Here is a 144179-nt window from a genome sequence, read left to right as displayed (position 1 = left end):
CGGCACCAACGATGTTAGGATGAAACAGTCAGAGGTCACCAAGCGCAACATAGCTTCAGCATGTAAATCAGCTAGAAAGATGTGCTGGCAACGAGTAATTGTCTCTGGCCCCCTCCCAGTTAGAGGGAGTGATGAGCTCTACAGCAGAGACTCACAACTCAATCGCTGGTTAAAAACTGTGTTCTGCCCCTCCCAAAATATAGAATTTGTAGATAATTGGCCCTCTTTCTGGGACTCACCCACAAACAGGACCAAGCCTGGCCTGCTGAGGAGTGACGGACTCCATCCTAGCTGGAGGGGTGCTCTCATCTTATCTACCAACATAGACAGGGCTCTAACTCCTCTAGCTCCACAATGAAATAGGGTGCAGGCCAGGCAGCAGCTTAGTGGAGTCTGCCACTAGCACAGTCAGTGTAGTCAGCTCAGCTATCCCCATTGAGACTGTGTCTGTGCCTCGACCTAGGTTGGGCAAAACTAAACATGGCGGTGTTCGCCTTAGCAATCTCACTAGAATAAAGACCTCCTCCATTCCTGCCATTATTGAAAGAGATCGTGATACCTCACATCTCAAAATAGGGCTACTTAATGTTAGATCCCTCACTTCAAAGGCAATTATAGTCAATGAACTAATCACTGATCATAATCTTGATGTGATTGGCCTGACTGAAACATGGCTTAATGTGTGAAAGTTACATATTTAAAAAAAAAAAATTGGAATTTTGCGCGCTGCCTTTTCAGAGGAAGGTTAACTGAGATTTTACTTTAACATAGCAAATGGCTGAAGTAGCAAGGATGTTAACTATGTTTTATTTTTGTCCAACAGGCCATTTGCCCAGAGTGGATTTGCCATACATAGATTTTTTCAGCATTAAAAATGTATTAAAAGATTATCTTTTAATTAAATCTCTCCTTTCTGTCCTCATGTTCACATTAATTTGATGTGTTCTATCATCATTTACAATGCTTATTGCTTCTGCATTGCTTTACGTTACAGACAAGTATATATTATACACCTATTTTTTATTTTAGACATTACAAAAACATATTTTTGTGCATTTTGGATGTTCTACATTTGCTTACTGTACAGACAAGTATATTTTATACATATATTTAAAAATAATAATAATAATTTTATGTATTCCATAGACAGAACGAAATATATTTAGATGCATTTTGAATTCCTAAATGTCAATATTTTTTATTTTCTGTGTCACGTGTTTATGCCCATTTATGTACATCCATAATGTATGTATGTACATTTATGTACATACATACATAAAGGTACATTATGTACATTCATGTACATATACACCTCACACACATCGTCAGTGGCTTTAAAAAGAAGACAACAGTAACATGTCAGATATAATTTAAAATGTATTCATTGTTGAGTTTGAACCCCAATATGACACTTTAAATATTTCACAGAAGACTGAAATGTAACAAAACACCTATTGTGTTTATTGAGATGTACACTGAGATGCTCAGTTGGTCAATATTCCCCTCCAGTGATTCCCCAACATCTCGTCAACATGGGCCTCAAAATCTCCAATATATTGTCCATGTCACGACTTCCTCCGAAGTCGGTCCCTCTCCTTGTTCGGGCGACGTTCGTCGGTCGACGTCACCGATCTTCTAGCCATCGCCAATCCACCTTTCATTTTCCATTTGTTTTGTCTTGTCTTCCCACACACCTGGTTTCAATTACATAAATTACATGTTGTGTACTTAACCCTCTGTTCCCCACATGTCCTTGTCCGGTATTGTTTATTGTAAGTGCTTGGGCACATTATGTCTGGGGTTTTGTCCCATTATGATTATTGTGTTTTGTTCACAGTGATTTTTATCATTAAACTTCACCGTTGGAAAACAGTCTTTGCTCTCCTCTCCTATCAAAAAGGTTTATCAGAGTCCTTGACCTCACAAGAAGTCAGATTCGAGTAACTTACATTGTGGTGCTGAAACTTGAAGCAGCAGCCACGGCACAATCAATCTGAAATGGACAGCTCATGGTGCTGAAAGTATGCAAATTTGAGTAAACATGATTAATTTTAAACGTATTCATTTTAATTAGGGATATGTGTTGGAGCCTATTTCCTCCTATTTAAGATATAAGAGGTAGGCCTACCTGTTTGACAGATGAAATTAGGTTATAGGCTGCTATATCCATAGATATGTTAGTCAATTCCTCCACCCGCCATGCACTCTTTAAAATAGCCCACCTCTCTGTCTGTTATAAGACTTGAAGTTAGTTTGTATGAGATGGTATGCCATAGGCCTACATTTTCTTAAAGAAAAGGGCAAAAAGTACACTGTTAGTTTAATATTTTGAAGAAAATTAAACGCATGTGTTTATATACAGTTATCTATAACAGAGCTTTGGTCCGCAATACTTAATGCCAGAAACAAGCGGTGAAATAGGGCTACCCGGGAAAGACGTGACTCTGATGCATATGGGGATATCGTTGTTTAATTTGCTTAGGAAATAATCTAATTCTGTCACCATCAATTGATTAAATTATTCACGTTCTGTTCAATAAAATACATTTAAACCCACACAGCTTTTAGAGAAACACACTGACCTCTCGTTGGGTTAAGCCAAGGAAGAAGATTAGCCAGCAGTTGTTGTGGACGATTGTTTCCATTCTTCACAGGGACACTGGCTGTGAGGAGGATCTCCTCACTGTGCGCAGGGACGCTGGCCGTTGGGATGATTCCATCCCTCTGCGCAGTGACACTGTCCATCAGGAGGATCAACTCCCTCTGTGCAGGAATGAGGCCTGATGCTCGGAGGATCTTCTACTTTCGCACAGTGACAGTAGCTGCTGGAAGAATCCCCTCCCTCTGTGCAGGGACACGGGCTGTGAGGAGGATGTCCTCCCTCTCTTCAGGGATGAGGCCTGATGCTCGGAGGATCTCCTCCCTCTGCGCAGTGATGCTAGCAGCTGGGAGAATCTCCTCCCTCTGTGCAGGGGCACTGGCTGTTTGGAGGATCTCCTCCCTCTGTGCAGGGGCACTGGCTGTTTGGAGGATCTCCTCCCTCTGTGCAGGGGCACTGGCTGTTTGGAGGATCTCCTCCCTCTGTGCAGGGGCACTGGCTGTTTGGAGGATCCCCTCCCTCTGTACAGGGACACTGGCTGTTTGGAGAATCCCCTCCCTCTGTGCAGGGACACTGGCTGTTTGGAGAATCCCCTCCCTCTGTGCAGGGACACTGGCTGTTTGGAGAAGCCCCTCCGTCTGTGCAGGGACACTGGCTGTTTGGAGGATACCCTCCCTCTGTGACGGGATGAGGCCTGATGCTCGGAGGATCTCCTCCCTCTGTGCAGGGACACTGGCTGTTTGGAGAAGCCCCTCCCTCTGTGCAGGGACACTGGCTGTTTGGAGAATCCCCTCCCTCTGTGCAGGGACACTGGCTGTTTGGAGAATCCCCTCCCTCTGTGCAGGGACACGGGCTGTGAGGAGGATGTCCTCCCTCTCTTCAGGGATGAGGCCTGATGCTCGGAGGATCTCCTCCCTCTGCGCAGTGATGCTAGCAGCTGGGAGAATCCCCTCCCTCTGTACAGGGACACTGGCTGTTTGGAGAATCCCCTCCCTCTGTGCAGGGACACTGGCTGTTTGGAGAAGCCCCTCCGTCTGTGCAGGGACACTGGCTGTTTGGAGAATCCCCTCCCTCTGTGCAGGGACACTGGCTGTTTGGAGAAGCCCCTCCGTCTGTGCAGGGACACTGGCTGTTTGGAGAATCCCCTCCCTCTGTACAGGGACACTGGCTGTTTGGAGAATCCCCTCCCTCTGTGCAGGGACACTGGCTGTTTGGAGAATCCCCTCCCTCTGTGCAGGGACACTGGCTGTTTGGAGAAGCCCCTCCGTCTGTGCAGGGACACTGGCTGTTTGGAGGATACCCTCCCTCTGTGACGGGATGAGGCCTGATGCTCGGAGGATCTCCTCCCTCTGTGCAGGGACACTGGCTGTTTGGAGAAGCCCCTCCCTCTGTGCAGGGACACTGGCTGTTTGGAGAATCCCCTCCCTCTGTGCAGGGACACTGGCTGTTTGGAGAATCCCCTCCCTCTGTGCAGGGACACTGGCTGTTTGGAGAAGCCCCTCCCTCTGTGCAGGGACACTGGCTGTTTGGAGGATACCCTCCCTCTGTGACGGGATGAGACCTGATGCTCGGAGGATCTCCTCCCTCTGCACAGCAACTCCCCTAGTCATTCCCTAAACAAATCAACCACTGGATTATATAACATCCTTGACACATACACTGAGTGTATTAAACATTAAGAACACCTTCTCTTTCCGTGACATAGACTAATCCGTTGAAAGCTATATTCCCTTATTGACGTTAATTGTTAAATCTTCTTCTCAGTGTAGATGTAGGGGAGGAGACAGGTTAAAGATGGATTTTTAGACAATTGAGACATGGATTGTGTATATGTGTCATTCAGAGGGTAAATGGGCAAGACCAAAGTTTTAAGTCCCTTTGAATAGAGTATGGTAGTAGGTGCCAGGTGCACCGGTTTGTGTCAAGAACTGCCATGCTGTTGGGTTTTTCAGCTCAACAGTTTTCCCTGAGTATCAATAATAACTCAATAGGAAGGTGTTCTTAATGTTTTGTTCACTCAGTGTAGATCAATCCCTAGCATACACTTTCATTTGTATGTGTAGTGATACTGTAAATTCACAAATTATATTAATGTTATCTACAATATATTATAATACCGTAAGCCTCCCTGCTGCAGCGGCATTTCCTCCTACAATTTTGAGCTGATTTTCTTCACTTTTGTAACGAACGTTGTTGTAAGAATCGGACCAAGGCACAGTGTACGTAGAGTTCCACATGTTTAATCAAATGAAATTCATAAAAACAACAAAGAAGAATAAACGATACGTGAAGTTCTGTAGAGTTCACAGGCATCAACACGAAAACAAGATTCCACAACAAACAGGTAGGAAAAGGCTGCCTAAGTGTGATCCCCAATCAGAGACAACGATAGACAGCTGCCTCTGATTGGGAACAATACCAGGCCAACATAGAAATAACAAAACTAGAATGCCCACCCTAGTCACGCCCCGACCTAACCAAAATAGAGAATAAAGGATCTCTAAGGTCAGGGCGTGGCAACTTTAGCAATATTTTGTATCTTTGCTAATTTTCACATGTATTGTGTTTGGAATGGCACTGTTACTATAGGAGATGATGCTATCATAAAGTATTTGATGTAAGTATGTAGGATAATTACCCATAATGCTCACTGACTGAACATTCAAAATTACCATGGCAATTATTGAAGCATTGACATGCCATCGGAAACTTGGAACCTCAGAGTGAAAATGAATGTTAGTTATTAGTGTAGAGCTTCCTACTGGTTGATTCTGATACTTCGCAAGTGGGAAACTTAAAACCACCATTACATAACGAGTTAGCGAGTCAGAAATGTCAGAATTTCCTAGTTTCGACTTGAAGGGCCTTCTATGATGTAGGGCAGGTCAGTAACCAAATTATTTTACTGTGCCCAGTCGCAGACTTTTATGGTCACACAAGTTGCCACCGGTGGATTTAAAATGAGTAGACTAACAATTATTTACATGGCCCCAGGTACATTTGCATTGAATTGAATTGATCAGATCCAATGATTTACCGCCCGTAGGGTAGGGTACCGCTAGTCATCATTATTATAATCACCATCTCAATCATTATCACCATACCATCATAGACTTATTCTTCTGTATCTGATACTCACCTGACACTACCTTAGACATGGCAGTCTGCAACTCAAAAACTGCCCCTGCATGGTGTTCAGCGTCCCCTGCATGTGGTTAATCGAATGCTTGACATCGTTCAGCATGATCTGAATCTCAAGCCTGCAAGAAATCAGGTGGTTCAACATACTGAGATGACGAGAGGCTTCAGACCATGCCCATTGGACCATCTTTAGGATTCTTTCTCACTTAACTTCTTTGGGGTACCCCCCCTTCTTCTCAATTTACGTCTAAAGACATACCCTAATCTAACTGCCTGTAGCTCAGGCCCAGAAGCAAGGATATGCATATTCTTGGTATCATTTGAAAGGAAACACTCTGAATGTTGTGGAAATGTGAATTGAATGTAGGATAATATAACACAGTAGATCTGGTAGAAGAAAATACAAGGAAATAAAGATACATTTTCTGTTTTTTATTGTTGCTGCATCATCTTTCAAATAATGAAGAACACGCAAACATACAGATAGGATGCTGGGAATGATTTGAATGAAGAACACGCAAACATACAGATAGGATGCTGGGGATGAATTGAATGAAGAACATGCAAACATACAGATAGGATGCTGGGGATGATTTGAATGAAGAACACGCAAACATACAGATAGGATGCTGGGGATGATTTGAATGAAGAACATGCAAACATACAGATAGGATGCTGGGGATGATTTGAATGAAGAACACGCAAACATACAGATAGGATGCTGGGGATGATTTGAATGAAGAACATGCAAACATACAGATAGGATGCTGGGGATGATTTGAATGAAGAACACGCAAACATACAGATAGGATGCTGGGGATGATTTGAATGAAGAACATGCAAACATACAGATAGGATGCTGGGGATGATTTGAATGAAGAACACGCAAACATACAGATAGGATGCTGGGGAGATTTGAATGAAGAACATGCAAACATACAGATAGGATGCTGGGGATGATTTGAATGAAGAACATGCAAACATACAGATAGGATGCTGGGGATGATTTGAATGAAGAACATGCAAACATACAGATAGGATGCTGGGGATGATTTGAATGAAGAACATGCAAACATACAGATAGGATGCTGGGGAGATTTGAATGAAGAACATGCAAACATACAGATAGGATGCTGGGGATGATTTGAATGAAGAACATGCAAACATACAGATAGGATGCTGGGGATGATTTGAATGAAGAACACGCAAACATACAGATAGGATGCTGGGGATGATTTGAATGAAGAACATGCAAACATACAGATAGGATGCTGGGGATGATTTGAATGAAGAACACGCAAACATACAGATAGGATGCTGGGGATGATTTGAATGAAGAACACGCAAACATACAGATAGGATGCTGGGGATGATTTGAATGAAGAACATAAGATGGCAACAATAGCTGAGCAAGGTTTTAGACAGATAACTTCAAAAATGAGCAAGCTACATGACATTGAGCATGAAGTCACCCAGGTGTCCCACACAAATGTACCTAAATGTACCCAAGTGGCTGAATTGGTGCAGTGATACATTTTGAATGAAATAACTATATACAAAATACATACATGCTATTCTAACACCCCCCTCCAAAAAACATATGTAAAAAATATTTTTTAAATAATAATAATAATAATAATAATTAAACAAATAACAAGGGTAACTATTTACACATTTTATATTTACAATATTGTGAAGACCCTCAGTCCTCTACACAATATTGTGCTGCTGGTGCCATGGCCCATAGCAGTCTCTTTCTGCTGTAAAGCAGAGGCTTACTGAACAGGTGTGCAGGTGATGGGGAATTTCCTGTGACAAAGGGCACAACGACGTCTCCCTACTGTGCCCTTTTTGCCCTGATGCACATTTATGCCTGCAGAGATGAATCTGGGCAGGTGAACACCACTGGTTGGAGCAGAAGGGACAGAGGTAGAGGGGACAGAAGGTGCTACAGTGGACTTGCTGTAGCTAGCAAGCTCCTGGATGAGCAGCTCCCTGAAGGCTAGCTGTGAGATGGGGGGCTGTCCACAGCTCTTGGCCATTTCCTTCTGGAGAATGAAGGCATTCACCACAGCAATGTCAATGAAATGATAGAAACATGTCTTGTACCATTTCATGGTCTTGTGGACAACATTGTAGTATCCTATCAGTGCATCTGACAGGTCCACACCTCCCATGCCCTTGTTGTAGTCCTTCACAGCAGCTGGAATGGGGACATATTTTGTGGATAGTTGGGCACATGACCACCTCTCTGGTATCCATCCACTTTACAAAGAGCAGGCCATCTTCACGAATCCATCGCATGGAACCCCGCTCAGCCCGCTTAGGCATGTCGTTCACCTTTGTTTTTGGAAAGCCCACTCTGTTGATCTGAATGGTGCCACAAGCCCACACATCCCGCTTCCTCACCTCTGTAAACAGGGTAGGGCTGTGTAGATGTTGTCCACAAACCGTTTGTAGCCCTTCCCCAGCAGTTGAAAATCCAATAACTCCATTACGGAATCATGACTCAGTCCATTACCGGTAGCAAAACAGTTTTTCCCCTCATAAACAAAATATTTGTAAGTGTAGGCACACACAGAATCAGCCGAAACAAGCAGTTTGTAGCCCCATTTGGTTGGTTTGTTACGCATGTATTGTTTGAGGCTAACATCCTCTCATCGATGGACAGGTTCTGGGCAGGCTGAAAATAGGTATTGCAGGCCTCAACGATGTTGGGGTAGAGAAGTTTGATTTTGCAGAGCCTATCAAACCTTAGTGTGCCTCTCTTCTTGTCATTCTCCCCATCAACGTCTGGGTCCCTGATGTGAAGCGCCCATGAGATAGTCAGAAACCTTTTACAAGACATGACAGTCATGAAGAAAGGCAGTTGATAGAGAGCTGACGTTTTCCAGTAGTCCCTTAGAGTTTTCAACTTCAGCAGCCCCATGTAAATGACCATTGAAAGGTAGCAGAAAAGGTCTGACATGGAAATGGTCTTCCATGCCTCTTTTTTTCCTGCCTGCTTCTTAGCCCCATACTTATTGGTGTTCGACACCAGGGAGTAAACAACTGATGAGGTGAAAAACAGTTGAAAAAGTTGAAGGGGGCTGTACTTTGCAGTCATGTCTAGTGGAGGTCCTGGCTGCCTTTTGGGTCTAAAAACTGGTGGATTTGGTTCCACATCATCTTCTAACACAGAGTGCCAATGACCCTCTGGCCCTCTGTCTGCAGGTTTCTTTCTTCCCCACCTCCTCTTCTCTGTCACTGACTTCACATCTCTAGATGGCCAGGTAGGTGTGGAGCTGGAGACAGCAGGGGTCCAGCTGGATGAACCAGCTTCACAGGGAGATGGACACCTAGACATTGGCGGCTCATAATCAGAATCACTGCCAATGCAAAAGATTTAAAAAAAATCAGTAACAATACTTTCTCATATGAGCCCTGTATCAATATTTTAAATAAACAGATATATATATATGTAGAGTACAGGGAACATAATCACTATGGTGAAGTGCTGTTCCATTCCATGTTTATGAAAAATAAATGTAAAAAATATTACACACACACACACAGTATAGCCAATGTGTACTTTACACATTTCATTACTGATGATATTTTTATATGTTGCAAATAAAATAAGAAAATCTGAAAAAATATCTCAAATGAATAATATTTGATATTATTAATTTCAAACAACGACATTAGCATTAAAACTTACCAGTCCAGCATGGCATCCTCGCCGTGCAGAAACATGTCTTCCGCCTGGGCATCAAAACTAGCTTCGCTGAAAGATTCATCTTCCTGAAGCAACTCGGTCTCGCTTCTCTATCAATTTCCTCTATAATTTGGGTTAAATTTGTATTCCTAGACTTTGTTTTAGCTTTCCCTGATTTATTCGCCATAATTTAAATATATAAACTTGCTGAAAATGCTATTGACTATGTACTGCTATGCGTAACACTCGTGGCTCTGTCAAGTAGGATTTGCAATGGCGAATGAACCTCTTTTAGTCAGAGTTTACGACAAAGGCTAATCTTCGAATGTATAAGCATTACATATTGTTGTGTACCTCAGCTCATTCGCTATCTTCCAAGCTAGATTTCAAGATGATCAGTGGTCATTGGGCCAAAATACAGTCAATCAACGATAAACCAGTCCTACCATTGGTGCGCAATGAGGTCATTGATTGGTGTCTTCAAATCGGTTTGTTTCAGTCAATACGTCCCGGGAAAAGAAACATCAAGTATGGTTGTGTTAGTAACAACCAGAGGATTGCAATGAAACCAACCATGACTGGATAAATGTTTGTTTAACGTGTGTAATTACCACGAACGCTTCGTCACGAAGCAAGCGGTTTACAAATGTTACGTGTTAGGCTATAAAAATGGATATTATCAAACAAAACGAACATTCACTGTGTAGTTAGGACACTTGGCATTGCTAAGATCTTATTTATTTTATTGTTATTTCTGACTTTAGTGATGCTAATGCTTGGTTGGAAAATGCTAGTGATACTTGTGTGTGTGTGTGGGGAGCTGTCCTCAGAAAATTGCATGGTTTGCTTTCACAGTAAAGCCTTTTTGAAATCTGACACAGCGGCTGGATTAATAAGACATTCATTTTTTAATGACGTAAGGTACATGTATTTACAAGAATGTTTACTATAACAAATGGTGTATTTAGAATCTTAGCGCTCTGCAGTTTCACCGGATGTTGGCCTGGTGGGACGTTAGCGTCTCACCTACCCTAGAGAGGCTAAACTAGATGATAGGAACACTGTGGACAATTTTCAGCAAGTTGCAACCAGGAAATATAGAAATAAACACTTTTCCATGAACAAGGTCTGAATCATGTTTGATTCACTCTGTAAGTAAAACATTTGCAGTACTGTTTAATCTAGATGATAGGAACACTGTGGACAATTTTCAGCAAGTACTTCCGGCGCCGACAGAGATGGCCGCCTCGCTTCGCGTTCCTAGGAAACTATGCAGTTTTTTGTTTTTTTTACGTGTTATTTCTTACACTAGTACCCCAGGTCATCTTAGGTTTCTTTACATACAGCCGACAAGAACTACTGAATATAAGATCAGCGTCAACTCACCATCAGTACGACCAAGAATATGTTTTTCGCGACGCGGATCCTGTGTTCTGCCTTACAACCAGTGTAACCGAGTGGATCACATGCAGCGACCAAAAAAAAAACGACTCAGAAAAAGAGGGAAACGAAGCGGTCTTCTGGTCAGACTCCGGAGACGGGCACATCGTGCACCACTCCCTAGCATTCTTCTTGCCAATGTCCAGTCTCTTGACAACAAGGTTGATGAAATCCGAGCAAGGGTAGCATTCCAGAGGGACATCAGAGACTGTAACGTTCTCTGCTTCACGGAAACATGGCTAACTGGAGAGACGCAATCCGAAGCGGTGCAGCCAGCGGGTTTCTCCACGCATCGCGCCGACAGAAACAAACATCTTTCTGGTAAGAAGAGGGGCGGGGGCGTATGTCTTATGGCCAACGTGACATGGTGTGATGAAAGAAACATACAGGAACTCAAATCCTTCTGTTCACCTGATTTAGAATTCCTCACAATCAAATGTAGACCGCATTATCTACCAAGAGAATTCTCTTCGATTATAATCACAGCCGTATATATCCCCCCAAGCAGACACATCGATGGCTCTGAACGAACTTTATTTAACTCTCTGCAAACTGGAAACGATTTATCCGGAGGCTGCATTCATTGTAGCTGGGGATTTTAACAAGGCTAATCTGAAAACAAGACTCCCTAAATTTTATCAGCATATCGATTGCGCAACCAGGGGTGGAAAGACCCTGGATCATTGTTACTCTAACTTCCGCGACGCATATAAGGCCCTGCCCCGCCCCCTTTCGGAAAAGCTGACCACGACTCCATTTTGTTGATCCCTGCCTACAGACAGAAACTAAAACAAGAAGCTCCCACGCTGAGGTCTGTCCAACGCTGGTCCGACCAAGCTGACTCCACACTCCAAGACTGCTTCCATCACGTGGACTGGGAGATGTTTCGTATTGCGTCAGACAACAACATTGACGAATACGCTGATACGGTGTGCGAGTTCATTAGAACGTGCGTTGAAGATGTCGTTCCCATAGCAACGATTAAAACATTCCCTAACCAGAAACCGTGGATTGATGGCAGCATTCGTGTGAAACTGAAGGCACGAACCACTGCTTTTAATCAGGGCAAGGTGTCTGGTAACATGGCTGAATACAAACAGTGCAGCTATTCCCTCCGCAAGGCTATCAAACAAGCTAAGCGCCAGTACAGAGACAAAGTAGAATCTCAATTCAACGGCTCAGACACAAGAGGTATGTGGCAGGGTCTACAGTCAATCACGGACTACAGGAAGAAACCCAGCCCAGTCACGGACCAGGATGTCTTGCTCCCAGGCAGACTAAATAACTTTTTGCCCGCTTTGAGGACAATACAGTGCCACTGACACGGCCTGCAACGGAAACATGCGGTCTCTCCTTCACTGCAGCCGAAGTGAGTAAGACATTTAAACGTGTTAACCCTCGCAAGGCTGCAGGCCCAGACGGCATCCCCAGCCGCGCCCTCAGAGCATGCGCAGACCAGCTGGCCGGTGTGTTTACGGACATATTCAATCAATCCCTATACCAGTCTGCTGTTCCCACATGCTTCAAGAGGGCCACCATTGTTCCTGTTCCCAAGAAAGCTAAGGTAACTGAGCTAAACGACTACCGCCCGTAGCACTCACATCCGTCATCATGAAGTGCTTTGAGAGACTAGTCAAGGACCATATCACCTCCACCCTACCTGACACCCTTGACCCACTCCAATTTGCTTACCGCCCAAATAGATCCACAGACGATGCAATCTCAACCACACTGCACACTGCCCTAACCCATCTGGACAAGAGGAATACCTATGTGAGAATGCTGTTCATCGACTACAGCTCGGCATTCAACACCATAGTACCCTCCAAGCTCGTCATCAAGCTCGAGACCCTGGGTCTCGACCCCGCCCTGTGCAACTGGGTACTGGACTTCCTGACGGGCCGCCCCCAGGTGGTGAGGGTAGGCAACAACATCTCCTCCCCGCTGATCCTCAACACTGGGGCCCCACAAGGGTGCGTTCTGAGCCCTCTCCTGTACTCCCTGTTCACCCACGACTGCGTGGCCATGCACGCCTCCAACTCAATCATCAAGTTTGCGGACGACACAACAGTGGTAGGCTTGATTACCAACAACGACGAGACGGCCTACAGGGAGGAGGTGAGGGCCCTCGGAGTGTGGTGTCAGGAAAATAACCTCACACTCAACGTCAACAAAACTAAGGAGATGATTGTGGACTTCAGGAAACAGCAGAGGGAACACCCCCATCCACATCGATGGAACAGTAGTGGAGAGGGTAGCAAGTTTTAAGTTCCTCGGCATACACATCACAGACAAACTGAATTGGTCCACTCACACAGACAGCATCGTGAGGAAGGCGCAGCAGCGCCTCTTCAACCTCAGGAGGCTGAAGAAATTCGGCTTGTCACCAAAAGCACTCACAAACTTCTACAGATGCACAATCGAGAGCATCCTGGCGGGCTGTATCACCGCCTGGTATGGCAACTGCACCGCCCTCAACCGTAAGGCTCTCCAGAGGGTAGTGAGGTCTGCACAACGCATCACCGGGGGCAAACTACCTGCCCTCCAGGACACCTACACCACCCGATGCTACAGGAAGGCCATAAAGATCATCAAGGATATCAACCACCCGAGCCACTGCCTGTTCACCCCGCTGCCATCCAGAAGGCGAGGTCAGTACAGGTGCATCAAAGCTGGGACCGAGAGACTGAAAAACAGCTTCTATCTCAAGGCCATCAGACTGTTAAACAGCCACCACTAACATTGAGTGGCTACTGCCAACACACTGTCAATGACACTGACTCTACTCCAGCCACTTTAATCATGGGAATCGATGGGAAATGATGTAAATATATCACTAGCCACTTTAAACAATGCTACCTTATATAATGTTTACTTACCCTACATTGTTCATCTCATATGCATACGTTGATACTGTACTCTATATCATCGACTGCATCCTTATGTAATACATGTATCACTAGCCACTTTAACTATGCCACTTGGTTTACATACTTATCTCATATGTATATACTGTACTCGATATCATCTACTGTATCTTGCCTATGCTGCTCTGTACCATCACTCATTCATATATCCTTATGTACATATTCTTTATCCCCTTACACTGTGTATGACAGTAGTTTTTTTTGGAATTGTTAGTTAGATTACTTGCTCGTTATTACTGCATTGTCGGAACTAGAAGCACAAGCATTTCGCTACACTCGCATTAACATCTGCTAACCATGTGTATGTGACAAATAAAATTTGATTTGATTTGATTTGAAGTTGCAATTATGAAATACAAAAATAAACACTTTTCCATAAACAAGGTCTAAATCATGTTTGATGCACTCTGTAGGTAATTTTTTTGCAGTACTGTTTAAACCAGATGATAGGAACACTGTGGACAATTTTTAGCAAGCTGTAAAAATGAAATACAGAAATAAACACTTTTCCATAAACAAGGTCTAAATCATGTATGATGCACTCTGGATGTATTTTTTGCAGAACTGTTTAAACTAGATGAAAGGAACATGGTGGACAATTTTCAGCAATTTGCAACAATGAAATACAGAATTAAACACGTTGCAACATTGAAATACAGAAATAAACACTTCCATAAATAAGGTATTTCTGTTTTTTATATTTAATAAATGTGACATTTTTTCTCCAAACCTATTTTCTCTTTGTCATTATGGGGTATTGTGTGTAGACTGAAGAGGATTTTTATTTATTTAATCCATTATAGAATAAGGCTGTAACATAACAAAATGTGGAAAGACTTAAGTGGCAAAATAAGGGGTTAAAGACAAGTATCTCGCAGATATTTGACAGACACTTCAGAACAAACTTCCGTTAGGTGTTTGGGGGGACTGTTGTTCCATGTTGTGAATGTTATGCAATGTGTTAGTATGGGTTATAGCAGTATGGCCAAATAATGTTTTAAATAAAATAACTTTGGAATATTTCTTTATTGATACTTCCATGTGTCTTACAGTTGAAAATTATCCTTGGCATAACCTTCTTAAAACAGTTCCATATAGCTTAGAAGAACCTCCCCCTCAGACAGGGCTTAGACTGTAAAACTATCTTTTGATCTTATGATCGGTGGGACAAGGACATCCAACCCGGCCAAACCCTCCCCTATCCTGGACGATGCTGGGCAAATTGTATGCCGCCTCATGAGTCTCCCAGTTGCGGCCTGTTGCAACACAGTCCGGGACCAAACCCGGATCTGTAGTGCGATGCAGAGCTGCGCCACTCAGGAGACTGTTGATACCTAGCACTACCTATTATGCTTGCTAGCGCCACTCGGGAGCCTGTTGATACCTAGCACTACCTATTATGCTTGCTAGCGCCACACGAGAGGCTGTTGATACATAGCACTACCTATTATGCTTGCTAGCGCCACTCGGGAGACTGTTGATACCTAGCACTACCTATTATGCTTGCTAGCGCCACACGAGAGGCTGTTGATACATAGCACTACCTATTATGCTTGCTAGCGCCACTCGGGAGACTGTTGATAGCTAGCACTACCTATTATGCTTGCTAGCACCACTCGGGAGGCTGTTGATACATAGCACTACCTATTATGCTTGCTTGCACCACTCGGGAGGCTGTTGATACATAGCACTACCTATTATGCTTGCTAGCGCCACTCGGGAGACTGTTGATAGCTAGCACTACCTATTATGCTTGCTAGCACCACTCGGGAGGCTGTTGATACCTACTAACACTACCTATTATGGTGGGTGGGTGGGTGGGTGGCTCGGTCGGTCGGCCATTCTACTGCCAATGTTAGTCTCTGGAGATTGCATGGCTGTGTGCTCGATTTTATACACCTGTCAGCAATGGGTGTGGCTGAAATAGCCGAATGTAAACTTAAGCTAACAACAAAATGTATTGGTTCTGCAATGTTGAAAATCCTTTAAGGTATGGAGACCATCAATTTCAACTTATTTTAGAAGAAATAGGTCATTATTTAAGAAAAGTGAAACGGTGCCAATATGTTTATTTGCAACTGTATCCAATCAAATTCATTTAGCAATATCCAAATCATATATCAAATCCAATTCTAGCGGCAGTTTGGTACTCGCTCGAAAGCCTTGGCCAGGTCGATGAAGACGGCTGCACAGTACTGTCTTTTATCGATGACGGTTATGAAATCGTTTAGGACCTTGAGTGTGGCTGAGGTGCACCCATGACCAGTTTGGAAACCAGATTGCATAGCGAAGAAGGTACAGTGGGATTCAAAATGGTCGGTGATCGGTTTGTTCACTTGGCTTACGAAGATTTTAGAAAGGCAGGGCAGGATGGATATAGGTCTGTAACAGTTTGGGTCTAGAGTGTCACCCCCTTTGAAGAGGGGGATGACCGCAACAGCTTTCCAATCTTTGGGGATCTCAGACGATACGAAAGAGGCTGAACAGGCTAGTAATAGGCTAGTAATAGGGGTTGCAACAATTGCGGCGGATCATTTTAGAAAGAGAGGGTCATGATTGTCTAGCCCAGCTGATTTGTAGGGTCCAGATTTTGCAGCTCTTTCAGAATATCAGCTATCTGGAATTGGATGAAGGGGAAGCCGGAGGGGGGGGAGGGGGACTTGGGCAAGTTGCTGCAGGGGGTGCAGAGCTGTTGACCGGGGTGGGGGTAGCCAGGTGGAAAGCAAGCTCAGCCTTAGAAAAATGCTTATTGAAATTCTCGATAATTGTAGATTTATAGGTGGTGACAGTGTTTCCTAGCCTCAGTGCAGTGGGCAGCTGGGAGGAGGTGCTCTTATTCTCCATGGACTTTACAGTGTCCCAGAACCTTTTGGAGTTTGTCCTACAGGATGTAAATTTCAGTTTGAAAAAGCTAGACGTTGCTTTCCTAACTGCCAGTGTATATTTGTTCCTAACTTCCCTGAAAAGTTGCATATTGCGGGGGCTATTCGATGCTAATGCAGTACGCCACAGGATGTTTTTGTGCTTTTCAAGGGCAGTCAGGTCTGGAGTGAACCAAGGATTTTTTGAATGGGGCATGCTTATTTAAGATGGTGAGGAAAACACTTTTAAAGAATAACCAGGCATCCTCTACTGACGGAATGAGGTCAATATCTTTCCAGGATACCCAGGCCAGGTCGATTAGAAAGGCCTGCTCGCTGAAATGTTTTAGGGAGCGTTTGACTGTGATGAGGGGTGGTCGTTTGACCGCGGACCCATTACTGATGCAGGCAATGAGGCAGTGATCGCTGAGATCCTGGTTGAAGACAGCAGAGGTGTATTTAGAGGACAGCTTGGTCAGGATGATATCTATGAGGGTGCCCGAGTTTACGGATTTGGGGTTGTACCTGGTAGGTTCCATGATAATTTGGGTGAGATTGAGGGCATCTATCTTAGATTGTAGGACGGCCGGGGTGTTAAGCATATCCCAGTTTAGGTCACCTAACATTACAAACTCTGAAGATAAATGGGGGGCAATTAATTCACATATGGTGTTCAGGGCGCAGCTGGGGTCTGAGTGGGTTCTGTACCAAGCGGCAACAGTGAGAGGCTTATTTCTGGAAAGGTGAATTTTTAAAAGTAGAAGTTCGAACTGTTTGGGCACAGACCTGGACAGCAAGACAGAACTCTGCAGGCTGTCTCTGCAGTAGACTGCAACTCCACCCCCTTTGACAGTTCTGTCTTAGCGGAAAATGTTATAGTTAGGGATGGAAACACATACATAAAGGCACTTTTCAGCTATGATTTTAGCACTCAGAATCCAGAATGGATGTGACAATGGGGCCAGCACAGGATGCAATACACAATTACAACAATCTACATTTAGTTCTTCTTGACTTGTTATCTGGTAAACTGCTACTATGTGTCAAGAAAATTGCCCCAATTAGGGGTTAGCTTACTCCAATAAAAAAGGGCTGGTTTAGATTAAAAACTATTGCCCTGTGTCCCCGTTCATAGGGGAATGAGAGACTAGTCAGTGGTAGAATTGAGTTGCCACTTTATTGGCCCAAACACCTATAGACCCACAAGGTTGAGGTTACTCGTGGACAGTAATTAGTAATACAATGCATCAATACAATGTGTCTTCTAACTGTCGAAGAATAGGATCCGAAGTGTTAGGAAATATCTGTTCCCATATATACAAAGGAGGATGTCTCCTCATACCTCTGGCACTTTAGTCAGACTGCTAGACTGTTCACCACAGATCCAATCAGGAGAGAATACATACAGGTCAACGGTGCCAATTGAAAGTCAAGGGGTGTGTCTGTGCCTTTTGGATTACTCTCTCTTTACAGAGAACCCCTGTGGTTCAAGTCTGCTCTGCGCATGTCTGAAAGTGACAGAGGCAGCAGCCAAGAGAGTTTTTCACAGTATGTCATAAAAATGTATTACACTTATGAATGTATGTAAAATGCTAATATGTATTAGATCCAGTACAATGGAATAACTAAGATCTGAATTTGAATGCAGCGTGTTCCGATTCCTCCTCCTCTTTCTGCCCAGCAGGGTCAACCAAAAACACTTGGCCTGATGGTTCATGCAGATACTGGGGAAGCAATATAGAAATGTATTGATCCCTTAAAATGATTTTACTATTAAATGACCCATATCACAACTCTCATACCTCTTCACAAAAATGTACCTAAATCAATTTTGGAAAAAGGATTTTACTCACAAAAGACGTAGGAATTTATTTTCCCAGTTAGAAATAGTAGGAATTTATTTTCCCAGTTAGAAATAGTAGGAATTTATTTTCCCAGTTAGAAATAGTAGGCCATGCATCAAATAACTATTTTCATCAGAAAAACGAACCCTCAAATGCAATATTGCATTTTGTAAGTTGTCTGCAGGTGGCTTGTTGTGAATGCACTCAAATATCAAGTCATTATCAGGTTATGTAAACTGAGTTCTAATACTCAACGTAGAAGGATTTGTCTTAATGTACAGTATATGAAAGAGATGCTATGAAAAGTATTCTATCATGATATCAAGCTCACTGTGACTGACAAATCACTGCCTATTACTATGATTAAAAAGAGCATATGAAACATTGTTTTTCATGAGGCCTATCTGTTCGCCTTCCTTTAAGCACCTCTGTTCGAACACCTCTCCTGTCCTTGATACATACCACATACAGCCATTTGCGGATCTTTTCAGTGTCCATGTGAAAGATAGTTATTGCGAGGATGGAACATTTGTTTGCTGAAAAAATTATAATTTAACACCCATGTAAAATGAAGGCCTGCAAAGCTTACAGATTTAAGTCTAATAGCATGATATGAATCAGAGTGTGCGTTATGAAGGTATAGTCAGTGGACATTCTGAACCTTGTTTGAGGTCAGTAGGTCACATGACCAAGGAAATTCTTTATTGAAATTCTACATTTTGAAAAATGTTATGTAAAACCATGTGAGATAAAAATGGACAAACTAAAGGGTGTGCAATGTGCGTCTATGCCATCCGGTTAGCTACAACCAGTTTTGAAAGTGTTTGGAGTAATGGTTAAAAAGCTATTGAAATTTGAACATTTTTATTTGTCACTATGTTGACAGTCCCTAACTGCAGTTGGTGGACGTCAGGAAAACTAGGCGAATATCCGTCAAATATCCAACCTGAAACGGTCTTTACCTCGGTTCTACTGAGGTGGCCGATTAGCTGTTACTGTTGAAGAAGCATCCCGTCCACTTGATCATACGTCACACTCAGGCAGCATCGCCTGAAAAATGCACATCGCCATCTGCTGACTGGAGTGGGTAATGCAGTTCAGGGAAAAAAGTTTCACTTTCAACCATTGTTTTCATTTAATGAATATTATATAACATTATATGAAACGTACATAGAGGGAAACATACATTGATTAAAGCAAATTCAAAGTGATAATTTGAAACATTTAAAGTTTACAAACCAATTACAAGCACATACACACACCAGTCCACTATATGTGCTGAGTAGAAGGATTTGACTAAAGCAACATCATTTAATCCATTTTAGAATGAGGCTGTAAGTAACAAAATGTGAAAAAATTCAAGGGGTCTGAATACTTTCCAAAGGCACTGTATCAACTGTTTATTAACTATTTATTTTTCAACTGTATTTATGAAATGTATTTATTTATGTATGAACGGTATCCTTGACCAGGGCATACCCCCAACATGTAGCGTCCTCCGACCAGGGCATATCACCAACACGTAGCGTCCTCCGACCAGGGCATACCACCAACATATAGCGTATTCTGACCAGGGCATACCACCAACATATAGCGTCCTCCGACCAGGGCATACCACCAACATGTAGTGTCCTCCGACCAGGGCATACCACCAACACGTAGTGTCCTCCGACCAGGGCATACCACCAACATGTAGTGTCCTCCGACCAGTGCATACCACCAACATACAGTGTCCTCCGACCAGGGCATACCATCGAAATGTAGCGTCGTCCGACCAGGACATACCACCAACACGTAGCGTCCTCCGACCAGGACCCGTTGGCAGGCATACTATAACGTCTGGTGAAATATCTTAGTCTGGGGAGGATGGATGGGATGTACTGTAATGGGTCTGTCATGTAGCTTCAATCATTTGATCATAAACTAGGTTAAATTAACTGAAGGGGGGGCATGATAAATACAAAGAAACAAACAGGAAACTAGCCACAATCAACCAGAATATCCGAATTCACCAACTCATCAAGATAGTCATATTTGTCATCAGAAGTTCTGAGAAACACGTCCATTCCTCTGTGACCAGGTATCTCACCAAATCCCTGAAGTGACCAAAAGACACTAGGGAGTGTAATTTGAGAGGATTCTGACATTCATTCAATGTGGTGAGGAAAAACTAAAGATTAAAATAAAGTTGACTTCAATCAGGAAAGATAATGAGTGTGAATAACAACCCCTCCAACACAAACACACTTTTTTCTAAATGTCCAATATAGAATGCTCTGCGCAAGTACTATATAAAAACCTCACGATGCAGTGTTCTACTACCCAGGTCTGGTGTTGGAGGTCATTCCACAATCTGTGTTCTACTACCCAGGACTGGTGTTGGCAGTCATTCCACAATCTGGATGTATGTTATTATGTTTATTCAGATCTCTTAAATCAGAATATCTCTTCCCACACTGATCACAGCTATAAGGCTTCTCTCCTGTGTGGGTTCTCTGGTGTGATTTCAGGTGACCTGACTGAGTAAAGCTTTTCCCACACCGATCACAGGTATAGGGCTTCTGTCCTGTGTGTGTTCTCTGGTGTGATATCAGGTTGTTTGACTGAGTAAAACTCTTTCCACATTGATCACAGCTATAAGGTTGCTCTCCTGTGTGTGTTCTCTGGTGTAGGAGTAGTTCCCTTGAAGTGATAAAGCTCATTCCGCAGTCAGAGCAGTGGTAAGGCTTCTCTCCTGTGTGTATTCTCTTGTGTGCAGTCAGGTTAGCTGAGGTAGCAAAACTTTTCCCACATTGATCACAGCCATATGGTTTCTCTCCTGTGTGAATTCTTAGGTGTGATTTCAATGAATATGATCGAGAGAAACTCATTCCACACTGAGAGCAGCTATAAGGTTTCTCTCCTGTATGGATTCTCTGGTGTATTGTAAGTTCTGATGAAGAAGAGCATCTCTTTCCACATTGATCACAGTTGTAAGATTTCTCTCCTGTGTGAATTCTCTGGTGTACTTTTAGTGAATCAGATCTTGAGTAACTCTTCCCACAGTCAGAGCAGCAGTGAGGTTTCTTCCCCGTGGGTTTCCGCTGGTGTTCCTTGAGGTGTTCTGATCTGGAGAGACTCTTCTCTGCATCGTCAGCATCATGATGTTGTTGAGGCTCCCCATAAGATCCACGATAGTCAAGTCTCTCTCCTGTGTGAACATCAACGTCAGATAGTCAATAGAGTGAATGTTAAATGTTTTTACACACTTTGACAATTGTCTTCTAAGTCTGTTTTTGGTCCACCAGCCAATGCGGCAGGTAGATGAAAACCCCCCACAAAAGACGAATAAGCTTTGTAATGTTTCTAAACCCAGAAATGTATTAGTAGTAAGAAGTAATGTGGGATATTTGCTCCATATAATGTTTTTTTTTAACGTCTCTTTTAACCAATGTGTTAAAATAATTAATTTAGATACAATAGTAATGATGAACAGTGGTACAACTGAACATCAAGAATCACCAAAGTGCCTCCATAACACATCACTACCCACCACACTGTCCTGACAGATAAACTGCTGATCACTACCCACCACACTGTCCTGACAAATAAACTGCTGATCACTACCCACCACACTGTCCTGACAGATAAACTGCTGATCACTACCCACCACACTGTCCCACTACCCACCACACTGTCCTGACAGATAAACTGCTGATCACTACCCACCACACTGTCCTGACAGATAAACTGCTGATCACTACCCACCACACTGTCCTGACAGATAAACTGCTGATCACTACCCACCACACTGTCCCACTACCCACCACACTGTCCTGACAGATAAACTGCTGATCACTACCCACCACACTGTCCTGACAAATAAACTGCTGATCACTACCCACCACACTGTCCTGACAGATAAACTGCTGATCACTACCCACCACACTGTCCTGACAGATGAACTGCTGAGTTTATGGCTCTACGCTGACATTTATTACAAGGAGTACATGTGCTCCTAAGTTTATATTCAGGAGCACATTAATATATTAATTACAAGGAGTAAATGTGCTCCTAAGTTAAGAATGCACAAATACATTTAGGAGCACAAGTATTGGAGTGTTTTAGAAGGTTTTGAGTGTTCCATGTTCAATGAAAGTATTGGAGCCATTAGGGCCGTTACCGTGGTAACAGGGTGCTGGGTGTCTGTGATGTGTTATTTTGATTTCCCACTTGTCTTCTGGGCAAAACACGCCCACTGAAGCTGAAGTGCTGCGATTGGTTACTCACCGCTAATCTCGATAATACTCCTGATTGGCTAGCTGAAGAGAGCACCAGGCTCCATGATATAGCTTGCTTGCTAGGTGCGTTAATGCCATAGAGAATGATAAAGGCCTCTAGTGTCCAAAAGAGCGTATTAGCATGGGCAGAGCCATTGAGGGCTTCCACCATTTTAATGTAGGCAACTGGGTGGGACTTCCAACTTCAATGGCTGATCCCTCCTGGTAGACCCTGTTGGAGTCATGTCCTACCATCAGGAGGGATCAGCCAATCAAGATGAAGAAAATTGACTAGTTTAAAATGGATATTGTCCATGCAGTCACAGACTCTATAATGGCACAGATATAAAGATGAGTCCTCTATCCATCTCTATGGTTGCAGCTTTCCTACTAGAGACCACTAATAAACTCAGAGGGGTCAGGCAGACTGATTTATTTTCTCCTTGCCGACAGACACAACATGTCTATTATAATAAGCATTCTGCCTATGAAATACTTACTTTGGAGAGCAATGCGTTTTATAGCTTTCTTCCCCCTTAACAATAAACACACAGATCAACACCTCCACTGGCTCAGCTGGTTTATACGAGTCCTAAAATGCAGTTCCTTCCAACACTTATGGAAGCCAAACATCCCATCTTTCTAAGGAAAAATGTCTACCTTGAAGTTGCACACAACAGTGGCAGAATATAGTAGCAAATGCAGTAGGCCCTGTTACATTCTGTCCACCAATACCACAGCCATTCATTGACTGATCTGAGACAGCAATGCCACTCATACAACAAACACATTTTTCATTTAACATGTAAATTTTATATATATATATATATATATATATATATTATATCAAACTAACAAAGCATTGACACATTGACATTTAAAAACGTAATTGGATCAATTTATTTTGCAATGTCACATGAATCATGAAATACATACTGTACATTCATTATGTGGATCAATCAACTGTACAATGTTCCATTAGTGCCGAAATAAATACTTAGAGGTATTTACACAGACTCTGCTCCCACAGGGTTCTGGAATCCCTGGCTATCTCAACTCTGACCCTAAAAAAACTGCTCTGGGAGCTTCTGGTAGAAGTGCAGCATTGGTCCGTTGGGAGTGGGTCTTTTCTATGGGGTCAGGGGTTTCGTCTTTCATCTTGGGAAAACAAGTTAGACAAAACAGACCACTTTTGAACAACTTTTAAATGGAAGAGAAATAATATGGTGACGTCAACATGACATGGATCTGAGTAAATAACCTCATATATTCATGTCAAACACGTTTAGCCTACAACTACCATGATGCTCTAGGGCCTTTATTTAGGATTTTGGGAGACTTTAGTCACTACCACAGTGTGCCAGGCTGTCAAGGGCTTTACTCACTACCACAGTGTGCCAGGTTGTCAAGGGCTTTACTCACTACCACAGTGTGCCAGGTTGTCAAGGGCTTTACTCACTACCACAGTGTGCCAGGTTGTCAAGGGCTTTACTCACTACCACAGTGTGCCAGGTTGTCAAGGGCTTTAGTCCGACTTTCTTCTGCTGTCTACGATGTATATCCTCCAGGTTCATGTTTACTATGTAGATCAGGTGAGGACCAGTCCTCCAGGTTCATGTCTACTATGTAGATCAGGTGAGGACCAGTCCTCCAGGTTCATGTCTACTATGTAGATCAGGTGAGGACCAGTCCTCCAGGTTCATGTCTACTATGTAGATCAGGTGAGGACCAGTCCTCCAGGTTCATGTCTACTATGTAGATCAGGTTAGGATCAGCTCTCCAGGTACATGTCTACTATGTAGATCAGGTGAGGTCTTCACTTCAAAACACAAGTCATCCATCCGTGAAGCATTGAATAGCTAGCGACTCATTGACTCTGTAACCTAGCGTTGAATAAAAAATACCTAGCTAGTGCCTAGTGTTGACTCACAAATACCTAGCTAGCTAGCGACTCATTCACTCTGTAACCTAGCGTTGAATAAAAAATACCTAGCTAGTGCCTAGTGTTGACTAAAAAATACCTAGCTAGCTAGCTAGTGACTCATTCACTCTATAACGTACCATTGACTAAGAAATAGCTAGCCAGCTAGTGACTCATCCATTCTGTAACCTATCGTTGAATAACAAATAGCTAACTAGTGACTCATTCACTCTGTAACCTAGCGTTGAATAACAAATAGCTAGCTAGCTAGTGACTCATTCACTCTGTAACCTAGCGTTGAATAACAAATACCTAGCTAGCTAGCTAGTGACTCATTCACTCTATAACCTAGCGTTGAATAACTAATACCTAGCTAGCTAGTGACTCATTCACTCTATAACTTAGTGTTGAATAACAAATAGCTGGCTAGCTAACTAGTGACACATTCACTCTGTAACCTAGTGTTGAATAACTAATTCCTAGCTAGCTAGCTGGTGAATCATTCACTCTGTAACTTAGTGTTGAATAACAGCTGGTAACTAGTTTACCAAAACAGAAAAGGATATATCAACATTATGACATTGTCTGTGTCCTATCTGAGTCCTCCATCTTCACCAGCTGATGGGGAAACCATCTGAAGTCAGTCTGGTCAGTTTCACGCTCTGATTTCAGGGGCAGCAGGCAAAGCGCTCGAAGGCAGTCTGGCAGGGCTAACGACCAGCAGCCAATCACAGCACTTTATCTTCAGTGGGGGCGTGTCTTGTCCAGAATACGAGCGGAAATCAAATTACGCGTCTGTGATTGAAAGACGAGAATCTGACGTCTCTTCACCAGCAGCAGACAGTGAGAGCAAACTCCAATATTGAAAAACAACAATGATAGCACTTTATGTAGCTAGTCCCCCCATTTGGAGAAGTCATACGTCTTTGGAAAAATAGTCAAACCTTAAGCTTGTGAATACAAACATGTTGCATGCACTTGCAGGTTGTGTTTTGCCCATAGGAACTGAATGAACGGTCATTTTGAAGTTACTTTTATTTTCAGTCAGAATAGAAGATGTTTCTGAACACTACCATGATGCTTATGGATAATCATGAATGAATTCATGATGAGTGACAAAGTTAGATGCACAAAGATCAAACACCCCCAGCTTTCTCACTCATCATTCATGGTTTTTCTTAGTCATGGGGAGATTCCACGACAGGACAGCCATGCTTTTTACATTTAAATCAGAATCAATGTTGACCGAAGTGGGCAACCCACAACTGTTTCGGTAATAGGATGAGGGATGTAGGGCTGGAGAAACGTAACCACTGTGGATCCAAGGACCGACCATCCATCCATCCAACATTATAGTTTTACTCTGTTTTTAGGATATAGGCTACAGTGTTTGTTTCCACATTGTTTACAAACATAGGAGTAAAACACCCTATTTTGGATTTGATGGGGGTGCGACAGTTGAATTTAGCATTTATAAGTTACTTTGTTCAACAATACATGGCATTGGTATATATAAATGAATGTAGGAAGTGCATAATGCCGTTTTAAAACCACACATCAGTTCAACAACTGCAGAGTTTGTGCCCGTTATTGAGATTAGTACGTAATGGTGTTTCTGACCTCTCTCCTCCTCTTCTTCCTCCTCTTTCAATATGACAGTTATCGCTCCCTCCTCCTCACTCTCTACTTCTATTTTTACTGTGACATCCTCCTCTTCTTTCTCCTCTTTCACGACAATGTTCAGCCCCAGAGCTTCTTTCTCCGTCCAGCAGACCTCCTCTTCTTTAACGAGTGAGTAGTTTAGGGAGCTCATGGTCGGGATGCTAGCTAGCCAGAATTAGCGGCTAGTGCTAAATTAACGAGACAGCTGATGTAGCTGACTACCAACAGCAACGTAAATATTAAATCAAATGGGGCAACTGGTAGATACGAAAGAAGTGGGCTTAAAACATGGTGACTAATATCAACCGAAACAGTCTAAAGAGCTTGAATCGTTCGGCTATATTGGTTCACTAGCTGCTGAGGTGTCGGACGAGCTGTTATTGTTGAAGTGTCCCGTCCACTAGATTATACGTCACACGCTGGCTGCACCGCCTAAAAAAAAAAAACAACTTTGTCATATGTTTTTTGTTTTATGAATTGGTGATCCACAGTTGCTACATCATTTTTTTCCACTCATAAATTCATTATATGTACCCATTGATTTTTGAAGAATATAACTTGTCTCATGAGTTTAGTTCAACTGTTGTACCTCGTCAGAACCCAAACTATAAACTACTCGTTCGGGGCGTTGGATTTGAGCCTGAAGGTAGAGAGGGGCAGTTCACCTTTCTGCTCCGTAGGCAAACACCTTGTAGGTCTATAATATGTCATGTTTTACCTGTACCTCAACCAGCATTGTGAATGGTTAGGAAATAATATGTTATGTTTTACTCGTACCTCATCCAGCATTGTGAATGGTCTCTGAGACGGTGACATACACGGTGATATACTAGACCATGGCAGTAAATCTAATACTTAGGTATTTTTAGTCATGCATGAAAGGTCTGGGGGTGGTTCTGTGGTTATAAGTTACTGACCTTGGAATACATTTCTGCCATGCTGGCAGGGTCTGAATCAAACCCAATGTCCACTTGGTACACTGGCAGGGTGTGAATCAAACCCAATTTGAATGAATTGTCAATGAAGCATTATTTGTGCCACACTCAAAACAACTGTTAACTCGGAACTATGAAAACTTGACTCCAGTGAGTTCAAGACAACTGGGAACTCTGGGAAAAAACAAGCTCTGACTGGGAAAATACGTTTTGAACAGTCATCCAACTCGGAATTGTACATCCGGAACTCGGGCCTCTTTCTAGAGCTACAAACTGAAGATCACTGACATCATCAGGATCCAACCTTGTTTTTTAACCCAGAGTTTCCAGTTGTCTTGAAATCACCATAAATCCAGAAAATGACAGACGTTGATGACAACATTTGCCCACGAAGGACAACTTCCTGTTCAAGTGAGCACAGAACAACACAGTGAATCCAAAAATATCTTGCATGCTGCTGCATAAGTTATGTAATATGCCAGGGAGATAGTATTACTTTCTTAGCTACAGTATACATAAGTGAATCTTTTGTAGTAAGCTATTAGTAGCCCATGTTTCTCACCATAATAATTCTGTCTATTTTCCCCTCTCAATTTCGCCTACTGTTCTGACTTGGTGGTGCACTTGTAGCCTATAACCTGTTTTAGAGAAATGTAATCATTGAATATTGTAAGAGCTTTCATTGTCTGCTTATATGCCCCTTTTATTTATCATACGGTTCTGACTTGGTGTACAGGGAGGACACTGTAAGAACGGCCCATGATCTGAATTCTGTCACTGTACATTTCAAAAGTGCTAAACAAATAGTTATATTGACTACGTCCGTCCTAGCTCGCCCATGAATATCTAAATCAAAATTACGGATTGCCTCTTATCCCCTCGTCGTCCCCTTATGCCATAGTTTGTACATCTCAATTGTCATTAGAAACCACGTCTTTAAGCAAGTTAGCCAAATCAGCTATGTTATTTTAAAAGCAGTAATTGAGGCTGAATGCAATGTTTTGCTGCCAGACAAGGCTCTACTTATAATCAGGTGTAGCAGTGGTAAAATGTTGGGACTGCTGTTTGGCCAGCTTTATGTAGGCCGTAACAGTTTGTGGGCACCGTTTGTCACCATTATAGTGCAATTAATGTATTGTTCAGTGTTGTTTTGTGTAGTGGCTTTGCTGACATGCATCCCACATGTTTGTTTTTTTCCCCCACCAAGACTTACATGCTAAAATCACCACTGATCCTCAGTCTTCCTCTCCTCTGAAGACCCAGTGAGGGTGGAGCTCAGTCAGAGAGCTGTTGAGGGACTAGTTAGGAAGAACATAGAAAAGGCCCAAGGAGTTGGTGGAATAATCCTTTAATTCATTGCCATTTACTCAGCTGGGCCAGGGGCGCTTTAATTAGGTCAGGTGGAAATGTCCGACAGATCTCAACTCCATAAAAGGAGGAAATTGCCATCGCCTGATCTCGCTGCTTTCTCTTCCTTAACTCCATCTGATCCAGAAGTTCTGTGCGTCCATGAATCCACACTACTCAGTAAATATACCACTTTATGGTTAAAGGAATTCCTGCCTCAGTCTCATCCATTCCTCTGTCACCTGACACGTGACCACCTGTTCACCTTCACTGTCAGTCATCCTACCTGTCCAGCTACCCACACAGATTCCACTAATCTTTCAATGGTCCTTCGAGACGGATGATGACTGAACCAAAGACAGGTGGAAAGGAAATGGAGGCGGAGAGGGAAGAATTGTCTCCCCTGGAAGGAAGAAGAGAGGAGGAGAGAGCAGCTGAGGGAAAGGTCTTGGAACAAAGGAAATATCCAGGAGCTAAGCCTAAAGCAACAAAGGCTTCATCCTCAACCACCAGCAGCACCAGAAGAACCAGGCAAGCCCCTGGTTATCTTAAGGATTATGTGGTCAAGTTTCCGACATCAAAGGGCAAGCCCACCAGAGCTCAAAGTGTTGATGGATCAACTATACGTTTCAGCCATCAACCATCCCCTCTGAGCCAAGGACCGGAAACTGCTTTGGAGCAGGAAAGTGGTCTACATGAAGAACCTATGGAGGAGGTAACTCCCACTGCACAGGTCGACCAGCTTCCTGAGGCTCCGCTCACTCCTTAACTAATGGGAAATTGTCGAAGCACTCTAGACGGAGTGGGAGTTCGACCAGTGGATACCCCTTTGGAAGTGGCCATGGCAGCCGCCATTCACTAGCGATTCACAGACCGCTGTCCTACAAGAGAGGATGAAACTATTAGCTTTGGAAGAAATTGAGCGTCAGATTGAGGAGGAACGACAGGCTGATGAACGATGTCACCAATTGGATGTGCAGGTCCGTAGAGCTCTACAGGAATTCATTGCCAAGGACCTGGCACAGCAGCGACGGCACCGTCAAGCCAGAAGGGAATTGGAGGAGGCACGGATGGTCTCATCCTTCTTGGAGAGGAACGAACAGGGAGTTGACCTGACCACCCCTCCACATGTACCTGACCGGTCTGCCTTTCTTTCCCAATCTGCCCCTCTGGTACAGCATGGCACACAGTCCCCGGAGGCTCCGGGGTCAACAGCCAACACGGAGCACGGAAGACAGGCCGCTCTGCCAACGCCCTCTATGCCAGTGACACAAGTTAGCATTCCTCCATCTGGACAAAGCATCACTCCTTCGCCTTTCTGCCAATTACCAACCAAGGCAAATCGTTCCTTTCGTCCAGGGCCAGGCCAGTCCTCAAACAACAGGTCGGAGGGCTCTCGCCCAATTCCGGCTGCCACAAATGGAGGGTCTGGGACAGTAGGGGACCGGCACAATGAGGCCACAGTGGGCTCATCAGAAGTCCCGGGTTTATCCTTCACGCAACCAGAAGAGGGAGCCAACATTATGCAACTTCTAGTAGCCTCAGCCTATGGAATTCCCAGACCCAAACTGCCATAATTTGAAAACGGAAAGGAGAGTGAATTTGTCCTTTTGGAAATGGCATTGGAGAGTCTACTGGGTATTCACAGTCATCTGTCAGAATGCTACAAATACCAAGTACTAATGGATCATTTGCGGTTTCCCAGTGCATACAGGCTGGCCCAATCCTTTATGCACTCCGCAACACCATACACTGCTGCTCTCCAGGCCCTGAAGATGAGATATGGTGAGCCACGTCAGCTAGTCCAGAATGAACTAAACAACATCCTGAACACGTCTCCAATTAAAATGGGAGACCATGCTGCCTTCCAAGAATTCTCCCTGGTTGTCCAATCCCTGACCTCGATGCTCCAATCCATTGAAGGAGAAGACGGGAACGAGCTGAAATGTGGCTCCCACGTGGACAGGTTCTTAGCAAACTTCCAGTGTACCTCAGAGACAGTTTCATTGAACATTGTTTGAATAAGGGCATCCTGAAAGAGGGCTCGAGAAGCACCTATGCTCTCAGAGACCTGGCCGCATGGTTGGAGGTGAAGGCAAAGGCGAAGAGCATCGCTCACCAGGCCACAATCTCCGCCATAGCCACCGGGGGAAGGAAGGAGTTTGAACGCCAGGAGGGACAGAAAAGGCCAAATCCCACTACCATGTACTTAAATAGTGAGGCCGGGGAGGAACCCGGGAAGAAGACCCCTCTCAAGAGCAAGAACATCAAATTCCAGCCTTACTGCCCATATTGCAATAGTAAGGGGCACTTCCTTGGATTATGCCCCAGAGTAAAAAAGCTCACTCAAACTCAATTGAAGGCCTGGATCACTTCAGGCGAGCGATGCTACAAGTGTGCCCGTAGCCATAAGGCGGAGACCTGCACATTGAGGAAACCCTGCATCCGCTGTAAAGAAATCCATCTCACCGTGTTGCATGATCTAATTCCCCAAGCACAGAAGGAGCAGAGTATGCTCATGGTAGGAGCTGCAAAGGAGCTGTACCTCGACCAGCAGAACCGGTCTCCAAGGGTCATGTTGAAGGTGGTCAAGGTCACTCTGCAAAGTGAAGGGAGAAGCATTGATACATTCGCCGTTCTAGATGATGGGTCAGAAAGAACAATCATTCTCATGGCGGCCACCCGTCAGCTTAACCTGGAAGGGACCCCCGAGACCCTTAATCTCAGAACGGTGCGACATGATGTTATCCAAATGAAAGGCTCTGCTGTAACCTTTAGCATTTCACCTTCAGGAAACAGGGACGTGGCCTATAACATCACCAATGCCTTCACAGCAGATGGCTTGAATCTTGCAGAGCACTCCTGCCCGGTAAGTGTTCTACAGAAACAATATCCTCATCTCCGAGGATTGCCTCTTCCTAACCTGGCCAGAGTAGCGCCACTTATCCTGATTGGGTCAGACCACCCACATCTCGTCACCCCGACAGCCTATACGAGCTGGACCAGAAGGAGGGCCCATTGCTGTCCATACATCCTTGGGTTGGGCTGTGCAAGGTCCATCCCATCTACTTCTCTCCACCCAAGCTGTACAGTCACAGCAAGTCCTCTTCACCAGAAGCAATCCAGATGCAGCCACTGACCTCCTTCGGAATGTTGAGATGCTCTGGAAGATGGACACCTTCTCCAACCGGAAGCTACAGGAGGTCACTCGCTCAAAACACGACTATGCATTAGACCTGGAGAAGAGCACCACCACCACTGAAATGGATGGCGTTCGCAGGTATGCAACCCCACTGCTACGGGTGCCCAACCATCCTCCTCTGGCAACCACGATACGGGCTGTACTCCCACTACTGTGTGGAACGGAGCGACGCCTGGTGAAGAATCCTGAGCTTGCAGAAGTTCATAACCGAGAGATTCATAACCTTGTGAAGGCAGGCTACGTCACTGAAGTGACAGCTCATGAAGAGGGAAACGCACTCCGTGAATCCTGGTATCTCCCTCACCATGTTATCCAGCAACATGGTGGGAAGTATAGACTTGTCTTCAACTGTTCATTCCAAGCTGCTGGTCAAAGCCTGAATGACTGTCTACTCCCCAGACCAACCTTAGGTCCTTCCTTGCTTGGTGTCCATCTCCGGTTCCGGCAGCACTCTACAGCCATCAGTGGAGACATCAAAGCCATGTTTCATCAGATTCGTTTTCTGCCTTCCGATACCACACTGCTCCGGTTCATATGGCGAGATATGGAACGAGATGCAGAGCCCACAATCTATGAATGGCAGGTACTCGGGCCAAAGTCTTAGCTAGCAGTTAACTTCCCTGAGGAGTTAAAATCTCTGAAAGCCGGTAGGGAAGTGGCTAAGGACAGCCGTCTTCTCTCTCTTGCCCCAGAATATGATCCAATCCTTGGAGTGATCAGAGTCGGAGGGAGGCTGCGCCAAGCAGAGGTTTTGGACCCAGATGCTATCCACCCAATTATCCTTGACTCCCGACACCCTCTTACCAGGCTCCTCATCAAGAGTTATGATGAGAGGCTTCTCCACCCAGGGCCAGAGAGGGTCTATGGGGAGATGAGGCGGAAGTACTGGATAATTGGAGGACGAGGAGCCATTCGTAAGCACCAATACGCCTGCGTAGAATGTCAGCAATGGCGGGCCGGAGCCACAGTGCCCAAAATGGCAGATTTACCCCATGCTCGCTTGCGCCTCCTTAAACCACCCTTCTGGTCAACAGGATATGCTCTTGATCGGACGCCGAGATGCGTCACTTCCTCAAGCCATGTATGCTGATACCAACCTCGTAGGCAGACGCCGGTGGCGACACAGCCAAATCTTAGCTGACCATTTTTGGGCCCGATTCATTCGGGATTACCTACCAAGTCTACAGCACAGAGGGAAATGGCGGAGAGAAATGGCCAGCCTGGAAACTGGCCAAGTAGTAATGATGGTGGACCCTCAGCTGCCTCGAGCCTCCTGGCCGGTGGGCCGTATAACTAAGACCATGCCTGGGACCGATGGTCGTGTTAGATCAGTGGAGATCCAGGTGAAGATCGGACATATATCCGGCCAGTTGCCCGACTATTTCCTCTCCCTGAGATGACAGAGGACGGGGAGCAATGAGCCTTTTTTGAGGAGTGTGAGAATTTCAGCAACCAAGTTGTCCTTACCACGGACTGATTTTAAGAGGAACCTGCAATAGTCGTAGTAACTTTCCACCTCACTGTGGAGCTTCTCTCTCTTTTCAGGATTCATTCGACAGGCATGTTGTTGGATCTGGTCCCAGTCCCCAATGTCATGCTCTAGTACATTTGGATTTGTACATCTGAGAATGAACCCATATATTCTAAAAGCAGGATAACAATGTCAATATAATTGTACCTAAAAATGGTCAGTTGGTTGCATAAATAATTATGATTACTAAATGTTACATGAATTGTAAATATGAAATATCAAAGCCAAATGTACACCCCTTTGTTAATATGTTTTGGCAATAATTAACTTAATGGTGAGGCATGGAATAATAAAATGTATCTTTTGTCAGGCTGGATGTTTGAAATATGAGGTGATTTGAGACATGCTTCTTCAGTAGTGGAATAAAGACAATTAGCACTTGAATGTTGTCAAAAAATACTGGAGTGATGTAGGATTGTTAATAAAAATGTATTATAGGCAAATTTATTATACTGCGTCCATGTGTATAGGCTGCTAGTATGTTGAAATTAAATTGTTTTCAAGTCATTGAAAAAACGACCCGAAAAGGCATCTTTTCAACTTTCACCTACAACGTCTATTGGACGTCAGGCATAGTCTTATTTCAACATCTTTTGAATTACATTGTGCTAGGTGGGAATAGCAAAATGTCAAAACACAGATTTAACGTGTCCAAATCAATAACCAACATGCAGAAACAGTTTGTGATGAATTGAAAACCTAAACATGAAATGTACTATTTATCATATTACTTGTATTTATTTAAACAAGCTCCTCATAAAATGCACAAGCACCAAAAATGCTGTTGTTTTGACAAGTAGAAATAAATCACTGATATCGATTAGGGGGGAAATCAGGTTGTACGTGCTGTTGAAACTAACACAACTAAAAAAAACACATGGAAATGTGAGATATCTTTTACCTCGACTGATTAGAGGACAACCTGCAGAAGACAGTCGTTAGCACGCATTTGGAGTGATGCATTTAAATGTAGGGTTGGCTAAACAAAGGAACGCAACACTTATTTGTCATCACTCATCGATATCACGTTGAAATCAATTGAGCGAAAAGGGGGGAGATGAGGTTGTAGGTACTGTTAAACTAACAGCTCAAAAACCACACGAAATCTGGGAATAATGTTTTTTTTATTTATTTTTTATTTCACCTTTATTTAACCAGGTAGGCTAGTTGAGAACAAGTTCTCATTTGCAACTGCGACCTGGCCAAGATAAAGCATAGCAGTGTGAGCAGACAACAGAGTTACACATGGAATAAACAATTAACAAGTCAATAACACAGTAGAAAACAAAGGGGGGAGTCTATATACAACGTGTGCAAAAGGCATGAGGAGGTAGGCGAATAATTACAATTTTGCAGATTAACACTGGAGTGATAAATGATCAGATGGTCATGTACAGGTAGAGATATTGGTGTGCAAAAGAGCAGAAAAGTAAATAAATAAAAACAGTATGGGGATGAGGTAGGTGAAAATGGGTGGGCTATTTACCAATAGACTATGTACAGCTGCAGCGATCGGTTAGCTGCTCAGATAGCTGATGTTTGAAGTTGGTGAGGGAGATAAAAGTCTCCAACTTCAGCGATTTTTGCAATTCGTTCCAGTCACAGGCAGCAGAGTACTGGAACGAAAGGCGGCCAAATGAGGTGTTGGCTTTAGGGATGATCAGTGAGATACACCTGCTGGAGTGCGTGCTACGGATGGGTGTTGCCATCGTGACCAGCGAACTAAGATAAGGCGGAGCTTAAACTAGCATGGACTTGTAGATGACCTGGAGCCAGTGGGTCTGGCGACGAATATGTAACGAGGGCCAGCCGACTAGAGCATACAAGTCGCAGTGGTGGGTGGTATAAGGTGCTTTAGTGACAAAACGGATGGCACTGTGATAGACTGCATCCAGTTTGCTGGGTAGAGTGTTGGAAGCCATTTTGTAGATGACATCGCCGAAGTCGAGGATCGGTAGGATAGTCAGTTTTACTAGGGTAAGCTTGGCGGCATGAGTGAAGGAGGCTTTGTTGCGGAATAGAAAGCCGACTCTTGATTTGATTTTCGATTGGAGATGTTTGATATGAGTCTGGAAGGAGAGTTTGCAGTCTAGCCAGACACCTAGGTACTTATAGATGTCCACATATTCAAGGTCGGAACCATCCAGGGTGGTGATGCTAGTCGGGCATGCGGGTGCAGGCAGCGATCGGTTGAAAAGCAAACATCACTATGTAAACATCACTGGTTAGAGGAACCTTTGTAGAAAACAGATCGCTACATTTTGAAGTGTTGCATTTTGATTCAAGTAGGTTGCCAACGTGGTAAGTGTAACACAACTCTTTCTTTTTTGTCACTTTTTGTTAAATCACATAAATGGTACTCTTTCAATTCAGAGCCTGGATTTTTTCCCGAGGCTAATATCCATATCATGTTGAAATCAATAGAACAGGGGGCAACGTTTAGGCTTCTACATTGTGATATTCATAAAAATACTCCTACTACAATGTTAAAACATTCGACATTGTTAGAGCCGATTTGGACATATTTGTATAAAAGACTGAACATACGGAGCTCCATGTATATTTGTGTAAATATATTAAATATTAATATACATGATGAAATATTAGGTACGTACCTTTATGATTTATATTTACCGGATTTGAGATATATTCATTTGTTAGTGTAACTCAGTTTTGCCCCCCTCTTGCCTATTCATTGTATTGTGGTAAGTGTGTTAGGATAAAGGCAGGAAGTGGGGCCTTCGGGGGAGGGAGTCCTTGCTAGATGTGGGAGCGGTATAGTTTTTTGACCATACAGACAGGTCATAATATGCGTTTTCCATATCAAGTATTCTATGCTTTAAGTTGATTGGAGAATCATTTATTTGTTAGATATAAGTTCTGAATACCTATGTGAGAATGCTGTTCATCGACTACAGCTCAGCATTCAACACCATAGTACCCTCCAAGCTCGTCATCAAGCTCGAGACCCTGGGTCTCGACCCCGCCCTGTGCAACTGGGTACTGGACTTCCTGACGGGCCGCCCCCAGGTGGTGAGGGTAGGCAACAACATCTCCTCCCCGCTGATCCTCAACACTGGGGCCCCACAAGGGTGCGTTCTGAGCCCTCTCCTGTACTCCCTGTTCACCCACGACTGCGTGGCCACGCACGCCTCCAACTCAATCATCAAGTTTGCGGACGACACAACAGTGGTAGGCTTGATTACCAACAACGACGAGACGGCCTACAGGGAGGAGGTGAGGGCCCTCGGAGTGTGGTGTCAGGAAAATAAACTCACACTCAACGTCAACAAAACTAAGGAGATGATTGTGGACTTCAGGAAACAGCAGAGGGAACACCCCCCTATCCACATCGATGGAACAGTAGTGGAGAGGGTAGCAAGTTTTAAGTTCCTCGGCATACACATCACAGACAAACTGAATTGGTCCACTCACACAGACAGCATCGTGAAGAAGGCGCAGCAGCGCCTCTTCAACCTCAGGAGGCTGAAGAAATTTGGCTTGTCACCAAAAGCACTCACAAACTTCTACAGATGCACAATCGAGAGCGTCCTGGCGGGCTGTATCACCGCCTGGTACGGCAACTGCTCCGCCCTCAACCGTAAGGCTCTCCAGAGGGTAGTGAGGTCTGCACAACGCATCACCGGGGGCAAACTACCTGCCCTCCAGGACACCTACACCACCCGATGTTACAGGAAGGCCATAAAGATCATCAAGGACATCAACCACCCGAGCCACTGCCTGTTCACCCCGCTATCATCCAGAAGGCGAGGTCAGTACAGGTGCATCAAAGCTGGGACCGAGAGACTGAAAAACAGCTTCTATCTCAAGGCCATCAGACTGTTAAACAGCCACCACTAACATTGAGTTGCTGCTTCCAACACACTGACACTGACTCAACTCCAGCCACTTTAATAATGGGAATTGCTGGGAAATGATGTAAATATATCACTAGCCACTTTAAACAATGCTACCTTATATAATGTTTACATACCCTACATTATTCATCTCATATGCATACGTTGATACTGTACTCTATATCATCGACTGCATCCTTATGTAATACATGTATCACTAGCCACTTTAACTATGCCACTTTGTTTACATACTCATCTCATATGTATATACTGTACTCGATATCAGCTACTGTATCTTGCCTATGCTGCTCTGTACCATCACTCATTCATATATCCTTATGTACATATTCTTTATCCCCTTACACTGTGTATAAGACAGTAGTTTTGGAATTGTTAGTTAGATTACTTGTTGGTTATTACTGCATTGTCGGAACTAGAAGCACAAGCATTTCGCTACACGCGCATTAACATCTGCTAACCATGTGTCTGTGACAAATAAAATTTGATTTGATTTATAAGAAGAATAAACATTTTTGTTGCATCATATCCCTGGATTTTTTAATTTATTTTATTTTTATTTCACCTTTATTTAACCAGGTAGGCTAGTTGAGAACAAGTTCTCATTTACAACTGCGACCTGGCCAAGATAAAGCATAGCAGTGTGAGCAGACAACACAGAGTTACACATGGAATAAACAAATTAACAAGTCAATAACACAGTAGAAAACAAAGGGGGAGTCTATATACAATGTACAATGTGTGCAAAAGGCATGAGGAGGTAGACGAATAGTTACAATTTTGCAGATTAACACTGGAGTGATATATGATCAGATGGTCATGTACAGGTAGAGATATTGGTGTGCAAAAGAGCAGAAAAGTAAATAAATAAAAACAGTATGGGGATGAGGTAGGTGAAAATGGGTGGGCTATTTACCAATAGACTATGTACAGCTGCAGCGATCGGTTAGCTGCTCAGATAGCTGATGTTTGAAGTTGGTGAGGGAGATAAAAGTCTCCAACTTCAGCGATTTTTGCAATTCGTTCCAGTCACAGGCAGCAGAGTACTGGAACGAAAGGGGGCCAAATGAGGTGTTGGCTTTAGGGATGATCAGTGAGATACACCTGCTGGAGCGCGTGCTACGGATGGGTGTTGCCATCGTGACCAGTGAACTGAGATAAGGCGGAGCTTTACCTAGCATGGACTTGTAGATGACCTGGAGCCAGTGGGTCTGGCGACGAATATGTAGCGAGGGCCAGATGTCATTGAATGTTTGGCCGTTTAGAAACCTTGAGTGTGGACTGTATGCGTACCAAACAACCCCGCTTCAGGCTTGGGCAGTGGCTATTGTAAGGACGAAAGGAAGCCACTACATTCAAGTCAAAAAAACTCTGTGAAGGAGACAGCCTTGTGTGAAGTTGAGGCGATTATGAACGACAGACCAATCACTACTGTAACAAATGACCCGAATGATCTAGAACCCCTGACTCCGAACCATCGGCTTCATCTGAAAGCTAAGCCAGTTCTGCCACCAGGACTATTCCAGAGAAGCGCCCTATACTCACGAAGGAGATGGAAGCAAGTACAATATATCACTGACATCTTCTGGAAGAGATGGATCAGGGAGTATCTTCCACTTATGCAGGTGCGGAACAAGTGGAACAAAACTAAGAGAAACTTCAGTCCTGGTGACCTCGTGGTCATCGTCGATGACACCGCCCCAAGGAACTCTTGACTAATGGGGCGTGTGGTGGAGGCTTTTCCAGGGGCCAAAGGTCTTGTCCGGAGCGTCATGGTTAAGACTTAAGCCCAAATCTTACAGAGACCTATCAATAAACTCTGTCTGCTCCTTGAGGCGAAGGAGTGAAACACACACACACACACAGTGCTCCATCATAGAATCACGTGCACCTCTGATTCGTTGATGTCGTACTCTTACATTCTTTGATGTCATAGGCATACATTTTTGGACGTCAAGCTCTTGACATTTTTGGAAGTTGAACACCTTTACACTTCAACTCAGACTGAGATCTATGGACTATTTTCCTATATGGCACCTTCTATATTTGCATATAGCTATGAACTGTAATAGTGCTCTGGTATAGAATGTTTTGTGTTTTGGCTCTACGTTTGAATATTAAGTAATTGTTGTGCATTCAGTGCAGTCAACAATTAGGGGCCGGTATGTTAAGAGCCGATTTGGACATATTTGTATAAAAGACTGAACATACGGAGCTCCATGTACATTTGTGTAAATATATTAAATATTAATGTACATGATGAAATATTAGGTACGTACCTTTATGATTTATATTTACCTGATTTGAGATATATTCATTTGTTAGTGTAACTCAGTTTTTGCCCCCCCCTCTTGCCTATTCATTGTATTGTGGTAAGTGTGTTAGGATAAAGGCAGGAAGTTGGGCCTTCAGGGGAGGGAGTCCTTGCTAGATGCGGGAGCGGTATAGTTTTTTTGACCATACAGACATACAGATAGGTCATAATGTGTTTTCCATATCAACTATTCTATGCTTTAAGTTGATTGGAGAATCATTTATTTGTTAGATATAAGAAGAATAAACATTTTTGTTGCACCATATCCCTGGATGTCATTGAATGTTTGGCCTTGAGTGTGGACTGTATGCGTACCAAACAACCCCGCTTCAGGCTTGGGCAGTGGCTATGGTAAGGACAAAAGGAAGCCACTACAGACATTGTGATATTATTAACCTATATGGTGATCCTGTCTGGGTTGGCGCCCCCCCCCTTGGGTTGTGCCGTGGCGGAGATCTTTGTGGGCTATACTCGGCCTTGTCTCAGGATGGTAAGTTGGTGGTTAAAGATATCCCTCTAGTGGTGTGGGGGCTGTGCTTTGGCAAAGTGGGTGGGATTATATCCTTCCTGTTTGGCCCTGTCCGGGGGTGTCCTCGGATGGGGCCACAGTGTCTACTGACCCCTCCAGTATTTATGCTGCAGTAGTTTATGTGTCGGGGGGCTAGGGTCAGTTTGTTATATCTGGAGTACTTCTCCTGTCCTATCCGGTGTCCTGTGTGAATTTAAGTATGCCCTCTCTAATTCTCTTTCTCTCTTTCTTTCTCTCTCTCGGAGGACCTGAGCCCTAGGACCATGCCTCAGGACTACCTGACATGACTCCTTGCGGTCCCCAGTCCACCTGGCTGTGCTGCTGCTCCAATTTCAACTGTTCTGCCTGTGATTATTATTATTTGACCATGCTGGTCATTTTATGAACATTTGAACATCTTGGCCATGTTCTGTTATAATCTCCAACCGGCACAGCCAGAAGAGGACTGGCCACCCCACATAGCCTGGTTCCTCTCTAGGTTTCCAACAACGACGAGACGGCCTACAGGGAGGAGGTGAGGGCCCTCAGAGTGTGGTGTCAGAAAAATAACCTCACACTCAACGTCAACAAAACTAAGGAGATGATTGTGGACTTCAGGAAACAGCAGAGGGAACACCCCCCTATCCACATCGATGGAACAGTAGTGGAGAGGGTAGCAAGTTTTAAGTTCCTCGGCATACACATCACAGACAAACTGAATTGGTCCACTCACAAAGACAGCATCGTGAAGAAGGCGCAGCAGCGCCTCTTCAACCTCAGGAGGCTGAAGAAATTTGGCTTGTCACCAAAAGCACTCACAAACTTCTACAGATGCACAATCGAGAGCATCCTGGCGGGCTGCATCACCGCCTGGTACGGCAACTGCTCAGGCCCACAACCGTAAGGCTCTCCAGAGGGTAGTGAGGTCTGCACAATGCATCACCGGGGGCAAACTACCTGCCCTCCAGGACACCTACACCACCCGATGTTACAGGAAGGCCATAAAGATCATCAAGGACAACAACCACCTGAGCCACTGCCTGTTCACCCCGCTATTATCCAGAAGGCGAGGTCAGTACAGGTGGATCAAAGCTGGGACCGAGAGACTGAAAAACAGTTTCTATCTCAAGGCCATCAGACTGTTAAACAGCCACCACTAACATTGAGTGGCTGCTGCCAACACACTGACTCAACTCCAGCCACTTTAATAATGGGAATTGATGGGAAATGATGTAAAATATATCACTAGCCACTTTAAACAATGCTACCTAATATGTTACATACCCTACATTATTCATCTCATATGCATACGTATATACTGTACTCTATATCATCTACTGCATCCTTATGTAATACATGTATCACTAGCCACTTTAACTATGCCACTTTGTTTACATACTCATCTCATATGTATATACTGTACTCGATACCATCTACTGTATCTTGCCTATGCTGCTCTGTACCACTCATTCATATATCATTATGTACATATTCTTTATCCCCTTACACTGTGTATAAGACAGTAGTTTTGGAATTGTTAGTTAGATTACTTATTGGTTATTACTGCATTGTCGGAACTAGAAGCACAAGCATTTCGCTACACTCGCATTAACATCTGCTAACCATGTGTATGTGACAAATAAAATTTGATTTGATTCCTAGGTTTGGGCTTCTACACCTTCATTGCTTGCTGTTTGGGGTTTTAGGCTGGGTTTCTGTACAGCACTTTGAGATATCAACTGATGTACGAAGGGCTATATAAATAAATTTGATTTTACATTATTAAAACAAATCCTTCATCTATGTATTTTCTGATGTTTGATCAGAGATCTTTCATCAAAGTATCTCTTGTCACATTGATCACAGCTATATGGGAACTCTACTGTGTGTTCTCTGGTGATCTTTAAATCACTTAAGCCAACAAAACTCTTTTCGCAGTCAGAGCAGTGTTAAGATTTCTCTCCTGTGTGCGTTCTTAGGTGTACTTTCAGGCAGCTTGCCTAAATAAAACTCTTCCCACATTGAGTACAGTTAAATTATTTCTCTCCTGTGTGTGTTCTCTGGTGTACAGTCAGATAGCCAGATGTAACATAACTCTTCCTACATTGATCACAGCTATAAGGTTTCTCTGTGTGTGTTTTCTGATGTTTAGTCAGATTGGAAGATGTAGTAAAACTCTACCCACATTGAGTAAAGCTATAAGATTTCTCTCCTGTGTGAATTAGCAGGTGTGTTTTCAATGAATATGATCTAGAGAAACTCATTCCACAATGAGAGCAGTGTTACAGTTTTTCTCCTGTGTGGATTCTCTGGTGGAATTTAAGTTCTGATTTAGATTTGCAGTTCTTCTCACAGTCAGAGCAGCTGTAAGGATTATTCCATGTGGGTCTCTGCTGGTGTTTCTTGGGGTGTTCTGATCTGGAGAAACACTTCTCTGCCTCTTCAGCATCATGATGTTGTTGAGACTCCCCTGAGGACCCAAGATAGTCACATCTCTCTCCTGTGTGAACGACAAAGTCAGACGGTTAAAGTCCCACAACAGCAGAAATCCACTGTTTATTTGAGGTAAAAGGTGATGCCCAGAGCGTACCCATGAAGTTGTACAACAATTGACGCCTGTTAAATTATTTGACAATTGTCAATTGAGCAACAAAAGTAATATTTTGTCTTGTTTTCACATTAGTAGTAACATCGATAACTACTGGAAGATCCTAACAATAACTTAGACCTACTGTAGGACCCATAACTTCCCCTAACAATAACATAGACCTAATAACAAACACTAAAGGAGAGTCTCACACTTGAATCAAAAGAATTTGCAAACGATTTCGACAGAGGAGAGGGGGTACAAAAATCAATAAATTATCTCTTTCAAGCACAGTTACGCAAAAACTACCCGCCATTCAAAGTGCTGTGAACAAATGAAGGGAATCGTTCACAAACATTGGCACATAAGATACGATGACAGTATCGGTAATGTGTTTCCAGACCCTCCCTTGGTCGTATTCTCACGGGGCAGAAATCTCAGAGATCGATTGGTAAACTCTCATATACCACCCCAAAATACTCCTGCACAACGTCTATTTGCACCTCTCCCGGATGGCAACTACAAGTGTAACGGCTGCGCTCAATGCAATGGCACTTACAAATATAGATCCTCCAAAAACACCCCCAAACAGGGAAACAGATCCCAATCAAAGGTGTTATCACATGCACCACTAAGGCAGTTATTTATCTTATAACTTTTTGGAAGCGAAACCCTTGAATTCGTCCCTATATTTATATCGGCATCGAACACATCACCCTCCCTAGGAGAGGGGGTGACCTCGACAATTTATTGTTAAAACGAGAGGTTGCCTGGATCTTTAATTTAAAGAGCCTTGCTCCCGTCGGTCTCAACATAGCCATTATTGTAATATTGCTATCATTGTAAAATGTTCGTAGGTCTATGTAGCCAAATTGTATCTATAACCGTATGCTATCCATTTATGTTTTTACACATTCTACTTATATCTGTAAATTAACCAATGATATCAGGCCACATTCGGACATGATTAGACACCTGTGTGTGTCCTTTGACACAAACCAGTTACACGCAGTGTTTGTCATTATACCCTGATGAAGACAGCTTGTCTGTGAAAACATTGGTATCAGGTTATTAAATTATTGCATCTGAGCTCCTAGAGTGTGAGGTTCTCCTTTTCTTTTTCAGGCCACCGCGGTCTGACAACTTGGATGGAAAATTACTGAGGATAATAGCAGACGACATTGCCACTCCTTTTTGCCATATCTTCAATATAAGCCTACTAGAAAGTGAGAAAACCCTACCTTGTCACAAGACAACTGATTGGCTCAAACGCATTAAGGAAAGAAATTCCACAAATTAACTTTTAATTATTAATTTTCTGTAACAAATGGTGAATTATTCATTTATACTGCTTTTAAATGGCATTTTATAGATTATGTATTTCTATAAAATAAAAACTGGAATTTTTATTCAAAACATAGGTTGTAAAAGTATGCTAGACATTTATATAATAAATCATACCTAGTTTAATATTTATGTGACAATCAATGAATTAGTTATTGATTTTTACACATTTAATTATATTGGCCAATGTCTGAATTTGTGAATATAAATCCAACTTTACCTAGGTCTTAACTTTCATTGTCTAGGTCTCATTTTTAGCCATCTTACTCATTGTTAAAGCCAGGATATTGTTTGTGATTAGGAAACTATGAGAACCACACAAAGTCCAGGGGGTGATCACGCTCTACCACCAAGGGTCAATTTAGTTGGAGCAACTTAAGACAGTCCCATGTTCCAATAGTTTGTTTTAGTAGTATGAATTGTTCCTGTTCACACCGAGGTGAAGCGCGGGATAATTGAAGGAATGATTCTGAGCCTGACGCTCAACACCTGTGGAATGCGGGACTTCCAACCAGGCACAGATTTCATTGGCCTAGTATAATGTAACTATATACTTAATGAGTATATACTACATACTATTAGTTAATTGTAGTATACTGTAACCGAACCGTATCCTTTCAGTTGAGCGCTCTTCTCCGGTCTGCCTGAAGTTTATGCTGTTGCTATGCAACCTCTTGCGAGCTAGTTAGCATAACACATTACTAGTTAGACATTTTACGACTTCGGGTGTGTTTTTAAATTCAATCTTGAATACCAGAGTGCTTCATAAATTCAGACCGTTGTCAGATTGTCTGTTTGTAAATGGACCTCAGCCGCATATTTTCCGTCATTTTCTTGAAATCTAAAAACTATGTGAAGCTACACCCATTTATGGAAGAATTGCATTGTGGGCCCTAAAGTACGAATTTAGTACCACATCCGGGAACTTATGGCACACGACCTACATCATACTATGACCAATAAGCATACTATATACTCAATTCCCGTCACAAATAGTACGGTTAGTATGAGTATTCTAACACTGCTAATGACTTATAAACAGCTCTAACAATTTTACCCCACAGGAAATCTACACTGGCAGTTATAGAAAGACCCATTTACTATATAACCATTGATTCTTGAAGAATATAACTTTCATATGCCTCAAATGTTTCAAATGCATTATCCCACCAGAAACCAAAACATATGCATGTATAACACCACTGTTTGTAAAAAAGCTCTGTATAGCCTCAAAACCTGGTTAAAATTATAATTTTGACCTTATGGATGGCCAGCCCTTGTATTTATAGTGAAGGCAATTCAAGGGGTAGCCCTGAGCTGGACTGAAACCTGGGTCCAGCAACTGTCAAGCCAACACCTTATAACTGTTACGCCAAGATGTCTGAACTTCTTAACGAGGTCGCTAGGTTTTGAGTTACGGTTGCTACAATAGCTTTCTCTATGAATTTGAGAGTGGTTACATTTCTCCAGTCCCCATTCCTCAACCAAGTCTCAGGGCTGACATTTTTTTGCTATTTAAATCCTAGTTTACCCCTATAAAATAGCCACACATCTATCAACCAATCTGCAGTTCATACAATAACAAAGCTGTCATTCCACCACTGTTTTGGTAATAAGATGATGATGGGTCTGGAGAAATGTAACTACTCTCAAATTCATAGACGTACCTACGGATGCAAGGACTGACCATCCATGATATCAACATAGTTTTAACCAGGTTGAGTGTTTACAGTGTTTGTTTATCATTTAAATTGTTTCTAAACATTGGAGTAAAAAAAAGCCTATTTGGGGTTCTGATGGGGTAAAGAGTTGAACTAAGCTGTGTTATATTCTTCAAGAATCAATGGCTATAAATAAAAAAAATTTAAAAGTCTAAATATGGATGTAGCTATTGCATATTTCCCCTGTAACACCACACATCAGTTCAAAAACGGCAGAGTTTGTGCCTCTGTTTTTAAGACATTACTTACTAATGTTAATCTGGGCCCGTTTGTCGTTAGAACCATTGGATGCCTTAACATGCCATTGGGAAACCGAGCCCAGATATCCAGTTTCATCCTCGTCTTCTTCCAATGTGACTCATCTCCCCCTCCTCTTCTTTAACAGTAACATCCTCCTCTTTCACTCTGAACGCGTCTTCCTCTTGTTTAACTCAAACGTCTTTCTCTTCTTCTTTCACAATAACAGCCTCACCCTCTACTTATTTTTGTATTGTGACATCCACCTCTTCCTCTTTCACGAGAACGTCCAGCCACATTCCCTCTTTTCTCCGTCCAACAGACCTCATCTTCTTTAGCAGGAGGAGAGTAACTTAGTGAGCTCATGGTCGGAGATGTTAGCTAGCTAGGCTAATGCTAACTTAACACGCCCGCTAGATGACTAATAACAACACCGTAAATATTGCATTAAAACGGATAACTAACTAGATGACAGAAGTGGGTTTAAAACACAGTGGCTAATATACACTAAAGCGTCTAAAGAGCTTAATTGGTTCGGCTATTTTGTCTAGTAAGCTACTGAGGTGAATGACTAACTGTTGCAGTTGTTGAAAGAAGCGTTCCGTCCACTAGATTAGACGTCACACTAACAGCATCGCCTTAAAGCCCCACACCAGACCTAGTCTGTTCATTATATACATCTACATGGTGTATTGTTACACCATGTAGGAGCAGTATATACCTAGTCTGTTCATTATATACATCTACATGATGTGTTGTTACACCATGTAGGAGCAGTATAGACCTAGTCTGTTCATTATATACATCTACATGATGTGTTGTTACACCATGTAGGAGCAGTATAGACCTAGTCTGTTCATTATATACATCTACATGATGTATTGTTACACCATGTCGGAGCAGTATAGACCTAGTCTGTTCATTATATACATCTGTATGAGGTATTGTTACACCTTGTAGGATTAGAATAGATCTACAGTAGCTAGCTGCTAATTTTACTTAATGAATCTGTCTTAAATATGCTGTGGTAAACATGTTTTATTCGCACTAATCAATCAACACATTCCTGTCTTTGTATGTCTCGATATAATGGTATTATTTAATTAAACTCATTTAAAATAATCTTTGTCTGAAAATAAAATATGATCCTCAACTGCGTTTCCCACTCCAGTCAGCAGATGGCGATATGCGTCTTTCATGCGATGCTGCTAGCGTGACGTATAATCTAGGGGACGGTTCTTCATAAACAGCTCGTCAACAACCTCCGTAGCTTGCTAGCCAACATAGCCGAAAGATTCCAGCTGTTTATACGCTTTCGGCGTATATTAGCTAATATGTTTTAGACACACTTCTGTCGTATCTACTTGTTAACCTATTTAATTTAATATTACGTCATTTTTTATTAGTCAGCTATAGTAGCTGGCTGTGTAAGTTAGCACTAGCATGGTCACTAATGATAGCTAGCTAGCTAACATCTCCGAACATGAGCTCCCTAAACTTCTCCCCTCCTGTTAAAGAAGAGGAGGTCTGCTGGACGGAGGAAGAGGGTCTGTGGCTGAACGTTGTCGTGAAAGAGGAGGAAGAGGATGTCAAAATACAAGAACAAGTAGAGGGTGAGGCTGTTACAGTGAAAGAAGAAGAGAAAGACTCGTTCAGAGTGAAAGAGGAGGTTGTTACAGTAAAAGAAGAGGAGGATGCAGTTTTTGGAGTGAAGAAGGAAGGGGAGATTACTGTCACATTGAAAGATGAAGAAGAGGAGATAGGATATCTGATTAACACCAGTAAGTACCGCCTTAAATCGGTATTTAACTTTGGATATTCGGAGTTGGCTCGTCAATACCTCTTCAATGAAGGGCCCTAGGATGAGGACCGATATGTCTAGAATCAGACGGCGCAGAGAGCAAGCTACCCCTTGTTTTTTCCGTTCTGTTTCCAAAAAGTGACTTAACATATATATTTAAGAAGGGTCTATCTGCTGACTGCAGACTGGGGGGCACGGCGTGTAGTGATGTTTTACGGCACACCGTGTTCTCCAATAGTGCCATGTAAGAGTTGGGTTGGCTACACCAAAGATTATGGCTATAATAACAAGATGTCTCTCCGCCCAAACAAGGGGAGTCGTTGTCCACAAATCGGCACTGCGGATTCTCTAGCTCACGCCTCACCTTTCGTTTGGGTGTACTACTTATTATTGTCATCCATTGTAATCCACAGACATGAACACACCGTTCTATACAGTCCACCTGATAGAGGTTCCTATCTGACAGAGATGAACACACCATTCTATACAGTCCACCTGGTAGAGGTTCATATCTGACAGACATGAACACACCGTTCTATACAGTCCACCTGATAGAGGTTCATATCTGACAGATGAAAATCTCTGTTAGAAACTTAGAAAGAGGGGGAGTCTAAAGCTGCAACAACTAGGATTGTGCCTTTGGCTTCTGGACAACGAAATAAAGTTGATATAAAAACCAATAGAACAGGAGAGAAATGGCATAGTGGTGGGTCTCCAATAGAACAGGAGAGAAATGACATAGTGATGGGTCCAATAGAACAGGAGGGAAATGACACAGTGGTGGGTCCAATAGAACAGGAGAGAAATGACACAGTGGTGGGTCCAATAGAACAGGAGAGAAATGACACAGTGGTGGGTCCAATAGAACAGGAGAGAAATGACATAGTGGTGGGTCTCCAATAGAACAGTAGAGAAATTACAGAGTGGTGGGTCCAATAGAACAGGAGAGAAATGGCATAGTGGTGGGTCTCCAATAGAACAGGAGAGAAATGACATAGTGATGGGTCCAATAGAACAGGAGGGAAATGACACAGTGGTGGGTCCAATAGAACAGGAGAGAAATGACACAGTGGTGGGTCCAATAGAACAGGATAGAAATGACATAGTGGTGGGTCTCCAATTGAACAGTAGAGAAATTACATAGTGGTGGGTCTCCAATAGAACAGTAGAGAAATTACAGAGTGGTGGGTCCAATAGAACAGGAGAGAAATGACATAGTGGTGGGTCTCCAATTGAACAGTAGAGAAATTACAATCCAATAGAACAGGAGGGAAATGACACAGTGGTGGGTCCAATAGAACAGGAGAGAAATGACACAGTGGTGGGTCCAATAGAACAGGATAGAAATGACATAGTGGTGGGTCTCCAATTGAACAGTAGAGAAATTACATAGTGGTGGGTCTCCAATAGAACAGTAGAGAAATTACAGAGTGGTGGGTCCCATAGAACAGGAGAGAAATGACATAGTGGTGGGTCTCCAATAGAACAGTAGAGAAATGGCATAGTGGGTGGGTCCAACAGGTAAATAAATTGAGATAAATTTGCCCAAATTATAAAATAACTCTATACAGAAAGAAAGAAAATCCTTTACTAGAAAGCGTGACATTGCCACAGAGGAATCAGGGATCATTAGCTCCTTTAAAAAAATAGCTGTGTATGGTTTCAAATCACAAGCTTGTAGGCTTATGCCTATTTGGGTAGTGTGTGTGGCAATAGGCCTCGTTGATTACTGAGTTGCGGCTGTCAGTGACAAGCATCTCAAATTGGTGTGAAGATAATGTTTCTTGAGTATGATTTAAAATGTTGAGACAAGAAGAAGGGGAGGGTTGTGTGGTGAAGATATAAGTGAGTCTCTTTAGAAAAAGTGTAGTACTGTAGAAACACCCTCCAACATGAAGGGCTTCCCCAGTATAGTACTGTAGAAACACCCTCCAACATGAAGGGCTTCCCCAGTATAGTACTGTAGAAACACCCTCCAAGGATAATTTGTCTTTCTGATTTTGAATTGTAAGACACAATTATTAGTCCATACTGCTGTAACCCATAGTAACACATTAGATAACATTCATAACATGGAACAACAGTAACCATAGTAACACATTGGCTAACACTCACAACATGCAACAACAGTAACTATAGTAACACATTAGATAACATTCACAACATGGAACAACAGTAACCATAGTAACACATTGGATAACATTCACATGGAACAACAGTAACCATAGTAACATTGTTTCCCCCAAAAAATCTAAAGGAAGTTTGTTCTGAAGTGTCTGTCCTCTATCTGAGAGAGAATAAAAAAATGTTTTTAACCCCTTATTTATGTCACTAAAGTCTTTCCACATTTTGTTACGTTACAGCCTTATTCTACAATGGATTAAATAAATACAAATCCTCATCTACACACAATACCCCATAATGACATCACAATACCCCATAATGACAAAGGGAAAATAGGTTTTTAGAAAAAAAATCACATTTATTATAAGGAAAAATCAAATACCTTATTTACATAAGTATTCAGACCCTTTGCTATGAGACTCGAAATTGAGTCCAGGTTTCCATTAATCATCCTTGAGATGTTTCTAAAACTTGATTGGAGTCCACCTGTGGTAAATTCAGTTGATTGGACATGATTTGGAAAAGCACACACCTGTCTGGCTACCACAGCATTCTGAAGCATTTCACTACACTCGCATTAACATCTGCTAACCATGTGTACAGTGGGGCAAAAAAGTATTTAGTCAGCCACCAATTGTGCAAGTTCTCCCACTTAAAAAGATGAGAGAGGCCTGTAATTTCCATCATAGGTACACTTCAACTATGACAGACAAAATGAGAAAAAAAATCCAGAAAATCACATTGTAGGAATTTTAATGAATTTATTTGCATATTATGGTGGAAAATAAGTATTTGGTCAATAACAAAAGTTTATCTCAATACTTTGGTATATACCCTTTGTTGGCAATGACAGAGGTCAAACGTTTTCTGTAAGTCTTCACAAGGTTTTCACACACTGTTGCTGGTATTTTGGCCCATTCCTCTATGCAGATCTCCTCTAGAGCAGTAATGTTTTGGGGCTGTTGCTGGGCAACACAGACTTTCAACTCCCTCCAAAGATTTTCTATGGGGTTGAGATCTGGAGACTGGCTAGGCCACTCCAGGACCTTGAAATGCTTCTTACGAAGCCACTCCTTCGTTGCCCGGGCGGTGTGTTTGGGATCATTGTCATGTTGAAAGACCCAGCCACGTTTAATCTTCAATGCCCTTGCTGATGGTAGGCTTTGCTACTTTGGTCCCAGCTCTCTGCAAGTCATTCACTAGGTCCCCCCGTGTGGTTCTGGGATTTTTGCTCACCGTTCTTGCGATCACTTTGACCCCACGGTGTGAGATCTTGCGTGGAGCCCCAGATCGAGGGAGATTATCAGTGGTCTTGTATGTCTTCCATTTCCTAATAATTGCTCCCACAGTTGATTTCTTCAAACCAAGCTGCTTACCTATTGCAGATTCAGAATTCCCAGCCTGGTGCAGGTCTACAATTTTGTTTCTGGTGTCCTTTGACTGCTCTTTGGTCTTGGCCATAGTGGAGTTTGGAGTGTGACTGTTTGAGGTTGTGGACAGGTGTCTTTTATACTGATAACAAGTTCAAACAGGTGCCATTAATACAGGTAACGAGTGGAGGACAGAGGAGCCTCTTGAAAAATAAATTACAGGTCTGTGAGAGCCAGAAATCTTGCTTGTTTGTAGGTGACCAAATACTTATTTTCCACCATAATTTGCAAATAAATTCATTAAAAATCCTACAATATGATTTTCTGGATTTCTTTCTCTCATTTTGTCTGTCATAGTTGAAGTGTACCTATGATCAAAATGACAGGCCTCTCATCTTTTTAAGTGGGAGAACTTGCACAATTGGTGGCTGACTAAATACTTTTTTGCCCCACTGTATGTGACAAATAAAATTTGATTTGATTTTGAAGTGATACCATCTGGTTGCGCTTAGTGGGACTATCATTTGTTTTTCAACAGGACAATGACCCAACACACCTCCAGGGTGTGTAAGGGCTATTTGACCAAAAATGAGAGTGATGGAGTGCTGCATCAGATGACCTGGCCTCCACAATCACCCAACCTCAACTCAATTGAGATGGTTTGGGATTAATTGGACCGCAGAGTGAAGGAAAAGCAGCCAACGAGTGCTCAGCATATGTGGGAACTCCTTCAAGACTGTTTGAAAAGCATTCCAGGTGAAGCTGGTTGAGAGAATACCAAGAGTGTGCAAAGCTGTCATCAAGACGAAGGGTGGCTACACGGTGGCTACAAATATATTTTGATTTGTTTACCACTTTTTTGGTTACTACATGATTCCATATGTGTTATTTCATAGTTGTCATGTCTTCACTATTATTCTACAATGTAGAAAATAGTAAAAATAAATAAAAACCCTTGAATGAGCAGGTATGTCTGTAACTGATGTGAAATGGCTAGCTAGTTAGCAGTGGTGCGCGCTAATAGCGTTTCAATCGGTGACTTCACTCGCTATACTGTTACATTGATGCTGTTGACCTGGATCACTGGTTGCTGCGGAAAAGGAGGAGGTCAAAAGGGGGGTGAGTGTAACCGATGTGATATGGCTAGCTAGTTTGCGGTGGTGCGTGCTAAAAGGGTTTCAATCGGTGACGTCACTTGCTCTGAGACCTTGAAATAGTGGTTCCCCTTGCTCTGAAAGGGCCGCGGCTTTTGTGGAGCGATGTTCTGCAGTACGATATTAAAAACACTAGATAATCACATGGTTTGGTCTTTACTGGAATTCCTCTTCAAAGTGCAAATCTAGTTCTAGATCTAATGATGCAAATAACAAACAAACAAAAAGTATATGCATAGGTTCTGTACAGCAATCTAGTAACGATGCTTCATGGGTGAATGTTGCTGATGTGTGCAGAGGGTCCCTGGTTTGAGCCCGGGTCGGGCGAGGGGACGGAAGCTATACTCTTACATGTCCAAACTTTAAAAAAACTTTATTTTTTATTTTCTGTGATGACCAGTTCTGCTCTTTTATTGAGGGATATAGTCTAGATTACACCTCATAGGAAGAGAGTTTTATCATGTGGAGGTTTCATTTAGGTCTCTGTTTAACTAGATACTGTTTGTCTTTGGCAGGAGAGAGACCAGACTCTCACTATGACAGCAGGAAGAGTCCTTCAGGGAAACCAGACCCAGAGACACCCAAACCAGAGAGACAACACCACTGCTCCCATTGTGAAAAGAGTTTTCGCTGGTTAGGGAACCTAAAACGCCATGAGAGGACACACACAGGAGAAAAGCCATACCACCGCTTCCAATGTGAAAAGAGATTTTCCAGATCAGGGGACTTAAAAGCTCATGAGTGAATTAGTGAATAGACACAGAGCTTAATGTGAGTTTTCTTGAGTAGCACTCCTGATCTTGCGCTGATAGTGCGCTGTAATATTCAGAATACATTGTGAAAATCTAAAATCTTCGCTCACCATTTTTGCTCCAGGCAGATATACTACATCCATAACTAGCCGTTTCCTCATCAGGAGGGAGGTGTTTCTGCAATCAAATTGTGTGCGCATCGCCCTCGTGCTGCAATTTTAGCAAACACAGAAAGGGGCCGATATTGGAGACCAAAAGTCGTCTGGCACAGTGCTTAGGATTTCAACAACTTGAATAACTTATTTCTAGCCTACAATCATCGATGTTACTACAAAAGTAAAAACAAGACAAAATAGAACTTTCTCACTTGACTGTCTTAAGACAATTGTCAAATAATTTTAACATTCATTACAGATGTCAATTGTTGTATAACATGGCTACGCTGTTGGCATCACCTTTTACTATGGATTTCCGCTGTTGTGGGCCTTTAACCATCTGCCTGACTCTGTTCACACAGGAAAGAGACGTGACTATCTTGGATCCTCTGGGGAGCCTCAACAACCTCATGATGCTGACGAGGCAGAGAAAGGGCTCTCCAGATCTGAACTCCTCAAGAAGCACCAGCAGAGACCCACGGGGAAAAAATCTCACTGCTGTTCTGACTGTGGGAAGAGATTCACCTCCTCAGCAGGCATTACAATTCATCAAAGAATCCACACAGGAGAGAAACCTTATAGCTGTGATCAATGTGGGAAGAGATATCTTACATGTAGCAGTCTAACTAAACACCAGAGAACACACACAGGAGAGAAACTTTTTAGCTGCTCTGACTGTGGAAAGAGTTTTGTTTCTTCAGGATGTTTAGAATCACACCAGAGAACACACACAGGAGAGAAACCTTATAGATGTGATCAATGTGGGAAGAGTTTTGTTACTTCTAGCAGTCTGACTAAACACCAGAGAACACACACAGGAGAGAAACCGTATAACTGTAAACAATGTGGGAAGACTTTTAGTCAGTCATTCAGCCTGATATCACACCAGAGAACGCACACAGGAGAGAAGCCTTATAGATGTGATCAATGTGGGAAGAGTTTTGTTACTTCTAGCAGTCTGACTATACACCAGAGAACACACACAGGAGAGAAACCTTATAGCTGTGATCAATGTGACAAGAGATACTCTAGCAAAAGATCTCTGATCAAACATCAGAAAAAACATACATGAAGGAGTTGTTTCACGATATCAATTAAATAAAATCTCAAAATGTAGAATGTTTTAACATTGTAGTAGGAGTATTTTAATGAAGTCACAATTTAGAACCCTAAACGTTTGCCCCCTGTTCAATTGATTTCAGCGTGATATGGATATTAGGCTCGGGAAAAATCCAGGCTCTGAAATGGAAGAGTACTATTTATGTGGTCTAACAAAAAGTGACTAACAAAAAAAGAGTTGTGTTGCACTTACCGCGTTGGCAACCCACTTGAATCAATATGTAGCTAGCTGTTTTCTACAAGTTGTCTTCTAACCAGTGATGTACACATTATTCCCAGATTCTGTGTGGTTTTTGAGCTGTTAGTTTGATGAGTGATGACAAATAAGTGTTCCATTTCTCCAAAATGTAGCTGACTGTCTTCTGCAGGTTGTCCTCTAACCAGTGAGGTAACATATCTCCAATTTCCATTTGTTTTTTTAGCTGTGTTAGTTTCAACAGCACGTACAACCAGATTTTCCCCCCTAATCGAAATCAGGGATTCATTGCTACTCGTCAAAACAACAGTGTTTCTGGTGGTTGTGCAGTTTATAAGGTGCTTGTTTAAAAAATACAGGTAATATGATTATTGTGGCAGATGTTTGTTTATATTGTACTTGTTATGTTTAGGTTTTCAATATATCACAACCTGTTTCTGCATATTGGTTATTGATTTGGACACGTTAAAACTGTGTTTTGACATTGGGGCTATCCCACCAAAATAGCAAAATGTTGTTGACCAATATACGTTAGGTTTTAGTTGAAATTATGTGATTTTGTCAATGACTTTAAAACAACTTAATTTCAACGTACTTGCAGCCTATACACATGGACGCAGAATAATACATTGGCCAATTTTTATTAACAATCTTACATCACTCCAGTATTTCTTGACAAAATGTGACGCTAATTGTCTTCAAGGAAGTTAGTTGTTCAACTGAATGCATCTTCCACATTTAACCCAACCCCTCTGAATCAGAGAGGTGCGGGGGGTTGCCTTAATCAACGTCCACGGCAAGTTACCTGCCTTGCTCAGAACGACAGATTTTTACATTGTCAGCTCTGGGATTCAGATCCAGCAACCTTTCGGTTACTGGCCCAACGCTCTAACCACTAGGCTACCTGCCACTACTGAAGAAGCATGTCTCAAATCACCTACTCATATTTCAAACATCCAGCCTGACAAAAGATACATGTTTTTATAATTCCTTCTGCACCAAACCATGGGACGGTTGAGCTAACCTAGGCTAATGCAATTAGCATACGGTTGTAAGTTACAAGAACATTTCCCAGGACATGGATATATCTGATATTGGCAGAAAGCTTAAATTATTGTTAATCTAACAGCAATATCCAATTTACAGTAGCGATTACAGTGAAAGAATACCATGCTATTGTTTGAGGAGAGTGCATAATTTTGAACATGAAAACATATTTAAAAAACATATTAGGCACATTTTAGCAGTCTTGATACATTTTTACAGAGATGCAATGGTTCATTGGATCAGTCTAAAACGTTGCACATACACTGCTGCCATCTAGTGGACGAAATCTAAATTGCACCTGGGCTGGAATAATACATTATGGCCTTTCTCTTTCATTTCAAAGATGATGATACAAAAAACGGTTGTTTGTTTCTTTGTATTATCTTTAACCAGATCTTTTCTGTTATCTTTTCTGTTCTCCTACATTCATTTCACATTTCCACAACTTTCAAAGTATTTCCTTTCAAATAGTACCACGAATATGCATATCCTTGCTTTAGGGCCTGAGCTTCAGACAGTTACATTTTGTTATGTCATTTTAGGTGAAAAAAAGAGGGGTGGCATTTCCTGAGTGAATTATTGCCAATACATATGAACAAAGGGGTGTACATTTGGTGTTGATATTTTATATTTACAATTCATGTAATATTTAGTAATCATGATTATTTCTGCAACCAACTGACAATTTTCGGGGACAAATTATATTGACATTGTTGCCCTGCTTTTAGAATATTAGGGTTCATTCTCAGATGTGCCAACCCAAATGTAAAAGAGCATGACATTGGGGACTGGGCCCCGATCCAACAACATGCCTTTCCAGTGAACCCTGAAAAGAGAGAGAATCTCCACAGTGAGGTGGAAAGTAACTACAGATATTGCAGGAGTTTCCTCTTGAAATCAGACATGTCTGTGGTAAGGACAACTTGGTTGATGATTGTCTCAAGGGTGGGCAGTCAAAAAGTTTTGTGTTCTGCATTTAGCCAGTGAGTTGCCATGGATCCCAATTTATTTTGATTTTCCGTATTGGAGATGAGTTATGTTTGGGCTCGTTCCAAGGGGATGAGAGTTTTAGGAAGACGAGAGTTCTAGAAGCTAGTGGGGAAAACATTTTTTTTTTCTTGTTTTTAATTATTGACAGTCAGGTGACACCATGTTTATTTTGGTGAAGTTGAAGCATTGTAGTTGATTATAATGTGAAATGGAAGTTGTTTTCTGTTGGTTGTAAGCATTCTCTTACGGTGTTACAGTCTTTGGTTTTTCCATTTATGTTTTGAGGTTTGGAGATTTAGTGGGTCTCATGGTGGGTGTCTTTTAGGTCCCAGTTGTTGTTACTAGTCAACTTTCTGTGGACACAGTGCAAAACTGCAAGATTATGTTATAATACTTTTATTGCCTCAAATGGTTGTTTTATGCAACAGAATAGAGGGTTCTTATAACTATTGTGTCTGTGTGTTCTACTAAGGATGAGCCTCTGGGAGAAAACACTGACCGGAGATTTACAATATCTTTTGGGTGATAAAACCTAAAGAGACTGCATTCCAGAGCATGAGTTAATGTTTCTGTTCTATATGGTACCAGGGAGAGACAACCTCAGGGCTAGACCCTGGTCTCTACACAAAGAATACTGTTTTTACAGCAGATATTGTCTGCTGAGAATAATATGTATCTTTCATACAAATCTTAATCTTGTGACCCGTTCTATACATCTGTTGTTCGTCATGTAGGTTGAAAGGGGTGTATCTTGGCTGTAAAAGACCTTTGTATCGTGGCTCTCAACGAATCATATGGGGGTGATTCGTCGACCAGCCATCATTATCATAGAGGACTCAATTGATTCACTTTATATTTGTGTGTTGTCTTGACCTGCTCCATTATTAAGTGATTAAAGATTTAGTTTAAGACTAACTCTGACTTGTGTGAAAAGTTTGTCTCTCCTCATTTGATATTTAAGAAATTAACCACCACATTTAGCGACAGGGATGTGAATCTTCACTTGGTGACCGCTCCTGACAACCTGGGTAAATGGTGCACGAGAGATCCCTCCAAATTGGGATCACAGGGAGACCACAAAGAAATGTGGAAATATTCCTGCAGGTTAAAATATTGTTGAAAAAAAACTAATTGACTAGGTATGTTTGGGAATAGCATTGTGTGCCTGTGATATGAGAGTTGTGTTCTTCCTAGAGATCTATAGTTCCTCACAGAGATCTATGCTTAATCAGATGATTGATATTTGGATAATAACCTTTGATATAACTTTATCTTGGGGTTCCTTCACTGCCCATCATAGGATATCACGGGGTGGTATTGAGAGCGGGATGATATTGACGGGGGGGTTGCATGGTTGTTATGAGTACCTAAGAATTTCTTACATTTTATATGGATTCTGTGAATATATGAAAATATGATGAATTGTATGTGTGTATAATCGATTACGGGCAATTGTCTCAAACTGATTGGAGTGTGTCCATTTTAGGTTAACTTACCCTAACGATGTAACTATAAAACGCTTACTGGATTTTCTCCATCCGGGCACTACATTTGAAATGAAACATGCCCTTGAGGCCTGAAGGGGGGGTTTCTTCCTGGTATGAGAGGAGTTGGGGGGGGTTCTTCCCAGTATGAGAGGTGTTGGGGTGTATTCCCAGCATGGGAGGAATTGGGGGGTTCATCCCAGTATGAGAGGAGTTGGGGGAGGGGTTTATTCCCAGTATGAGAGGAATTGGTGGGGAGGGGTTCTTCCAAGTATGAAAGGAGTAGGGGGAGGTATTCCCAGTATGAGAGGAGTTAGGGGGGAGGTATTCCCAGTATGAGAGGAGTTGGGGGGGAGGGGTTCTTCCCAGAATGAGAGGAGTTGGGGAGGTTCTTTTAAGCTTTTAATTTCCCTCCACAAGGGGGCATACATGTAACATTTCCAAAATGGGATAGTATTGTACATGTCATGTTTCCAAAAGGGGATAGTATTGTACATGTAACGTAATGCCCCCTTGTAAATTAATAGTATTGTACATGTAACATTTCCAAAATGGGATAGTATTGTCCATGTAACGTTTCCAAAATGGGATAGTATTGTCCATGTAACGTTTCCAAAATGGGATAGTTTTGTACATGTAACGTTATGCCCCCTTGTGAGTTAATAGTATTGCATGCTGTAGCAGGCTATATAAAGAGGAAGACCTCCTTTGACGATTCAGTTTGTTGTAACATCTCGTCTGGACAGGTCACCATCCTTAGTTATTTAGTTAGTTAACGTCAACGAAGCTAACGTCAGCTGGTTCATTATCACAAAAGTGAGAACTTCTCTAGATTGGAAATTTACGTTAATGAGAGTGTAAAGCCATGTTGGCTTTTTCGAAATGATATACAATATATGGTAAAGAATATAGTTGAGGAAATAATCCAAACCTAGTGAACTGAAGTTGAACCTGGCAGTCAGCTGCTGCTGCTCCAATACAGTATGAGGTGAGACGGTGAACTGGGCAGTCAGTCATTCATTCTGAACTATGAGTCTATGGTCTAACAAATGTTATTTGTCACATGCACCGAATACAACAGGTGTAGACCTTACAGTGAAATGCTGACTTACAAGCCCCTAACCAACAATGCAGTTTTTTAAAAGTACAAATTAAAATAAGAAATAAAAGGAACAAGTAATTAAAGAGTAGAAGTTAAATAACAATAGCTAGACTATATACAGAGGGTACCGGTACCGGTAACAAAGGGGACTTCCTCTGACACTGCCTGGTATAGAGGTCCTGGATGGCAGGAAGCTTGGCCCCAGTGATGTACTGGGCTGAACGCACTCCCCTCTGTAGTGCCTTGCGGTCGGAGGCAGAGCAGTTCCATACCAGGCAGGGATGCAACCAGTCAGGATGCTCTCAATGGTGCAGCTGTAGAACCTTTTGAGGATCTGAGGACCCATACTAAATATTTTCTGTCTCCTGAGGGGGAATAGGCGTTGTCTCCTCTTCACGACTGTCTTGGTGTGCTTGGACCATGATAGTTTGTTAGTAAAGTGGACACCAAGGAACTTGACACTCTCTACCCGTTGATGAGAATGGGGGCGTGCTCGGTCTTCCTTTTCCTGTACTCCACAATCCTCTCCTTTGTCTTGATCACTTTGAGGGAGTGGTTGTTTTCCTGACACCACACGGACAGGTCTCTGACCTCCCTATAAGCTGTCTCGTCGTTGTTAGTGATCAGGCCTATCACTGTTATGGCATCGGAAAACTTAATGATGGTGTTGGAGTTGTGCCTGGCCGTGCAGTCATGAGTGAACAGGGAGTACAGGAGGGGGCTGAGCACGCACCCCTGAGTTGAGGATCAGCGTGGCAGATGTGTTGTTACCTAGCCTTTAAAAACATGAGCTGGCTCACACCCAGAAAAACAGTTTGTGTGGAGGTGCTGACTAACGGTGAATAAACTATCAAAATAAAGAAAGTCACACACTCCATATATAAACTCCCAGCAATTCAATGGGTATTTACCAACATTTTGGGCATCACTGTGCCTTCCTCAGGGTAATGTCATGAATACTTGAACCAGGTTATGTAAACAGTGTAATTAGTGTAACCAATGACAGTAGTGAGGGGTGTGTCATAATGATTAAGTTAATTAAAATGAATTAGTGAAATTGTTAAAAAATAGTATATTGCATATTAAATATATTACACTATTGTTATCATATAGAAACATCATGGAATATTGTACATCATATTAGCATCAACATACATTATTGTTCCATTCAAAAAATAAGGATATTTCATATTTTCAAGTTCAGAAGTCAGAACCCATCACCTGCTATGTAAAAGAGACAGAATAATGCACAATGGTCAATCCTATCCGGGATCCTTGGGACATCCCTACCCTAAACCCTACCTTAACCATTTTAAATGTCAACTTCAACGGGCTAGGGATGTCCCAAGGATGTATCTCTACCTGAAAATACATGATCTAAGTGATTGATAGTTGGTATTCAGCAGTCATGAAGCCTAATTTACTTTAATGAACTACTAAAATAGTGATTTTGTCAGACAGCGGCTCTACACTTTATTGACTGACTGATCCAGTCATCCTTCCATCCCTCCTCAGCCTTCCTCTCCCCTGAAGACCCAGTGAGGGTGGAGCTCAGTCAGAGAACTGTTGAGGGACTGGTTAGGAAGAACACTTCTTCAGCCAGAGGTGAGAGGTCACACATGGTTTAGATGGTAAATATTTATGTTGCCTTAGTGGTTCATCATAAAAGCAAAAGGTAATATGTTCCATCTATGTTTATTTACATTAGTGCAAATTGACCACCGATATTGGTGTAATTTCTCAACCCTTTTAGCTGAATGAAAGTTATTTTCCCCTCAGGCACACACATTTGTTCTTTGTTATTATGAAGGTCATTTGTGTCAAAGGTACTTTTCCCCACTCATTCACACGGCTTATGCATACTCAGTGGCCTGACCGTCTCCAGACAGTGTCAAAGGCCCATCCTGGTAGATCTGAACCTAATGCAGCTCTGCGTGATCAGATGACAGAAGTCACATTTAGGTGCCAGGTGTAACTGAGGCCGAAGATGCTCCATATCCATTACTTTGAGTGTTTAATATAATATGACTAAATGTGTTTCTGTGTTACAGGGACAGTCAAGAAATGGAACGGCAAGGCCACAGAACATAAGCAGAGCTGTGGGAGACCACCTCAAGCCCCTGGTAGAGCCAGGGGTGGTGTTTACCACTCCACCACACCTTCAGCAAGCTGGAAAAGTGGGATTGGTACTGTTTTTCATACTAAGATGGACCAAGATACGTGTTGCTGTTACACATATTGGTTTGACGTAAGTCTTGATTGGTCGGTCATTGGGTTCATTTGTCTTACAATATGTTCAAATCAAGCTTTATATATACAGTACATTTCAGATATGGATGCAACACAAAGGCTTCATAGGAAAAAAATATGAAAATAAACAAATATTTAGTACACAAACATAAGATAAAAAAACAGACTAATGAGCATTGATTAAAATATGAATTGGATGCAATATCCAATCCAAAATATAGGCTTGTTTTTTAGGAGGGGCTCTGAATGTTGACGAGTAACAAAAACTGTGACCTAAAAGACACCCACCATGAGACCCACTAAATCTGCCGAAGAAGAGTCAAACAAAAGAAAAACCCACACCACTTAAAGACAGGAAGCAAACCAAAAACGTAGCGCAACTAAAGGTGTTGCCGCTCCACATCTATCAAGACAACTGGAGCACTGAGCCAGACACTCTTAAATAGAACTTGGACCAGCTCAGGTGAAAGACCTTCCCACTAACGAGATGGACAAGCCAGCAAGGAGTAACACATACTGACTAACGAGGTGACACCAATCAGTGCGCCCTACGAGCTATAAGCATTAAAAGTCCAACCTCAAAACATAAATGGAAAAACCAAAGCCTGTAACACCTCGCTGACAACAATAAAAATATATATTTAAAAAAACATGTAATTCGAAATATATTTTTCTACAATGTAATGGTTTGCTTCTAGAACTCTAGAGCCCAAACAAAACTAATCTCCAATACAGAAAAACGTGCAGTCAAAATCAATTGGGATCCACTGGCTAAACGCAAAACACAAATGTTTTTGACTGCCCACCCTTGAGACAATCAGCAACCAAGTTGTCCTTACCCCGGACATGTCTGATATCAAGAGGAAACTCCTGCAATATCCGAAGTAACTTTCCACCTCACTGCGGGGCTTCTCTCTCTTTTAAGGGTTCACTCGGAATTAACCCTGATATTATAAAAGCAGGGCAACAATGTCAATATAATTATACCCGAAAATTGTCAGTTGGTTGTATAAATATTTATGATTACTAAATGTTACATGAATTGTAAATATGAAATATCAAAACCAAATGTACACCTCTTTGGCAACAATTCACTTAATGGTGATGCATGGAATCATAAAACAAGACAGTCAGCTACATTTTGGAGTGATGCATTTAAATTTAGGGGTTGCGAAACAAAGGAACACAACACTTATTTGTCATCACTCATCGATATCATGTTGAAATCAATTGTGCGAGAGGAGGGAGATGTAAAAACAGCTCAAAAACCACACATAATCTGGGAATAATGTGTACATCACTGGTTAGAGGACAATTTGTAGCTAGCTACATTTTGAAGTGTGCATTTTGATTCCAGTGGGTCACCAACGTGGTAAACAGCTAGTTACATTTTGAAGTGTTGCATTTTGATTCAAGTGGGTCACCAACATGGTAAACAGCTAGTTACATTTTGAAGTGTTGCATTTTGATTCAAGTGGGTCACCAACGTGGTAAACAGCTAGTTACATTTTGAAGTGTTGCATTTTGATTCAAGTGGGTCACCAACATGGTAATTGAAACACAGCTCTTTTTGTGTTAATCACTTTTTGTTAAATCATAATAAATAGTACTCATTCAATTCAGACCCTGGATTTTTCCAGAGGCTAATATCCAAATCATGCTGAAATCAATTGAATGGGGCAAACATTTAGGGTTCTACATTGTGACATTCCTTAAAATACTCCTACTACAATGTTAAAAACATTCTACATTGTGAAATGATTTAATTGATATCATGAAACAACTCCTTCATGTATTTTCTGATGTTTGATCAGAGATCTTTTATCAGAGTATCTCTTGTCACACTGATCACAGTTATAAGATTTCTCTCCTGTGTGTGTTCTCTGGTGTACTGTCAGATCGCTAGACTGAACAAAACTCTTCCCACATTGATTACAACTAAAGGACCTCTCTCCTGTATGTGTTCTCTGGCATATAGTCAGATTCCTAGATGTAGTAAAACTCTTCCCACATTGAATACAGCTATAAGGGTTCTCTCCTGTGTGTGTTCTCTGGTGTAGCTTCAAAGACTGTGATGTTGAAAAGCTTTTCCCACAATTTGAGCAGTGGTGAAGCTTCTCTCCTGTGTGTACTCGCTGGTGTGTAGTCAGATGGCTAGATGTATTAAAACTCTTCCCACATTGATTACAGCTATAAGGTTTCTCTCCTGTGTGTGTTCGCTGGTGTATAGTCAGATTGCTAGATGTAATAAAACCTTTCCCACATTGATCACAGCTATACGATTTCTCTCCTGTGTGTGTTTTCTGGTGCAGCTTCAAAGTCTGTAATGTAGAAAAGCTTTTCCCACAACCTGAACAGTGGTGAAATTTCTCTCCTGTGTGTACTCGCTGGTGTGTAGTCAGCTGGCTAGATGTAATAAAACTCTTACCGCACTGATCACAGCTATAAGATTTCTCTCCTGTGTGTGTCCGCTGGTGTATATTCAGATAGCTAGATGTAATAAAACTCTTCCCGCATTGATCACAGCGAAAAGGTTTCTCTCCTGTGTGTGTTCTCTGGTGTACTGTCAGATCGCTAGACTGAACAAAACTCTTCCCACATTGATTACAACTAAATGATCTCTCTCCTGTGTGTGTTCTCTGGTGTATAGTCAGATTGCTAGAAGTAGTAAAACTCTTCCCACATTGAATACAGCTATAAGGTTTCTCTCCTGTGTGTAGTTTCTGGTGTGATTTCAGGGAGCCTGACTGAGTAAAATTCTTCCCACATTGATCACAGCTATGAGGTTTCTCTCCTGTGTGTGTTCTCTGGTGCAGCTTCAAAATCTGTGATGTTGAAAAGCTTTTCCCACAATCTGAACAGTGGTGAGATTTCTCTCCTGTGTGTACTCGCTGGTGTATTTTAAGGTCTGATGAATATTTGCAACATTTCCCACAGTCAGAGCAGCAATGAGATTTCTTTCCTGTGGGTCTCTGCTGGTGTTTCTTGAGGTGTTCTGATCTGGAGAGACTCTTCTCTGCCTCGTCAGCATCATGAGGTTGTTGAGGCTCCCCAGATGATCCACGATAGTCCTGTCTCTCTCCTGAGTGAACAACAAAGTCAGAGAGATGGTTAAAGGCCCACAACAGCAGAAATCCATTGTTTATTTGAGGTGAAAGGTGATGCCCAGAGCGTACCCATGAAGTTGTACAATAATTGACGTCTGTTAAATTATTTGACAATTAAGACAGTCAAGTTAGCAACAAGTCATATTTTGTCTTGTTTTCACATTAATAGTAACATCGATGACTGTTCAGTTATAATAAAGTTGTGAAATCCTAAGCAGTGTGCCAGACAACTATTGGTCTCCAATATGGGCCCCTTTCTGTGTATGCAAAAATTGTGTCAGGAGGACAATGCGCAGGCAATTTGGTTGTAGAAACTCCTCCCTGCTAATGTGGAAACCGCTAGTTTTGTACGAAGGTTTTAGTTTTTCCACTATGTGTTCTGAATATTACAACTTTGGATTTTAATTGTAAGGCTCGTTTGAATCTCCTGCTTAATATAATGTTTGTGTTATTGCCGCAAATCAACTGCTTTATACTTCAACAAGTAAAATGCTCTTTGGATAGCTTTTCCATTAGCCTGACAATGAGTGTTTGTACACGTTGTGTATGCCAAATTGGCCCATAACTTCACCTAACAACATAGACCTAGGACTATAAATCATGTAATATTTTTGGTGAAACATGGAAACTAAAATGTCTTTGTCATGACATTTCATAACCTGATCACCAGATAATTTTGTGAATAATCCCACTAGGCTACTCTGTAATGTGTTGTCATTCTAAATGTCCTGAATAAAGGAAATTAGCTCTGTGTGTTGTACAATAGCTTATACATCAAGGAACAGTTCTCTACACATTATGAGCTAAGAATCTCTGTGTCCTAACAGACTAACGAGACCTTACTGGAAATCAAGTAGACAACAAACATTAAAAACATCAATTTGTTTAGGGAGGTTGGATCAAATGTGGAGCATGGTATAACTATCTTTAAGACGGAGAGCAAGGCTGACGTTTTACGTATTCTCAACCAATTGTGTTTTTTTGATAGTTTCTTTACGTTGTTTGGAACTTATTTTTTAAACTTATTTTGCACATAATGTTGTCGCTACCGTCTCTTATGACCGAAGATAACTTCAGGACATTAAAACTGCGATTACTCACCACGGACTGGCAGAATCATTTTTTCCTTTAATAAGTCCGACGAGCCCGACGTGAACGATATACTGCTTTCCCGGGGCCCAGATCCCCGTTAATTGCGTGAAGAGAAGGCGGAGAAACAGGGGCGAAAGGGCAGGCTGCGTTCTGAGAATTTGTAGGCGATCGAATAAACCCCCACTTCCTTCCATTCTGCTAGCAAACGTGCAATCTTTGGAAAGTAAAATTGATGACCTACGCGGAAGAATAAACTACCAAAGGAACATTCAAAACTGTAATATCTTATGATTCATGGAGTCGTGGCTAAACAACAACATTATCAACATACAGCTGACTGGTTATTTTTAATTTTTTAATTTTATTTCACCTTTATTTAACCAGGTAGGCAAGTTGAGAACAAGTTCTCATTTACAATTGCGACCTGGCCAAGATAAAGCAAAGCAGTTCGACACATACAACAACACAGAGTTACACATGGAGTAATAATACAGTAGAAACAAGTCTACATACCATGTGAGCAAATGAGGTGAGATAAGGGAGGTAAAGGCAGAAAAAGGCCATGGTGGCAAAGTAAATACAATATAGCAAGTAAAACACTGGAATGGTAGATTTGCAGTGGAAGAATGTGCAAGGTAGAAATAAAAATAATGGGGTGCAAAGGAGCAAAATAAATAAATAAATAAAATAAATACAGTAGGGAAAGAGGTAGTTGCTTGGGCTACATTATAGATGGGCTATGTACAGGTGCAGCAATATGTGAGCTGCTCTGACAGCTGGTGCTTAAAGCTAGTGAGGGAGATAAGTGTTTCCAGTTTCAGAGATTTTTGTTGTTCGTTCCAGTCATTGGAAGCAGAGAACTGGAAGGAGAGGCGGCCAAAGAAAGAATTGGTTTTGGGGGTGACCAGAGAGATATACCTGCTGGAGCGCGTGCTACAGGTGGGTGATTCTATGGTGACCAGCGAGCTGAGATAAGGGGGGACTTTACCTAGCAGAATCTTGTAGATGACATGGAGCCAGTGGGTTTGGCGATGAGTATGAAGCGAGGGCCAGCCTACGAGAGCGTACAGGTCGCAATGGTGGGTAGTATATGGGGCTTTGGTGACAAAACGGATGGAACTGTGATAGACTGCATCCAATTTGTTGAGTAGGTATTGGAGGCTATTTTGTAAATGACATCGCCAAAGTCGAGGATTGGTAGGATGGTCAGTTTTATAAGGGTATGTTTGGCAGCATGAGTGAAGGATCCTTTGTTGTGAAATAGGAAGCCAATTCTAGATTTAACTTTGGATTGGAGATGTTTGATGTGGGTCTGGAAGAAGAGTTTACAGTCTAACCAGACACCTAAGTATTTGTAGTTGTCCACGTATTTTAAGTCAGAGCCGTCCAGAGTAGTGATGTTGGACAGGCGGGCAGGTGCAGGCAGCGATCGGTTGAAGAGCATGCATTTAGTTTTACTTATACTTAAGAGCAATTGGAGGCCACGGAAGGAGAGTTGTATGGCATTGAAGCTTGCCTGGAGGGTTGTTAACAGTGTCCAAAGAAGGGCCAGAAGTATACAGAATGGTGTCGTCTGCGTAGAGGTGGATCAGAGACTCACCAACAGCAAGAGCGACATCATTGATGTTTACAGAGAAGAGAGTCGGTCCAATAATTGAACCCCCATAGAGACTGCCAGAGGTCCAGATAACAGACCCTCCGATTTGACACACTGAACTCTATCAGAGAAGGAGTTGGTGAACCAGACGAGGCAATCATTTGAGAAACCAAGGGTGTCGAGTCTGCCGACGAGGATGTGGTGATTGACAGAGTCGAAAGCCTTGGCCAGATCAATGAATACGGCTGCACAGTAATGTTTCTTATCGATGGCGGTTAAGATATCGTTTAGGACCTTAAGCGTGGCTGAGGTGCACCCATGACCAGCTCTGAAACCAGATTGCATAGCAGAGAGGGTATGGTGATATTCGAAATGGTCGGTAATCTGTTTGTTGACTTGGCTTTCGAAGTCCTTAGAAAGGCAGGGTAGGATAGATGTAGCTCTGTAGCAGTTTGGGTCAAGAGTGTCCCCCCCCTTTGAAGAGAGGGGATGACCGCAGCTGCTTTCCAATCTTTGGGAATCTCAGACGACACGAAAGAGAGGTTGAACAGGCTAGTAATAGGGGTGGCAACAATTTCGGCAGATAATTTTAGAAAGAAAGGGTCCAGATTGTCTAGCCCGGCTGATTTGTCAGGGTCCAGATTTTGCAGCTCTTTCAGAACATCAGCTGACTGGATTTGGGAGAAGGAGAAATAGGGAAGGCTTGGGCGAGTTGCTGTGGGGGGTGCAGTACTGTTGACCGGGGTAGGGGTAGCCAGGTGGAAAGCATGGCCAGCCGTAGAAAAATGCTTATTGAAGTTCTCAATTATAGTGGATTCATCAGTGGTGACAGTGTTTCCTATCTTCAGTGCATTGGGCAGCTGGGAGGAGGTGTTCTTATTCTCCATGGACTTTACAGTGATCCAGAACTTTGAGTTAGTGTTGCAGAAAGCAAATTTCTGCTTGAAAAAGCAAGCCTTGGCTTTTCTAACTGCCTGTGTATATTGGTTTCTAGCTTCCCTGAATAGCTGCATATCATGGGGGCTGTTTGATGCTAATGCAGAACGCCATAGGATGTTTTTTTGTTGGTTAAGGGCAGTCAGGTCTGGGGAGAACCAAGGGCTATATCTGTTCCTGGTTCTAAATTTCTTGAATGGGGCATGCTTATTTAAGATGGTTAGGAAGGCATTTAAAAAATAACCAGGCATCCTCTACTGACGGGATGAGATCAATTTCCTTCCAGGATACCCCGGCCAGGTCGATTAGAAAGAACTGCTCGCTGAAGTGTTTCAGGGAGCGTTTGACAGTGGTGAGTGGAGGTCGTTTGACCGCTGACCCATTACGGATGCAGGCAATGAGGCAGTGATCGCTAAGATCTTGGTTGAAGACAGCAGAAGCGTATTTAGAGGGCAACTTGGTTAGGACGATATCTATGAGGGTGCCCGTGTTTACGGCTTTAGTGAGGTACCTGGTAGGTTCATTGATAATTTGTGTGAGATTGAGGACATCAAGCTTAGATTGTAGGATGGCTGGAGTGTTAAGCATGTTCCGGTTTAGGTCGGCTGCAGTGAAGGAGAGTCCGCATGTTTTCGTTGCAGGCCATGTCAGTGGCACTGTATTGTCCTCAAAGCGGGCAAAAAAGTTATTTAGTCTGCCTGGGAGCAAGACATCCTGGTCCGTGACTGGGCTGGATTTCTTCTTGTAGTCCGTGATTGACTGTAGACCCTGCCACATGCCTCTTGTGTCTGAGCCGTTGAATTGAGATTCTACTTTGTCTCTGTACTGACGCTTAGCTTGTTTGATAGCCTTGCGGAGGGAATAGCTGCACTGTTTGTATTCGGTCATGTTACCAGTCACCTTGCCCTGATTAAAAGCAGTGGTTCGCGCTTTCAGTTTCACGCGAATGCTGCCATCAATCCACGGTTTCTGGTTAGGGAATGTTTTAATCGTTGATATGGGAACGACATCTTCAACGCACGTTCTAATGAACTCGCACACCGAATCAGCGTATTCGTCAATATTGTTATCTGACGCAATACGAAACATATCCCAGTCCATGTGATGGAAGCAGTCTTGGAGTGTGGAGTCAGCTTGGTCGGACCAGCGTTGGACAGACCTCAGCGTGGGAGCCTCTTGTTTTAGTTTCTGTCTGTAGGCGGGGTTCAACAAAATGGAGTCGTGGTCAGCTTTTCCGAAAGGAGGGCGGGGCCAGGCCTTATATGCGTCGCGGAAGTTAGAGTAACAATGATCCAAGGTTTTTCCACCCCTGGTTGCGCAATAGATATGCTGATAAAATTTAGGGAGTCTTGTTTTCAGATTAGCCTTGTTAAAATCCCCAGCTACAATGAATGCAGCCTCCGGATAAATGGATTCCAGTTTGCAAAGAGTCAAATAAAGTTTGTTCAGAGCCATCGATGTGTCTGCTTGGGGGGGATATATACGGCTGTGATTATAATCGAAGAGAATTCTCTTGGTAGATAATGAGGTCTACATTTGATTGTGAGGAATTCTAAATCAGGTGAACAGAAGGATTTGAGTTCCTGTATGTTACTTTCGTCACACCATGTCTCGTTAGCCATAAGGCATACGCCCCCGCCCCTCTTCTTACCAGAAAGATGGTCGTTTCTGTCGGCGCGATGCGTGGAGAAACCCGCTGGCTGCACCGCCTCGGATAGCGTCTCTCCAGTGAGCCATGTTTCCGTGAAGCAAAGAACGTTACAGTCTCTGATGTCCCTCTGGAATGCTACCCTTGCTCGGATTTCATCAACCTTGTTGTCAAGAGACTGGACATTGGCGAGAAGAATGCTAGGGAGTGGTGCACGATGTGCCCGTCTCCGGAGTCTGACCAGAAGACCGCCCCGTTTCCCTCTTTTTCGGAGTCGTTTTTTTGGGTCGCCGCATAGGATCCATTCTGTTGTCCCGGTTGAAAGGCAGAACACAGGATCCGCGTCACGAAAAACAGATTCTTGGTCGTACTGATGGTGAGTGTACGCTGATCTTATATTCAGTAGTTCTTCTCGACTGTATGTAATGAAACCTAAGATGACCTGGGGTACTAATGTAAGAAATAACACGTAAAAAAACAAAACACTGCATAGTTTCCTAGGAGCGCGAAGCGAGGCGGCCATCTCTGTTGGCGCCATCCCCCTGATTCCTGCTTACAAGCTCAAATTAAAGCAAGAAGCACCAGTGACTCTATCAATAAAAAAGTGGTCAGATGAAGCAGATGCTAAGCTACAGAACTGTTTTGCTAGCACAGCCTGGAATATGTTCCAGGATTCCTCCGATAGCATTCAGGAGTACACCACAAAGGTCATTGGCTTCATCAATCAGTGCATCAATGACGTTGTCCCCACAGTGACCGTACGTACATACCCCAACCAGAAGCCATGGATTACAGGCAACATCCGCACTGAGCTAAAGGCTAGAGCTGCTGCTTTAAAGGAGCGGGACTCTAACCCGGAAGCTTATAAAAAATCCCGCTATGCCCTCCGACGAACCATCAAACAGGCAAAGTGTCAATAAGATCGAATCGTACTACAAAGGCTCTGACGCTCGTTGGATGTGGCAGGGCTTGCAAACCATTACAGACTACAAAGGGAAGCACAGCCGATAGATGTCCAGTGACACAAGCCTAGCAGATGAGCTAAACTACGGCAAATAACACCGACACGTGCATGAGAGCACCAGCTGTTCCGGAAGACTGTGTGATCACGCTCTACGCAGCCGATGTGAGTAAGACCTTTAAACAGGTCAACATTCACAGGGCCGCAGGGCCAGACGGATTACCAGGATGTTTACTGTGAGCATGTGCTGACCAACCGGCAAGTGTCTTCACTGATATTTTCAACCTCTCCCTGTCCGAGTCTGTAATACCAACATGTTTTAAGCAGACCACCATAGTCCCTGTGCCCAAGAACACGAATGTAACCTGCCTAAATGACTACCGACCTATAGCATTCACGTTTGTAGCCATGAAGTGCTTTGAAAGGCTGGTCACGGCTCACATCAACAACATTATCCCAGAAACCCTAGACCCACTTCAATTTGCATACCGCCCTAACAGATCCACAGATGATGCAATCTCTATTGCACTCCACACTGCCCTTTCCCACCTGGACAAAAGGAACACCTATGTCAGAATGCTGTTCATTGACTACAGCTAAGCATTCAACACCATCGTTCCCTCAAAGCTCATCAATAAACTAAGGAACCTGGGACTAAACACCTCCCTCTGCAACTGGATCCTGTACTTCCTGATGGGCCGCCCCCATGTTGTAAGTGTATGTAACAACACATCCGCCATGCTGATCCTCAACACAGGGGCCCCTAAGGGATGCGTGCTCAGTCCCGTCCAGTACTCCGTGTTCACTCATGACCGCACAACCAGGCACAACTCCAACATCATCATTAAGTTTGCCGATGACAACAGTGGTAGGCCTGATCAACGACGAGACAGCCTATAGGGAGGTCAGAGACCTGGCCGTGTGGTGCAAGGAAACGTGATCAAGACTAAGGAGATGATTGTGGACTACAGGAAAAAGAGGACCGAGCACGCCCCCATTCTCATCAACGGGGCTGTAGTTGAGCAGGTCAGCACATCACCAACAAACTAACATGGTCTAAGCACACCAAGACAGTTGTGAAAAGGGCACGATAAAACGTATTTCCCCTCAGGAGACTGAAAAGATGTGGCATGGGTCCTCAGATCCTCAAAAGGTTCTACAGCTGCACCATCAATAGCATCCCGACTGGTTGCATCACTGCCTTGTATGGCAACTGCTCGGCCTCTGACCGCAAGGCACTACAGAGGGTAGTGCGAATGGCACAGTACATCACTGGGGCCAAGCTTCCTGCCATCCATGACCTCTATACCAGGCTGTGTCAGAGGAAGGTCCTAAAAATTGTCAAAGACTCCAGCCACCCTAGTCATAGACTGTTCTCCCTGCTACAGCACGGCAAGCGGCTTCTAAACAGCTTCTTTCCCCAAGCCATAAGACTCCTGAACATCTAATCAAATGTCTACCCAGACTATTTGCACTGCCCCTCCCCACCTTTTTACACCGCTGCTACGCTCTGTTGTTATTATCTATGCAGTCACTTTATCTCTACCTATATGTACATATTACCTCAACTAACCGGGACCCCCACACATTGACTCTGTACAGTTGTTGAGAATGAGTGGACGATGGTGAAGAACAGTGGAGTGAAAAGGGTTAAAGTTGGTCATGAACAGCAGTTTATGGTTGAAGTGGGAGTCATCAGCAAGGATGTTTTTTGGGTGACCCGTTCACGGTCTCAAAGATGGTGAAGGATGAATTAGGTAAAGTGGAATCGTTTCAAGTGACCAGGAACGGTATGATGCTGATTGTGTGTCAATAGCGCAAAAGGGGAAAGCTTTGTGTGGTTTAGGGGTAACATTTCAGGTAGACGCACGTTGATTAAAACAAATGATAGACAGAAGGTTTTACTGTGGTTTGGTGAAGTGGTTCTCCCATCTTATGTAAAACATTGGTAAGTAAGATATACAGAAGCCGCTGCAGTGTTACAATTGTAAAAATGTTTGGACATGTGGCAAGTGTTTGTCAAAGGAATAAATGTCAGATGAAGCATGTTGTAATTGTGGGAATCACACTCCAAAGTTCCCGGAGTGCCCTGTATGGATGAAGGAGGTCACAGTAGCTAGGATCAGGCCCATACAGCAGGTGTCCTATGTGGAGGCAGTGAAAATAGCTGAAGGGGTGAGGAGAGGAGAAGGTAGTGGATGTCCCACAGTCTGCAGTGAAGCCATGCAGGAGAAGGATCCCAACACACTAATAGTGAAGGTGGACTTTGTTGTGTTTATAGCGCAAGTGAGAAATTGCACTAGTCAAACTGTTAATTTGTATTTTTTGTAATTGGTATGATTGTTTTGGGGGTATATTTTACAACCCCATACAGTAGGTGTTTTGGTGGTATATTTTACAAACCTGTGTACAGTAGGTGTTTTGGGGGTATATTTTACAACCCCGTACAGTAGGTGTTTTGGGGGTATATTGTACAACCCCGTACAGTAGGTGTTTATTTTACAACCCTGTACAGTAGGTGTTTTGGGGGCAGCAATACACCTGATGAGTGTAGTCTGACAATAAACCTCAGAGAAGAAGACATGGTAAGAACCAAAGTGTTGGTCAGTGTTTCCAGGTGACCCTAATTAGATGTTACTTTACATGTTGTTTTCTTACTTCATGTAGCCGGCTAGCTAGCCAACATATTCATACCTCTCTGATAAGATACCGCTGCACAAACATGCTTATCTAGGCCTACAAAAGCACTGGCACCAGGCAGTATTAGCTAGCTACGTTTGACTCTTAATATGTTTAGCAAGCTAGCTAGCGATTAGCGGCTAACAGTATTTCAGCAACACCTTGCTAAGAAAATACCAACTTTCACCTTCAATGTAATGGCATGAAAGTAATTTCCAGAATATTATATCATGACTTATCAACAGCTCTCACAATTTGAACCCCACAGGGAATCTTCACTGGAAGTTAAAGACCCATTTACAATATAACCATTGATTCTTGAAAAGTATAACTTATAAATACCTCAAATGTTTGAACTGTATTACCCCATCAGAAACCAAAACATGAGCTCGTATAACGCCACTGTTTGTAAAACTAATACTATATGGCTGAGAAGTAGGGTCGATCCAAGCATTCTGACCTCACAACGACAGTAAAGCACCCAAGCTAACTGGCTAACGTTGGATAGCTTGCTAAACACAAATCAGAGAACACCTCACTCTGACCATTTTACTTTCCCTAGCAGAGCTGGTTAGGAGGTTTCCATGTTATCCAGAACGTTGGTGACTAACTGTGCTGCTGGCAACAACTTAATTTGAGCTTTTTTGCAGACGTTTACTGACACCGGCCATATTCAACGGGTGTTGAGCTTCAGTAAATTCATCAGAGCGAATTTATGAACGCACCCAAATTAACAATGTCCATTGGCTAAGAATGACGTTAAATTAACCTCTTGAGCTTACTTGAGACGCAGACGTCCCACCTAGAGCTCTAGAAATGCACATGCGCGACGCTACATGCTAATAGTATTAGTTAAAACGCAAACGTTCATTAAAATACACATGTTTGGTATTAAAATAAAGCTACAGTCATTGTGAATCTAGCCACCGTGTCAGATTTTTAAAATGCTTTTCGGCGAAAGCATGAGAAGCTATTATCTGATAGCATGCAACACCCCAAAAGACCCGTAGGGGATGTAAACAAAATAATTAGCATAGTCGGCGCTACACAAACCGCACAATAAAATATAAAACATTAATTACCTTTGACCATCTTCTTTCTTTGCACACCTTGATGTCCCATAATCAATACTGGGTCTTTTTTTGGATTAAATCGGTCCATATATAGCCTAGATATCGATCTATGAAGACTGTGTGGAAAACGGAAAAAAGAGCGTTTCATAACGTAACGTCATTTTTTAAAAGTTAAAAATTCGACGATAAACTTTCACAAAACAGAAATACCTTTCTAATGCAACTTTAGGTATAACTACACGTTAATAAGCTATAAAAATCATCAGGAGGCGATGTAAATTCGATAGCCTGCCGTGTGGAAAAATGTCCGGAAAAACACAGAGACAATGCCTCGGGTCGGTGGTCGGAGAGAATCGGTTCCCTTTGGGCGGATCTACCAAGAATCAATTCAGATTCAAATGAGGAGACTCTATAGATCCTGTGGTAGCTGTAGGTACTGCAAGCTTGGCCTCATATATTACGGTTCACCTTTAACAATTCATGGGAGTGGCGCATGGATATTTTTTTCCATCTCCAGTGATCAGATTTTCCTGCGCTTTTCGATGAAACAGACGTTCTGTTATAGTCACAGCCGTGATTTAAACAGTTTTGGAAACGTCTGAGTGTTTTCTATCCACACATACTAATCATATGCATATACTATATTCCTGGCCTGAGTAGCAGGACGCCAAAATGTTGCGCGATTTTTAACAGAATTTCCGAAAAAGTAGGGGGGAAGCTTAACAGGTTTTAATAATCAAGTCAATAAATGTTGGATAGTTAGTTAGAATATAGTAAATATACTGGCAAGTTTGATGTATTACCTAACATTAGGTAGCTAGTTGACAAACTGGTACATACAGCTGTGAAGATACGCTATCCTTAAAACCGCATAGCATAACTAACAATGTGTAAGGTGACTTATTTGAAAAGTCATTACATTGCTCAACCTTTTCTTAATATTTGTCATAATTAGTTAAAAATCAGTTCATTTGTCAGTTCTATTCTACCGTCGGACTTTGGATGTGTATTTTCCGCCATTTTGTTCAAATCTGAAAATAGTTCAACCACGCCCAATTCTTGGCGAATGTAGTACGACATCCGGGAACTTTTGGCATACTAACTACATCATACTATGACCAATAAGCATACCATATACTCCATTCACGTCACAAATAGTACAGTTAGTATGAGTATTCTAACACAGCTCAGGTCTCTGGGCTGCCATTTTGTTTATGTTTGAAAACTAAGTTGCCCCTTTAAAAAAGCCACACAACAATCAATCAACCAATATGCAGTACAAACAATAACAAAGCTGTAATTCCACCACTGTTTTGCTAATAAGATGGATGGGGCTGGAGAAATGTAACTAGTCTCAAATTCATAGACATGGATACAAGGACTGACCATCCATGATAGCAACATTATAGTTTTAACCATGTTGAGGCTATACAGTGTTGGTTTACATTGTTTCTAAACATTGGAGTAAAAAAGGTTATTTGGGGTTCTGATGGTACAACAGTTGAACTAAGCTCATGAGGCATGTGTTATATTCTTCAAGAATCAATGGCTAGAAATAAATAATAAAACATTTAAAATATTGATGTAGCAATTGCATATTTCCCCTTTAACACCACACATCAGTTCAACAACTGCAGAGCGTATGCCTCTGTATTTAAGACAGTACTTACGAGTGTAAACCAGGGCACGTTCATCGTTAGAACCATTGGATGCCTTAAGATGAGTTTGGGAAACCGGGCCCAGATATCCAGTTTCCTCCTCTTCCTTTTTCGATGTGACAGTAATCTCCCCCTCCTCCTCTTTCACTGCAAAAACTGCAACTTCCTCTTTCTCGGCCTCTTCTTTTACTGTAACATCCTCCTCCTCTTTCACTCTGAACTCCTCTTCCTCTTCTTTTACTGTAACGTATTTTTCTTCTTCTTTCACGGTAACACCCTCACTGTCTACTTGTTTTTGTATTGTAACAGCCTCTTCTTCCTTCTCCTCTTTCACTCTGAACGCGTCTTCCTCTTCTTTCACTGAAACGTCTTCCTCTTCTTCTTTCACTGTAACAGCCTCAGCATCTACTTTTTGTATTGTAACAGCCTCTCCTCCCTCCTCTTTGATGAGAGCTTCATTCTCCGTCCAGCAGACCTCCTCTTCTTTACCAGGACAGTAGCTTAGTGAACTCATGGTTGGAGATGTTAGCTAGCTAAGCTAATGCTAATTTAACCAGCCCGCTAACTGACTAAAAACAACAACACTGTAAATATGATATTAAATAGGATAACTAACTAGACGACAGAAGTTGGTTTAAAACAGTGGCTAATATAAACTAAATCGTCTAAAGAGGTTTATTGGTTCAGCTATTTTGGATAGCAAGCTACCGAGGTGGCTGACTAACTGTTGCTGCTGTTGAAAGAAGCGTTCCGTCCACTAGATTATACGTCACACCAACAGCATCACCTTAAAGCCACATACCGCCACCTGCTGACTGGAGTGGGTAACGCAGTTGAGTAAAATGTACATTTTATTTTCAGACAACAAGTTAAAGTGTAGGAAGCACGATTTTTTTACTCACCAGTGTAACAATACAGTGTGGTTAAAGACTTAGTAACCTAGTTGTATTCACCATCTGGTTACTTATAAGTATAAACAGTTATGTTTTTTGCGTTATTTCATATGTATTAATTTATTTGGGGTTATCTTCTAAACTACCCACAATGCACTATTTCTCAACGTCATATGGAGGATCTACTCTGTGCTACCGAGTTTGTATGTTAAGTGTAACGGTGTAATTAAGTTGTTAAATTCCTGCATGAAATGGGTATTATGTCACCTCCTGTTCGAGTAGTGTGTTTACATTGTCTTATACACTCAAATCAAATCAAATGTTATTGGTCACGTGCACATGGTTAGCAGATGTTAATGTGAGTGTAGCAAAATGCTTGTGCTTCTAGTTCCGACATTGTGGTAATATCGAACAAGTAATCTAACAATTCCTCAACAACTACCTAATACACACAAATCTAAAGGGGTGAATAAGAATATGTACATATAAATATATGGATGATCGATGGCAAGGCATAGGCAAGGTGCAGTAGATGGTATAAAATACAGTATATACATGTGATATGAGTAATGTAAGATATCTTAACATGATTAAAGTGTCATTGTTTAAAGTGACTAGTGATCCATTTATTAAAGTGGCCAGTGATTTGAGTCTCAATGTAGCCAGCAGCCTCTCTGAGCTAGTGAGATAGATAGAAGCTGTTTTTCAGTCTCTCAGTCCCAGCATTGAACAGGCAGTGGCTCGGGTGGTTGTCCTTGATGATCTTTTCGGCCTTTCTGTGACATCAGGTGCTGTAGGTGTCTTGGAGGGCAAGCAGTTTGCCCCCGGTGATGCGAGCCTTGCAGTTGAGGGCGGGTCAGTTTCCGTACCAGGCGGTGATACAGCGCGTCAGGATGCTCTCGACTGTGCATCTGTAAAAGTTTGTCAGGTTTTTACTTGACAAGCCAAATTTCTTCAGCCTCCTGAGGTTGAAGAGGTGCTGTTGCGCCTTTATCACCACACTGTCTGTGTGGGTGGACCATTTAAGTTTGTCTGTGATGTGTACGCCAAAGAATTTAAACGTTCCACCTCAGTGATAAAGGTATGGTTTTCTGGGTAATCCACAGCAGGTTTATGGAGAATTGCTGTGGGTAAATAGAAAAATGAATGGTCCAGGGATAGAAATGTAAAACGTTGACATTACATCATAAAATCCACCTTTTACATCATACATTAACAATGTATGTTTTAGTTACTACTGTTGTTGGTTTGGCATCAAATAAGCCTCTCTTTATATGTTATTTGCCAAATCTCCGTTTTCCATGTGGGTTTTATGCTAAAGTTACCTCTTTCAAGTTGGTAGCTAACTGGAAAATGCATCTTCTTTAGGAGTGCTATTTTTACCCTGTCGACTGCTGATCATTCATCCACACAGTGTGTCCCGTCAATACAGGTAATTTATGACACATGTATAAAGTCTGTTTTATAAACTCATGAACACCAGCCAGTTTATTATCCCGGTTTTGTTAGTTGAGGTGTATTATACTTCTTCGCCACCAGAGGGGGACATTGAGTCATATTTCAGGTTATTTTGATATATTTTAATACTAAAATGGATGATAGTTTATTCTGATGAAGTGAGTATTAGACACATGGAAACAATGTATTCATTTTTATTATAGTAAATTAAGAATTATTAGGAATTGTTAAATCCACTATACGATCACAATGACTTTGATAGACATTTCAATTGTTTTTTTGTTAGTATATTATAGGGCAGATTTATGGAGAATTGTTGTGGGAGTGCTATTTATATCCTGTCACTACTGATCATTCATCCATACTGTGTGTGTCCCATCATTGCAGCTTTGGAAATAAATGAACTATCCATCCGTTGCTCCTTCCTGTGTTGACTCACTGACTTGAGGGACGGGACCAGGAAGGTCACACTAGGTCCATATCTAGCTCAAGTTTGCAAACATTAACCACACCTCATGCTTTTCATGAACTGTGTGGTTGTGTTATCTAGTGGGAACCCGTTAACAGGGTAGGCGCAGGTGCCTTCTTGCCGTGGGCTCAAAATGCCAAAGGAAATCAACCCGATTCATTTCGTCAAACAACCACCTGATTGGTTTGGTAATGGGCTTGTTCAACATTGCAGGCGACAGTGCAGGTGACTGCTGACTGACTGATCTACAAATAACCTTGCATCATAAATAACTACTCATCATTATTTATAAAACAGTCAGCCAGTAACGGTTTACCCACAATGCAGCATGGATTTGATGCTCTCGGACACGGTCAGTGGTTTAGTAGATGACATAAAGGCTACGCTGCGCACGCGCTATGGTGTGGGACATCATCTATAAAAATGTGGCTGTTATAAATTCTGTGTTGCTCAAAGCCTTGAGTAATGAACCTATTTTTGACACAACAGGCTGAAAGCGTCAATGCTTCAGGAAGCTTTGTTTCCCCATAACTACTCTTCAGCATGTTCTCTGTGAAGTAGACTACGGAAGTTTTGTAACTTTTCCACCTTGGCTTACTGCTGCTAACTGACATCTGGAATCTATCTATTTTGGGGGTTAGGGATTTTCCCTGCCATCATTCTGTATGTCTCTGCTCTTTTGATCTGCAGTCATGTTTTAGTTGGATTTTGTTAGTTGGGTTCAGAATGGTCTAAGGTACTTCCAGCTCACTGACCATAACCCAATATCCACCTGGTACACTGTCAGTGTCTGAATCAAACCCTAGGTCCACATGGCACAATGACAGGGTCTGAATCAAACCCAATGTTAAGGGGAGGGAAGATTGGTCAAGAGGGTGATGATTATTGTTGTTCTACTGCCTGATTGTTATGCAACAAAACTGTTTACAAAAGCTTTGTTAAATCAGCACAACAGTTTTCAGCTGTGCTACCATAATTGCAAAAGGGGTTTCTAATGATCAATTAGCCTTTTAAAATGATAAACTTGGAATACATTTCTGCCCATGCTGGAAGGGTCTGAATCAAACCCAATGTCCACCTGGCACACTGGCAGGGTCTTAATCAAACATGATGTCCACCTGGCACACTGGCAGGGTGTGAATCAAACCCAATGTCCACCTGGCAGGGTCTGAATAAATGTCCACCTGGCACACTGGCAGTGTCTGAACACAATGTGCCATTGGAACACAGGAGTGATGGTTGCTGATAATGGGCCTCTGTATGCCTATGTAGATATTCCATAAAAAATCAGTTGTTTTCAGCTACAATATTCATTTACACCATTAACAATGTCTACACTGTATTTCTGATCAATTTGATGTTATTTTAATGGACAACATTTTTGATTTTCTTTCAAAAGCAAGAACATTTCCAAGTGACCCCAAACTTTTGAACGGTAGTGTACATCTACATGATGTATTGTTACACCATGTAGGAGCAGTATATACCTAGTCTGTTCATTATATACATCTACATGATGTATTGTTACACCATGTAGGAGCAGTATAGACCTAGTCTGTTCATTATATACATCTACCTGATGTATTGTTACACCATGTAAGAGCAGTATAGACCTAGTCTGTCCATTATATACATCTACATGATGTATTGTTACACCATGTAGGAGCAGTATAGACCTACAAGTAGCTAGCTACTTATTTAGATTTAGTTTAACTTAATGAAACTGTCTTAAATGTGCTGTAGTAAAAAATATATATTTGCACTAATCAATCGACACATTCCTGTCTTTGATGTCTCAATATAATAGTATTCTTTAATTAAATCCCTTTCAAAACATCTTTGTCTGACAATAAAATATGATCCTCAACTGCGTTTCCCACTCCAGTCAGCAGACGGCGATGTGCGTCTTTCAGGTGATGCTGCTAGCGTGACGTATAATCTAGTGGACGGTTCTCCATAAACAGCTCGTCAACCACCTCGGTAGCTTGCTAGCCAACATAGCCGAAAGATTCAAGCTATTTAGACGCTTTCAGTGTATATTAGCTTCTGTGTTTTAGACACGCTTCTGTCTTATTTACTTGTTAACCTATTTAATATTACGTTATTTTTTATTAGTCAGCTATAGTAGCTGGCTGGTTAAGTTAGCACTAGCCTAGTCGCTAATGATAGCTAGCTAGCTAACATCCCCGAACATGAGCTCCCTAAACTACTCCCCTCCTGTTAAAGAAGAGGAGGTCTGCTGGACGGAGAAAGAAGCTCTGGGGCTGAACATTGTCGTGAAAGAGGAGACGGAAGAGGAGGATGTCACAGTAAAACAAGAAGTAGAGGGTGAGGCTGTTACCGTGAAAGAAGAAGAGGAAGACTCGTTCAGAGTGAAAGAGGAGGAGGATGTTACAGTAAAAGAAGAGGAGGATGCAGTTTTTGGAGTGAAGAAGGAAGGAGAGATTACTGTCACATTGAAAGATGAAGAGGTGGAAATCAGAGATCTGAGTAACACCAGTAAGTATCGCCTTAAATTAGTTTTTAACTTTGGATATTCGGAGTTGGCTCGTCAATACCTCTTCAACGGAGGGCCCTAGAATTATGACTGTTATGTCTAGAATCAGACTATGTAGAGAGCAAGCTACCCCTTGTTTGACTTAACATATATATTTGAGAATAGTCTATCTGCTGACAGCAGACTGGGGGGCATTGCTTGTAGTAGTTTTCATGTAGTGATTTTTTTACTACACAAGTTGCTGCCCAATAGTGCCATGCGAGAGTTGAGTTGGCTACACCAAAGATTATGGATATACTGACAAGATGTCTCTTACTTATATACCCTTTGAATTAAAAAAATTATTTGCATGTTGTCTGTCATAGTTGAAGTGTACCTATGATGAAAATTACAGGCCTCTCTCATCTTTTTAAGTGGGAGAACTTGCACAATTGGTGTCTGACTAAATACTTTTTTTTGCCCCACTGTAATTACTCCTGTCTATACAGAAATAAATAAAATGCTATATATATACTTTTTTTGGATGTCTTTAATCCCTTATTTATGTCACTAAAGTCTTTCCACATTTTGTTACATTACAGCCTTATTCTACAATAAATAAAAATCCTCATCAATCTACAAGCAATGCCCCATAATGAAAAAGCGAAAATAGGTTTTTAGAAAAAATTACACATTTATTAAAAGAAAACATTATTTTATTATTATTTATTATTATTATTATAAGTATTCAGACCATTTACTATGAGACTCGAAATTGAGCTCAGGTGCATGTTTCCATTGATCATCGTTGAGATGTTTCTCCAACTTGATTGGAGTCCACCTGTGGTAAATTCAATTTATTGGAAAGGCACACACCTGTCTGGCTACCACAGCATTCTGCAGCGATACGCCATCCCATCTGGTTTGCGCTTAGTGGGACAATCATTTGTTTTTCAGCAGGACAATGACCCAACACACCTCCAGGCTGTGTAAGGGCTATTTGACCAAAAAGGATAGTGATGGAGTGTTGCATCAGATGACCTGGCCTCCACAATCACCTGACCTCAACCCAATTGAGATGGTTTGGGATGAATTGGACTGCAGAGTGAAGGAAAAGCAGCCAATGAGTGCTCAGCATGGTAAAAAAAATAAAGACAAACCCTGGAATGAGTAGGTGTGTACAAACTTTTGACTAGTACTCTATATCTCATTAATGTTTTTACATGAATGAGATGTAGGATATTTTTTTTTTTTAAACATTCATTGTGACCTTCCCTGGCAAGAGAGCCAAAAATGTCTCTCAACCAGAAGAGTACACTCAACCAGTAATACACATGAACTGCTATATCATGTCTGCATTATAACTAGTCTATCACTAGTTAACTGAAATACTTACCACTCTTGGCTTTAGCCAAAGGACCAACACAGTCCACCAGAAACCTGCTGAAAGGTTTGTCAAAAGCAGGAATACTCTGCAAAGGTGCAACTGGTACGGCTTGGTTCGGTTTACCTGCCCGCTGGCAAACGCCACAGGATTTACAGTGAGCCACAACATCCTGTTTCAGACGTCTTGTTGACCCCAAAATGGCCTGCCATACTACCATCGTGAGCCAACCTCAGTATCTCTTGTTGAAGTGCAACTGGAACAACAATTTTAGATAAATTGGGCCAATCGTCTTGTCCAGAAGTGGAGTGAGAACACCATTTCCTCATTAGAGCACAGTTTCCCCATTAGAACACAGTTTCCCCGTTAGAACACAGTTTCCTCGTTAGAACACCATTTCTGTCAAAATTACCAATGGAAACTTCATTAAACTCCTCTTCTGGATGTATCTCAGCAAAAATAGGAGAGGGTGAAACATCTTTACTTTGTTCATCAATCAGCTGCTTCCTAGAAACATCTCTTCTCTGTTCAGCAATCAGCTGCTTCCTAGACATCCAAGTGTCAACTATAGGGATCCTCTCTTCATTCAGAGGTTCTGCAAACTCTCACCTTTGGGGTTTTCAAAGGAGGGGTCAACTCAGGAGGTTTACCGAAATCAGGATCACCCATAAATGTTTGACAGATCAACCATGGTGGGACATCGCTGACATCCTCAACACTAGACTTGCTCCCGGTGAATTTCCTAGACCGAGCACGTGTAATGGCACATGCTGAGAACACTGTAGGGTACTTTTCTGATAACCCATCAGGTTTCCCAATTCTGGGTTCCTTACGAACGACAGGATTTGGCACAACCTTCCCTCCAGCCAAATAATTTCCCAATATGAATGATAATATAATACATCAATGAAATCAATTTAGCCTCAAGTAGATAATGAAACATGTTCAATTTGTTTTAAATAATGCAAAAACAAAGTGTTGGTGAAGAACGTAAAAGTGCAATATGTGCTATGTAAGAAAGCTAACGTTTCAGTTCCTTGCTCAGAACATGAGAACATATGAAAGCTGGTGGTTCCTTTTAACATGAGTCTTCAATATTCCCAGGTAAGAAGTTTTAGGTTGTAGTTATTATAGGACTATTTCCCTCTATACCATTTGTATTTCATTAACCTTTGACTATTGGATGTTTTTATAGGCACTTTAGTATTGCCAGTGTAACAGTATAGCTTCCGTCCCTCTCCTCGCTCCTCCCTGGGCTCGAACCAGCAACACAATGACAACAGCCACCACATCGAAGCAGCATTACCCATGCAGAGCAAGGGAAACAACCACCCCAAGGCTCAGAGCGAGTGAAGTTTGAAACGCTATTAGCACGCGCTAACTAGCCAGCCATTTCACTTCGGTCACACCAGCCTCATCTCGGGAGTTGATAGGTTTGAAGTCATAAACAGCGCAATGCTTGATGCACAACGAAGAGCTGCTGGCAAAACGCACTAAAGTGCTGTTTGAATGAATGCTTAAGAGCCTGCTGCTGCCTACCACTGCTCAGTCATGCTTAGATACTTGTATGCTTGTATGCTCAGTCAGATTATATGCAACGCAGGACACGCTAAATAATATCTAGTAATATCATCAACCATGTGTAGTTAACTAGTGATTATGATTGATTGTTTTTTATAAGATAAGTTTAATGCTAGCTAGCAACTTACCTTGGCTTACTGCATTTGCGTAACAGACCGCCTCCTAATATCTAGTAATATCATCAACCATGTGTAGTTAACTAGTGATTATGATTGATTGTTTTTTATAAGATAAGTTTAATGCTAGCTAGCAACTTACCTTGGCTTACTGCATTTGCGTAACAGACCGTCTCCTTGTGGAGTGCAACGAGAGAGAGGCAAGTCGTTATTGCGTTGGACTAGTTAACTGTAAGGATGCAAGATTGGATCCCCCGAGCTGACAAGGTGAAAATCTCTTTCTGCCCCTGAACGAGGCAGTTAGCCCACCGTTCCTAGGCCGTCATTGAAAATAAGAATGTGTTCTTAAAACTGACTTGCCTAGTTAAATAAAGGTGTAAAAAAAAAAAAAATCTGCAAATCCGCGCCCAAAAATACCGATTTCCGATTGTTATGAAAACTTGAAATCGGCCCTAATTAATCGGTCGACCTCTACCCCCTTCACTGGTAGGCTAGGCCTCATTCCAACGACAACGGAATGAGAAATAAGATCCGATTCCAGTTCCACATTATATAAAGGAACTTCCATGCAACCTGTCTCCATGCCTTGTACTAACACAGTTGCTGAAGTGTCAAAGATAAAACACCCTCCAACATGAAGGGCTTCCCCAGTGTAGTACTGTAGAAACACCCTCCAACATGAAGGGCTTCCCCAGTATAGTACTGTAGAAACACCCTCCGACATGAAGGGCTTCCCCAGTATAGTACTGTAGAAACACCCTCCGACATAAAGGGCTTCCCCAGTATTGTACTGTAGAAACACCCTCCAACATGAAGGGCTTCCCCAGTATAGTACTGTAGAAACACCCTCCAAGGATAATTTGGCGTTCTGATTTTGAATTGTAAGACCCCTTGAAGTATCAACAAAAATATTAAAAAGTTAATTTATGTCAAAACATGATTTGGCCGTACTGCTGTAACCCATAGTAACACATTGGATAACATTCACAACATGGAACAACAGTAACCATAGTAACATTGTTTCCCCAAAAATCTAAAGTAAGTTTGTTCGGAAGTGTCTGTCCTTTATGAGATATATAAAAAAAGTATTTAACCCCTTATTTATGTCACTAAAGTCTTTCCACATTATGTTACGTTACAGCCTTACAATAAATACAAATCCTAATCATTCTACACACAATACCCCATAATGAAAAAACGAAGATGGGTTTTTAGAGAAAAAAAATCACATTTATTAAAAAGGAAAAAACAAATGCCTTATTTACCTAAGTATTCAGACCTTTGCTATGAGACTCTAAATTGAGCTCAGGTGCATCTTGTTTCCATTAATCATCCTTGAGATGTTTCTTCAACTTGATTGGAGTCCACCTGTTGTAAATTCAATTGAATGGACATGATTTGGAAAGGCACACACCTGTCTGGCTACCACAGCATTCTGAAACAATATGCTATCCCATCTGGTTTGCGCTTAGTGGGACTATCATTTGTTTTTCAACAGGACAATTACCCAGCACTCCTCCAGGCTGGGTTATGGGCTATTTGACCAAAAAGGAGAGTGATGGAGTGCTGCGTCAGATGACCTGGCCTCCACAATCACCCGACCTCAACCCAATTGAGATGGTTTGGGATGAATTGGACCGCAGAGTGAAGAAAAAGCAGCCAACGAGTGCTCAGCATATGTGGGAACTACTTTAAGACTGTTGGAAAAGCATTCCATATACACTGCTCAAAAAAATAAAGGGAACACTTAAACAACACAATATAACTCCAAGTCAATCACACTTCTGTGAAATCAAACTGTCCACTTAGGAAGCAACAATAATTGACAATAAATTTCACATGCTGTGTGCAAATGGAATAGACAACAGGTGGAAATTATAGGCAATTAGCAAGACACCCCCAATAAAGGAGTGGTTCTGCAGGTGGCGACCACAGACCACTTCTCAGTTCCTATGCTTCCTGGCTGATGGTTTGGTCACTTTTGAATGCTGGCGGTGCTTTCAGTCTAGTGGTAGCATGAGACGGAGTCTACAACCCACACAAGTGGCTCAGGTAGTGCAGCTCATCCAGGATGGCACATCAATGCGAGCTGTGGCAAGAAGGTTTGCTGTGTCTGTCAGCGTAGTATCCAGAGCATGGAGGCGCTACCAGGAGACAGGCCAGTACATCAGGAGACGTGGAGGAGGCCGTAGGAGGGCAACAACCCAGCAGCAGGACCGCTACCTCCGCCTTTGTGCAAGGAGGAGCAGGAGGAGCAGGAGGAGCACTGCCAGAGCCCTGCAAAATGACCTCCAGCAGGCCACAAATGTGCATTTGTCTGCTCAAACAGTCAGAAACAGACTCCATGAGGGTGGTATGAGGGCCCGACGTCCACAGGTGGGGGTTGTGCTTACAGCCCAACACCGTGCAGGACGTTTGGCATTTGCCAGAGAACACCAAGATTGGCAAATTCGCCACTTGCGCCCTGTGCTCTTCACAGATGAAAGCAGGTTCACACTGAGTACATGTGACAAACGTGACAGTCTGGAGACGCCTTGGAGAACGTTCTTCTGCCTGCAAGATCCTCCAGCATGACTGGTTTGACGGTGGGTCAGTCGTGGGGTGGCATTTCTTTGGGGGGCCGCACAGCCCTCCATGTGCTCGCCGGAGGTAGCCTGACTGCCATTAGGTACCGAGATGAGATCCTCAGACCCCTTGTGAGTCCATATGCTGGTGCGGTTGGCCCTGGGTTCCTCCTAATGCAAGACAATGCTAGACCTCATGTGGCTGGAGTGTGTCAGCAGTTCCTGCAAGATGAAGGCATTGATGCTATGGACTGGCCCGCCCGTTCCCCAGACCTGAATCCAATTGGGCACATCTGGGACATCATGTCTTGCTCCATCCACCAATGCCACGTTGCACCACAGACTGTCGGATGCTTTAGTCCAGGTCTGGGAGGAGATCCCTCAGGAGACCATCCGCCACCTCATCAGGAGCATGCCCAGGCGTTGTAGGGAGGTCACACACACTATTGAGCCTCATTTTGACTTGTTTTAAGGACATTACATCAAAGTTGGATCAGCCTGTAGTGTGGTTTTCCACTTTAATTTTGAGTGTGACTCCAAATCCAGACCTCCATGGGTTGATAAATTTGATTTCCATTGATAATTTTTGTGTGATTTTGTTGACAGCACATTCAACTATGTAAAGAAAAAAGTATTTAATAAGAATATTTCATTCATTCAGATCTAGGATGTGTTATTTTAGTGTTCCCTTAATTTTTTTGAGCAGTGTATTTTGAGTAGTTTACCACTTTTTTGGTTACTACATGATTCCATATGTGTTTTCATAGTTTTCACTATTTTCTACAATGTAGAAATAAAAAAATAAGAATTACCCTTGAATGAGTAGGTGTGTCAACTTTTGTCTGGTACTGTGTATCTCATGAATGTTTTTACATTCAGTTACGAAAACCACTTTCTTACCACTTCTTCCATAGTCAAACAATGTAAGGAAAGCTTTTTTTTTTTATCAAAAGGGACGCTGTCAATGTTTTGAATTCAAATTGATTTACCCAGCCTACAAAGCACTACAGCCACTCTGTGTTGACCAGTTCTGCTCTTTTATTGAGATATCTATTCTAGGTTAAACCTCATAGGAAGACAGCTTTATCATGTGTAGGTTTCATTCAGGTCTCTGTTTAACTAGATACTGTTTGTCTTTGGCAGGAGAGAGACCAGACTCTCACTATGACAGCAGGAAGAGTCCTTCAGAGGAACCAGACCCAGAGACGCCCAAACCAGCGAGACAACACAACTGCTCCCACTGTGAAAAGAGTTTTCGCTGTTTAGGGAACCTAAAACGCCATGAGAGGACACACACAGGAGAAAAGCCATACCACTGCTTACAATGTGAAAAGAGATTTTCCGGATTAGGGGACTTAAAAGCTCATGAGAGGACACACACAGGAGAAAAGCCTTTCCATGCTGGGAACATTAGAAACAGTTTTATTCAGTTAGGAAGCCTGAAGGAGCATGAGGGGATGCACACAGGAGAAAAGCGTCATCACTGTTCCCAGTGTGGAAAGAGTTTTACTGTGTTAAATAACCTGAAAAGGCATGAGAGAATACACAAAGGAGAAAAGCCATTTCAATGTTCCCATTGTGGAAAGCGTTTTACTCAGAGAGGGCACCTACAAGAGCATGAGAGAATACACACAGGAGAAAAGCCTTACCACTGCTCCCAGTGTAAAAATAGATTTTCACGAGTAGGGGACCTAAAAGCTCATGAAAGTACACACACAGGATTAAAGCCTTACCCCTGCTTCTTATGTGAAAAGAGATTTTCCCGATCAGGGGACCTAAAAGCTCACGAGAGGACACACACAGGAGAAAAGCCTTTTCAATGTTCCCAGTGTGGAAAGAGTTTTACCCTGTTAGCTAATCTGAAAAGGCATGAGAGAATACACACAGGAGAAAATCCTTATCACTGTTCCCACTGTGGAATGAGTTTTATTCAGTTAGCGAGCCTGAAGGCACATGAGTGGACACACTCAGAAGAAAAGCCTTTCCAGTGTTCCCAGTGTGGAAAGATTTTTACCCTGTTAGCTAACCTGAAAAGGCATGAGAGAATACACACAGGAGAAAAGCCTTACCACTGCTTCCAATGTGAAAAGAGATTTTCCCGATCAGGGGACCTAAAAGCTCATGAATGGACACACACAGGACAAGAACCTTTCCATTGTTTCCAGTGTAGAAAGCGTTTTACCGTGTTAGCTAACCTGAAAAGGCATGAGAGAATACACACAGGAGAAAAGCCTCATCACTGTTCCCACTGTGGAATGAGTTTTATTCAGTCAAGGAGCCTGAAGGAGCATGAGTGGACACACACAGGAGAAAAGCCTTTCCAATGTTCCCAGTGTGGAAAGAGTTTTATCGTGTTAAGTAACCTAAAAAGGCATGAGAGAATACACACAGGAGAAAAGCCATTCCAATGTTCACATTGTGGAAACAGTTTTACTCAGAGAGGGCACCTAAAAGAGCATGAGAGAATACACACAGGAGAAAAGCCTTACCGCTGCTCCCAGTGTAAAAATACATTTTCCCGAGTAGGGGACCTAAAAGCTCACGAGAGGACACACACAGGAGAAAAGCCTTTCCAATGTTCCCAGTGTAGAAAGAGTTTTACCGTGTTAGCTACCCTGAAAAGGCATGAGAGAATACACACAGAAGAAAAGCGAGGCACTGAAGATGTGGATGTCGAATAAGGCAGCCCCCCGCACCTCTCTGATTTGGAGTGGTTGGGTTAAATGCGGAAGACACGTTTCAGTTGAATGCATTCATTTGTACAACTGACTAGGTGTCACCCATTCCCTATTATAGAGCTCTGCTCAGCCTATAAACATGAAAGCAAGGTTATATTTAATGTTCTACATTATTATTATTATTATTATTATTATTAGGGCAGCCGCCAAGTTATGAAAATTATGGTATGTTCTGAAAACTGACTTCAGGTTTTTGAGGAATCTAGCCTCGCAGGAAGACAGTTTTATTTTATGGCGGTTTAATTCTGTTCTCTTTTTAGTATTTAACTAAATACTCTGTCTTTGGTAGGACAGGGACCAGACTTATCACTGTTCCCACTGTGGAATGAGTTTTATTCAGTTAGGGAGCCTGAAGGAGCATGAGTGGACACACACAGGAGAAAAGCCTTACCACTGCTCCCAGCGTAAAAACTGATTTCACGAGTAGGGGACCTAAAAGCTCATGTGCGAATACACACAGGAGAAAAGCCTTTCCAATGTTCCCAGTGTGGAAAGAGTTTTACCTGGTTAAGGAGCCTAAGAGGACACACACAATAAAAGTCCAACCACTGCTCTCTCTCTGTGTGGAAGGACATTTTCCCAGTCAGCAATCCTGAAATCACATGAGAAAGGCTGTATTCCTACTTATATTTATGACTGAGAATTTGTGTTTTTGTTTTGTGCCACATGAAATCATATTGTTCATGATTATACCCGTCTATATAAGGTCCGACAGTTGGCAATGCACGTCAGAGCAAACTCCAAGCCATGAGGTCGAAGAAATAGAGGTCGAAGAAATTGTCCGTAGAGCTCAGAGACAGGATTGTGTCGAGCCACAGATCTGGGGAAGGGTGCCAAAAAAGGTCTGCAGCATTGAAGGTCTCCAGTGGCCGCCATCATTCTTAAATGGAAGAAGTTTGGAACCACCAAGACTCTTCCTAGAGCTGGCCGCCCGGCCAAACTGAGCAATCGGGGGAGAAGGACCTTGGTCAGGGAGGTGACCAAGAACCCGATGTTCACTCTGACAGAGTTCCTCTGTGGAGATGGAAGAACCTTCCAGAAGGACAACCATCTCTGCAGCACTCCACCAATCAGGCCTTTATGGTAGAGTGGCCAGACAGAAGCCACTCCTCAGTAAAAGGCACATGACAGCCCACTCGGAGTTTACCAAATGGCACCTAATGACTCTCAGACCATGAGAAACAAGATTCCCTGGCCTGATGAACTCTTTGCCCTGAATGCCAAGCGTCTCTCCTGGCGTAAAGCATGGTGGTGGCATCATCATACTGTGGGGATGTTTTTCAGCTGCAGGGACTGGGAGACTAGTCAGGATCGAGGGAAAGATGAACACACACAGAACACACACAGGAGAGCAATCTTTTAGCTGTGATCTACGTGGGAAGAGTTTTGGTACATCTGACTATCTGAAGACACACCAGAGAACATACACAGGAGACAAACCTTCTAGCTTAGATAGTCTAAATAAAGATCTCTGATCAAACATCAGAAAATACATACATGAAGGAGTTGTTTCATGGAATCAATGAAATAATGTCACAATGTAGAATGTTTTTAACATTGTGGAAGAATTATTTGAATTAATTTCACAATGTAGAACCCTAAACATTTGATTTAACAAAACGTCCCTTTAAAAAGTTGTTACATTTACCACGTTGGTGACCCACTTGAATCAAATGCAACACTCAAATGTAGCTAGCTGTTTTCTACAAATTTTCCTCTAACCAGTGATGTACACATTATTCCCAGACTCCGTGTGGTTTTTGAGCTGTTTTTGCAACCAGGACTTGCAACCATATCTCCCTCCTCGACGATTTATTTCAGCATGATATCGATGAGTGATGACAAATAAGTGTTGCATTCCTTTGTTTAGCGACCCCTACATTTAAATGCATCACTCCAAAATGTAGCTGACTGTCTTCTGCAGGTTGTCCTCTAACCAGGTAAAAGATATCTCCCATTTCCATGTGTTTGTTTTAGTTGTGTTAGTTTCAACAGCACATACAACCTGATTTCCCCCCTAATCGATATCAGTGATTTATTGCTACTTGTCAAAACAACAACATTTTTGGTGTCGTGCAGTTTATTGTGCAGTTTATAAGGTGCTTGTTTAAAAAAAATACAAGTAATATGATTATTGTGGCAGATGTTTGTGTAGATAGTACATTTTATGTTTAGGATTTCAATTAATCACAAACTGTTTCTGCATTTAGACTATTGATTTGGACACGTTTACACTGTGACATTAATTTCAACGTATTTGCAGCCTATACACATGGACGCAGTATAATAAATTGGTCTATAATCAGCCTGACAAAAGATACATGTTTTATTATTCCATGCCTCACCATTAAGTGAATTATTGCCAATACATATTAACAAAGGTCTGTACATTTGTTTTTGATATTTCCAATTCATGTAACATTTAGTAATCATAATTATGTATGCAACCAACTGACAATTTTGGGGTACAATTATATTGACATGGTTGCCCTGCTTTTAGAATATCAGGGTTCATTCTCAGATGTGCAAATCCAAATGTACTAGAGCATGACATTAGGGACTGGGCCCTGATCCAACAACATGCCTATCGAGTGAACCCTGAAAAGAGAGAGAAGCTCCTCTGTGAGGTGGAAAGTTTCTACGGATATTGCAGGAGTTGGTCGCTGGTTGTCTTAAGGGTGGGCAGTCAACAAGTTTTGCGTTTAGCCAGTGCCATGGATCACAATTTATTGCACGTTTTTCTGTATTGGAGAGGAGTTTTCTTTGGGCTCGTTTCAAGGGGACAAGAGTTCTAGAACGTAGGGAGTTTTAGGAAGATGAGAGTTCTAGAAGCTAGTGGCGAAAATACAGGATATATTTGTTGTCTTAAGGGGGAAGGTGTTTGGTTTTTCCATTTATGTTTTGAGGTTGGACTTTAGCACGTATAGCTCATTAGCACGTATAGCTCGTTAGTCAGTATGTGCTACACCTGTGCTGGCTTGTCCATCTCGTTAGTGGGAAGGTGTTTCAGCTGAGCTGGTCCAGGTGCTATTTAAGAGTGTCTAGCCCAGTGCTCCAGTTGTCTTGATAGATGTGGAGAGTCAACACCTTTTAGTTGCGCCACCTTTTTGGTTATTTTGCTTCCTGTTTATAAGTTTGAGGTGGTGGGACGGGTGCGCCATCGTCCGTGAGGAGATGGCGCAAAGTACATCTGGACCGTCGGTTCCGGGAATTGGACTGGCCAACACGGTGCGCTTTTCTTGGCGGGGAAAAGAGATGGAGCCTTGGGGGAGAGAAACCTTCGGGAGGAACATCCTAATGGGGCACCTAAAATTGAAGGTTAAAGATGTGCTATGCCTTCAGGGGAACCCAATGGAGAAGGGGTTTGATGTAACCCTATATTTGGAAGAAAAACACAATGAGATTATGAAGACGGTGACGGAAGGGAAAGAAGAAGGTCCCCTGTGTCATTACACGGTGACCAGCCTGGCAAGAAACAACTTCAGGGTGGTCACCGTAACCATGTACAATCCGCACGTGAAGGACGAAGAAGTGAGGGCCTTTCTGGGGAGGTACATGGACAATGTCTCCTCAGCGAGGTACCTCAGGGACTCCCTGGGTTTCTGGAATGGGAAGAGAGGCTTCCAGGCGTTACTCAGGGAGTCCCCGAAGAGTGTGGATGGCTACCTCCATCCTCCGGCAATGTTCTCCCTGGGGGCTGACAGGGGAACCCTATACTATGCACGTCAGCCCCCGTTCTGCAGGCGTTGTATGGCCTACGGCCATACCCTGGCCTCGTGCAGTAACAAGAAATGTCGTTTTTGTGGGTCGGAAGAGCACGAGGCCAGGGAGTGTGACGAGCCCAAGGCTTGCCACGGGTGTGGCTCCAGAGAACACCTGTGGCGTGATTGCCCAGATCGTCACAGGTCATACGCGTCTGCAGCTGGGGGGGGAGCGGGGGATGGGGGGAGGAAAGAAAGGACGCGTGCGGATTGTACGGATGGCACAGGGGAAAAGAAGGCAAGAGAAGAGGATGGAAAGAAGGAAGAAATGAGAAGAAAGAGGCGGGAAGAAGGAAAGAGTGGAAAAGAAGAGGAGAAGGAAAAGAAGGCAGAAGAACGTAAAGGAGCGGTGAAGGGGACAGTGGTGCGAGAAGGAGTGGAAGAGGGAACGGGGACAGTGACAGGGACAGTGACGGAGAAGGAGGGAGGAGTGGAGGTGGGAGGGGGGGAGAGATGGGGGAAGGAGTGGGGGACAGCCTGCCAGGCTTCCTTGAGGTCGAAATGAGGGATTTGGTGGAGGAGTTAGCGGGGATGGGACGTTGTGTCTCCCCGCTACCTCCTTCACCAAAGAAGAAAGGGATGAAGAGGGGGAGCTTGGCAGGAAGTGAGAGGGAGGGGAGGGGGGCTAAGAGAGTGGCGGGGGGGGGGAGGGTAATTTGTCCTCCCGGTTTGCCTCAGCCCCTTGCATTTTAGTGGATGACTCCAGTGAGGGGTCGGTGGGCTGTTTGCTAGAGGGATCCCAACTCCTGTTTGAGGAGATGGGGTCCCCTACATGCAGCCCCGAGGCAAACAGGGAGGGGGGGGATGGTGGGTGGGGAGGGAGGACCCAACACACTGTCTGGGTCATGGGTTGGGATGGAGGACGGGGGGGCGTCAGGAGAGGAGAGGACGTCCCCGCCGGTGGAGATGGACCAGGGGAGCATCGGGTGAGTCTCCTGTTTTTTTGGGGTTTTTTGGGGGGTTATCTCTCTGTGAAGGGGCCCTGAGGATTCTCGGGGTTCATTTTGAGACCTCCGGCTCAGCGACGCTAAACTGGAACATGCGTATCGCAGTGGTACAGAGGAAGCTAGCAATGTGGAAGGCTAGGTATTTGTCTTTTATGGGCAAAGTCCTGGTCCTAAAGGTGGATGTGTTGCCGTCTCTTTTGTATTTGGGATATATCTACCCATTGCCGGCTTGTCTGAGGAGGCCTCTAGTGAGGCTTGTGTTTCAGTTTATGTGGAGTGGCAGATGCGAGTGGGTCGCCAGGGCACGCATGATCTGTCCCATCGGGGAGGGAGGTAGGGGGGTACCACATTTCCCCCTCAAGCTGGACTCAATTTTTGTTTCTTTCTTGTTAGCGGAGCTTGCTCAGCCAGTGATACACCCGTCCGGTTACCTCCTGCGGGTGTTCTTCTCGTATCAGGCGAGAAGCGTAATGGTGTGGTCTAACACGGGTCCTCGGGCGGAACAGCTGCCGTGGCACTTTGGTCATGCGGCCAAGTGGCTGCGTGCGCCCCCCGAGGTTGAAGTTGCCCAAGTAGGTTTAGACCACAGGCACCTGTACGAGGAGGTCAGGCAGGCAGGGAGTCCTGCGCCCGTAGCGGGCATCTCGTCAGTGGTCTGGGAGGGAGTGCAGGCGCGGGGCCTGGACAACGGGCTCAAGGACCTGAATTGGTTGAGCCTTCATAAGCGTTTGCCGGTACTTTCCATCTTGTACCGGTATAGTTTGGTGCGATCCCCCACCTGTCCAAGATCTGCTTGTGGCAGGGAGGAGACTGTGCGCCATGCCTTCTGGGACTGTGCCTTTGCCGGACTAGTATGGGCTAGGGCACGGGTGATGCTAGGTGTGGTTAGGAGTGATTTTGTTTTGACATGGGCTAGGCTAGAGAGAGGCGTAGGGAGAGCAAAGGGAACGGATAGGGACAGGTTTCTGCTCTGGCTTCTCATGAGTCTCTTTAAAAGGGACTGTGGGAAGCCAGGAAGAATTTAGTCAAGACAGGGAGAGATTGGGGGTGGAAGGGATAGTGAGAAGGGTGGAAGGTGATTTGAGGGGGAGGATGAAGAGGGAGGAGAGGAAGTGGGGGAAGCATGCGGCACGGGAGAGGTGGAAAGGGGGTTTAGGGCTGGGAGTGTTAGAGTGAGTTTGGTAAGGGGATAGATTAGGGAAGGGGAGATAGGGAAAGGGTTAGGTATTGGTTAGGTATGACGGGGAGGGACGATGCTCCCCTGAGGTTTGTTTTTGTTTGATGTTTTTGTAAATAGAATTTTATTAAGAATGAATGAGAATTATGATTTTGTAATAGTATGAATGGTTTTGATTGTAATAAATTATTTTAACCACCTTTTTGGTTTGCTTCTTGTCTTTAAGTTTGGTGCGGGTTTCTTTTGTTTGACTCTTCTTCGGCAGATTTAGTGGGTCTCATGGTAGGTGTCTTTTAGGTCCCAGTTGTTTTTACTAGTCAACTTTCAGTGGACACCCCCGTAGTGTCTTTCAGAACGCCTCCTAAACCCCTACCAGTTTCATTTTGGTTTTTGTCACTTGACTCTTTGTTAGTTCCCTTTTCTATTTAAGTGACTGTTCTGGTTTTCTTGTTGGTGAATGTAATAACAAACAATGTAGTAAAACAAGCTTATATTTTAGGTTGGATATTGCATCCAATTGTTAATATTTTAATCAATGGCATTTTCCTTAGAATGTTCAGTAGTCTTTCAGTTGTTAATCTTCTGTTTTTTATCCTCTTATGTATGTTGGGGTAAATATATATTTTTCCTTTTTTTTCTTCTGTGAAGCCATTGTTGCATCCATGCCTGAAATGTGCTTTTAAGTTCCATAGTTTCTGTGTTGTGGTATGTGTGTGTTTCAACATGGCTTCCTGAAATTCCCCTCATTGCTAATTGGAGCTGACCCCGCCCCCTCGTCAGGATACAGCTGTATCTCATTATACTCCTTCCAGCTATATAAGCCAGTGTTCTGTTGCTCAGTAGAGAGCTGAGGGTTATATCATATGTTGGTTTGTACTGTGTTAGTTGTTGCTGAGAGAGAGAGAGAGCGAGCCTCTTTTATGTTCTGAGTTAGTTTTTTTTCTCAGTTTTTGTTGTGAAGTAGTTTGTATTATTCTTTCATTTGTTCCCAGAGGGGAAGGCAGCCTTTTCTGCCATTCCAAATAAAAAGCCCACTCGGGTTTTCGATCAGCAGACCAAGCTTACCTCAATTACGAGATGGCTAAAAGTTGCAGACCATGTTTTTCTCCATTAGGAGGACAAAGGTTGTCGACCATTGCTGAATCTTTTTAACCATACCACGTGGTTAAACTCTTAGACTATCGACACCGACAGAATAAGAACAAGTCTTTGATATTGATTACTAGTCTGCAGCTAGGATTTCGGTATCATTGAACGCGAAGAAAGACTACCACCGAAACATCCCTTCTATAACAAAGGAATGAATGTCACTTTGAACTATCCCCTTTAACCACAACCGAGAGAGGGAGCGAGACGGACAATTCTACAAAAGACACAAACTTTTCACCAGTGATCAAGACGACACACTGAGCGTAAATATATATATTGATTGCAATCGTTCCCGAATGAGTGAGCGTTCATGTGTAAAGGATTAGCATTTCAATTGTTATAATCATTAACTGTAGTGACTTCTTAGTCGACCCCCCACTTCCCCTTTTGTCTAACAAGCCGCCATGCCGGTTTAGCCACTAGGGCACATTCTCCTTTCATTACATTTGCCTTGTTTGTTTATGCATTTCTGTGAATTACTTAGTAATAAATAAAAAAATTAAGACAATTGATGTATGGATGACTCATAGTGAAGACTGGGTTCGTGCAGATAACCAACAATTTATGACGTTTGGAATGAGACTAACGTGAAGTAAAGTAAATAATTCATTAATTCGAAGACTTTGATCAGAAAATATCTGAAAAGTTATTTTAGGAAATAACTTTGTAATCTGAATATTATATTCTTTGGTGCCCTGACTTCCTAGTTAATTAGTTACGTGATTAATCAGTTGATCACGTAATAACTAATAACTAATTACAGAGAATCTTTGATAAAACTATATTTCTTCAGTTAATGATAGACACGACACTAGGTAAGACTTGGTCGGATCACCCCCTGTATTTTGGTTAGTGCTAAGTTGGGTAGGCAGGTAAGGTAGGAGAGGGGGCTTTGATATTTACTTTCTTTGCTTTGATTCCGTCCAGCCCCTTTCCCCAAAAATTACAATGAGAGGGAATAAATTCCCTGTAAACGGTACCTTTGTCATCCTTAATCGCACCTACAGTCCCATACCTCTTTCACTCCAAGGGGAGCTGAGTTGTAGCAGGGTGTTGCGTTCCCTCTTCCTAGAGTCGTACATAACGTGCTATATAAATAAAGCATGATTTGAACATATTGCAAAAGAAATTAACAACCAATCAACAGACTCTTGCTAAACCAATGAACAAATATGTTGGTATGAAAAACATATCTCCCACTATGTCAAAATAGTGCATGCTATGTACCTTTAGTATCACTTTTCAACCAACCCAGTTAATTTGTTGAAAATGAAAAATGTTGAAATCAACCATTGTTAGGGAATAATCAGAATTTGTTGGTAACATAGGTAAGATGTTTTATATTCATCATATGTTTGTAAGTTACTTCTCATCAAGAATGTTATTTTTGTAGAATACTGTGGCAGGGTTGCAGTATCTGTTCTATGTCAAGACTAAGTTGCATGGGCCGCAGAGAGGGGAGAGGTCAAGGGATCATCAAGCGTGTATCTCTTGGCTCCACAATGTCTGTGTGCCAGTCAGTGTGTCTCTGTGATCTTGTCAAGAATAGGATGGATTTGATATATGCCTGTTGATATGGAGGATTGGTTTATGGTTCTGAGTTTGAGAAAGGAGACAAAGCTGAACAATGAATTATGCCAATGCTGTCTTATCCTGTGTATCTTTGCTATAAAGGATCCCATTTGCCATTGTGTTGGGACTCTCAACTTTTCATTAGAGATACTGAACTGTTGAAAGTCAAAATGCTATTGCAATGTGGAGGGGGCTCTCAGAGAATTCATTGACAGACACTGAATTACCTGAGAGTCACAGGATTGTGATAGAGCTCATATAATTAAAGATAGACTTTGATAACTAACTCTGACTTGTGTGTGTGGTTTGCTCCCATGATTTGGTAAATAGAGGAAATTTCCACGACACCATACATCAAAGGATTCAACTACTGGAAACTGAAACAAACAAATGGATCAACCAGATCAATCCCACTTTTCCAGCCTGCTGAAGGCGTGGTGGAGTGGTAAACACCACCCCCGGCTCTACCAGGGGCTTGAGGTGGTCTCCCACAGCTCTGCTTATGTCATGTTCTGTGGCCTTGCTGTTCCATTTCTTGACTGCCCCTGCAACACAGAAAGAAACACATTTAGTCATATTATATAAAACACTCAACATTATGGATATGGAGCATCCATGGCCTCAGTTACACCTGGCACCTAAATGTGACTTCTGTCATCTGTTCACTCCAAGCTGCATTAGGTTCAGGTCTATCAGGATGGGCCTTTGACATAGTCAGGACACCGAATATGCATCAGCAATGTAAAGAGATGGGGTGAATGAGTGGGGAAAAATACATTTTACACAAATGTTATTGGTCACATACAGGTGTTCAGCAGATGTTGTTGCAGGTGTAGCGAAATGCGTGTGTTTCTAGCTCCAACAGTGCAGCAATATCTAACAATTTCACAACAAATACCTAATACACACAAATCTAAGTAAAGGAATAAGAATATATAAATATATGCATAAACAATGTCAGAGCAGCATAGACTGAGACAGTTTACACATATGAGATGAGAAATGAAATGTAAACATTATTAAAGGGACATTATTAAAGTGACTAGTGTTCCATTTATTAAATGGCCAATGATTTCAAGTCTATTTGTAGGCTGCAGCCTCTCTGTGCTAGTGATGGCTATTTAACAGTCTGATGGTCTTGAGATAGTTTTTCAGTCTTTCGGTCCCAGCTTTGATGCACCTGTACTGACCTCGCCTTCTGAATGATAGCGGGTGAAGAGGCAGTGGCTCGGGTAATAACAAAGAATAAATGTGTGTGCCTCTAATTATGTCAATCTGTGTGTGGGGTTGTTTGAGAAGAATGTGATTGTCAGCCCTAACAATCCATTCTAGCAGCTCATCAGGCTCCGAAAAAGTCTTCATTGATGACGTTTTCTTTCTATTCCAGGGCACAGCAGAGGAACTTCATTGATTCCACTCCTTCATCAATACAAACAGTGAACATCTGAAATTCACCCTCAACTTTGATGCGCATGAAACAAATTACCTGGACATTTTGATTAAGAGGGAGGGGAGTGGCTTTAGCACAGACCTATACAGGAAGCCGACGGGCAGGAATTCCGTTATGTGGAGACAGCTTCCACCCTACACCCCTAGAAAATAGCTTCTCCATCAGCCAAGACAGTCATATACACAGAGTGACTATGACGAACAAACTGATTGTCTGGATGAGCGTTTCAGACAGCGGGGTTACCCAGAGGAATGGCTGCATGACGCAAGTGATCATTCTAAAAATATGACCCAGGATGACAGCTTGAACCTCCCCTCCCTCCAGACCAACACGTTCAATGCTTCCTTCAGTACTCCCCAAACGTCCCCACCCTCCAGACCAACACGTTCAATGCTTCCTTCAGTACTCCCCAAACGTCCCCACCCTCCAGACCAACACGTTCAATGCTTCCTTCAGTACTCCCCAAACCTCCCCTCCCTCCAGACGAACACGTTCAATGCTTCCTTCAGTACTCCCCAAACCTCCCTTCCCTCCAGACCAACACGTTCAATGCTTCCTTCAGTACTCCCCAAACCTCCCCTCCCTCCAGACCAACACGTTCAATGCTTCCTTCAGTACTCCCCAAACCTCCCTTCCCTCCAGACCAACACGTTCAATGCTTCCTTCAGTACTCCCCAAACCTCCCCTCCCTCCAGACCAACACGTTCAATGCTTCCTTCAGTACTCCCCAAACCTCCCCTCCCTCCAGACCAACATGTTCAATGCTTCCTTCAGTGCTCCCCACTTGGTAAACAGTTAGACCACATCATTAAACGTATTATGGCTGCAGGGGCAGTATTGAGTAGCTTGGATGAAAGGTGCCCAGAGTAAATGGCGTACACCTCAGTCTCAGTTGCTAATAAATGCATATTTTTATTAGTATTGGATAGAAAACACTCTAAAACTGTTTGAATGATGTCTGTGAATATAACAGAACTCATATGGCAGGCAAAAACCTGAGAAGAAATCCAAACAGGAAGTGGGAAATCTGAGGTTGATCGATTTTCAACCCAGCCCCTATTGAATACACAGTGGGATATGGATCAAGTTGCACTTCCTAGGGCTTCCACTAGATGTCAACCGTCTTTAGAAACTTGAATGAGGCTTCAACTGTGATGTGGGGCTGAATGAGAGCTAAATGAGTCAGGTGTCTGGCAGAGAGCCAGGTCCTGGTCATGCACATTTCACATGGTAGCGACCTGCGTTCCATTGCTTCTCTACAGACAATGGAATTCTCCGGTTGGAACGTTATTGAAGATTTATGATAAAAACATCCTAAAGATTGATTCTACGACCTGTAATATAACTTTTTGAAGTTTTTGTCCGACGTTATGCTGGACCTGCACGAGCGTTTGGATTTGTGTACCTAACGCCCTAACAAAAGTAGCTATTTGGACATAAATAATGGACATTATCGAACAAATCAAACATTTATTGTGGAACTAGGATTCCTGGGAGTGGATTCTGATGAAGATCATCAATGGTAAGGGAATATTTATAATGTTATTTCTGATTTCTGTTGACTCCAACATGGCGGATAATTTTATTTGTTTTCTGAGCGCTGTTATCAGATTATTGAATGGTTTGCTTTTTCCGTAAAGTTTTTTTGTAATCTGACACAGCGGTTGCATTAAGGAGAGGTACAGTGGGGCAAAAAAGTATTTAGTCAGCCACCAATTGTGCAAGTTCTCCCACTTAAAAATATGAGAGACCTGTAATTTTCATCATAGGTACACTTGAACTATGACAGACAAAATTATTATTTTTTCTCCAGAAAATCACATTGTAGGATTTTTAATGAATTTATTTGCAAATTATGGTGGAAAATAAGTATTTGGTCAATAACAAAAGTTTATCTCAATACTTTGTTATATACCCTTTGTTGGCAATGACAGAGGTCAAATGTTTTCTGTAAGTCTTCACAAGGTTTTCACACACTGTTGCTGGTATTTTGGCCCATTTCTCCATGCAGATCTCCTCTAGAGCAGTGATGTTTTGGGGCTGTTGCTGGGAAACACAGACTTTCAACTCCCTCCAAAGATTTTCTATGGGGTTGAGATCTGGAGACTGGATAGGCCACTCCAGGACCTTGAAATGCTTCTTACGAAGCCACTCCTTCGTTGCCCGGGCGGTGTGTTTGGGATCATACTGAAAGACCCAGCCACGTTTCATCTTCAATGCCCTTGCTGATGGTAGGCTTTGTTACTTTGGTCCCAGCTCTCTGCAGGTCATTCACTAGGTCCCCCCGTGTGGTTCTGGGATTTTTGCTCACCGTTCTTGTGATCATTTTGACCCCACGGGGTGAGATCTTGTGTGGAGCCCCAGATCGAGGGAGATTATCAGTGGTCTTGTATGTCTTCCATTTCCTAATAATTGCTCCCACAGTTGATTTCTTCAAACAGAGCTGCTTACCTATTGCAGATTCAGTCTTCCCAGCCTGGTGTAGGTCTACAATTTTGTTTCTGGTGTCCTTTGACAGCTCTTTGGTCTTGGCCATAGTGGAGTTTGGAGTGTGACTGTTTGAGGTTGTGGACAGGTATATTTTATACTGATAACAAGTTCAAACAGGTGCCATTAATACAGGTAACGAGTGGAGGACAGAGGAGCCTCTTAAAGAAGAAGTTACATGTCTGTGAGAGCCAGAAATCTTGCTTGTTTGTAGGTGACCAAATACTTATTTTCCACCATAATTTGCAAATAAATTCATTAAAAATCCTACAATGTGATTTTCTGGATTTTTTTTCAAAATTTGTCTGTCATAGTTGAAGTGTACCTATTATGAAAATTACAGGCCTCTCTCATCTTTCTAAGTGGGAGAACTTGCACAATTGGTGGCTGACTAAATACTTTTTTGCCCCACTGTATATCTATATTTCCATGTCTAACAATTGTATTTTCATCAACATTTATAATGAGTATTTCTGTAAAATTATGTGTCTCTGCAATATCACCGGATGTTTTTGGAACTAGTGAACGTAACGCGCCAATGTATACTGAGATGTTTTTATGTGAATATGAACTTTATCAAACAAAACATATATGTATTGTGTAACATTAAGTCCTAAGTGTGTCATCTGATGAAGATCATCAAAGGTTAGTGATTAATTTTATCTCTATTCATGGTTTTTGTGACTCCTCTCTTTGGCTGGAAAAATGGCTGTGTTTCTCTGTGAGTTGGTGGGGACCTAACGTAATCGTTTGTGGTGCTTTCGCTGTAAAGCCTATTTGAAATCAGACACTGTGGTGGGATTAACAACAAGATTACCTTTAAAACGGTATAAAATACATGTATGTTTGAGGAATTTTAATTATGAGATTACTGTTGTTTTGAATTTGGCGCCCTGCACTTTCATTGGCTGTTGTCATATCGATCCCGTTAACGGGATTGCAGCCATAAGAAATTGTTAAAAACACTGGTACATCTTGATCACTGATCCACAACTGGAGAAGACGTTTAAAGAACCCCAGGAGGGTAGTCTTCAGACACGCCCCCAACATCAGTCAATTGGTGGTGAGGTCTGATTTTCCACCGGCGCCACGTAGTACCTTCCTAGATAATGTGCCGGACGGTAATTATAGATGTGGCCAATGTACCCAGTGTAACTTTACAAACAAATGTACCGAGTTAAATCATCCTATTACAAGCCAGACCATTAAGATTAAGGGCATCGTTACATGTTCCACAGTAAATGTGATCCACCTGATCAAGTGTATTTGTGGTCTTTGCTGTGTAGGAAAAACAAAATGAGCTCTGTAAACAAGGATAGCAGCACACAGGAGTAATATCAGGACCCTTGACCAGAGAAACAAGGATATCAGATCACAGGAGTAATATCAGGACCCTTGACCAGAGAAACAAGCATATCAGAACACAGGAGTAATATCAGGACCCTTGACCAGAGAAACCGTGTGGCTGCGCATTTCATGGAGGCTCGTTACAACATCAGCTCTCTGAGCTACTTTGGTATCGAACATGTTAAATCTCCTAGGAGAGAATAAACTGATAATCTATTTTTGAGAAGAGAATTGGATTGTGTACCATGTCTCCTAGGGGTCTGAACCAAGAGTTTGATATCAGACCATTTCTAACATGAATACATCAAGTTGATGTGTCTTTCCTTGCAGGTTTCCACTTTGTCATTATATACATATACAGTATATTATTGTCTGAACTACTACATGTGGTCATTATATACATATACAGTATATTGTTGTCTGAACTACTACATATGGTCATTATATACAGTATATTATTGTCTGAACTACTACATGTGGTCATTATATACATATACAGTATATTATTGTCTGAACTACTACATATGGTCATTATATACAGTATATTATTGCCTGAACTACTACATGTGGTCATTATATACAGTATATTATTGTCTGAACTACTACATGTGGTCATTATATACATATACAGTATATTATTGTCTGAACTACTACATATGGTCATTATATACAGTATATTATTGTCTGAACTACTACATGTGGTCATTATATACAGTATATTATTGTCTGTACTACTACATGTGGTCAATATATACAGTATATTATTGTCTGAACTGCTACATGTGGTCATTATATACAGTATATTATTGTCTGAACTACTACATGTGGTCATTATATACCGTATATTATTGTCTGAACTACTACATGTGGTCATTATATACATATACAGTATATTATTGTCTGGACTACTACATGCGGTCATTATATACAGTATATTATTGTTTGTACTACTACATGTGGTCATTATATACAGTGTATTATTGTCTGAACTAGTACATGTGGTTATTATATACAGTATATTATTGTCTGTACTACTACATGTGGTCATTATATACAGTGTATATTGTCTGTACTACTACATGTGGTCATTATATACAGTGTATTATTGTCTGAACTACTACATGTGGTCATTATATACAGTGTATTATTGTCTGAACTAGTACATGTGGTTGTTATATACAGTATATTATTGTCTGAACTACTACATGTGGTCATTATATACAGTGTATTATTGTCTGAACTAGTACATGTGGTCGTTATATACATACACATGAAGCTTTTGTAAACAGTGTGGAGGCCTTCTTGTTCTTTAACAAAGCTTTTGTAAACAGTGTGGGGGCCTTCTTGTTCATTATCAAAGATTTGTAAACAGTGTGGGGGCCTTCTTGTTCTTTATCAAATCTTTTGTAAACAGTGTGCGGGCCTTCTTGTTCTTTAACAAAGCTTTTGTAAACAGTGTGTGGGCCTTCTTGTTCTTTAACAAAGCTTTTGTAAACAGTGTGTGGGCCTTCTTGTTCTTTAACAAAGCTTTTGTAAACAGTGTGGGGGCCTTCTTGTTCTTTAACAAAGCTTTTGTAAACAGTGTGGGGGCCTTCTTGTTCATTATCAAAGATTTGTAAACAGTGTGGGGGCCTTCTTGTTCTTTATCAAATCTTTTGTAAACAGTGCGGGGGCCTTGTTCTTTTACAAAGCTTTTGTAAACTGTGTGGGGCCTTGTTCTTTATCAAAGCTTTTGTAAATAGCATGTGGGCCTTCTTGTTCTTTATCAAAGCTTTTGTAAACAGTGTGTGGGCCTTCTTGTTCTTTAATCGATTTGATAAAACAATCGTCATCACATTAATGATAAATGTCCAGAGACACTATGTTTACATGGGTATTGGGATCTGACCTCATTGATCTGTCAGTAAGCTATGTTTACATGGGTATTGGGATCTGACCTCATTGATCTGTCAGTAAGCTGTGTTCACATGGGTATTGGGAGCTAACCTCATTGATCTGTCAGTAAGCTATGTTTACATGGGTATTGGGATTTGACCTCATTGATCTGTCAGTAAGCTATGTTTACATGGGTATTGGGATCTAACCTCATTGATCTGTCACTAAGCTATGTCTACATGGGTATTGGGAACTTACCTCATTGATCTGTCAGTAAGCTATATTTACATTGGTATTGGGATCTGACCTCATTGATCTGTCAGTAAGCTATGTCTACAAGCCAAATGTGCTGAGATGGAGCAGCTGAACTCAGCCAACTGTGCTGAGATGGAGCAGCTGAACTCAGCCAATTGTGCTGAGATGGAGCAGCTGAACTGAGCCAACTGTGCTGAGATGGAGCAGCTGAACTCAGCCGATTTCAAGTTAAATTGTGTTGTGAGGGAGTAATTTCCTTCTTTGATCACTTTGAGGATGTGAGCTAGCCTAGCTTCTTCCTGAGATGTCATGTTGCCATCTTGCGTTTCCAAGGAGGCCATGGTCAGAGGTTCTTTCTTCGTCGTTTCTTGACCTGCTTCTTGGCCTCCCTTGCCTTGTTTTTGTCTCGTAGGCATATCACCACACTTGGCTACAGTGTAGTAATCAGTATGTTGTTTTTGTCTCATAGACATATCCCCACACTTGGCTACAGTGTAGTAATCAGTATGTTGTTTTTGTCTCATAGACATATCCCCACACTTGGCTACAGTGTAGCAATCAGTATGTTGTTTTTGTCATGTAGACATATCCCCACACTTGGCTACAGTGTAGTAATCAGTATGTTGTTTTTGTCGCGTAGACATATCCCCACACTTGGCTACAGTGTAGTAATCAGTATGTTGTTTTTGTCTGGTAGGCATATCACCACACTTGGCTACAGTCTAGTAATCAGTATGTTGTTGTTGTTGTCTCGTAGACATATCCCCACACTTGGCAGTGTACTACAGTGTAGTAATCAGTATGGGTGAAGTTAAAGTTTTAGGATAAGTTTGTTAAAGATTTATCGGGAGCTCTCGGTCACACTTCTTCCTTCGCTGCATGACAGCCAGAGAGGTGAGAGGTCACATGGTTTAGATGGTAAATATTTGTGTTCCCTTAGCGGTTCATCATGTAAGCAAAAGGGAATATGTTTGATCATCTATGTTTATTTACATTAGTGCAAGTTGTCCACTGATATTGGTGTAATTTCTCACCCCTTTTGACTGTATGAGTTATTTTCCCCTCAGACACACACATTTGATATCATGGTCATTTGTGTCAAATGTACTTTTCCCCACTCATTCACCCGATCTCTTTACATTGCTTATGCATATTCGGAGGCCTGACTGCGTCCAGACTGTCAAAGGCCCATCCTGGTAGATCTGAACCTAATACAGCTTGGAATGATCGGATGACAGAAGTCACATTTAGGTGCCAGGTGTAACTGAGGCCATAGATGCTCCATATCCATTACTTTGAGTGTTTTATATAACTAAATGTGTTTCTGGGTTGCAGGGGCAGTCAAAAAATGGAACAGCATGGCTACAAAACATGACATCAGCAGAGCTGTGGGAGACCACCGCAAGCCCCTGGTAGAGTCAGGGGTGTTTACCACTCCTTCAGCAAACTTGAAAAGTGGGATTGATACTGTTTTTCATACTAAGAGGGACCAAGAGTCTGTTGATTGGTCAGTCATTGGGTTCATTTGTTTTACAATATGATCAAATCAAGCTTTATTTATACAGCACATTTCAGACATGGATGAAACAATGGTTTCACAGGAAAAATGGAAAAAAAATGAAAATAAACAAATATTTAGTACACAAACATGAGGATAAAAAACAATAACTGAAAGACTAAATGAGCATTCTAAAGAAATGCCATTGATTAAAATATTAATTGGATGCAATATCCAACCCAAAATATAAGCTTGTTTTACTCCATTGTTTGTTGTTACGTTCCCCAGCAAGAAAACCAGAAATGTCCCTTAAATAGAAGAGGGAACTAACAAAGAGTCACTGACAACAACCACAACTAAACAGGTGGGGTTTTAGGAGGGGTTCTGAAAGACACTATGGGGGTGTCCACTGAAAGTTGACTAGTAACAACAACTGGGACATAAAAGACAGACACTATATCTGCCCAAGAAGAGGCAAACAAAAGAAACACCAAACTTAAAGACAGGAGGGAAACCAAAAAGGTGGAGCAACTAAAGGTGTTGACTCTCAATATCCATCAAGACAACTGGAGCACTGGGCCAGACACTCTTAAATAGAACCTGGACCAGCTCAGGTGGAACACCTTCCCACTAACGAGATGGACAAGCCAGCACAGGTGTAACACATACCTACTAACGAGGTGACACTAATCAGTGTCCCGAAGACACATTTCAGTTGTACAACTGACTAGGTATCCCCCAAACAAAAAAGAATCAGAACTCTAGAACCTAAACAAAACTCATCTCCAATATGGAAAAATGTGCAGTCAAAATAAATTGTGATCCATGGTAACACATTGACAAACACAAATATTTTTGACTGCCCACCCTTGAGACAATCAGCAACCAAGTTGTCCTTACCACGGACATGTCTGATTTCAAGAGGGAAATCCTGCAATATCCTTAGTAACTTTACACCTCACTGCTTCTCTCTCTTTTCAGGGTACACTTGATAGGCATGTTGTTGGATCGGGGCCCAGTCCATAATGTCATTCTCTAGTACATTTGGGTTGGCACATCTGAGAATAAACCCTGATATTCTAAAAGCAGGGCAACAATGTCAATATAATTGCAATCAAAAATTGTCAGTTGGTTGCATAAATAATCACGATGACTAAATATTACATGAATTGTAAATATAAAATATCAACACCAAATGTACATCCCTTTTTCATATGTTTTGGCAATATTTCACTTACACGTCCTGTTAAAACTAACAGCTCAAAAAACACACAGAATCTGGGAATAATGTGTACATCAGTGGTTAGAAGACAATTTGTAGAAAACAGCTAGCTACATATTGATTCAAGTGGGTCGCCAACGTGGTAAGTGCAACACAACTATTTTTTTATTAGTCATTTTTTGTTAGACCACATAAATAGTACTCTTTTCAATTCAGAGCCTGGATTTCCCCCTGAGGCCAATATCCTTATGCTGAAATCAATAGAACAGGGGACAAATATTTAGGGTTCTACATTATGACACCATTAAAATACTCCTACTACAACGTTAAAACCTTCTAAATAGTGAGATTCTATTTCATTGATATCGTGAAACAACTCATTCCTGTATGTATTTTCTGATGTTTGATCAGAGATCTTTTACTAGAGTATCTCTTGTCACATTGATCACAGCTATAAGGTTTCTCTCCTGTGTGTGTTCTCTGGTGTATAGTCAGACTGCTAGACGTAACAAAACTCTTCCCACATTGATCACAGCTATACGGTTTCTCTCCTGTGTGTGTTCTCTGGTGTGATATCAGGCTGAATGACTGACTAAAAGTCTTCCCACATTGTTTACAGTTATATGGTTTCTCTCCTGTGTGTGTTCTCTGATGTTTAGTCAGACTGCTAGATGTAACATATCTATTCCCACATTGATCACATCTATAAGGTTTCTCTCCTGTGTGTGTTCTCTGGTGTGATTCTAAACATCCTGAAGAAACAAAACTCTTTCCACAGTGAGAGCAGCTAAATAGTTTCTCTCCTGTGTGTGTTCTCTGGTGTTTAGTCAGACTGCTACATGTAAGATATCTCTTCCCACATTGATCACAGCAATAAGGTTTCTCTCCTGTGTGGATTCTCTGATGAATTGTAATGCCTGCTGAGGAGGTGAATCTCTTCCCACAGTCAGAGCAGCAATGAGATTTTTTCCCTGTGGGTCTCTGCTGGTGTTTCCTGAGGAATTCTGATGTGGAAAGAATATTCTCTGCCTCGTCAGCATCATGATGTTGTTGTTGAGGCTCCCCAGAGGATCCATGATAGCCACGTCTCTCTCCTGTGTGAACAACAAAGTCAGACAGATGGTTAAAGGCCCACAACAGCAGAAATCCACTGTAAAAAGGTGATGCCAACAGCGTAGCAATGATGTTGTACAACAATTGACTGTAATTGTCTGTAATGAATTCAAAATTATTTGACAATGGTCTTAAGACAGTCAAGTGAGAAAGTCCTATTTTGTCTTGTTTTCACATCTGTAGAAACATCGATGATTTTAGGCTAGAAGAAAGTTAAAGTTGTTGAAATCCTAAGTACTGTGCCAGACGACTTTTGGTCTCCAATATAGGCCCCTGACCGTGTTTGCTAAAACTGCAGCACAAGGGCGATGCGCACACAATTTGATTGCATTAACTCCTCCCTGCTAATGAGGAAACCAATAGTTATGGATGTAATAGATCTACCTGGAGCAAAAATGGTGAGCAAAGATTTTTGTTTTTCACAAAGTATTCTGAATATTACAGCGCAAGATCAGGAGTGCTATTCAAGGAGGCTCACATTAAGTTCTGTGTCTATTCACTAATTCACTACCATGGGGGAAAACTCATGGGAGTTCTCATAGGCTGACAGCAAAAATAGCCTCCATTTACAGGTTGCTTATGAGTGCATTTCACATTACTTTTGGATTATAATTGTACGTCTTGTTTGAATGTCCTGTGTTATTGTTGCAAATCAACTACTTTATACTTAAACACTTCAACCAGTACGGAGGGTTTGTACACTAATTGACCCATAACTTAACCTAACAATAAAATAGATCTACTTTAGGACCCATAACTTCACCTAATATAAACCTACTGTAGGATCTATAACTTCACCTAACAACAACACAGACCTACTGTAACAATACATCATGTAGATGTATATAATGAACAGACTAGGTCTATACTGATCCTACATGGTGTAACAATACATAATGTAGATGTACAGTGCCTTGCGAAAGTATTCGGCCCCCTTGAACTTTGCGACCATTTGCCACATTTCAGGCTTCAAACAAAGATATAAAACTATTTTTTTGTGAAGAATCAACAACAAGTGGGACACAATCATGAAGTGGAACTACATTTATTGGATATTTCAAACTTTTTTAACAAATCCAAAACTGAAAAATTGGGCGTGCAAAATTATTCGGCCCCCTTAAGTTAATACTTTGTAGCGACACCTTTTGCTGCGATTACAGCTGTAAGTCGCTTGGGGTATGTCTATCAGTTTTGCACATCGAGAGACTGAAATTATTTCCCATTCCTCCTTGCAAAACAGCTCGAGCTCAGTGAGGTTGGATGGAGAGCATTTGTGAACAGCAGTTTTCAGTTCTTTCCACAGATTCTCGATTGGATTCAGGTCTGGACTTTGACTTGGCCATTCTAACACCTGAATATGTTTATTTTTTAACCATTCCATTGTAGATTTTGCTTTATGTTTTGGATCATTGTCTTGTTGGAAGACAAATCTCCGTCCCAGTCTCAGGTCTTTTGCAGACTCCATCAGATTTTCTTCCAGAATGGTCCTGTATTTGGCTCCATCCATCTTCCCATCAATTTTAACCATCTTCCCTGTCCCTGCTGAAGAAAAGCAGGCCCAAACCATGATGCTGCCACCACCATGTTTGACAGTGGGGATGGTGTGTTCAGGGTGATGAGCTGTGTTGCTTTTACGCCAAACATAACGTTTTGCATTGTTGCCAAAAAGTTCACTTTTGGTTTCATCTGACCAGAGCACCTTCTTCCACATGTTTGGTGTGTCTCCCAGGTGGCTTGTGGCAAACTTTAAAACAACACTTTTTATGGATATCTTTAAGAAATGGCTTTCTTCTTGCCACTCTTCCATAAAGGCCAGATTTGTGCAATATACGACTGATTGTTGTCCTATGGACAGAGTCTCCCACCTCAGCTGTAGATCTCTGCAGTTCATCCAGAGTGATCATGGGCCTCTTGGCTGCATCTCTGATCAGTCTTCTCCTTGTATGAGCTGAAAGTTTAGAGGGACGGCCAGGTCTTGGTAGATTTGCAGTGGTCTGATACTCCTTCCATTTCAATATTATCGCTTGCACAGTGCTCCTTGGGATGTTTAAAGCTTGGGAAATATTTTTGTATCCAAATCCGGCTTTAAACTTCTTCACAACAGTATCTCGGACCTGCCTGGTGTGTTCCTTGTTCTTCATGATGCTCTCTGCGCTTTTAACGGACCTCTGAGACTATCACAGTGCAGGTGCATTTATACGGAGACTTGATTACACACAGGTGGATTGTATTTATCATCATTAGTCATTTAGGTCAACATTGGATCATTCAGAGATCCTCACTGAACTTCTGGAGAGAGTTTGCTGCACTGAAAGTAAAGGGGCTGAATAATTTTGCACGCCCAATTTTTCAGTTTTTGATTTGTTAAAAAAGTTTGAAATATCGTTCCACTTCATGATTGTGTCCCACTTGTTGTTGATTCTTCACAAAAAAATACAGTTTTATATCTTTATGTTTGAAGCCTGAAATGTGGCAAAAGGTCGCAAAGTTCAAGGGGGCCGAAAACTTTCGCAAGGCACTGTATATAATGAACAGACTGGGTCTATACTGCTCCTACATGGTGTAACAATACATCATGTAGATGTATATAATGAATAGACTAGGTCTATACTGCTCCTACATGGTGTAACAATACATCACGTAGATGTATATAATGAACAGACTAGGTCTATACTGCTCCTACTTGGTTTAACAATACAGTGCATTCGGAAAGTATTCAGACCCCTTCACTTTTTCCACATTTTTGTACATCACCACCTTATTCTAAAATGGATTTTCAAAAACTCTATCTACAATACCCCAAAATGATAAACCAAAAACACTTATATTTTTTTGCTAATTTATTAAAATAAACAGAAAAATCATATTTACGTAAGTATTCAGACTCTTTACTACGTACTTTGTTGAAACACCTTTGGCAGCGATTACAGCCTCCAGCCTTCTTGGGTATGACACTACAAGCTTGGCACACCTGTATTTGGGGAGTTTCTCCAATTATTCTCTGCAGATCCTCTCAAGCCCTGTTAGGCTGGATGGGGAGCTTTGCTACACAGCTATTTTCAGGTCTCTCCAGAGACGTTTGATCTAGTTCAAGTCCGGGCTCTGGCTGGGCCACTCAAGGATATTCAGAGACTTGTCCCGAAGTCACTCCTGAGCTGTCTTGGCTGTGGCTTTGGGTCATTGTCCTTTTGGTAGGTGAACCTTCGCCCCGGTCTGAGGTCCTGGGCTCTCTGTAGCAGGTTTTCATCAAGTATCTCTCTGCACTCTGTTCATCTTTCCCTCAATCCCGACTAGTCTCCCAGTCTCTGCAGCTGAAAAACATCTCCACAGCATGATGCTGCCGCCACCACCACCATGCTTTACGCCAGGCTAGCCGCTTGGCAGTCAGGCCAAAGAGTTCAATCTTGGTTTAATCAGACCACAGAATCTTGTTTCTCATGGTCTGAGAGTCCTTTAGGTGCCTTTTGTCAAACTCCAAGCAGGCTGTCATGTGCCTTTTACTGAGGAGTGGCCTCCGTCTGGCCAGTCAACCATAAAGGCCTGATTGGTTGAGTGCTGCATGAGATGATTGTGTTTCTGGAAGGTTCTCCAATCTCCACAGAGGAACTCTGTCAGAGTGAACATCGGGTCCTTCTCCCCTTACTGCTCAGTTTGGCCGGGCGGCCAGCTCTAGGAAGAGTCTTGGTGGTTCCAAACTGCTTCCATTTAAGAATGTGCTCTTGGGGACCTTCAATGCTGCAGATATTTTTTGGTACCCTTCCCCTATCTGTGCCTCAACACAATCCTGTCTCGGAGCTCTATGGACAATTTCTTCGACCTCATGGCTTGAAATTTGCTCTGACATGCATTGTCAACTGTGGGACCTTATATAGACCGGTATAATCATAAACAATATGTTTTCATGTGGCATAAACAAAAACACAAATTCTCAGTCAAAAATATTAGTCAGAATACAGCCTTTCTATTTTCTCATGTAATTTCAGGTTCTCTGACTGGGAAAATGTCCTTCCACACACAGAGAGAGCAGTGGTCAGACTTTTATCGTGTGTTTCCTCTTATGCTCCTTCTGGCTCCCTAACTGAATAGAACTCATTCCACAGTGGGAACAGTGAGAAGTCTGGTCCCTCTCCTACCAAAGACAGAGTATTTAGTTAAATACTAAAAAGAGAACGGAATTAAACCTCCATAAAATAAAACTGTCTTCCTGCGAGGCTAGATTCCTCAAAAACCTGAAGTCAGTTTTCAGAACATACCATAATTTTCATAACTTGGTGGCTGCCCCAAATAATAATAATAATGTAGAACATTAAATCTAACCTTACTTTCATGTTTATAGGCTGAGCAGAGCTCTATAAAAGGGAACGGGAAAGGGGGATACCTAGTCAGTTGTACAACTGAATGCATTCAACTGAAATGTGTCTGCATTTAACCCAACCACTCCAAATCAGAGAGGTGCGGGGGGCTGCCTTAAATCGACATCCACATCTTCAGTGCCCGGCTTTTCTTCTGTGTGTATTCTCTCATGCCTTTTCAGGGTAGCTAACACGGTAAAACTCTTTCTACACTGGAAGCAGTGGTAAGGCTCTTCTCCTGTGTGTATTCTCTCATGCAGTTTTAGGATCCCTCTCAGAGTCTGGTTCCCCTGAAGGACACTTCCTGCTGTCATAGTGAGAGTCTGGTCTCTCTCCTGCCAAAGACAAACAGTATCTAGTTAAACAGAGACCTGAATGAAACCTCCACATGATAAAGCGGTCTTCCTTTGAGGTTTAACCTAGAATAGATACCTCAATAAAAGAGCAGAACTGGTCATCACAGAGTGGCTGTAGTGCTTTGTAGGCTGGGTAAATCAATTTGAATTCATAACATTTTGACAGCGTCCCTTTTGATAAAAAAAAAGAAGCTTTCCTTACATTGTTTGACTATGGAAGAAGTGGTAAGAAAGTGGTTTTTGTAACTGAATATAAAAACATTCATGAGATATACAGTACCAGACAAAAGTTGACACACCTACTCATTCAAGGGTTATTCTTGTTTTTTTATTTCTACATTGTAGAATAATAGTGAAAACTATGAAAACACATATGGAATCATGTAGTAACCAAAAAAGTGGTAAACTACTCAAAATATATGGAATGCTTTTCCAACAGTCTTGAAGGAGTTCCCACATATGCTGAGCACTCGTTGGCTGCTTTTCCTTCACTCTGCTGTCCAATTCATCCCAAACCATCTCAATTGGGTTGAGGTCGAGTGATTGTGGCGGCCAGGTCATCTGACGCAGCACTCCATCACTCTCCTTTTTGGTCAAATAGCCCATAACCCAGCCTGGAGGAGTGCTGGGTCATTGTCCTGTTGAAAAACAAATGATAGTCCCACTAAGCGCAAACCAGATGGGATAGCATATTGTTTCAGAATGCTGTGGTAGCCAGACAGGTGTGTGCCTTTCCAAATCATGTCCAATCAATTGAATTTACAACAGGTGGACTCCAATCAAGTTTGAAGAAACATCTCAAGGATGATTAATGGAAACAAAAGATGCACCTGAGCTCAATTTAGTGTCTCATAGCAAAGGTCAGAATACTTAGGTAAATATGGCATTCGTTTTTTAAATAAATGTGATTTTCTTTCTAAAAACCCATTTTTGCTTTTTCATTATGGGGCATTGCTTGTAGAATGATTCAGATTTTTATTTATTGTAGAATAAGGCTGTAACGTAACATAATGTGGAAAGACTTTAGTGACATAAATAAGGGATTAAAGACATTGTTTTATATATCTCATAAAGGACAGACACTTCCGTACAAACTTCCTTTAGATCTTGGGGGGAAACAATGTTACTATGGTTACTGTTGTTCCATGTTGTGAATGTTATCCAATGTGTTACTATGGTTACTGTTGTTCCATTTTGTGAATGTTATCCAATGTGTTACTATAGGTTACAGCAGTACGGCCAAATCATGTTTTGACATCAATTAACTTTTTAATATTTTTGTTGATACTTCAAGGGGTCTTACAATTCAAAATCAGAACGCAAAATCATCCTTGGTATAACCTTCTTAAAACAGTACTATACTGGGGAAGCCCTTCATGTCGGAGGGTGTTTCTACAGTACTATACTGGGGAAGCCCTTCATGTTGGAGGGTGTTTTATCTTTGACACTTCAGCAACTGGTTACAGTGTGTTAGTACAAGGTGTGGAGATGGGTTGCATGGAAGTTCCTTTATATAATGTGGAACTGGAATCTGATCTTATGTCTCATTCCGTTGTCGTTGTAGTGAGTCCTAGCCTATCGGTGAAGGGGGTCTCATTCATATTGGGAAATTATTTGGCTGGAGGGAAGGTTGTGCCAAATCCTGTCGTTTGTAAGGAACCCAGAATTGAGGAACCTGATGGGTTATCAGAAAAGTACCCTACAATGTTCTCAGCATGTTCCATTACACGTGCTCAGTCTAGGAAATTCACCGGGAGCAAGTCTAGTGTTGAGGATGTTAGCGATCCCACCATGGTCGATCTGTCAAACATTTATGGGTGATCCTGATTTCGGTAAACCTCCAGAGTTTGAAAACCCCAAAGGTGAGAGTTTGTAGAACCTCTGAATGAAGAGAGGATCCCTATAGTTGACACTTGGATGTCTAGGAAGCAGCTGATTGCTGAACAGAGAAGAGATGTTTCTGGGAAGCAGCTGATTGATGAACAAAGTAAAGATGTTTCACCCTCTCCTATTTTTGCTGAGATACATCCAGAAGAGGAGTTTAATGAAGTTTCCATTGGTAATTTTGACAGAAATGGTGTTCTAACGAAGAAACGGCGTTCTAACGAGGAAACGGCGTTCTAACGAGGAAACGGCGGTCTAACGAGGAAACGGCGGTCTAACGAGGAAACGGCGGTCTAACGAGGAAACGGCGGTCTCACTCCACTTCTGGACAAGACGATTGGCCCAATTTATCTCAAATTGTTGTTCCAGTTGCGCTTCAGCAAGAGATACTGAGGTTGGCTCACGATGGTAGTATGGCAGGCCATCTTGGGGTCAACAAGAAGGCTGAAACAGGATGTTGTGGCTCACTGTAAATCCTGTGGCGTTTGCCAGCGGGCAGGTAAACCGAACCAAGCCGAACAAGTTGCACCTTTGCAGCCTATTCCTGCTTTTGACAAACCTTTCAGCAGGTTTCTGGTGGACTGTGTTGGTCCTTTGCCTAAAGCCAAGATTGGTAAGTATTTCAACTAGTGATAGACTATTTATATTTATTTGTAATGGGGAATTGATATAACAAACTCAATCTAAGGGAAATCAATACACACAATGAAACAATGAAGGAGCAAGAATTGGTGGAAGCCAGCGGAGGAAATTCTGAAGAGAGACTCACCAATATCTTCACCACACAACCCTCCCCTTCTTCTTGACTCAACATTTTAAATTATACTCAAGAGACACTATCTTCACACATATTTGAGCTGCTTTTCACTGACAGCCACAACTCAATAATCAGCGAGGCATATTGCCACACACATTGCCCAAATAGGCAAAATCTTGTGATTACAAGCTTCTGATTTGAAACCAAACACAGGCATTTTTTTAAAAGAAGCTAATGATCCCTGATTCATCTGTGGCAACGTCATGCTTTCTGGTCAAGAATTGTATTGATTTCTGTGTAGACAGGAGTAATTTGAAATTTGGGACAATTTATTTACCTGTTGGACCCACTGCTATGCCATTTCTCTCCTGTTCTATTGGACCCACCACTATGTCATTTCTCTCCTGTTCTATTGGACACACCACTATGTCATTTCTCTCCTGTTCTATTGGACACACCACTATGTCATTTCTCTCCTGTTCTATTGGACACACCACTATGTCATTCTCTCCTTTTCTATTGGACACACCACTATGTCATTTCTCTCCTGTTCTATTGGACACACCACTATGCCATTTCTCTCCTGTTCTATTGGAGACCCACCACTATGTCATTTCTCTCCTTTTCTATTGGTTTTTATATCAACTTTATTTTGTTGTCCAGAAGCCAAAGGCACAATCCTAGTTGGTGCAGCTTTAGACTCCCCCTCTTTCTAAGTTCATAAAAGAGATTTTCATCTGTCAGATATGAACCTCTATCAGGTGGACTGTATAGAACGGTGTGTTCATGTCTGTCAGATATGAACCTCTATCAGGTGGACTGTATAGAACGGTGTGTTCATCTCTGTCAGATATGAACCTCTACCAGGTGGACTGTATAGAACGGTGTGTTCATCTCTGTCAGATATGAACCTCTACCTGGTGGACTGTATAGAACGGAGTGTCCTAATAAAACACTGTAGGAGTTGTCTCCAGATGGTTATGCATATTCATGACATGAGGCTAGTAGCTTAGCATCTCTCTCCATTGAATACAGGCGGTTGACTTCAACAACTCTCATAGAATATATTTTTGAAAATGATTACAATAATTATTAGTATCCACCAATCCAAAGAAAGGTGTGAGCTAGAGAACCAGCAGTGCCGCTTTGTGGACAACGACTCCCCTTGTTAGGGCGAAGAGACATCTTGTCAGTATATCCATAATCTTTGGTGTAGCCAACTCAACTCTCGCATGGCACTATTGGGCAGCAACGTGTGTAGTAAAAAAATCACTACATGAATACCACTACAAGCCATGCCCCCCAGTCTGCGGTCAGCAGATAACATATATATTTGAGAATAGTCTAAGTCAAACAAGGGGTAGCTTGCTCTCTACATAGTCTGATTCTAGACATAACAGTCATAATTCTAGGGCCCTCCGTTGAAGAGGTATTGACGAGCCAACTCCGAATATCCAAAGTTAAAAACTAATTTAAGGCGATACTTACTGGTGTTACTCAGATCTCTGATTTCCACCTCTTCATCTTTCAATGTGACAGTAATCTCTCCTTCCTTCTTCACTCCAAAAACTGCATCCTCCTCTTCTTTTACTGTAACATCCTCCTCCTCTTTCACTCTGAACGAGTCTTCCTCTTCTTCTTTCACGGTAACAGCCTCACCCTCTACTTCTTGTTTTACTGTGACATCCTCCTCTTCCGTCTCCTCTTTCACGACAATGTTCAGCCCCAGAGCTTCTTTCTCCGTCCAGCAGACCTCCTCTTCTTTAACAGGAGGGGAGTAGTTTAGGGAGCTCATGTTCGGGGATGTTAGCTAGCTAGCTATCATTAGCGACTAGGCTAGTGCTAACTTAACCAGCCAGCTACTATAGCTGACTAATAAAAAATAACGTAATATTAAATAGGTTAACAAGTAAATAAGACAGAAGCGTGTCTAAAACACAGAAGCTAATATACACTGAAAGCGTCTAAATAGCTTGAATCTTTCGGCTATGTTGGCTAGCAAGCTACCGAGGTGGTTGACTAGCTGTTTATGAAGAACCGTCCACTAGATTATACGTCACGCTAGCAGCATCGCCTGAAAGACGCACATCGCCGTCTGCTGACTGGAGTGGGAAACGCAGTCAACTGGATCATATTTTATTTTCAGACAAAGATTATTTTAAATTGATTTAATTAAATAATACTATTATATTTAGACATACAAAATGTGTTGATTGATTAGTGCGAAGATTTTTTTTTTACTACAGCACATTTAAGACCGTTTCATTAAGTCATACTAAATCTAAATAAGTAGCTAGCTACTGGTGTAACAATACATCATGTAGATGTATACTACCGTACAAATGTTTGGGGTCACATAGAAAATCTCCTTGTTTTTGAAAGAAAATCACTTTTATTTGTCCATTAAAATAACATCATATTGATTGGAAATACAGTGTTGGCATTGTTATTGTTGTAAATCACTATTGTAGCTGGAAACGGCAGATTTTTTCATGGAATATCTACATAGGTGTACAGGGGCCCATTATCAGCAACCATCACTGCTGTGTTCCAATGGCACGTTGTGTTAGCTAACCCAAGTGTATCATTTAAAAGGCTAATTGATCAATAGAAAATTATTTTGCAATTTTGTTAGCACAGCTGAAAACTGTTGTGCTGATTTAACAAAGCTTTTGTTAACAGTGTTTTTGCATAACAATCAGGCAGTAGAACAACAATAATCATCACCCTCTTGACCAATCTTCCCTCCCCTTAACATTGGGTTTGAATCAGACCCTGAGTGTGCCTGGTGGTCATTGGTTTTGATTCAGACCCTGCCAGTGTGCCAAGTGGACATTGGGTTTGATTCAGACCCTGCCAGTGTACCAGGAGGACATTGGATTTGATTCAGACCCTGCCAGTGTGTCAGGTGGACATTAGGTTTGATTCAGACCCTGCCAGCATGGCCAGAAATGGTCAGTAACTTATAACCACAGAACCACCCCAGACCTTTCATGCATGACTAAAAACACCTAGGTATTAGATTTACTGCCATGGTCTAGTTTGTCATTGCATCAGACACCATTCACAATGCTGGCTGAGGTACGAGTAAATCATGACATATTATTTCATAACCATTCACAATGCTGGCTGAGGTACGAGTAAAACATGACATATTATTTCCTAACCATTCACAATGCTGGCTGAGGTACGAGTAAATCATGACATATTATTTCCTAACCATTCACAATGCTGGCTGAGGTACGAGTAAAACATGGCATATTATTTCCTAACCATTCACAATGCTGGCCGAGATACGAGTAAAACATGACATATTATTCCCTAACCATTCACAATGCTGGCTGAGGTACGAGTAAAACATGACATATTATTTCCTAACCATTCACAATGCTGGCTGAGGTACGAGTAAAACATGACATATTATTTCCTAACCATTCACAATTCTGGCTGAGGTACGAGTAAAACATGACCTATTATTTTCTAACCATTCACAATGCTGGCTGAGGTATGCGTAAAACATGAAATATTATTTCCTAATTGTAAAAAATGGCAAGGCTTTATCTCAGTGGGCTGTTCCATTTTTGAGGAAAGCAGGAAGTGTTGTGAGTAACAGAACTGCCTGAGATGTGGGGGAAGGGAAGCAGCTCATTGATTGGCTGTAGTGACAAGGGTCCCTCCAAAAATGTATCACTATTCCAACTGACATGTCAAATTCTCCCCCAAATCTACCACTAATAGGCCAAGCCTCCACAGAGCCTGTCTTGTATTGACAAACAGAACAAATCATTTGACATTCAAATATGTCATTTTAAATAGCTCAATTCAATCGAGCTGGGCCTTTTAAAACACAGACTGTTGTTCCTGCTGTAGATGTTATGCCTTTGTACAGTTAGAGGATCAGTTCTCCTCCACAATGCATACACAGTACCGGTCAATTGTTTGGACACACCTCCAAATTCAATGTTTTTTCTTTATTGTAACTAGTGTCTACATTGTAGAATAATAGTGGAGACATCAAAACTATGAAATAACTCATATGGAATCATGTAGTAACCAAAAAAAGTGTTAAACAAATAAAAATATATTCTATATTTTAAATTCTCCAAGTTTCTCATTTTAAAAGGCTAATTGCTCATTGAAAATAATTTTGCAATTATGTTAGCACAGCTGAAAAAGGTTGTTCTGATTAAAGAAGCAATAAAACTGGCCTTCGTTAGACTAGTTGAGTATTTTTTAAATTTTACTAGGCAAGTCAGTTAAGAACAAATTCTTATTTTCAATGACGGCCTAATTATTATTCCAATTATAAATCATTATTTATAACCTTGTCAACATCTTGACTATATTTCCTATTCATTATGCAACTCATTTCATATCTGTTTTCATGGAAAACAAGGACATTTCTAATTGACCCCAAACTTTTATCTGGAGCATCAGCATTTGTTGTTTCGATTACAGGCTCAAAATGGCCAGAAACAAATCATTTTCTTCTGAAAATCGTTAGTCTGTTCTATTTCTGAGAAATGAAGGCTATTCCATGTGAGAAATTGCCAAGAAACTGAAGATCTCGTACAATGCTGTGTACTACTCCCTTCACAGAAAAGCGCAAACTGGCCTAACCAGAATAGAAGGTGTTCCCAGTGCGCAACTGAGCAAGAGGAAAAGTACATTAGTATCTCATTTGAGAAACAGACGCCTCACAAGTCCTCAACTGGCTTAAATAGTACCTGCAAAACACCAGTCTCACCGTCAACAGTGAAAAGGCGACTCCAGGATGTTGACCTTCTAGGCAGAGTTGCAAAGAAAAATCCATATCTCAGACCGTTTAAAAAGAAAGAAAAGATTAAGATGGGCAAAATAACACAGACATTGGGCAGAGGAAGATTGGAAAAAAGTTTTATGGACAGACAAATCTAAGTTTGAGGGGTTCGGATCACAAACAAGATCATTCGTGAGATCCAGAAAAAATGAAAAAATGCTGGATATTTTCTGTCAAGCATGGTGGCTGGTAATGTGATGGTCTGGGGGTGCTTTGGTGGTGGTAAAGTGGGAGATTATACAGGGTAAAAGGGATCCATTTTGCAATGCCATGCCATACGCTGTGGACGACGCTTAATTGGAGCCAATTTCCTCCTACAACAGGACAGTGACCCAAAGCACAGCTACAAACTATGCAAGAACTATTTAGGGAAGAAGCAGTCAGCTGGTATTATGTCCATAATGGAGTGGCCAGCACAGTTACCGGATCTCAACCCTATTGAGCTGTTGTGGGAGCAGCTTGACCATATGATACGTAAGAAGTGCCCATCAAGCCAATCCAACTTGTGGGAGATGCTTCAGGAAGCATGGGGGGAAATCTCTTCAGATTACCTCAACAAATTGACAACTAGAATGCCAAAGGTCTGCAAGGCTGTAATTGCTAAAGCAAAGTTTGAAGGACACAATTATTATTCCAATTATAAATCATTATTTATAACCTTGTCAACATCTTGACTATATTTCCTATTCATTATGCAACTCATTTCATACCTGTTTTCATGGAAAACAAGGACATTTCTAATTGACCCCAAACTTTTGAACGGTAATGTAGGTTCAACAGGTTTGAGCAACACAGAATTTAGAACAGTCACATTATTATAGATGACGTCCCACATGCCCTAGAGCGTGCGCAGCATCGCCTTTATGTCATCTACTAAACCACTGGCCATGTTCGAGAGCATGAAATTCATGCTGAATTGTGGGTAAATGGTGACTGGCTGACTGATTTATAAATAATAATGAGTAGTTATTTATGATATAAGGTGATTTGTAAATCAGTCAGCTGGCAGTCGCCTGCAGTGTCGAACAAGCCCAATACCAAACCAATCAGGTTCAACGAAATGAATCTTCAGAAGTCATTGATGACGTGCTGCTGATAAAGTGATACAGGCATCAGCACACTGCTTTGAAATATACTGCTTAGTGTTTTGGAAGCATTCCTCGTAGATCCGGTATTAAACATAACATCCCTACCGAAAAGTTGACAAAACAAAAAGGACCAAGCAGGTTGATTTTTCCTTTTGTTTTGAGCCCATGGCAGGAAGGCACCAGAGTCTACCGTGTTAACACAAGTTCCCTCTAGATAACACAACCACACAGTTCATGAAAAGCATTAGGTGTGGCTAACATTTGCAAGCTTGAGCTAGATACCGACCTAGCATACAAACTCGGTAGCACAGAGTAGATCCTCCAGATGACGTTGAGAAACAGCGCATTGTGGGTAGTTTCGAAGATATCTGGAAATAAGTGAATAAATATGTAATGACGCAAAAACATAACTGTTTATACTTATAGGTAACCAGATCTTCAATACAACTAACTCACCATCTCTTTAACCACACTGTTTTGTTACACTGGTGAGTAAAAACTCATGCTTCCTACACTTTTTGTCTGAATAATTAAATATATGTTTTACTCAACTGCGTTACCCAATCCAGTCAGCAGATGGCGGTGTGGGACTTTAAGGCAATGCTGCTAGTGTGACGTATAATCTAGTGGACGGAAAGCTTCTTTCAACAGCAGCAACAGTTTTTCAGCCACCTTGACAGCTTGCTAGACAAAATAGCCGAGCCAATAAAGCTCTTTAGATGCTTTCATATTTATTAGCCACTGTGTTTTAAACACACTTCTGTCGTCTAGTTAGTTATCCGATTTAATTTCACATTTACGGTGTTGTTGTTATTGGTCAGCTAGCGGGCTGGTTAAGTTAGCATTAGCCTAGCTAACATCTCCGACCGCGGTCACTAAGCTACTCTCCAGTTAATGAAGATGAGGTCTGCTGAACGGAGGAAGAGGAGAATATCACAGTAAAACAAGAAGTAGAGGGTGAGGCCGTTACTGTGAAAGAAGAAAAAGACGCATTCAGAGTGAAAGAGGAGAAGGATGCAGTTTGTGGAGTGAAAGAGGAGGAAGGGGAGATGACTGTTACATCGAAAAAGGAGGAGGAAGAAGAGGAGGAAACTGGATATCTGGGCCCGGTTTCCCAAACTCATCTTAAGGCATCCAATGGTTCTAACGGTGAACTTAGCAATAAGATGGTTTTGAGAAACCGTTCCCTGATTAAAAACTTGTTATGGCTGCAATCCCGTTAACGGCATAATTGTCATCAACAACCGCTGAATAGCATAGCGCTACAATAAATAAATATTACTAAAAATATTTATATTCATGAAATCACAAGTGCAATATAGGAAAACACATTTTAGCCTTTTGTTAATCCACCTGTCGTGTCAGATTTTGAAATTATCCTTTACAGCGAAAGCAATCCAAGCGTTTGTGTAAATTTATCGATCGCTCGACAAAACATTAAGTACACTTAGCATCAAGTAGTTCGGTCACGAAAATCAGAAAAACAATCAAATTAATCGTTTACCTTTGATGATCTTCGGATGTTTTCACTCATGGGACTCCCAGTTACACAATAAATGTTCCTTTTGTTCCATAAAGATAATTTTTATATCCAAAATACCTCCGTTTGTTTTGAGCGTTATGTTCAGAAATCCACAGGAAAGAGCAATCACGACAACATCGACAAATTCCAAATAGTTTCCATAATGTCCACAGAAACATGTCAAACGTTTTTTATAATCACTTCTCAGGTTGTTTTTAAAATAATTGATAATATATTAACCTCAACGGTCTTGTTCAGTAGGAGAGGGAAAGGAAATGGATGCCCAAACTCTGTTGCACGAGCAAAACTCATGCGAACACTTGACGCGATGTTACCATTTTTCAAAATAAAAGCCTGTAACTATGTCTGAAGACTGTTGACACCTTGAGGAAGCGATAGGAAAAAGATTCTGGTTGATATCCCTTTAAATGGAGCAAAGGGAGGCTATAGAACATGGAGTTTTCAAAATAGAAGCCGCTTCCTGGTTTGATACTCCTCAGGTTTTCGCCTGCAATATCAGTTCTGTTATATTCACAGACAATATTTTGACAGTTTTGGAAACATTAGAGTGTTTTCTATCCAATACTAATAATATGCATATACACTGCTCAAAAAAATAAAGGGAACACTTAAACAACACAATGTAACTCCAAGTCAATCACACTTCTGTGAAATCAAACTGTCCACTTAGGAAGCAACACTGATTGACAATAAATTTCACATGCTGTTGTGCAAATGGAATAGACAACAGGTGGAAATTGTAGGCAATTAGCAAGACACCCCCAATAAAGGAGTGGTTCAGCAGGTGGTGATCACAGACCACTTCTCAGTTCCTATGCTTCCTGGCTGATGTTTTGGTCACTTTTGAATGCTGGCGGTGCTTTCACTCTAGTGGTGGCATGAGACGGAGTCTACAACACACACAAGTGGCTCAGGTAGTGCAGCTCATCCAGGATGGCACATCAATGCGAGCTGCGGCAAGAAGATTTGCTATGCCTGTCAGCGTAGTGTCCAGAGCATGGAGGCGCTACCAGGAGACAGGCCAGTACATCAGGAGACGTGGAGGAGGCTGTAGGAGGGCAACAACCCAGCAGCAGGACCGCTACCTCCGCCTTTGTGCAAGGAGGAGCAGGAGGAGCACTGCCAGAGCCCTGCAAAATGACCTCCAGCAGGCCACAAATGTGCATGTGTCTGCTCAAACGGTCAGAAACAGACTCCATGAGGGTGGTATGAGGGCCCGACGTCCACAGGTGGGGGTTGTGCTTACAGCCCAACACCGTGCAGGACGTTTGGCATTTGCCAGAGAACACCAAGATTGGCAAATTCGCCACTTGCGCCCTGTGCTCTTCACAGGTGAAAGCAGGTTCACACTGAGCACATGTGACAGACGTGACAGTCTGGAGACGCCATGGAGAACGTTCTGCTGCCTGCAAGATCCTCCAGCAGGACCGGTTTGGCAGTGGGTCAGTCATGGTGTGGGGTGGCATTTCTTTGGGGGGCCGCACAGCCCTCCATGTGCTCGCCAGAGGTAGCCTGACTGCCATTAGGTACCGAGATGAGATCCTCAGACCCCTTGTGAGACCATATGCTGGTGCGGTTGGCCCTGGGTTCCTCCTAATGCAAGACAATGCTAGACCTCATGTGGCTGGAGTGTGTCAGCAGTTCCTGCAAGAGGAAGACATTGATGCTATGGACTGGCCCGCCCATTTGCCAGATCTGAATCCAATTGAGCACATCTGGGACATCATGTCTTGCTCTATCCACCATGCTCCACAGACTGTCCAGGAGTTGGCGGATGCTTTAGTCCAGGTCTGGGAGGAGATCCCTCAGGAGACCATCCGCCACCTCATCAGGAGCATGCCCAGGCGTTGTAGGGAGGTCATACAGGCACATGGAGGCCACACACACTACTGAACCTCATTTTGACTTATTTTATGTACATTACATCAACGTTGGATCAGCCTGTCGTGTGATTTTCCACTTTAATTTTGAGTGTGACTCCAAATCCAGACCTCCATGGGTTGATAAATTTGATTTCCATTGATAATTTTTTTGTGTGATTTTGTTGACAGCACATACAACTATGTAAAGAAAAAAGTATTTAATAAGAATATTTCATTAATTCAGATCTAGGATGTGTTATTTTAGTGTTCCCTTTATTTTCTTGAGCAGTGTATTAGCAACTGAGACTGGGGAGCTGGCCGTTTACAATGGGCACCTTTTCATCCAAGCTACTCAATACTGCCCCTGCAGCCATAGGAAGTTATTAACACTAGTAAGTACTGTCTTAAAAACAGAGGCACAAACTCTGCAGTTGTTGAACTGATGTTTGGTGTTGAAGCAGAAATCTGCACTTGCTACATCCATATTGTGACTTTTAAATGATTTATTTATAGCCATTGATTCTTTAAGAATATAACAGATTTGTTATTGTTTGAACTGCAGATTGCTGGGTTGTGTGTTTTTTTTTTAAACAGAAACAAAATGGCTGCCCAGAGTCTCGATTTGGTAAACAGCTGAGGGATCGGGGAAGGAGAAATGTAACCACTCTCAAATTCATAGAGAAAGCTATTGTAGCAACCGTAACCCAACACCTAGCGACCTCGTCAAGAAGTTCAGAAATCTTGGCGTAACATTTATAAGGTGTTGGCTTGACAGTCGTTGGACCCAGGTTTGAGTTCCGCTCAGGGCTACCCCCTGAATTCACTACACTATGAATACAAAGACTGGCCATCCATCCAAAATTATTGTTTTAAACAGATTTTGAGGCTATATAGTATATTCTATAATTGCCAGTGAAGATTTCCTGTGGGGGCAAATTATTAGAGCTGTTGATAAGTCATTGTATAACGCCATTACATTAAAGGCAAGACATACCTAGATTCAGTTACATTCATGAATTTGTTTTAAACCCTTCTCAAAGTTGGTGCCTTGACGGATTTGTAAAAAATGGTTTGTCATGAAACACCATTTTTAAATTTTATTTAAATTTAACTAGGCAAGTCAGTTAAGAACAAATTCTTATTTACAATGACTGCCTACCTTGGATGACACTGGGCCAATTGTGAGCCACCCTATGGGATTCCCAATCATGGCCGGTTGTGATACAGCCTGGATTTGAACCAGGGTGTCTGTATTGATGCCTCCAGCACTGAGATGCAGTGTCTGCTGTGCCACTCGGGAGCCCCAAAATCATGTTCTAGTGCTGTCCCCAACTAAAATACATCTTGGTCAACCAAAAGTCATCTGTTCTTTCTACCAATCGCCCCATGTGTTTTTTAAAAAGTCTTTATGTACTGAACTTGTCTGATGCTTTAAGCACTCTGTTTAATTAAATAAATAAGACACACAAATGACTAGAGGGAGCCAGTCATCAACATAACCTTTTTGAATTAAAAATATATATTTTACTAGGCAAGTCAGTTAAGAACAAATGATGATGGCCTAGGAACAGTGGGTTAACTGCCTTGTTCAGGGGCAGAACAACAGATTTGTACCTTGTCAGCTCAGGGATTTGATCTTGCAACATTTTGGTTACTAGTCCAACACCCTAACCACTAGGCCACGCTGCCGCCCCAACCTAACCTGAAGATCCCTTCCCCCTTTTCCATTTGGAGTGCCAATTTATCTGACAATTTCTACCAACCTGCGTGCCAGTTATGATTTTAATATGAACATTTTACTGGAACAGTTTAATTTAATTTATAATAGTATGTCAAAATTATTGTCTGTGATTAATCTACATTCTATCGAAATCAAAATGAAAATTATACAACTCTAAAAGTAACTTTTATTGCCTTCGCCAATTATGTTTAAAAAAATAGCCTACATAAAGCCAACAAATAAAAACATTGCATTCTGCAGGTAGAGAATATCCTGATAAAAATAAATATCCTATAAATCACATTAGCTGCACATGGCCTGTCTACAACAAACTTGAAACACATCAACTATCAACTGGGTCCTCTGAAACTTGCAACATTGTATAAAATATTCTAGGCGTCAGTTTCCCATGCCAGTAAGTTCTGAACAGACACAGTTGTCGGCTATTTGTGCAAAGGATAAGAAGTCATCAGGTATTTTATGACATTTCCACTGGATCAGAGCATTACATTTTTTGCATTAATGCCGAGTGGTTATTGAAAGGGTGAGAGCTGGAAATGTTTTACGAAAATACTTTGAGGAACTATTTTAATTTGCAATAGATTTTAATAAGACTTTGTTTACTTGTTGTTTGAGGTGAAGAACATTGTATTTGCGAAGCTCCACAACTCATTAGTGGTGGTGCGTTAAGACAAGCAGAAGTACTATCAGACATCCCCAAATTGGCACATTTATAGGCCTACATTTGCGCGCAGGCCAGGTAGACTAGTGTCGTGGTAATTTCCTGTATTACTAAGTGAAAGGAGAGTTTACAAACCACACACAAGTCAGAGTTATACTTTAAACTTCATATTTTAATAATATAAGCTTCACACACATAGCCCTTTGACTCTCAGATCAATTCCGTGTCTATAAATGAATTCTGAGAGTGTCAACATAATGGCAACTGAGATATTTTATAGCAAAGATCCACCCCTCTCAACTCACAATGACGAACCACAGGTCTTAGGAAAACTGCACAAAGGAAGACTTTTACTTGAGAGAGGAGTATCCCATAGCCAGACAGCATTAGCTATAAATTATTGTTCAGTTTGCTCTCTAAGACAAGGTTCTACTTCTCGTTCTTGGTACTTCATATTCCCAAAACATTACCTTATCCAATGGCATATATCAATTGCCAATTCTAGATACTCCCATCTCAAATACAACCCACCCCTGGACAAGCTCCCTGAGAGGAGTGAGCCTCTAGGTCATATACTATGAAAGACAAGTTTCGACATCAGAGGGGACATACACTGGTTCCAGATACTGCCATACTCCTCCCCCCAATTGGAAAAGTAGGGAGTGACTGGTGTACAGACATTGTGGAGCCCTTCACATGGTTTAACAGATACCCTCACATATGAAGACAATCCTGACCTCTCCCCTCTCTGGGCCCCCAGTGACTTTTCCCACATAAGCATATTTATGAAAGTAGATAAAACATCTTATTTATCAATGTTACCTAACTAATTCTGATTCTGCTACGACACTAGTCCTACTTTTATATACTTAATTAGGTAGACTCGTCCTACTTCTATATGCGTAATTAGGTGTGCGTCCTTACTCAACATTGACAGGAGTGTTTCAAACAAAAGACAATAAATTGACAACTGACGCATCTTGCGGGGTCAGGTCTGGATGGTCTGCCAGGGGCCGTTTAATTTAGTATCCGTTTGGGTCGGCATGGGGAATGATTGTATTTTCCCATAGTATGTTTTACCGAAGTTGACCCGACTGAAAGGGAGTGTAACTTTATGACTATTGTTGGATTCGGGCTAAACTTTGAACTTTGAGATATTAAAGACATGATAGTTAAGACGCAGAGTATATAAAGGAGTGAGATCTGTAGAAAGACAGAGTGGCTGTGGAATGTGCTGGGTGGACGGGAGGAGATCACAGGATTGCTTTAGGGGAAGCGATGGACATATGTGGATTAGACGAAAGAGGGGTTGAGGTCAGGAAAGATCCTCTGAAGGGAGTAATAAGGGTAAGGTATCCTGTTACCCTCTTCCTGTCGAACCAGAAGATGTATGGATTGGAGAGAAGGAGGAGTGTCCAAAGTGGGGTATATATACTTGTGATGGTGAGAATATGTTTTTGTCTGAATTACAGCTGTAACGACCCTTTGGGAATTATTAAACTTGGTTGAGCTTCTCTAGTGTCCGTGAGTTATTTACTCTGAAAAATTAGAACCTAACACTATAATTAGTGTTCCCTGAAGGAGGGAAATGAGGTTCAACACCTGTTTGTCCCCACCCCTTCCTGGGTCGGTGAAGAGCGGCATTAAATTTAAGGAATAAATCCGAGCCTCACACTCATAACCTGTGGAAGGCAGGGCTTCCAGGGAGGCGTGAATTTAATAGTATGTTGTACCTAGTTTCTCTCCTTCAGGGAACAGTAGTTATAGTCATAATGTTACGCTTGTCATATGATGAATTTCAACTTATATACGGGATCTTGCTGTCGGACAGTTTTTTTGTATTCTGAAATGCACTCGAACTACGTATCATTTTGTGGCTCCTTATGCTACGCTGGGAAAACAGTTTTCGTGGGCACAGAAATACTAAATCATTTCAGAGTTTGCTAAATCCAATGGTTTTTAACTGAGAGTCATCTTGTAATCCAAGATGGCGTAGCAGTAAGACGTGTTTGTTGTTGTAAATGTTATGTTTTTTTTGTCTTTTTTTGTATATATTGCAATATATTTAAATCTCTATTTCCATTTTTAAATTACATATACCTTCCGGCAACCTGCCTCACCCAATGTGATATGGATCTGCTATTTTTTAGACCTTATAACTAGAACCTCCATCAGAAGCTAGCCATCGGAAGCTAACCAGCTAATTACATACTAGCTATTTCGTCATTGTTAGCCACTGCTAGCGGCCTTTTCCTTTTTAGCTCAGACACCAGCCGCTTTTAGCCTGTATAATACCTGCCAGTCTGCACAGCGAGATATCAACCCTGAGCATATCGGACTGTTTTTCTCCACTACATCACCGTATTCCTGCCGTAAGCTCTGGACCAATACACCGGATAATCGCAGCTAGCTAGCTGCTACCGGGTGGCCCAGCCTCGAAGCTAGCCTTGAGCCAGGCCCATATCCCGGCCTGCTCAGTGGATCATATGATCACTAGGCTACACAGCTGATGCCTCCCAGACTCTTCACTAAGATGACTAGAAGCCACTACATCACCGGATTCCTGCCATAAGTTCTGGACCTTTGCACCGGATTGGCTATACTGGCTAACGCCCTTGTCCCGAAGCTAGCACTAGTTAGCCTCGAGCCAGGTGCATCTACCGGCAAGCAAACAAAATTACTCCAGCTACAATACCTCTTTTGCCAATTGGCCTTTGTCAACACGGAGCCCCGCCGATCCATCCGACTGGTCTTCCGACGTAATTCCGTCCGATGTGCCCTCATCCGGCTTTTGAAAGACGTCGGTGACGCCCTTGTCTCGAAGCTAGCACCAGTTAGCCTCGAGCCAGGCGCATCTCCCGGCTAGCATAGTAACGACTACCTAACGGCTTCCCTGTTTCATATATTCCTGTTCACTGGACCCTATGATCACTTGGCTACATAGCTGATGCCTGCTGGATTGTTCATTAATCACGGGTATCCATTTTGTTTATTTTGTTTATCTGTCGGCCACAGCCTCGAACTCAGGCCCTGTGTGTAGTTAACTGACCCTCTCTGCCCATTCATCGCCATTTTACCTGTTGTCGTCTTAGCTGATTAACTGTTGTCTTACCCGTTGTTGTCTTATTTAGCTCTCCCAATCAACACCTGTGATTGCTTTATGCCTCGCTTTATGTCTCTCTCTAATGTCAATATGCCTTGTATACTGTTGTTTAGGGTAGTTATCATTGTTTTATTTTACTGAGGAGCCCCTAGTCCCACTCAACATGGCTCAGAGAGCTCTTTTGTCCCACCTCCCACACATGCGGGTGACCTCACCTAGCATAACTAGTGCCTCCAGAGATGCAACCTCTCTTATCGTCACTCAATGCCTAGGTTTACCTCCACTGTACCCGCACCCTACCATACCCCTGTCTGTACATTATGCCTTGAATCTATCCTACCACGCCCAGAAATCTGCTCCTTTTATTCTGTTCCCAGCACACTGATAGCCTTTAGCTGTAGCCTCATCCTACTCCTCTGTTCCTTGGATGATGTAGAGGTTAACCCAGGCCCTGCGTGTCCCCAGGCACTCTCATTTGCTTACTTCTGTCATCGAAAAAGCCTTGGTTTCATGCATGTTAACATCAGAAGCCTCCTCCCTAAGTTTGCTTTACTCACTGATTTAGCACACTCTGACAACCTTAATGTCCTTACCGTGTCTGAATCCTGGCTTAGGAAGGCAACCAAAAATTCTGAAATTTCCATCCCCAACTACAACAGTTTCCGTCAAGATGGAACTGTCAAAAAGAGAGGAGTTGCAATCTACTGCAGAGATGGCCTGCAGAGTTCTGTCATACTTTCCAGGTCCATGCCCAAACAGTTCGAGCTTCTAATTTTAAAAATGAATCTCTTCAGAAATAAGTCTCTCACTGTTGCTGACCCCCTCAGGTCCCAGCTGTGCCCTGGACACCATATGTGAATTGATTGCTCCCCATCTATATTCAGAGTTCGTTCTATTAGGTGACCTAAACTGGGATATGCTTAACACCCCGGCCATCCTACAATCCAAGCTAAATGCCTTCAATCTCACACAAATTATCAAGGAACCCACCAGATACAACCCTAAATCCGTAAACATGGGCACCCTCATAGATATTATCCTGACCAACTTGCCCTCCAAATACACCTCTGCTGTTTTCAATCAGGATCTCAGCGATCATTGCCTGCATCCGTTATGGGTCCGAGGTCAAACGATCACCCCTCATCACTGTCAAAAGCTCCCTAAAACACTTCTGCAAGCAGGCCTTTCGAATCGACCTGGCCCGGGTATCCTGGTAGGATTTTGACCTCATTCCGTCTGTAGAGGAGGCCTGGTTGTTCTTTAAAAGTAATTTCCTCACCACCTTAAATAAGCATGCCACTTTCAAAAAATGTAGAACTAAGAACAGATATAGCCCTTCGTTCACTCCAGACCTGACTGCCCTCGACCAGCACAAAAACATCCTGTGGCGTACTGCACTAGCATTGAATAGTTCCTGCGATATGAAACTTTTCAAAAAAGTCAGGAACCTATACACACAGTCAGTTAGGAAAGAAAAGGCTAGCTTATTCAAACAGAAATTTGCATCCTGTAACTCCAAAAAGTTTAGGGACACTGTAAAGTCCATGGAGAATAAGAACAGCTCGTCCCAGGAAACACTGTCACCACTGATAACTCCACGATAATCGAGAATTTCAACAAGCATTTCTCTACGGCTGGCCATGCTATACTCCTGGCTACCCAAACCCCGGTCAACAGCTCCGCACCCACTGCAGCTACTTGCCCAAGCCTCCTCAGCTTCTCCTTCACCCAAATCCAGATAGCTGATGTTCTGAAAGCGCTGCAAAACCTGGACCCATACAAATCAGCTGGGCTAGACAATCTGGACCCTCTCTTTCTAAAATGATCTGCCTCCATTGTGGCAACCCCTATTACTAGTCTGTTCAACCTCTCTCTCGTATCGTCCGAGATTCCTCAACAGGTAATAAGAACAACCGATCAATCAACAATCGATCGCTGTCCGCACCTGCCCGACTAGCATCACTATTCTGGACGGTTCTGACTTAGAATATGTGGGCAACCACAATACCTAGGTGTCTGGTTAGACTGTAAACTCTCCTTCCAGACTAATATTTAGCATCTCCAATCCAAAATTAAATCTAGAACCAGCATCCTATTTCACAACAAAGCCTCCTTCATTCACTCTGCCAACATACCCTCGTAAAACTGACTTTCCTACCGATCCTTGACTTCGGCGATGTCATTTACAAAATAGCCTCCAACACTCTACTCAGCAAATTGGATGCAGTCTATCACACCATCTGTTTTGTCACTAAAGCCCCATATACCACCCACCACTGCGACCTGTATGCTCTAGTCGGCTGACTCTCGCTACATATTCGTCGCCAAACCCATTGGCTCCAGCTCATCTATAAGTCTGCTAGGTAAAGCTCCGCCTTTACTCAGCTCACTGGTCACCATAGCAACACCCACCCATAGCACGAGCTCCAGCAGGTATCACCCCCTAAGCCAACACCCCCTTTGGCCGCCTTTCCTTCCAGTTCTCTGCTGCCAATGACTGGAACGAATCGCTGAAGTTGGAGACTTATATCTCCCTCACTAACTTTAAGCATCAGCTATCTGAGCAGCTTACCGATCACTGCAGCTGTACACAGCTCATCTATAAATAGCCCATCCAACTGCCTACCTCATCCCCATGTTTTTTACTTTTTTTGCTCTTTTGAACACCAGTATTTCTACTTGCATATCATCATCTGCACATCTATCTCTCCAGTGTTAATTTGCTAAATTGTAATTACTTTGCTACTATGGCCTATTTATTGCCTTACCTCCGTACTCCATTTGCACACACTATATAGGTTTTATATTGTGTTAATGACTGTTTGTTTGTTTATCCCATGTGTAACTGCTTTGCTTTATCTTGGCCAGGTCACAGTTGTAAATGAGAACTTGTTCTCAACTGGCCTACCTGGTTAAATAAGGTTGAAATAAAATAAAAAAATGTAAAAAATATCGTAACTTTATTGACAACACCCAAATGGATTCTGTCATTAACGCGGTTCTTCAATAATTACACATCATTCTTAATACTGTAGCTGTTTTGTTAGTCACATGTTCAACTATCATCAGCTGATCCAGGAAATAATTTTCTGAATGCCAGTCAAATGACAAACATCACGACATGCAACAACAACCAAAGTGCTTCTTCATTCATTACTCTGGTAAATACAGTTATGCCGTGCTCCACATTGGATCCAACATCCCTACTTTGGTCATAATGTTTAGAGAACTGTTCCTTGATGGATAGGCTATTGTACAACACACAGAGCTATTTTCCTATATTTGTTGTTAGGTGAAGTTATGGGCCAATTTGGCAACCCGTGTAGAAACCCTCATTGTCAGGCTGATGGAAAAGCTAGCCAAAGAGTATTTTACTGGTTGAAGTGTTTTTTAAGTACAAAGCGGTTGATTTGCGATGATGACACAAACATTATATTAAACAGGACGTTCAAATGAGCCTTACAATTATAATCCAAAGTAGTGTGAAATGTACTCATAAGCAACCTGGAAATAGAGGTTATTCCCCTGAGTTTCCCCCCGTTCACATTCAGAATACATTGTGAAAAACCTAAATCTTTGCTCAACATTTTTGCTCCAGGCAGATACAGTATATTACATACAAAGCTATCGGTTTCCTCATTAGCAGGGAGGAGTTTCTACAACCAAATTGCATTTGCATCGCCCTCATGCCTCAATTTTAGCAAACACAGAATTGGGACTACATTGGAGACCAAAAGTCGTCTGGCACACTTCTTAGAGATAACACACACAGGAGAGAAATCTTATAGCTGTGATCAATGTGGAAAAGTTTTTATACATCTAGTTAACTTATTGTACACTAAAGAACACACACAGGAGAGAAAACTTATAGCTGTAATCAATATTTGAAGAGTTTTGTTTCATCTGGCGGCCTGACAGCACACCAGAGAACACACACAGGAGAGAAATCTTATAGCTGTAATCAATGTAGGAAGAGATACTCTGATAAAATATATCTGATTAAACATCAGAAAATACAGAGTTGTTTCATGATATCAATGAATTAATGTCACAATGTAAAATATTAACACATTGAGGTAGGAGTATTTTAATAATGTCACAATGTAGAAGCCTAAACATTTGCCCCCTTATTAATTGATTTCAGCAAAATATGGATATTAGCCTCACGGGAAAAATCCAGGCTCTGAATTGAAAGAGTACTATTTATGTGATTTAACAAAAAGTGACTAACAATAAAAGAGTTGTGTTACACTTACCACATTGGTGACCCACTTGAATCAAAATGCAACACTTCAAAATGTAGCGATCTGTTTTCTCCAAATTGTCCTCTAACCAGGGATGTACACATTATTCCCAGATTCCGTGTGGTTTTTGAGCTGTTAGTTTTAACAGGACGTGCAACCTCATCTCCCTCCTCTCGCACAAATGTGTTGCTTTCCTTTGTTTAGCGACCCCTTAATTTAAATGCATCACTCCAAAATGTAGCTGACTGTCTTCTGCAGGTTGTCCTCTAAACAGTGAGGTGAAAGATATCTCCCATTTCCGTTTATTTTTTTAGTTGTGTTCGTTTCAACATCACATACAACCTGATTTCCTCCCTAATCGATATCAGTGATTTATTGCTACTTGTCAAAACAACAGTGTTTCTGGTGCTTGTGCAGTTTATACGGTGCTTGTTTAACAAATACAAGTAATATGATTATTGTGGCAGATGTTTGTGAACATAGCAAATTTTATATTTAGGTTTTCAATATTTCCCAAACTGTTTCTGCATATTGGTTATTGATTTGGACACGTTAAAACTGTGTTTTTACATTGGGGCTATTCCACCGAGCAAAATGTAATTGAAAAGAAGACTATGCCAACATCCAATATTTGTTCGGGTGTAGTTGAAAATATGTATTTCGGGTCATTTTTAAAATTACTTTAAAACAATTTAATTTCAATGCACTTTCAGTAGCCGAGTGGTTAGAGTTTTGGATTAGTAACCGAAAGGTTCCTGGATCGAGTCCCCGAGCTGACAAGGTACAAATATGTTCTGCCCCTGAACAGGGCACTTAACCCATTGATTCTAGGCAGTCATTGTCAATAAGAATTTGTTCTTAACTGACTTGCCTAGTTAAATAAAAAGTGGACTAGAGTTCTTGAAGCTAGTGAGTTTTCGCACTCTATAAAGAAAAATTTGAAAGAAATACGTCTTCTTAATTGTTGACAGCCAGTAGACGCCATGTTTATATTTGTGAAGGTGAAGCATTGTATTTGTTTATAATGTGAAATGGAAGTTGTTTTCTGTTGGTGGTGAGCAAACTCGTCCATCAAAAATCTAGGATATATTTGTTGTCTTAAAGGGGAAGGTTTTACAGGCTTTGGTTTTTCCATTTATGTTTTGAGGTTGGACTTTAGCACGTATAGCTCGTTAGCACGTATAGCTCGTTAGCACGTAGGATGCACTTATTGGTGTCACCTCGTTAGTCAGTATGTGTTACACCTGTGCTGGCTTGTCAATCTCATTAGTGGGAAGGTGTTTCACCTGAGCTGGTCCAGGTTCTATTTAAGAGTGTCTGGTCCAGTGCTCCAGTTGTCTTGATAGATGTGGAGAGTCAACACCTTTAGTTGCTCCACCTTTCTGGTTTAAGATGTTTTCATTTTAGGTTGAAGCTTCTTTCTGAAGAGAGCTTTTTTTTTAAGAAAAATGAATACAAACAAGCAAACCTGGTCGGTTCCGGGGATTGGTATAGCAAATACCGTAAGATTTTCATGGACTGAAAAGGAGATGGAACCTTGGGGCAGGGAAACTTTTGGAAGGACTATATTGATGGGATGCCTCAGGATAGAGGTGAAGGAAGTACTCTGCCTTCAAGGGAACCCGAATGAGAAGGCTTTCGATGTGACGTTTCACAAAGAGGAGAAACATGATGATATATTGAAGATGGCAAAGGAAGCGGAGAAAACGGGACCCCTGTGCCATTATGCGGTGACCAGCCTGGCGAAGAACAACTTCAGGGTGGTCACCGTAACCATGTACAATCCGCATGTGAAAGATGAAGAGGTGAGGGCCTTTCTGGGGAGGTACATGGACAATGTCTCCTCAGCGAGGTACCTCAGGGACTCCCTGGGTTTCTGGAATGGGAGGAGAGGGTTCCAGGCGTTACTCAGGGAGTCCCCGAAGAGTGTGGATGGCTACCTCCATCCTCCGGCGATGTTCTCCCTGGGGGCTGACAGGGGAACACTCTACTATGCACGTCAGCCCCGTTCTGCAGGCGTTGTATGGCCTACGGCCATATCCTGGCCTCGTGCAGCGCCAAGAAATGTCGTTTTTGTGGGTCGGAAGAGCACGAGGCCAAGGAGTGTGACGAGCCCAAGGCTTGCCACGGGTGTGGCTCGAAAGTACACCTGTGGCGTGATTGCCCGGCTCGTCACAGGTCATACGCGTCTGCAGCTGGGGGGGTGCGGGGGATGGGGGGAGGAAAGAGAGGACGCATGCGGATTGTACGGATGGCACAGGGGAAAGGACGGAGAAGGACGAAGAAGGGAAGAAGGAAGAGGCGAAAAGAAAGAGGAGAGAAGATGGAAAGAAGGAAGAAGAAGGAGAGATTAAAAAGAAGGTGGAAGAACGTTGAGGAGAAGAGGGAGAAGGGGACAGTGGTACGAGAAGGAGTGGAAGAAGGAACGGGGACAGTGACGGAGAAGGAGGGAGGAGTGGAGTTGGGAGGGGAGGGGGTGGGAGGGGGGAGATGGGGGAAGGAGTGGGGGACAGCCTGCCAGGCTTCCTCGAGGTCGAAATGAGGGATTTGGTGGAGGAGTTAGCGGGGATGGGACGTTGTGTCTCCCCGCTACCTCCTTCACCAAAGAAGAAAGGGATGAAGAGGGGGAGCTTGGCAGGAAGTGAGAGGGAGGGGGCTGTGGAGGGGAGGGGAGGGCTAAGAGAGTGGCGGGGGGGGAGGGGAGGGTAATTTGTCCTCCCGGTTTGCCTCAGCCCCTTGCATTTTAGTGGATGACTCCAGTGAGGGGTCGGTGGGCTGTTTGCTAGAGGGATCCCAACTCCTGTTTGAGGAGATGGGGTCCCCTACATGCAGCCCCGAGGCAAACAGGGAGGGGGGGATGGTGGGTGGGGAGGGAGGACCCAACACACTGCCTGGGTCATGGGTTGGGATGGAGGACGGGGGGGCGTCAGGAGAGGAGAGGACGTCCCCGCCGGTGGAGATGGACCAGGGGAGCATCGGGTGAGTCTCCTGTTTTTTTTTGGTTTTTGGGGGTTTTATTTGTTGTTAATAATTAAATGAATAGTTCTGTTTCTTTTTTTAGTCTAAATGTTAGGGGGTTAAGGAATAATGTTAAAAGGAGGGCGGTTTTTTGTTATTTAGAGGGTGTGGGGTTTGATTTCTGTTTTTTACAGGAGGTTCACCTGAGGGATGGTGGGGATGTGTGTAGATTTAAGAGGGAGTGGGATAAGGGGGAATCTTTTTGGGGCATAGGAGGGGTGCACTCAACAGGAGTAGGGTTTTTGTGTGGGCATAGAGAGGTTAAAATAGAGAACACTTTTGTAATAATGCAGGGTAGAGTTTTGGGGATAGATGTTAAGTTTAGAGAAGCTAGATATAGGTTAATTGGGGTGTATGGGCCACAGGTGGCGGCAGACAGGAGGGAGATGGTGGACTGTCTGGCGCCCCTGTGTGTTACAAACAGGCACTTGGTGATAGGAGGAGACTTTAATATAGATTTAGGGGTAGGCGGTGATAGCAGTGCAGGTGCCATCTCTGGGCTAATGGCTTGCCATGGTCTGGTTGATGGTGGCCTGCACACTAATCCGGCAATGGTCGGTCCTACATGGCGCAACTCCAGGGGGGTTTCGCGGAGGCTCGACTACATTTTTGTATCCAGGTCTTTGGGTCAGTTGTCTGGGCGGCTGTTGCCTGTTTTCTTCACGGATCACGACGGGGTGTTCCTGCAGGTGGGGTCGCCAGTCTGCTTCTTCGGTAGGGGGTACTGGAAGTTAGATCGGGATATACTGGAGGAGCAGGCTTTCGTTGACGCATTTTTTTTGTTTCTTTCGGAGGCTTGATGGCCTCCGGTCCATGTTCGAGGGGGTGTTAGAGTGGTGGGATTTAGTTAAGGTGAGGATTAGGGCTTTTATAATAGGATATTGTAGAAGGAAAAAAAGGGAGGAAAGGAGGGAGGTGGATCGTATCCAAAGGTTAATTGAACTCGAGTACGAGGCAGGCAACCTCGGCGGGTCGATTGACTGGGAGAGATTCGCAGCCCTAAAGGCGCAGCTCAGGGAGCTGCAGGAGCAGAAGGCTCGAGCTTTCCTGGAGCGTGCGCATAGTGGCTTTCTAGAACATAATGAGTCTTGTTCCGCTATGTTCTTTAAGTCGGTTAGGGCCAGGCAGAGTAGGAAGGTAATGCATGGACTTAGGGAAGAAAATGGTAGTATAGTAAGTAAACCAGAGGAAATGGTCAGGGTGACAACTGATCATTTCCAAGGTTTATTTAAGGAAAGGGAAATAGATGTAGAGCAGGGAAACGTGTTTTTAGAACACTTGTCCCGGCGGTTGCCAGAGGACATTAGAGACGTGATGGAGGCCCAGATCTCACTAGAAGAGGTTGAGAGCGCTCTTAGGAGGATGGGAAAAGGGAAGGTGCCTGGGATGGATGGGCTGCCGGCTGAGTTTTACCTCAAGTTTTGGGGTATACTTGGACCAGTGGTTCTCGAAGTCTTGAAGGCCATCCTTGAGACGGGGTCCCGGGGGGATCAATGGCTGTTGGTGTGCTGTCACTTCTTTATAAGAAGGGGGAAGCAACTGACCTTGGCAACTGGCGGCCATTGACCATGCTGTGCGTAGATTACAAGATTCTTGCAAAGGTTTTAGCAGACCGGTTGCGCACAGCCCTTCCCTACGTCGTCCACGAGGATCAGACGTGCGGGGTAGAGGGCCGCTCTATAAGATGGAACCTACAGTTGATCAGGGATTCCATCGCTTGGGTTGAAGATAGAGGGCTGCCTTTAATGGTAGCAGCGCTAGATCAGGCGAAAGCTTTTGATCGCGTGAATAGATCTTTTCTATTCAGGGTGAAGTTTATAGGATGGATCCGTACTTTATATGTCGGAGCGGGGTGTCGAGTTAGTGTAAATAGTCACTTAGCTGACGTTTTTGACCTCTCGTCTGGGGTCAGGCAGGGATGCCCACTCTCGGCTCTCCTCTTCGTTCTGTACATGGAGCCTCTGGGGGCTGCCATTAGGGCAGACACAGGGGTGGAAGGCTTGTTGATCCCTGGAAGTGGTGGGCTGCGTGTTAAGATGACGCAGTACGCCGACGACACTTCCTTGCTGTTGTGCAAGGACTCGTGCCTGACAAGGTCCCTTGCCATCTTTGGGGATTTCACCCGAGCGTCGGGAGCAGTTCTGAACCATGCAAAGTCTTCCGTCAAGTTTTTCGGAAGATGGCGCGGTAGAACGGATGTGCCTGGGGGGTTATCTCTCTGTGAAGGGGCCCTGAGGATTCTCGGGGTTCATTTTGAGACCTCCGGCTCAGCGACGGTAAACTGGAACATGCGTATCACAGTGGTACAGAGGAAGCTAGCAATGTGGAAGGCTAGGTATTTGTCTTTTATGGGCAAAGTCCTGGTCCTAAAGGTGGATGTGTTGCCGTCTCTTTCGTATTTGGCATACATCTACCCATTGCCGGCTTGTCTGAGGAGGCCTCTAGTGAGGCTTGTGTTTCAGTTTATGTGGAGTGGCAGGTGCGAGTGGGTCGCCAGGGCACGCATGATCTGTCCCATCGGGGAGGGAGGTAGGGGGGTACCACATTTCCCCCTCAAGCTGGACGGCATTTTTGTTTCTTTCTTGTTAGCGGAGCTTGCTCAGCCAGTGATACACCCGTCCGGTTACCTCCTGCGGGTGTTCTTCTCGTATCAGGCGAGAAGCGTAATGGTGTGGTCTAACACGGGTCCTCGGGCGGAACAGCTGCCGTGGCACTTTGGTCATGCGGCCAAGTGGCTGCGTGCGCACCCCGAGGTTGAAGTTGCCCGAGTAGGTTTAGACCACAGGCACCTGTACGAGGAGGTCAGGCAGGCAGGGAGTCCTGCGCCCGTAGCGGGCATCTCGTCAGTGGTCTGGGAGGGAGTGCAGGCGCGGGGCCTGGACAACGGGCTCAAGGACCTGAATTGGTTGAGCCTTCATAAGCGTTTGCCGGTACTTTCCATCTTGTACCGGTATAGTTTGGTGCGATCCCCCACCTGTCCAAGATCTGCTTGTGGCAGGGAGGAGACTGTGCGCCATGCCTTCTGGGACTGTGCCTTTGCCGGACTAGTATGGGCTAGGGCACGGGTGATGCTAGGTGTGGTTAGGAGTGATTTTGTTTTGACATGGGCTAGGCTAGAGAGAGGCGTAGGGAGAGCAAAGGGAACGGATAGGGACAGGTTTCTGCTCTGGCTTCTCATGAGTCTCTTTAAAAAGGGACTGTGGGAAGCCAGGAAGAATTTAGTCAAGACAGGGAGAGATTGGGGGGTGGAAGGGATAGTGAGAAGGGTCTAAGGTGATTTGAGGGGGAGGATGAAGAGGGAGGAGAGGAAGTGGGGGAAGCATGCGGCATGGGAGAGGTGGAAAGGGGGTTTAGGGCTGGGAGTGTTAGAGTGAGTTTGGTAAGGGGATAGATTAGGGAAGGGGAGATAGGGAAAGGGTTAGGTATTGGTTAGGTATGACGGGGAGGGACGATGCTCCCCTGAGGTTTGTTTTTGTTTGATGTTTTTGTAAATAGAATTTTATTAAGAATGAATGAGAATTATGATTTTGTAATAGTATGAATGGTTTTGATTGTAATAAATTATTTTAACCACCTTTCTGGTTTACTTCCTGTCTTTAAGTTTGGTGTGGGTTTTTCTTTTGTTTTCCTCTTCTTGGGCAGATTTAGTGGGTCTCATGGTGGGTGTCCTTTAGGTCCCAGTTGTTGTTACTAGTCAATTTTCAGTGGACACCCACATAGTGTCTTTCAGAACCCCTCCTAAAAAACAAGCTTATTATTTTGGGTTGGATTTTACATCCGATTAATATTTTAATCAATGGAATTTCCTTAGGGTGCTCATTAGTCTTTCAGTTGTTAGTCTTCTGTTTGTGGTGTACTAAATATTTGTTTATTACATTGTCTTTTATTTGTTGTTTTTTCTGTGAAGCCATTGTTTTAAATCCATGTCTGAAATGTGCTGTATAAATAAAGCTTCACCTTCATTTAACCAGGTAGGCCAGTTGACAGCAAGTTCTAATTTTCACCTGCGACCTGGCCAAGATAAAGCAAAGCAGTGCGACAAAAACAACAGAGAGTTACACATGGGATGAAGAAAAGTACAGACAATAACACAACAGAAAAACCTATATACAGTGTGTACAAATGGAGTAAGGTGTCACGGCTGATTTCCTCCTCTTCGTCTGAAGAAGCAGGGATCGGACCAAAATGCAGCGTGGTAAGTGTCCATAGTAGATTTTAATGAATAAACCGAAACAGTACAAAACAATAAACGAACCGTGAAAAAAACGAAACAGTACCGTGTGGTGAAACAAACACAGACACGGAAACAATCACCCACAAAGTACCCACAGAATATGGCTGCCTAAATATGGTTTCCAATAAGAGACAACGATAGACAGCTGCCTCTAATTGAGAACCAATCTAGGCAACCATAGACATACAATATACCTAGAAAGGACACAGCCCCATAAACATACAAAACCCCTAGACAAGCCCAAACACATACATCACCCATGTCACACCCTGACCTGACCAAAATAACAAGGAAAACAAAGAATACTAAGGTCCCCCCTCCCTCCCAAAGGTGCGGACTCCCGACTGCCGCACACCTGGATGAGTGTTTCAGACAGATAAACCTATAAGGGAGGGTCTGGGTGGGACGTCTGTCCATGGTGGAGGCTCTGGCGCAGGACGTGGACCCACCACACCATAGTCTTTGTCCCCTTTAGTCTCTTAGTAGGAACGGCGACCCTCGCTGTCAACCTAGGCATGGCTACCCTGTCTAAATGGCCCCACTGGACTGTGGGGGCAGCTCGGGACTGTCTGGGGCAACTAGAACTGAGGGGCAGCTCGGGACTGAGAGGCAGCTCGGGACTGAAGGGCAGCTCGGGACTGAGGGGCAGCTCCGGACTGAGGGGCAACTCCGGACTGAGGGGCCGCTCCGGACTGAGGGGCAGCTCCGGACTAAAGGGCAGCTCGGGACTGAGGGGCA

At 42.5% G+C, this 144179-nt stretch overlaps 4 protein-coding genes and 1 long non-coding RNA gene across 6 annotated transcripts; 2 read left to right on the top strand and 3 right to left on the bottom strand.

Annotated features, from left to right (window-relative positions):
- Positions 1-19405: 19405 nt before the first annotated feature.
- LOC121839921 (zinc finger protein 239-like) lies at positions 19406-30155 on the bottom strand. The gene is made up of 3 exons (XM_042300495.1): positions 29963-30155; positions 26310-26414; positions 19406-21699 (listed from the first exon to the last, which is right to left on the bottom strand). The coding sequence occupies exons 1-3, from the start codon at positions 30153-30155 to the stop codon at positions 20873-20875; spliced, it is 1125 nt and encodes a 374-aa protein (XP_042156429.1). The 3' UTR covers positions 19406-20872.
- A 17519-nt stretch (positions 30156-47674) lies between these two features.
- On the top strand, positions 47675-57575 carry LOC112244772. Its single transcript, XR_006079250.1, has 2 exons — positions 47675-47733; positions 52917-57575. It is a non-coding gene; the product is annotated as an uncharacterized LOC112244772 (long non-coding RNA).
- Positions 57576-63292: 5717 nt separating this feature from the next.
- Positions 63293-76994, bottom strand: LOC121839962 (zinc finger protein 2 homolog; the record flags this gene model as incomplete). Its single annotated transcript, XM_042300596.1, has 2 exons — positions 76260-76994; positions 63293-64578 (listed from the first exon to the last, which is right to left on the bottom strand). Coding segments are annotated over exons 1-2 (1788 nt in total), but the record flags the coding sequence as incomplete, so codon positions are not given.
- Positions 76995-81014: 4020 nt separating this feature from the next.
- Positions 81015-90767, top strand: LOC112230764 (zinc finger protein 883-like). Its single transcript, XM_024397041.2, has 2 exons — positions 81015-81566; positions 88332-90767. The coding sequence occupies exons 1-2, from the start codon at positions 81260-81262 to the stop codon at positions 89867-89869; spliced, it is 1845 nt and encodes a 614-aa protein (XP_024252809.2). The 5' UTR covers positions 81015-81259; the 3' UTR covers positions 89870-90767.
- A 17776-nt stretch (positions 90768-108543) lies between these two features.
- Positions 108544-119379, bottom strand: LOC121839964 (gastrula zinc finger protein XlCGF17.1-like). 2 transcript variants are annotated; one of them, XM_042300598.1, is made up of 2 exons: positions 118617-119239; positions 108544-109760 (listed from the first exon to the last, which is right to left on the bottom strand). In XM_042300598.1, exons 1-2 carry the CDS (start codon positions 118921-118923, stop codon positions 109018-109020), a joined length of 1050 nt encoding a protein of 349 aa, XP_042156532.1. In that variant the 5' UTR covers positions 118924-119239; the 3' UTR covers positions 108544-109017. The 2 variants fall into 2 exon arrangements, with proteins under 2 accessions (XP_042156532.1, XP_042156533.1); XM_042300599.1 differs by lacking the exon at positions 108544-109760 and adding an exon at positions 114245-114466 and having other exon boundaries at positions 118617-119379.
- Positions 119380-144179: the final 24800 nt, after the last annotated feature.

This window comes from Oncorhynchus tshawytscha, linkage group LG18 (genome assembly GCF_018296145.1).
Source record: "Oncorhynchus tshawytscha isolate Ot180627B linkage group LG18, Otsh_v2.0, whole genome shotgun sequence".
NCBI classification, from domain to species: Eukaryota; Metazoa; Chordata; class Actinopteri; order Salmoniformes; family Salmonidae; genus Oncorhynchus; species Oncorhynchus tshawytscha.
This window is presented reverse-complemented; position numbering and strand designations above follow the sequence as displayed.

Excerpts from the sequence above, each read along its gene's own strand:
- LOC121839921 (XM_042300495.1), bottom strand. The coding sequence starts at position 30,155 with ATGTTGGCTCCCTCTTCTGGTTGCGTGAAGGATAAACCCGGGACTTCT. Across the intron at positions 26,415-29,962 it reads GGAACGATTTGCCTTGGTTG|AGGAGAAAGAAGAGGAGGAT; the intron begins GTAATTGGCAGA and ends TTGTCGTGAAAG. Across the intron at positions 21,700-26,309 it reads GGAAGAAGAGGAGGAGAGAG|GAGAGAGACTTGACTATCGT; the intron begins GTCAGAAACACC and ends ATGTTCACACAG.
- LOC112230764 (XM_024397041.2), top strand. The coding sequence starts at position 81,260 with ATGAGCTCCCTAAACTACTCCCCTCCTGTTAAAGAAGAGGAGGTCTGC. Across the intron at positions 81,567-88,331 it reads CAGAGATCTGAGTAACACCA|GAGAGAGACCAGACTCTCAC; the intron begins GTAAGTATCGCC and ends TGTCTTTGGCAG.
- LOC121839964 (XM_042300598.1), bottom strand. The coding sequence starts at position 118,923 with ATGAGCTCCCTAAACTACTCCCCTCCTGTTAAAGAAGAGGAGGTCTGC. Across the intron at positions 109,761-118,616 it reads CAGAGATCTGAGTAACACCA|GAGAGAGACGTGGCTATCAT; the intron begins GTAAGTATCGCC and ends TTGTTCACACAG.